Below are 122,487 nucleotides of genomic sequence, written 5' to 3' on the forward strand. Positions count from 1 at the left end.
ACCAGAAGAACAATTACCCAGCACGAAGTGCCACATATGGCATGGGTTGATTTGTCTCCAGACTCCCTTCCTAACACCCCTGCATGTACCAGGTTTGGGTGTAGGACATCTGTCAGATCACCATGGCCTGAGCACAGGGTGGGTACTGCTTGGGAGCAGCCACCGGGAGCCAGTGCATATCTGACCAGGCTGCAGCTGTGAGTGGAAGATGCTGCAGGGAGCATGGTGGACTTTTTAACATCCTAGAGATATGTAGGGATCCAGTCTGATCCACCTCAGCACTACTTAGGGGAGGCAAAGCTGCTGAGAAGTCCCCCACCTGCAGTGGACTCTGTACATCGTGACTTCTGGTATGGCTGGGGCATCTAGGAGCATCCTTGCTCCAGGGGCTGGCAGAGACAGGTGCAATTAAAGTGCAAGAGGGCTTGTAGCAGCATAGGGGCAGCAGGGTTTAAACAGGGTGAGTTGCCCTCCAGCTTGCTTATGGAGTAAAGCAGCTCTCAGGCAGCAAGGACACATACAGAGGCAGTGAAGCACAAGTTTTGGCACCAGGGAGGCTCTTGGCTCCTTGCCCAGCTGGGTGCCAGTGGTGCCTACGCAGTGCTGGATCCCTGGGGTGCTGGGACTGGGTCAGGAGGCCGGCGGCACCCACAGAAGGCCAGTGCCTGGGCATGCGTTACAGTCTGGAGAGTAGGAAAGGGTTAGCGTTCCTGGTGATGCCTGCATCCAGGTATGCAAGGTATGTGCCGGCACAAGCACACCAGGCTTGGCGGGGGAGAGACGCTCTGGCTGGGTTGCCTGGAGATAGCTCTGCTGGAGCATGGTGGGGAAAGGGAGCAGGGGGGTGGTATGGAGATGGGCCCCCACATCCTGCTCTGCTGACAACAGCTTCCTGGGGCAAGGCTGAAAAGTTGGCCACTGGCCCTAGCTTGTGCTCTGCTCCTTGGGGAATTTACCTAGCAAATGAACAGGTGTCCCCGCTCCACTGCCCTGCACAGCCAGGATTTGCTTTGCAAAACCAGAAGGTGACATCCAGCACAAGGAGAAGGCAACAAACGCACCCAGAAACCGCACAGAAAGACACTGCTGGCTCTGTTCTTATTATCCATTAATGGATCAGCCGGTCAGTCACCACAACCACGGCCTCCACAGCAGCAGCTTCCATAGGATCTGTCCTCCAGCTTCAGCATGCCGCATCCCACAGGGTCTGTCAAGTCTCTTTGGGTACAGGTGAGAGGTGGGATGGTGTATGACAACGGAGCCAGTTGCTGCTGGAACATAGAATTTAGTGGCTGGCTTCCTCAGGGACAACTCGTTTCATTCCTCAGGCTGAGAACAGCCATGAGATACTCCATCATGGTGTATGGGGATGATAAGCATCACCCAAGCAAAGGCCAAAGAGTCAAACTGGACCCAGACACGTCCCTAGTGCATGTCCCCAGAGCACTTGTGGGCACACCCCATTCCCCAGGGACCAGACCTTGGAGCTCATCTAGTCAAAATCTTGCCTCATACCCCAGGAAAAACTGTCACAATGAAGGGAACTTGCGTGACCGGTCCCCATGCCTGCTGCTGGGGAACAATGTGTTGTTTTGACAAAGGCAAATGCAAACCACAGCCTTCTGCAGCCCCATGCCAATCTGGGACGCATAGAAGGGTGGAGGTACAGACCCCTAGGGAGGGCAAGGGAGCTGGGCAGGCTGAAGTGGGGAGAAGAAGGGGAGAAGGTGCCCCTACAGCTTCCCGGGCTGGGGAAGGCTGCAGAGCTGGAAAAGGCACAGAGACAGACCATGTAGACCATGAAGATGCTGGTTTTTGAAGATGCTGTTTTACCAGTTCAGATAAAGTCCTGAAGGGAGACAAGGGCCAACAGGATGTTGAGGGGCTTCTCCTCAAGTCCTTCTCTGTTCTTGGGCTTGTCCTCAAGTGACCAGCTCCCAGGCTCTGTAGCAGGGCTGTCCAACCAGCAAAGTCCACATTGCCTTGAGTAATACAGGCTTAGGGCTTTCTCTTGCTGCCTGGGCACCGGCAGTGTTGTCAGCTGAGTGTGCAGAGTCTGGAGCAACAAGGGGCCCCGGACATTGCTTGGGGAGCTGCTGTTTCAGGGGCAATGCCAGGAGTCTTCCCCTCTGATGGCAGCAAGCAGCAAAGGTGCCTGCTCTGCAGTGCCCTAGCTCATGGACCTGCTCAGGGAGCCCTGACATGTCCTGCTCCCCACAGTGAGGTGTTGGGTGCGATGCACTGGGAGGCACAGAAACCCCCCATGTGCAGAAACTTTCCGTGTGCAGAAACCCCCCATCTGCAGAACCTCCCCGTGCACCCCATCCGAGAGGCTGGATTTTGGGTTAGCTGCTGGGGCTGGGGCTGTACAGGGTTTCCTCTAGGGGAGCAGGAAGGTTTCGTGGTACATCCTGGCGAGGAAAGGCTGTCTCCCCAGGCTATGCATTGGGGGAATTTGACCTCCCGGCACTAAAAGTCTCCCATTTCCCATGGGGAATGAGGATGCTGAGCTGGGTGGGCTCTTCCCACTGCTGTACCTCATTGTGTCACCCACCAGGAGAAGGAGCCAGGCTTGTATGGTGGCACATCCTCCCCGTGCGCCGGTCCGCTCGGCACAGGGAGGGTCCGGCACGCTTGGCGGCATAAAGAGCTCATTGTTCCCAGATGGAAATGATCATCCTGGTGACCTGGAAACACAGAGCAGCTCTGTCAGCAAAGCTATAGGGTTTCAAAGGCTGAGATCAAAGGGCCCCCCGGGGTCGGACTCTGCCAGGCCTTCAGAGACACCTGTAATAAAAGGCACCTCCTTATAATTATTCTCATTTTGCCTGCGACAGCCACTGGGGCTGTGGGGTTCAGCGTTCGCTCAGGGAGCAGCAGCAGCAGCAGGGACATCGTCTCTGCTGTGACGGCCGTGGACAAAGGGCCCTTGTGAGGAGAAGGGCGGGCGTGGGGAGCACTGGCAGAGCAGTGTTCACCCCCTCTGCCTGCCATGAACCCCGGCCGTACCCCTCGCCCTCTCCTGCCTCTGACCGTCCCTGGCTGGGCACACTCCACAGCTCCCAGCGCATCCTCCAGCGCTGTACCCTGTCCCTCTGCCAGGGCTGCGCTGGACTGGCGGCTGGTGGGGACCTGACGTCTCCTGGCATGGCCAGCAGCCCCAGCGCTATGCACTGGGAACCTGCTCTGCTCCCACTGCAGACCCTGACAGCTCTCCTGGCGGCAGCTCCTCAGACTTCTTTCCCCAGCTTATCTCCTGGACTTCAGACCCCACCGTTATTATCTGCAGACACACCTCGTGCATACATCTATCAGCCTGTGAACATTGTATTTCTCTGTCTGCTTTAAATTGGCAGAGGTGGCTCTGGAAATGCCAGTGCTCTTATGCAACCAGGCCACACTGCCCTGGGCCACATCCCTCCGGTCTGGGTCAACACGGCTCCTGGCACAGCAGGGATGCTGAGTCGCCTTGGCTGATACCTACGAGATAGGTCAGGAGGTATTTTGGGCTCCCTTTCGAGAGGTGTAAACGGTTTCCAAAGTGCAAGGCCAGGCACCCACCTGCCCACAAGTCCAGCAGAGAGCAAAGCCTGCCACAACACACAGGTGATGAGCGGGGTGTGTTCTCAGCAGGTTGGGCACAGCAGGTGTTAGGAGGAAAACTAGGACTGTCTCTGACCTGGGACGTCATATGAGAAATTAGCACAGCTCCCCAGCAAATTGTTTTGCTAATTAGAGGAGGAGGAGGTGGTTTATATTGGCTTAGATGCCTCTCCAGCCAAGGGTCAGCCAGGTCATGGACCGGCGTGGGGTCAGCTCTGACCGTGGGCCGCAGGTTCCTGAGGAGCTGAGTGTGCATGGTCGCAGCATGGTCCTGTTCGGGTCAGACGGGCACCTTGTCTCCCCATTGGTGAAGGCAGTCCTGCCAGGCAGGGCCCTAGAGAGCTCACCCGCAGGGCCAGGCCAACGCATGTCAATCTCGGATTGACATGAGACCCCACCACTGCCACCCCTGGTTTGAACTGGCTCATCCTTCCCCAGGCAGAGCTGGGAAGACACTTCAGCCTTTCCCTTCCCTCCCCTCCATCCGGGCAGCCAAAGGGACCTGAGAGCGGAGGAGACCAGGGGTCCATCCCCCAGCCTCTCTGGCTGCAGGTGTGACACCCACACAGGACATGCCTTAGGTGCAGGGTGCAGGGACCCCTGCGGGGTGCGGGGATGCTGTCCGGGGTGGCACAGGGTCGCTCCCCAAAGCAGGACTGACCAGTCCAGGTTCTGGTCCTCAGGACAGTGCACAAAGAGAGCAAATTCAGTGTGATGACACAAACCATCCTCCCACTGGGGACTGCCCTGTGTCCTCAGGAGCCACCAATCTCTCTGGCCCTGGGAGCTGGGTCCACCTGGCTCACATGGCACAGCTTTAAATCTGCACAGCTTGGGGCCGAGCCGGAGAACGCTGCTGGGGATGCGGCAGCTGGAGCCCCTGGGCTGAGGTCTCCCACACCACGGGCCGTGCAGTTCTCCTCCTGAGACAAGAAACTCTGAGACCGTGGTTCCTGTGCACCATGCTCTGAGCTGAGGGAAAAGGTGAGGGGCTGCCAGGGCCCTGGGGTGCCATCAGCTCCGGCTGTGCCTTGGGAACCCCCCAAAACGCCACCCACCACAGAGGGAGGCTGCGGGGCCATGCCAGCTTCTGTTTGCCCTCGTTTCTGCTCCTTCCGGCACAGCCGTGTTTGCCTTCACATGGCACCCGGCGCTGAGCAAACAACGCATGGGGAGAGACAAGCAGCTGGCAGGGAGGACCCGTGCTGGCTGTGTCCCCACTGCCGCCTCCCTGTGCTCCCCCCGTCACAGTCTTTGCAATAAAAATGCAGATCCAGTTTGAGCTGGGAGGCTGCAGAGTGGGGATATGTGGTGAGAGATTCACCAGCCATGCTTTCAGGGGTGAACTGATCGGCTTTAGCCTGAGGATGCTGTCACCTCTATGTGATGGTGGTGATGATGACACAAGAATTTCTACATGAGAAAGGCAACTTGCCACAACAGGGTGGGTGCCGGGAGTGAGTGTGCACCCTGGATCAGTAGCAGTCTAGCCATGAGTCCTGAACCTGTACTAGCCCTCCTCCATGCCATCATTGTCCCAGGGAAAAGGTCTCAGCCATGGCAGGACTCTGAACTCTGCTTTTTGCTGTTTTGTTATCTCCTGCTTGGTGGCTGCGGGCTCACAGATAGCTAGGGCTAGTAGCCAGGGAGAGCTCACAAGCACCCCAGGACCTAACCCCACATCCCTGGTGCTGTTGGCCCAGCCAGTGTCAGACTCATCAAGCTTCTCCCAGGCAAGTCACCACAGGGAAACTGCACCAATCAAACAGATGGGCTGTTTTGAACGGATTTCTCCAAGTCCATAAGGATAACGTGGAGACATCTACAGACCAAAGCCAGCTGAGAACAGAGCAAGACCACTCCAGACTCCATCTAGGGTGAGTTCAAGGCAGTAGAGTTATACCGGCTGGTGCTGGTGTCTTTTCTCAGCAGAAATGGGATGGTTGATGTGCTCCTTTATGTCACTTGTGAACTGGTTGAAGCCAAACTGGAAGAAAGCCAGTGCTGTATCAACAAAAGAACAAACAGCCCAGATCTGCACTTGGAGAATGACCCACAGGGTTACGTGGGCTCACCGACTCCCTGCAGGAGGGGTTCCAATTGATATAGTTTGTTACAAGCACTGTTTGGGTGTCTCATGTGGTCATTGCCCTCCTGTGGCCATTTCCAGGCCAGCCAAGTCCAGCACTTGTGTGTGTGGACAAGGCTGGAGGTCATCCAGGCCACCCCATCACCAGCGTAAGGTGCACATGGAGAAGCAGCTGCAGTAGATCAGGGTGTTCCTACAGCCCTCCCACGCTTCACTGGTCTCTAAAGCACTGCTGGGGATCACTTCTCCTGGTGATTAGGTTAAATCTCACCTGTTCCCACTGAACCTGTCCCAGCCTTGCTAGACACAGGGGCCACGATGGTGTGCTGTTGGGAGACCACCAGCCAAGCTGCAGCAGGACCGATGGGCACAACCACACACACTCACACCATCACATCCTACTCCTCATCAGCCTTAAATCCTCACAGAGGATACCAAGTGGCTGGAGAGTTGGAGTGTCCTCAGAAGGACACATTCCCCTCCACAGGTCACTAGCAGCAAACAATGAGCACACACTGCTGAAGCACCTCAGGCTTCCTGTGGCACTGAAAAGGCAAGGCTGGGTCTCTGGTCCTGACTCAAAAACGCTGCACTTCTCAGATGGGGTCATATCTGTAGCCATGACCAGCACAGGGCCATCGGGGTGTGACTCTGCCAGGAATTCCCACAAGGATCTCAGGATGCTCCTTGATGGAGGAGAGGCAGGACTGCTGTCCCATCCCCACTGCTGGGGAAGAAGGTGCCCAGGTGGACCAGGCATGGGGTGAGCAAGGCAGGAGCTAGGGTGACACCATGGTTAGTGGGGTCACACTCACTGATGGAGGATAAATATGAACATCTCAGCAGCTTCCCTCCACAGCCCCAGGATGCACACAGGGATACAGTTTCCTTGAGCAAAGCTACCATCTTTCCACCTGGCCTGTCCCCCAAAACACACAGACATTCCTGTTTGCAACCAGGCTTTAGAGGCGAGCAAGCTGTACTTTGGGTGGGGAGTGGATTTGGCCAGCCAAGCTCATGCCATGAAGAGCTCTGCTGCTGCCAGGCTGGTGGGAGTGAAGTCTCACAGCAGCCAAGACCTGTAGTTTGGGCCTTAGGTAGACATAAAGCTCCTCTGGCCACAGAATAGCCCAAAGCTGATGAAGACCCTTCCTTTTCCTAACTGTGGCCTCACTTATTTTGGCTCCTGTTTTCCTTCCCTGTCCACTGCCCCGAGTCCCAGGAGTAGAGGGATGCTGGGAGACATGGTATCAGGTGTTTGCAAACTGCTTTGCTGCAGCCCAGAGGTATCTTATGGTCGTGAGCCAAAGGCAGGGAGGAGCTGCCCACTGTGGGTGCAGTGCTCCTCAGGCTGGTCCAGATGTGGGATGAACTCGTGTCAGGGCTGGGGCAGATCCAGACAAGCCCTGAAGGGCTGGATGTGGTGCATCAAGTCCTGGCCACGGGACGGCACTGCGTAGACCCTGGTCTCGGGGCTTTTACTATCCCTCGCTTCTCCCTGCTGTAGTGTCACCCTTTCCAAACAGCCTGCAGGGGGGCTGGGGTGGGCCACCAGCTCTGGGCTGGGGACCCAGTGAGCCCTGGGTGCTCTGAGCCATTCCCGCTCTCCAGGGCATGCATCCAGCCATGGCTGGGGGGCACGGTGCGGGGTGCCTGGGTTTGGCCATGGCGGGGACCAGGGGCGCCGGGACAGAGGAGCAACAGCTGCCCACAGGGACCCGAGGTGCACGTTTTCCTTTCGAACAAGCTGTTAACATTCACCTCCATAAATAAATAAATACCAGGAGCCTGGCACTCGCCTGCTCCCAGCCATTACAAAGAGGCCAGTGTTTGCAGCCAGGCTCCTCCTCCAGCGCTGTCAGGGCTTGCTCATCCCCGGGGCTGCCGGGGTTTTGCAGTCAGGACGTGGGCTGTTCTCCAGGGTGCGAGATCTGCTAGGGAGACCGTGTGGGGCCGGCCGGGCGCAGAGCCCTTGGGATGCCTGGGTGCCGGGGCAAGGCAGGTCCTGGGGATGGGAGGGAGGTGGGGAATTTCCACAGCCAGGCAGTCAGCAGCTGAGCCGAGTCTGCTTCTTGGGAAGCCCAATGACACAGGGAGACGCGGTGGCCAACCCAAGGTCGGGCTATGAGTCAGCAGTGTGCGTAGCAAGGTGCAGGGCTGAGGACAAGCCTACAAACTCCATGGCACGTGTAGCAGTGTTGGGCAAAGCCTGCAAGGCTACAGAGCTCCTGCTCAAAGGTGCCGCGTGAACTGCTCTGTTCCTGAGAAGACAGGAGGAAATTTCAGGGGGTCCTGCAGCCCTTCCTCTCTGTGCAAGCCTGTCCTTTCTTGGGGAATAGGGGCAAAGTGCTGCCTTCATCTGAGATGGATATCTCATCCAGTCCTTTGTTAAAAGGAGTTAGCAGCTCTGCCACACTTGCTAAGCCCTAGATCTGCTGTCCGGGGGATACAACAGGCTCTGTGTCACAGCAGAAGGCAAGCGAGCACGGTGCAAGAGCAGGACCACAGGGCTCTAGGCTGAGGGGGCAAGGAGGGCTTTCAAAATGGGGTTTGGTTTGGGGGCTCCACTGCCACTCTCAGTGTTGCTTTCTATTTCTGTGAGCAAAAGATTCACAGGCAAATCAGTTTCAGGAACAGTACATGTCTGAAAAGAAACAAAAGCTCCCCTGAGCCTGCAACCCTGGCCCCACAGCTGTGCTGCTGGCAGCGTGCTGCCCCAGCTCTGGAGGGTCCGTCCCTGTGGCAGACCTGAGCTGTAGCCAGGCACAGAGCCACCTCTGCACCCTAAATGCTCTCTGTAGCTAATAGACCTTCCAGAGCTGCCGGAGGAGCGGGGTCGTGGCAGGGCTGACACATCCCTGCAGGGTGGGAGGTTGGGCCATGCCTGGTCTCCTGCGTGCATCACTCCTGTCCTGGGGAGCCGCCTGCTCAGGCTGATCAGGTGGCCTGGGGTCTTCCCGTGCTGAGCCTTGATGTCCCCTGCTACAAGACGGCCGGGATGGGAAGGCAGAATAAGCAGAGAGTGGGATCCCCAGCCACTGCGGCCACGGTGAGGGCAGGGAGGGAGCTGTGCTCCTAAAGTCAGGACTTCCAGCCCCTGGCTTTTGCTGCTGCCCCAAGGAACAAGTAAGTGGTGCTGGGGACTACTATGGTCAAGCTGAGCTAAAAGCCTGGCCACCCTCAGCGGCCCTACGAGACCCAGCTAGATTGCAAGATCTCCAGCTGCCTTGGAGATCTGGGTGGGTGCCGGGAACCTCCTGCCTTCCTGCATCTCCACTGGGAGTCCAGCCAGAAGGCAATGAACCCCAGGTCCACGTGCCCATTGCTGGGGGAGGCGAGCAGGAATGTAGTCCCAGCTGTTAAAAACCCGCCAGGCACTTGGCTGGGGACAATCCTCAGTCCCAAAACGTTTCAGTTTCACATGAGTTGGTGGTGTACTTTATTTGTCCCACAGCGAAGGGGTTTGCTGTGTCCTCCCATCCACCCCCTGTGTCCTGCTGCCGCTCTGCTCTCCCGGGTTGACCTGGATGAGGGAGGTGTGGTTCAGCTCGGGTGCTGGCAGAACCCACATCTGCCCTTTATGTAGTTCATGACCCCACGTCTGTTTGCAAAATGAATGTCTGGGCGGTGCCGCACCCCTGGCTGACATGACGTCCTCGCTCAGCTCCATGCTCAGGGGCCCTGCCCACATGTACACGTGCGCATACACACACACACACACGCAAACCTCCCACAACACAAACAGTGCTGGGGTTACACCGTCCCCGGATCAGTGTGGTGCTGTGAGGCTGCAGGGGGGTCCCTCCACTCACCGGGTTGGGCAGGGAGAGACCCAGGGACCCGCTCTGGTGCTGGCTCCACAGGGCATTGTGCAGCTCAGACATGCCTGGCTGTGCCCCTGGGAGGAGTTCAGTTCTGCAGCTCTCCCAAACTCTCTCTCCTTTGCACTGCTTATATGCCCATCTCACTGGGCTGGTGCCCTGTGAGCTCTCTGTATGGGGTCACCTCTCCACAGGGCATCCTCGTGCCCCTAACTAGGTGCCCCCAGGCTCTGCTCTTCCCCCCATCCCCAGATCTTGGGGTCTGGGTGCAGCCCTGTCTGAGGGACTCACACGGGCTCACAGAAGTGGGGGACAGCTCTTCTGGATATGGACAAAGGTTGCACAAGAGGAGGTGAACATACAACAGTGTCTTTGACCATATTTCAGCTGGAAAAGAAAAAATTTCCAACCACCATCAAAGCAGGAAGGAGCTGCAATCATTTCCCAGGCAAGTGGCTGAAGCAAGGACCAGATACGGTCCAGGCCAGGCAATGCTTGACCTGTCCACAAGAAGGGGCACCCATGGGGTCCCTCAGCCCCCGGAGGCAGAGGTCCCTGTTGGCCCTCTGCCCTAGGCTGGGGCTGGGGCCAAGAGCAGCGTGGCCAGACAAGCCCTTCACTGGCATCTGGCTGCATGCTGGTGGCTGGCTCTGCAGCCATGGGTCTGTGGGGTTGGTGGAGCCCAGGAGCATCCTCAGCCCTCACAGTGCTTCTCCAGCCCCTCCTCTGCTTTCTGGAGACCTTGGCTGATGCCAAATCTTCTCTGTGGAGGCCACATGTGGTACCAGGTTTCCAGTCCTGACTCCTCCAAGGACACCCCCTCCAACACCTGAAATACCAGCGCAAGGGGTAGAGCAGGGAGAGACATGGATGGGGGGCATTGTGGTACCCAGGATGCTCCTTCCCTCTCTTTCCCGTAGGTTTTGTTTCCAGAGAAGAGCCTCGGGCTTGCTGAAACCTGTAGACATGTGCTTTGAGCTACCCTGCCTACAGCTGGATCCCACCACCCACGCTGGTTCGCACCCTGATGGGTGTTTGCAGGTTCACTGTGTTTATGCGATCCCAAAAACAAAAAGGGGAGAAGAACCAGGCGATCCCAGGGGCTGCCATATGTATGTGTGCATAGGCACACAGAAAAGATGGCTGCAAGGATGGGGAGTATGTATGTGCAGGGCTGGGGTGTGCATGAGAGGAGCGAGGGGGTCTGTGTGGGCAGAGGGGGGTGTATGGTGCAGGGGAGGAGGGGGCTGCACTGCAGCCTCCCCAGTGGCACGTGGGGTGGGCATGGGGTCTGTAGGGGCTGTGGCCATGGCACATCCCGGTGGGAAAAGCAGTTGTTAGAGAGGAAGAGAAGGAACAGCTTCCCGTGAAGCATCGACAGGTCTCCAAGGTGCCCGGGGGTCCACTGCCTTGGGATGGGAGACCAGAAGGGCTGCTGTGCCTGGTCCCTGTGACCTGCAAGGTTGTGTCCCCACCAAAAGGAGTTGGCCCAGTTTGGTGATCAGGTGGCAAAGGAGAGGCTGGGGAGGGCAGGAGGGATCTCCTGTGTCTGTGGAAAAGGTTCTGGTCCATCTGGGGACATTTAACCCACTGGTTCTGAGGCTGGGAAGATGACAGTGAGGGACAGACCAACTACCAAGGAAGGAGGTCCTGTCCCATGCAGCAGAGGGATGGTTTCATGCTGCAAAACCCGTCACAGGGGGTTTCTGTTGACGTCATCCAGGTCAGGTCTCCCAATCTGACCCAAATGTGACCTGACCTGACCCCTACCCACCTTTTCCGGCCTTGATGATAATTATGCCCTGCAGACTGTTCAGCCTCTCTGCCGCACCTTGTAGGCGGGGGCAAAGTCTACGGCTCCCCCCATGCGTGCCCCGTGGCTATACCACCGTGCCTGGTGCTGGGCTACCGAGCCCCCACCTCCCTGGAGCTCCCGTGGGAAGAGGAGGGGGCTGCACCCTGCCTGCCCTGCTCTCGTGCCCCCAGACACCCCCGGCTCCCGCACTCACCTGTGCTTGCCCTGGGCCCCGAAGACCTTGAAAAACCTGTTCCCACTCCTCCTCTTGCCTCATGACAAAGCACCTGGCATGCAGCAAGGAGGGTAACCGCAGCATAATGAGCTCATTGCCACCCCAGGGACAGTGTGGGACAATCACGGGGTCATGGGAGCTGCAGCCAAGGGCCCCTTCCCCATCCAGCTTTCTCTGCAGCACACCCTGTTAGGTGCCTGTTTCTGCAGGATAAATGGGATTTGCTCTCACTCTTTAGGGTACAGGGGGGCATCAAGCTAGAGACTGTTGGAGGCTCTGCATCTAGATTCCCAAAGTGCTGTTGTAGATCCAGGGTGAGTGTCTGGTCTCCCCACTGCCCTGTGCACCAGCAGTTTAGCCTGGGTGCCTGCACGGTGCCAAGTCACTGCACCCTTGACCTTCCCAGCCTCCCAGCTGCAGTCATCTGCTTTGAACCCTGGCCAGCGTGTCTGCCTCATGCTAGACCTGATTGCTGCTTTCATCCAAGTGAGCTCCATCACCCTACCCCTGCTTTCTGGAACCCATGTGTTCTGCTCACCCCACAGCCCCAGGTATGCTTGGTGGCCTTTCCTTGGGCAACTGACATAAGTAACAGTCCTGTGTGAGTGACCTACTGTGGTTGGCTTGCTGGGGCAGAGGGGTGACCAATTATCTCTCTCTCTGGGCAGCTGCATGGCACTCTCACCCCTGCCTGTACTACACCCAATGGGCAGGGGAGGTGCAGTGTTGGCATGTCAGGCAGGGACACCATGGGGTCTTTGGGCTGCATCTCACAGGCAGGAGCAGCAAGAGGACACAGGACCCTCCTTCTGCCTGGAGGAGAGAGGCACAGCCCACACCTCTGCTTTGTTTGCAAGTGGGTCGAGATGTCTGCAGCCCATCTGGGAGATCTTGAGCTGTTTGGCTTGTTTGCAAGTGGCTGGGCAAGATGCTGAGGCTCGTTGCCTGGGGCTGGAGTGGCCTGGCTGGATCCTGGAGGTGTTCTGTGACCCTCGGTTAGCTGCTGAAATGCTGTGAGTGCTGGAGGTCTCTGACCCGAGGCAAGTCTGTCCCTGCAGCTCTGAGCTCAGGTCACCAATAGTTCCCTAGGGACTGAAACTAGGAAAATAAACAGTGTGCGATCGCACAGCCCTTGGACACTGCCCAACCATGTCCTGAACAGGCCCTTGTGGTCCTGTGTCCTTGTGGGGACACGCTGGGTGGATGGGTGCCAGAACAGGCAGGATGCTGGCCAGCACTCCCACAGGTACAGGTCTGGCATTGCTGCCTCTTCCCAAAGTACCAGGGATGGGTGAGAGTCCACCCATGGCCTGCTTGCACCTTCACCAGACAGGGCTGGGGGTCAGCTCCTGACTGGTGGGGATTCCTGCTGTCCCAACATGGGGAGTCCTCACCCTGTATCCTCATGCGCCCTTGCCTGTTGCTTCCAGCTGGCCCAGAGCTGGAGCAGGACATGACACACCACCCTGATTCGTTGGCCCCATCAGCACCCCACAGGGATTTCTGCTCTTCCCAAAGCCCTTCCCAACCCAGGGAGCTGGGAGCAAGAACACAGGCTGGGGAGTGAGCGGCTGGCCACAGCAGGGCCGGAGGGCACCTGGGCATCTTCTGTGGGTGGTGGGAATGGGATGCGAGTGGTACTTGGGCTACCGCCATGCTGGGTGCAACCTGTCTGTGTGTGTGCCCACAGGTGAGGAGTTGTGTGAGTAACTGCATGTGAGTAACCATGTGTGTAACTGCTTACATGCCTGAGTAATGCACTGTGTAACTCTGCGTGTGTCTGTGTGTACGCTTGCAACTCACACACGATGTGTGTACCTGTGTGCGTGCAATGCACTGTGCGTATCTGTGTGTAACTGTGTGTGTCTGTAACTGTCCCGCTGTGCATGCATCTGTTGTGTATCCATGTTTGTGACTGTTTACCGGAGTAACACACTCTGCACACATCTGTATACATCCGTAACTGTATGTCTGCAAGTGTGTCTGTCGCTGTGTAACCCACTCTCTGTGCAGTCATTCGTCTGTAACTGAATGTGTTCACGGGTAACGTGCCACGGTGCAGGATATCCTCACGCAGCAGTGTGTTGCCTCCTGATTTCCCTCTGTGCCAGGGGCAGAGCTGTGCTGGCCCTGCAGGGTGGCACTGCCGGCCAGGGGCACCTCTCCTGTAGGCCGTTGCATTGGGGCCATCCCTGGCAGGGCCCCGGCGGGTTGGGGCAGGCGTGCAGGCAGCGGGTGCCAGCAGCTGCCCCCACCCTTGCTCTACCTGTCAGACAGGTGGGGCTGGCCTCCTGCCACCGCCTGCCACCGTCACTTCTGGGAAGGGAGGATGCGGGAGGGATGGGTCTCACACAAAGGCTGGGGACCTGCCCGCAGCTAGAGCGACCCTTGGGACCTCCTCCCTGGGATGGCTTGGGAAGGGCTCCCAGCACCAGGGACCCTGGAAAGCCTCGGGGCTGGAGCGTGGCCAAGGAGAGGCAACTGCAGCCCACAGACACTCAGCCCCTCCTTATGCCCATCTCCTCTCCTGCTGTGCTCAGAGACACACATCCTGGGACCCCTTCCCTCACCAGTGCCATGGCTGAAGCAGGGTCTCCTGCACTTGGGTCCCACCACTCTGTTGGGGTGGGGAAGGTGAAGGGCTTCCCCTGCATGCCCTGGGGAAGCCAGTGCCCATCTGCCCCCATAGATGTTACCCAGACCATCCTGGCCACTGGCAGAAGCTGACTTGGGGCCAGACATTTTATGTCCATCCTGGTGGACCTGCTGCCCACTCTGACACTCCTGACAGGGCCAGCACCCCAGAACGGCACCAGTTGGATCCTGGTGCCAGACAGAGCTGGGTTTTGCTGTGCTCAGCTGTGTACACTGTGAATTTACAGGGAAGAAAACTGGGACACCCAGCAGCTCTGTCATCTCCACATCTGGAAGCCTGTGTAGATCACCTGGTGGGCACTAGCCACGCTGAGGCCACTGTATCAGATGCTGCTCATGCATCAGAAAGTGCAGAGGCTGTCCTTAGTGCAGGTGCAAAGATTGTCCTGGTGGGGTACGGCACCAGGGCATGCAGATCTCATTGGGACAGTGCAGCTGGTGAACATGCTTTATGGTCACATCCCACCGGTCCTGGCCCCAAAGTCCCTGTCCCCCCTCAAGCTCAGCAACAGCTCCCGATGGCTCAGGGACTGGGCTGCTTATCAGTTCAGCCTGCTGGCCACCTAAAACATGTCTTATGTAATGTCAGCGGTGGAGGTGGCTCCCACAAAGCGTCCTCTGAAACTCAGCTCATTTTAGAAAGGCCTGGAGCAATGAGATCCTCTTGCAGGACCCACCCTTCGCCTGAAAGCAGGCTCAGGCCTGGACTTGCTCGCCTGCAGTCCTGAAGGCAAAAACTAGAGAAGCGTCAGCTCTCTGGAGAGCCTGAATATGCCACAGGAGCTGCCACCATGTTACTCCATGATGACAGCACCTCAGCCAGCTGGATGTGCCTCAGCTGAGACTGGTATCTGTGGCCTGGACACTGTGGCCACCGGAGCTTGCCAGCAGATGGGGGTCACCTTGCCCTGGGATGTGTTATGACAGCAAAGACCCTGCCACCCCAGGGGTCAGTCTTCTGGATGAAGAAAGCCTGGTCAGGGGGATTTGCCCCCCAGTCAGATCAATGTGAAGGGATATCCTCAAAGGCTTTGTGTTGGGATGACCAGGATGATATACTCAGCTCATCTCAGCCAAGATCTTCATCTCCCTGGCTCACTCCATCCTTTGGAAATGGAGGGAGCTCTGCCACCTCCACCCCAAGCAGACCTTTGCCCTGGGGCTCTGGAGGAGAGCACAGCTGACGCAAGAGCATGTCTCGTGCTCAGCGGGTGTGCCTGCAGTTCAGCAGGGCACTGCCATCCCAGTCTCTGCAGTAGGGACACACCAGGCAGCTGGATGATGGGATACATCACTGGCTGGCAGGGGTCTCCCTGCCCTGCAGCACAGCTACGCTCTCGGGTGCTGTGCTTTTGTAGGAGCTTTGGAAGAGTTTGAGCTGGGGGATGTCCCCACTGGCACAGCCATCAACTTCAGGGGTCATGAGGCAGGGAAAACTGGCAAATACCATACCATGCCGTTTCATGCCATACCATACCGTACAGTACAGCAGGCTGGACATTTCATTATACGTGTCTCTCATCTCTGCTCACCCACCCCTTGAGCCCTGCCAGAAATAGACACAGGAGGGGTGTGATGCTCCTGTCCATTGCCATGGCAGTCCTGACCTCCCTGGCCAACTGCAGAGTGACACGCTGGCTGTGTGATGGTTTCCACGTTCCCCAACCCAGGTTCTCTAGTAACATTGCTGGCCATCAGCAGCCCTCATGCCATACCTGGTGCTGGAGGCCAGGAACCTCCCTCTGAGGTCTTCTTGGAGCACCCAGAGCCTGATGCACACAATAAAATGCTCAGCAAATGGTTCCCCAAGTGTCTGGCTTCTTTAGGCACCCAAGAATGTGGCATTGCGGTGGGGTGGTCAGCTTCTGTCTTCCAGCTCTCACCTCTCCCTGGCATCTTCTCTCAGGTGTTTCGGACACTAGTGCTCCTCATCTTCCTTCCCTCTTTACCACCCTGCTCCCCTCTTCCTTCCTCTCTGACTGCATGAGTTCATGTGCTCTGTCATGAGGTGCTGGGATGCTTCAGCAGGGGAAGGCAGGAAACTGGGACAGCCTTGCTCATACACCTCCATGCTGCCAGAAGGCAGGTCAGGCCAGGAGGAGTGTCCTGGCCACACTGCCCTTCAAAACTGTGGCTTTCAAAGAGTGGCTCAGTGACCAGTGAACTGGGGCCAGAATGTACCCAAAATGGTTTGGTGGGCTCAAACACCTTAATATACTACCTGGATTCTCAACTGAAAACTTAAAGGTGAGCACGTGGCCACAGCTGGGTGGTCTCCAACAACTGGAGGAGGTCAGGGCTACTGGAGACCTCACTGTGAAATGAATCTGCACAAGCTGGAGGAAAGAAAATTTCATCTGGGAGCTGCATCCCATGAGTTAACACAGCTCTGTCCCCCACATCCCATAGCTGCAGTGTCAGCACCAGTCCCCATCTCCATCTGCTCTCATCACCAAGCCTGGAGGAAACCTTTCCAGGACACAGGGCTTTCAGGATCACACATCCTGATGGTTTCACAGAGGGCTTCTGGGTTTGTTTCCACATGGTCTGCTCAGCAGGAAGCAGGGAGAAGAGCTAGAGGTGCATGACTGCCCATGAGAAGGTAGGAGATCTCAGGAGGCATTGATCTATTGAAGTGAAATGTATGTGTGATGGGAGTGGGCTGCAGTAACCCTGGGTAGCCTCTTCAGCATCTGCCAACCTGCCACTGATGCTGTGAGCTTGGTCAGGACCTTCAGTTCATGCTCTCTCATTCCTGGACTTTCCAGCTCATGCTCTCTGCTCAGTGACTCCGTTTGCAAGCTGGTGCAGTGCCAGGCTCCGTGCCGTGTTTGGTGGATAACAAAGGCTAGAGTTGGCGAGGAAACAAGAATGCAATGAACATTTCTTTTTGTTTCACAATGAAACAGGACTGGGATTTTTGGTGGCAGTGGTGGAGGAAGGGGAAGGGAGGAAGCTGGGAGACATCCACCCAAGAAGACCCACCAGTGCCATCCTTTTGAGGATGCCAGAGACCAAGGGCTGAACATCTATCCTGACCTGGGCAATCCGGGATCTGACATTTTCTGCAGGAGGGGAAGCATCTGCGTAGGAAACACAAGCTGGGGAGGATGCAGAGATGCAGCTTTGTCAGACCTGGGTGGGAATAAAGCCTTGGGCTGAGGCAGGTCCCCAAGTCTGTTCCTGAGGAGCAGGCACCAGCCGATGTGGCCAGCAGGAGCCACATATGTACAGCATGGCCAAGCCGTATGCAGAGTTCTGGTCCCAGAGAAGCAGCAAGCACAGCATAGGAGAGATGGGGCCGGGGCGATCCCTCCCCACGGGTGACAGGCTACCTGGTGCTGAATTACCATGGGGACAACCAGAAACCAACTGTCTGGGGAGCCTGAACACTCCACCCGTGCCCTGGATGTGCTGGCAGGCCAGGGAGGCAAGCAGAGGACCTCCTCGTACAGACCCCTAGGAGCACTGGCTGGAGGCAAGGGATGGGTGGGGTGCAGAAGCTTGAGTGCAGTGCTGACCACAGGGAAAGGGGAAGATGGGCATGGGCAGGCAGAGGTATGTGGCGTGCCCCAGGGTGGTACCCCTGTGCCCTGGGGGTGGTCCCGGTGTGCCTAGCCCACTGGCTGCCTGCTGTCTCTGGTTCCAGGCAGCCACCGCAGCGGCTTCCCTGTTCCTACAGCAGGAACAGCCGCTCTCTTGTTTAACAACCAAACATCCCAGGGTTTTAACAGATGAGTTACCGTCAGCAGGTAGCTCTCCTGGACGAGCCAGCACCCCCGGGGCAGCTACTGCTGGAAGCAATTATCAAAGAAACTGTTGGGCTGCGAGGCAGGGGGGAGCGTTCTCTGGGAGCCCAGGTAACTGCTGTTACTCCGGGGAAGAGGGACGCAGCCCTGGGGGGCCTGCCCAGCCCCAGGCATGCCAGCCCAGCCCTGAAACTGGGCTGGGTTTGAGCTTGCCATGGCAGCACCCTGAAACGAACCCCTGGCAGCACTGTCCTTCCCAGCTCCCATGTGATACGTATCCCCTGGGCAATAACTCTGCCCTCCACATCACACCTGAGCAACAACCCTCCCCTCATATAATTCAGCTTCCAGAAGTGCAGGTATATAACACCCCCATCCCTTACAGCAGGTTCCCCAGCAGCATTCACCTTCCTGCCCCCAGCACAACCCCTAATGCTCCATCCATGAGACCTCTCCCAGGACTGCAACCTGCAGCAGTGCAACCTGCCCCACACCTTTCACCCCTCAGTGCAGTGCGGAGATGCCCTTGGTCCCTGAGGTTTTCCTAGTTCCCAGCTCAATGGATGTCTGTCCCCAGAGCACAGCCCCTTGTGCGACAGCGGCTCCCTGTGCGCTAACCTCAGCTGCTCCCAGGTCGGCTCAGGGGTGTGCAGATGGACTGCCCCGTCAGGACGATGCCTTGCCAGGCATGTTTATACCAGCTGATTGTTAATCTGGCCCACTGCTGGAAAAGCACCCAAAACAGTTGGGCAGCCCAAACTGCTTGACACTTTTGCTCTCTAACAATTTCCATGTCAGAGTCTGGGTACTCTGGAGCCTGGTTCTGTCCATGCCGAATCCTGCACACCTCCTCCAGGTACAGCCAGTCCTGAAACCTGGGAGATATTACCCTGGGTGGCATGAACCAAGCCTGGGGCTGGTCAGGGACTGGCAAGGGTAGTGCCAGGTGAAATGCAGCAGGGAGAGGGTTTCTTGTCACAGCTGCAATAAATGTCCACCACAGGGTTCCAAGGCTTTTTTCCTTGTTTTTGGGAGGACCAGACCCCACAATTTACACACCTTCCTTTCTTTCTGGAACCTTTTTCCCAGAGTCTGAAGGGCTGATTCCCACCTGGATCAGGGAGAAACACACCAAAAAAATGCCCCAAAGAAATGTTTTCCCTGAGGAAAGAAGACATTGGATATTTTGAGTTGGCCTTCCTTTTGGGTCAGGTGCTGCCCTGACCTGGCTCCCTCCTTCTGCTCTTGCTGTGGAGTTGGGGCCAGTCTCCATTCTCGTGCTACTGGGAGCTCCCTTGCACATGGCAATGGGCAGGCAGCTGGGACTCCACACCTCCAGTCACTCCCAGTATGGGGTTCAGTCCTGCTCCCCAGTCATGCTGAGCTAGAGGCAGGAGGGTAAGAAAGGGTGAGAGCCAGCAGGGACTGTGGGGAGCTTGAAGGGGCAGTGGGAGTGGGAGGGAGAGCGGGGGGTCCTGGGGAGATGGTCTCTGCCTCCCACAGGCTGCCTCTATCCCCACCACATTCCCATCTACCCTGATCCGTTCAGGATGGCCACAGTCCGGCTCGGCTGGAAAATCAGGTCATGCCGTTGTGCTCAGGGGCAGTTCATGGTCTGGCATGTGGGATATTGGACACCTTCTTGCTGGCCCAGCTAAAACCTCTCCCATCACCCCATTTCTCTGCTCCCATTTGCCACATTTCAGCCACAGCAGTCTGGTTTGGGTCCACAGGTCCCAGACAAATGCCGGCCAGGGCAAACTGCCCTCCTCTTCCCTAACTGGGACCAGGGATCAGCAATGGCCCCTGTGTCCCTTTGGGGGTCTTCAGGGAGAGAAAACCCACTGTAATGCTCAAGTTTGAAGGGCGACCAAGATATTGCCATGGGAACTGCGTGCCAGAAACATGTTCAACCTGGGACCACCTGGTGGGAAAGGTCTCCCAGCAGACCCCAGTGTAAGTGTGTGAGGGGAGGTTGTTTTGGAGGAAAGCCCTCTTTTTCTCCATTTTTTGCCATGGCTCGCCACAGCCATAAAATCCAGGCACCTCCAAGGAGATTAAAAACCCAAACAGATCATCTCTTTTTCATACCATTGTACTGGGAGGCTTTGCTAGGTTGGCTCAATACGAGCTTGGAGGTCACTGTAGGGGTTACCCTGAGTGTGTACACGCATGTTGGTGTGTGCACATGTGTGCATGTGTGTTTGTCTGGCCTTGTCCTCCCTGGCTCTTTGCCCCACAGACCCACACAGACCTCATGGGAGGCTTCAGGATCTGGTCCCCCCGTCCGTGCCCACACACTCCTGCCTCTTTCTCCTCCTCTGGCACAGGGAGCCCATACAGCTGAGGGGTCTACAGACCCCTCCGCCTCTGCCCCAAGCCTCCCAGCTGCCATGCATCCTGTTTAGAGATGGCAGTGGGGTGGCAGTGGTGGGTGGTGGGGACACCAGGGGCACGGGAGGCAAGGCAGACGGGTTCCCTGCTGCTGCCGGAGCTGGTTAAACATTGTCCCAGGCCAGTTAGGTAACAAACCGCAGTGGGAAAGAAATGAAACTGCTTGAGCAAACAAGGTGCGCTTGGCAGGGCAACAGGCTGCGTGACAAAGTGCTCCCCTCTCCCTGCCAACCTGCCAGGGTTATCTATTGACGGAGAATAAACACCTCGCCCACAACCCCAAACTCAGAGGGACAGCAGCCAGGAGCACAGACGGCTCCTGCAAGACCTGGCCTGGGGCAGGGCTTGTCCTGCTCGCTGTATACCCTCTCTGGACACACTGATTGGCACCAAACACCATCCCAACCCCCTCCCATGCATGCCACTGGTGTGGGCAGGCTGAACATCTCAGCATTGTCCCTCCTGTCATCCAATCCAGCCTGCTCCTTGTGGCTATTCCAGGAGGTCAGGGATGGGCTTGGAGCACCCTCCGCTCGCTGGAGCCAGCAGACGCCAGCCGGGAAAACCTGTTCCCTGGGGAAAGTTACGCAAGGAACGTGATGGAGGTCTGGCTGCAGCCCAGACCACGTACTGGCTCCTGGTTCACGCCTGGGGACTGGGACCTCGTCTTGCACCACAGGGCAACCCTGATGGCCTCATCACAGCATTTGGAACTGGGAGCAGTACAACTTCAGCCCAGCACGCTAGAAGGCGAGGGATGGAGGTCTTCTGTATGATTTTGTCATCCCCAGGATTTTGCATGACTGCAGACACCCTCTTACATCTTGCTGAATTGCAAGGGTGGGCATGGCATGGCATGGCATGGCTGCAGGAGACAAGGCATCCCAGCTGGAATAGCAAGGCAACTCCTCATGTAAACAGCAGTTGAACCCACCCAAAAGGGGTTTGATCTGGCCCATAGGCACCTCCCGCCCCTGACAAAGTAGGTGGGTCATGCCCTTGATGCCACTGCAACATCTCCGGGAGGTCCTTCAGCTGCCACTGAGCCTGGGGACTGCCAGCAGAGAAGTAGGGCATCAGGGGCCATGGCCACCAGGAGTTTGTGGCAGGGTCTGTGGTTCCCCAGCCCCATGACCTATCTCTTGTTATCCACATGCTGGTGAAGCAGGGACCCGGGCTTCCCCAGGCAGCGCAGTGGCTTGGCAGTGGGATGCTGTAAGCCACCAGCCTCACTCTTAAGCTGAGACCAGGCAGAATGGGAGCAGTTCCAGCTGGTGCAGCCAGGACAGCCCAGGGGAAACAGCACAGATGATCTATGTGAGACCTTGCTTTGAAGGACTTATTTCTCTCTCTCTATTGCATTGGGTCACACTCTTGCAAGTGCAAGATGGGTGATTTTTAACTGTACCATGTCTCCAGCAGTAACGAAGGGCAGTCAGGGAACAATAGCTGGGTCCTGCTGCCAAAAAGGCATCTCAGGCTTTGCAAGGCGTCCTTACTGCCTAGGGGCATCCCAAAAACTCCCCTCACCTCCCCTCACACCTCACAGCCACCCCCCCCTACACCCCCCTCCCTGCTGGTGGGCTGACTTCCCTCCTTAGTCACTCTAGGCACTGGCTGAAACCATTCAGAAGGATGTGGCATTGCTTTTGCCTGGGCATCCCAGACCTGGTCAAGCTCCAAGCTCAGAGGAGGGGTCCCAGGGCATTTCCCCTTGAGGGTGAACAGGAGCTAAGCAGTGTTATCCCCTGCATGACCACATCCAGCAGGGTCCTGTACACCAGCAAGAGGTTAGGGTGGCAACAAGACCCTCTGGTTCTCAGCAGTATTCAGAAAGACTCATCATGAAATGCAGGCAATGCATGGACCACTGTTTGCCAAGCTCGTGGTAGAAACATATCTGAGCGCCTGCTTGGCCTCCAGTTCCATGAATTCCTTCTTGCTGCCCCACAGACAGATCCTGTGGGTCAGAGAGATCCTCTCAGCACCCCTGGGGCACCCTCTCTGCCTCCTCACTGCTGGGCTAGCTGGGGAAGGCTGGTGTTGCTATTGAGCAAGAAGGGGCAGATGATGTGTTTGGGCTGTCCACACTACCAGACCTTAGTGGTCCCCCCTCCTGAAGGTGTGGTCTTGGAGAAGCACCCAGGTCCTAGGAGAGGCTCCCAAATAACCAGACTGGAAGATGAGCAAGCCTTAAACATATTGCAGTGCCTGTGCTGCTTCTTGATGTCCTGTCATGTCTCAGAAGAGAGCACTGGCCAGAGAGGGGCTGGAGGTCCTCCTATAGCCTGTGACCCCCAGCCAGGCTGGGGGCCTTAATATGGAGGGAGCTGAGAGAAACACCCCCCACCAGACCACCCAGGAATTTGCTTCCCAGCAGCCTGTAACTGGCAAACTCTGGCTTGGAGCTGGTGCTCCAGGAAAGTCCTCCTGCAAAGGCGAGTGCCAGGGCTGAATTTCTGGAGGATCCTCAGAAGGGCCAAGGTTTGGGAGGGGGTTCAAGATGTCCCTGCATGGCTGACTTTGAAACAAAGCCTCCAAATCTCACTCCCACCAGCCAAGGGACAAGCAGCCCACCTTACCCTAAGGAAGGCCCTGTGACCCTGTGCCAGGATGACCAGGAAAGTCCAGGCCACAGAAGGCAGGAGGGATGGTGGCAGATGGGGTTCATGCAATGGGACATCCCAGGTATCGTGAGTCTGGTCCCCACCATGTCTTTAAGAAAAACAAGCAAAATGACAAGGAGGTACAAAAAAACCCCAACCAAACAACAATTTATTCCTCTTATGTTCCCATTTGAAAAGGAGGAAACCACATGCTGGGTGCCTGGCTGGGCTGGCATCCCCCTCCTGTGGCTGACACAGAGCCAGTCTGTGCCCCCGTGACATTGCTTCAGTCCAGCTGAGCATCACCACCTGCCACAAGACACGTGTGTGCCCTACAATGCACACTCTTGCATGGGAACATCTTACTCATGAAAAAATATATCTGTACATTCATTCTGTGGCTGTTTTGGGTCTTACATAAATTAGAAGCTACTTTTCGGGAAAAGGCCTGTTTCTAGCCAGGCTGGAAATGCAGAGTGCCCCTGCTGTCCCAAGTCCTCTCTCCCCGAGGGCTTTCCAGGGCCAGGTGAAGCTCCACAATGTTCCCATCTTCTCTCAGCAGGTGCCGCACCGAGAAGCTGCTGCACAGGGGGCCCTCCCCCATCCCACATGGAGAAAACAGGACGGCGGGCACCTTCGGCAGGGCACGAGCAGTGACGAGGGAGGACCCCATAGCTGGGATAAGGTCTGTCCAATCACAGGCGAGACAGTGATGCTGCCCCTCTGCCCAGGCAGGAGGTGGGTGACAGCAGGAGACCTGCTGGGCTCTCACGGTGGGGCCAGCTGCCGCTCGAACTTCTCTTCCCCTTTGCGTTTGTCCAGGCTTTGAAAGAGCCAAAGTCACTGCAACTCCAGTCAGAGGTACGAATCCAGCAAGGGAAATAATGGTTTAAATAACCTACTGGAGCCAAAATGTTAGCTTTAAACACCTCAATGCCAGCAGTCACCAGCACGCACGAGTGTGCCTGTGCAAGGGTCGGAGTTTCACATGCTGCACAGGGCAGTAGCTTCCAGATACAGCTGCAGGCAAAGTTTCCTGTCAAGGAGCCCAGCTTGGGGCTGGCCCCGAGGGGCTTGTCAGACCCCAACTCATCCAGGACTCCTACAGCTCCTTGTTCCTGTTGAGCACCTCCTCCTCCTTCCAGCCGCTGGAGTTTTTCCCAAACTTGTACACCAGCCGTCGCCCATCGACTCTCTCCAGGATCTCCCGTTTGTAGTAGTATCTGGAGGAGATGGGAGCTGGAATCAGGGCTCTGGACACAGCCCCGTGTGCTGGGCAGCTGCTGTGGGGGATCAAGGCTGAGCCCTGGTGGGTCTGACTCAGCCCTGTGGGGCAGGTCCCCCTGGGGGCAGGGGAGGGCACTCACCGCATGGCCCGGCTCAGCTTCTCGTAGGTCATGCTGCTGTTTTTCTTCTTCTGGCCCCAGAGCTGAGCCACTGCCTCTGAGCGCAGGAACTTGAAGACACCCTCCCGCCGGTCCTCCCACTTCATCAGCCCCTCGTTTAGCTCTGGGTGGATCAGGATGTCCCGGATGAACTCCCACAGGTGGGTACCTCTTGGGGCTGGAAGAGGAGAGCAAGCTGTAGAGGAGGGAAGGTCCTGCAAGTCCCTGCACTTTGGATCTCCCTAAACCCCCCTGCCAAGGGGCAAGGCCAGCAGATGTGGCCCTTCCTCCCATCTCCCCCCAAGTGGAGCCAAGCTGGGGGAGGCAGTCCCCGCTCCCAGGCTGGAGGGTCAACGTACAGTGCTTGCTCTTCCGGCTCTCCAGGCAGTCTCTGCTCTCCTTGCAGAGTTTTCGGGGCCGTCCTCGTTTCCGCTTGCCGTGTTTGCTGTCCCCTTTCTTGCTCCCTGCAAAGCCATCTGTGTGCACAGACAAGGGGACACGTTATGCTGTGCACAGCCTGCTGGGTTGCAGCTCCCTGGGCACAGAGATGTCCTCCTCAGGAGCAGAAGCACAGGGGAGAGCTGGTTGGGGCAGGGGGAGAGATCAGGGGCTGCACCCTCTTTTCAGGCCCAGGTACCAGGGAACCATCCCTATCAGAGCAAGGTCTCCCCATTCCCTCCAGCCTTGTCCCACCCTCCTCCATGCCAGTGTACTTAGGGTAGCATGCTGTTCATTCCCCAAACCTTGCTGCTTCCTTGCATCCCCGATGTCCTGAATATCATCACCAGCTGAGATCAATACTGAACACAGCTTTCGGTCCCCAGGAGCTCTGGTTGGAGCCCTCACCCAGCTGCCACCACCTCCCCCTTTCCACCAAGCTCACTGTTGCCCTGACTACCCCAGAGCCTGCACCACCACTGTGCTCAATGGAGAGAAACAGACCCATAGCACACAGAAAACCAGCCCCCTCCTTCCTTCCCGGTGTGGGGATGGATGTTTAGGTGTTGTCCCTAAATCATTGCCAGATGAGATGTGCTCTACAGCTGCTGGAAGTGCCCTGGAGCAAGCCCTCCTCTCCCAGCTCCCATTGGGAAGCAAACAACTCACCATCAGGGAAGAGCTTTGCTTCCATGGGGTCGAGGTCGAGGTCACTTCCACCGGAGTCCTGGGAGTTGGGGCTGTGGGACATCACAGGCCCTGAGAGGCAAAGGGACAGGGCTCAGACCACCAGATGCTGGCATTTGGAGATGCTTCCCCATGGGTTCTCCCCTGCCCCAGGCCCCTGCAGGCAGCCTAGTGCAAGACCCAAACCTGCCCTTGGTGATGGGACAGTTCCCCACTGATGTCCCAGATCAGCGTAAGCAAAGGGAGCTTTTCACAAGACAAAACACTGACCTGAGACATCAGAGCTGCCTGGGGACATGGCACCAGGCAAGCAGTTGAAGTCTGTGGCTAGGAAGGGGTTTGTGGGCTTCATGTCCTCCAGGGAGTCCTTGGCACAGGGATTTCCCAGCTCTGGAAGGGGCAGAGAAGGGAAGAAGAAGGGGTTAGCCCTGCCTGCACCAGCACGTGGTCCCTGGGGAAAAGGCTTGGCTGGTGCCCCTTCTTACCCAGGTGGCTGGAGTCCAGGAAGGTCTCTTGGGAAGTTGCATCCTCTTTCTCCAGCAAGTCAATGATCCAGTTCAGCTCGTCAGAGGCTGCAGGAGTGAGGGGACTGGGATTAGCGATGCTTATTTGGTGTGGAGGGCAATGGCGCATACAGCCCTGCCTGGACTCTGGCCTGTGCCCCCGCATCCCCCTGTGCAGTCCCTTCTCCACAGTGCCCGGGAAGCATGGGGTCCTGGGCTGGTGGGGAGATCTCAGCATCATGCTTCGAGCTGCCAGGACTGGGGACAAAGGGGACATTGGGACACTCACTGATCTCATGCAGGCGGTCATAGAGCTCATCCCCCAGGGGCCCAAAGATGAGGCGCATCTGGTCCCTGGTGCAGTGGCAGAGTGCGTGCCCGTCCATGTTGCAACAAGAGAAGTCGATGGAGCTGGCGTCGTACTTGTTCTTCTCCACATGGTAGCTGATCCACTCCAGCACCTGCACCTTGGTCCAGAAGTATGGGAGCTCACTGAACCACTCCGGCTTGTCTGCAAGGAACAGAGAGCGGGGCTCAGGGGCAGGGCGGCCGTGCCAGAGCCATGTGCCACACACAGGCTGCCAGCTGCAGTTGGGCACAGGGTCTGGTCCTGTGGCGATTATGCGCTTGGAGGGTTACGGGACTAAAAGGAGCTTAGCGCCTGCTCCCGAGTCACCAGCCTTGCTCTGCCCTGCTCCTGTCCTGGGGGACACCAAGGACCTGATACCCTGCACACCATTGGTTTCAGTGCCATTGTCCCATCTGTGCTGGGATCTGCCCTGCTCTGCTGGTCTTTTCCCCGTGCCTCCCCGAGGGCCATCCCATGACAGTCCCACCAGTGGAGTGGGACCCCCGGCACCAGGACTGTGCTTCCAAACTGCTGTCCTAGTGACCCCTGGCAGCCCGTCCCCTGGAATGTGCTGAGGGAGGACGGCAATGGGTCCCTCATATGCATCTGTTGTGCTCCAGGCAGCCACACATTGTGCCACCCAGGGTCTCCTCCAGCAACCTTTTAAGCCAACACACTCCTCGGGAAACTGAGGCATAGTGCAAGCTGTTGACCTGCCCCAGTGGGACTAGGACCTTGCAATGCTCTTCCAAGCCACCTGCACTGCCTTGCTGCTGCCTTGCATGCTGGCACCCCTGTGCTGCCACCACCGCTCCCCTGGTCCTACCTGTGCTCTGTGCCAGGGGCTGGCTGTTGGGGAGGCTCAGCCCCAAGCTGCCATCGTCCCCAAGATGTCCCACCATGTCCAGGGTCGGTTGCACCTCCTCTGGCTGATACATGGCGCTGATGTAGTTAGAGAATATGTTGCTGATCTCGCAAGATCCCGCCATCAAGCTCTGTGCCAAGAGATGACAGTGAGCCCCGGCCCCGTGGAGGTGGGGACCTGAGCCCACAGCAATCACAGCACCCCTGGGACCGGGCTGAGTGAGGCTGGGCTCTCCCTCTCTCCACCCATCGTCACCTCTCAGGTCACTTCTGCAGAAGCACCCGCCCAGCACCCGCCAGCCGGGGTTGGGGCCTGACTCACCACCGCCCCGGGGGCTGGGAGCAAGGAAGGCTGAGCCGGAGCAAACTGGGGACACAGCCTCACCGAGCTTGCTGAAGAGCCCCGTCCCCAGCAGCCCGGCCTCACTAGCCCCACTGGCAGCCAGCGCAGAGACAGCAAGCAGGTGGCTCGCAGAGACCCGTGTTGCACAGCCCCTCCGCAGGGATGGGCATTGCCGGGCACTCAGCCATCGAGCACCCCCCAACCCCACCGCACAGCAGTGCTGGGGCCAGCACAGCCTGCTACCCCGCTGCAGGGACTCCGGTGCCTGCCGGCAGCTCCAGTCCTCTCGACCAGTCACAAGAAGCACATCCCAGTGACTGCAGCCAGGAGGGGACCAAGTCCCTGCCTGGCTCTTGTGGAAGAGCAAAATCTTGCTGATGGCTTGACAGAACCTGGGTGCCAGAGGCGGGGGGGCCTCCAGACCACTCTCTCACTGGCCCCCCCGAAAGGGATGGCAGCTGCAGTGGGAGAACAGGCATGCAGCACGAAAAGACCAAGCGCATCCCCCAGTGAGAGCAAAGATGCACAGGGAGGGGAGCAAAGCAGCCATCCTGGGCTGGGGGACGTCAACAGGCCCCGGATGAAAACGGTTTGGTACCTTCTGTGATGGCAATCCGGGAAGGACAGCTAATCCAGAGAGCAGCAAGGGGAGACGGAGCACACCCTGCCCGGCCGCTAGCCACTGCTCATGGGCCCGAGGAGGCTGGTGCCGATGGGCAAGCCCTGCCCGCGTCTCCTCTTTTATAGCGAGGGCGGTGTAACGCGATCTGGCGGCCCGAGGGGAATTCCAGCCTGAAACGTTCATGCTCCCAGATCCAGGTGATTTGCATAATATGAACCACCGGGTCCCAGCCCAGCGCTGCCTTGCCGGGAAATCTGGGTTGGCCAGTTTAATCATTGTCAGAGCCCCTGCCCTGCCAGTGCCCAGAGTTTCACCCACACCGGCTTCGCGGGTGTTTTCTTCGCTGCTGTTTGCCTGGTTTGTGTTTGTTTGCTCACAGCAGCAGGTTCACTCAGCTCCTGCTGCCAAGCAAACACACCCAGCAGGGCTGGAGCAGGCCCCGGGGGCTGCGCATCCCTCCTTGGGGTTTTGCCTGTGGCAAAGGGGCAGGGAACGCTGCCCCAGGCACCCCCTCAGCCATGTGGCATCCCCCTGCTCAGGAGGGCAGCCCAGCCCTCATACCAAGCGGGTGCTTTGCATGGATGCCTTGGCCACATTTGGAGCACAGGCTCAATTGCTCCCCGGTCTGGCACAGGCACAGATTCTGCCAAAGGGGGAGGAAGGACTCAGTGACCAAGCTGGGCAGAGGCCAGGAGCAGGACTCAGGTGGGGACAGGTGGTCTGCATGGGGATGGAGCAGAGACCTGGCAGATGCCTGAGTATTACTGCTCTCTCTCTCTGTTAGGATGGACCAATTTTTTCCTGGGGGGGGGGTGGTGGGGTGGTGGTGTCTGGAAGAGGCTGCAGAGCTATGACTGCCCATTCCCCTGGCATTTCACAAGCGCCTGGCACAGGCACACACATACACTCACCGGGGACACATGCTAAGGGTCAAGGCAGGGTTCTGGGATGCATTTGGGGAATCACCTTCTTGCCCCTCTAGCTCTTGGGCAGGGGTACTTGCGATGATGTCTGGCTATGTTCATGCTGGTTTTAGCCCTGTGCCGGCAGAGGAGCTCCAGGTCAGTCCAGGCCTTGGCACCCATTTGCCCGGTGCTGGTGCTTTGCTGAGCCAGCCACATCCATGGCACACATGGGCTGGCGCAAACCCTGGGCACTGTGTGAGCAAGGCAGACCCTGGCATCACACAGTCACCTCTAGGTCCTTGTCACTTCAAACTGGTGCCTGGCAGCAAACACCTCATGTGACAAGGTGGTGACAGACTGTCACAAACATGGATGCTCTACCTCGGCCCATGGGCCAGCAAGGGCAGGGTGGCTGTGTGCCCCATCCCCCTTGTCACGTCACCCTGGCTTGCCATGCCATGCCACGCTGTGGCCCTGGGGCAGGCAGGGCCAGCGTGCCAGCCAGGAGGCAACGGGTCACGCTAGCTGATCACCTGCCCCAGCTTCATTCTTCTGCGGCACAGTCACGAGTGCTGGGTTCTGCCAGGCCCTTTTGTTTCCCGGGCACAGCATCCCACAGTGCACAGGGACATCCCCATGCCCAGGAGCAGCCCCTGCCATTGCTGCCACAGGGCAAGCCAAGACCACGGGGGAAAACAACAGTGCTGGGCAAACACAGAGCCTTAAGCCTGAGTTCAGATGGGAGCTGAGCCCAGGGCTCCACTGTGTCCGCCTGGCTGAGCTTCCAGTGCTTGTGGTTAGAAACCTGCCCCTGGGGAAGCTTTTTCCACCCACTGCTGAAATGCAGGTGTCTCTGGAGCAGAGTGTGACGTGACAGCTCTGTGCCGTGGCCTGGGCCACAGGCCAAGGGATGATGGGGAGGGCCTGTAGCATTTAGGAGTCCCCTGCCCAAGCCCACTCACGGCTCTCCCCCAACCCCAGGGGATCCAGTCAGATGCCTGATGGGGCTCTCTGGCATGGACCACGTTGAGCATCCCCTTTCCCAGGGCTTCCTTCTCTGCAGACCCACAACAGACCCAGGGAAGTGCTGCGGTCAGTCCATGCACCCAGGCTGTGCCACCAATTGGAGAGGTGTCCCCAGTGGGTAACACTGCCCAGCCACTCACATGTGCCTGACGTGCCAGGAGCCCTCTGGGTCCTCCTGGGGCACAGCCTGCTCCCTTCCTTGCCCTTGTGTTTGGGAGCCAGGAGGCCAGCAGACCTGAGCAATGCTCCCCAACACCCCGCAGGCATTCTCCAGCTTTACTGACAGGAAGAAATGGCCCTTCTGCCAATCTGCCCGACCAATGTGCCACAACCCAGGCCCTATAATGGGCCATGGGGAGAAGATTACAGTGGGGGACACTCCCTGCAGACGCTGAGACACTGTGTCGGGAGCATGGGAGAGCATAAGCCTCTCCTGGGGGTCCCCATACCCTCCCCAGAGCCACAGGGCAGCAGCAAACTGCTGGATGGTGCCCACGGGACCCTCCACTGGCAAGGAGCAGCCGTAGCACTGATGGGGTCAGGGCAACTCTTCCTTGAGCCTGGGGATGGGTGGCAGAGGGCTGCCACAATCTCATCACCAGAGCCAGTGGCTGCCAGGTATGTGTCCCAGCTGTCTCCTTGCTGCTGGTCTGATCTCCATGGCACCTTCAAGCATGTGGGGAGCACGGCACAGAGAGCTGCCAGCCCAGGCTTGGCGTCTTGCTGCAGTGAGAAAGAGGTGGTCATGAGTTTGAAGTGAGTTGGTGACACGAGGGCTAGCAAGAAAAGGTGTCTGTGGTGCACCAAGTGACTGGGACACCAGGGGGGAGAGAGATGCTACTGATGTCACCTGCCCTGCCACGTGCAATTTGGCCCACCATACCTCCACATTTGTGAACCCACAGATCCCATTTGCCCTGGCAGCACCATGGCGGAAGCTCACACCAAGATAAGCCACGAACAGGCTGAGGGTGAGGCAGGACACGGTGCTGGGGACTGGTATGGCTCTTGGCACCACCAGCCCTCCAGAGACACTGTTAGGGCCAGACTGGTACCACTCTTAGGACGAGCACTGCAAGGTGTGTTTTGAGCCCAGGGCTGGGGGCCCCCAGCTCTCACTCTGCGGCAGCACGCGGGGGGCAGGGTGTGCACCAGGACGATCCGCATCCGGGGTGGTCGGCACAGGCACAGCCCGTGGCTGGCGGCTCCCTGCTCAGCTGCTCTGTCTGATCAGTTTAACCAGTGCTGGCTGGCTGGGAAAGTGAAAGTGGAGGTTGCTGGGGCTGAGGTCCTACCCTGTGGAGTTGGGGGTACAGTCCACTGCCCCCCCCCCCTCCGCCCTGCAGCACCTGGGGCTGGGGCAGGTTGGCCGCCCAACGTCTTGGGGCGGGGGCACAGGCTGGTGCCAGCATCGGTCACCTCCGGGCGCTCAGCCTGGCACCGGGGTCACCTCCTCCCCCCCCGCCCCAGCACCCCGACCTGGTCGGGAAACCCTGCCGCCCCCCCGCCCCAGCAGCTCTGCCGAGCCCGAGGCACCGCGGTCCCGCAGCCGGGGCTGCCACCTGCCGGCTGTCCCCACGGCCACCGCGCCCCTCAGCCGACCGGGCTGGCCCCAGCGTGGGATGTGGGATGGGCGGGCGCCTGGTGTCCGTCCCCCTCCCCGCCCCCCCAGCCCCTTTCACAGTCCCCCAGCCCCTCGGCCAGGGGCGTCAGGACGGACGGGCGGTTCCGGCTGTGCTCCTTCCCTCTTCAAAACCATCTCTGCTCCATCACTTCACTTCAGTACGTTTTATTTGTGAAGACAAAAAGGCAAGGAACAAACACAGTCATTGAAAAAACATGTACATCATGAGAACAAAATAACTTATACTATTTACAGAAACACATCGAGGTATAAAATATATGTACACGCCTTGTCTTCTGACAAACCCAGACCGCTGGGCTGGAATACATGACCCAGCAGAGAAAAAAAAAGCCTTCACAAGAGTTGGCCTCTAGAAAACAGCTCCAAGCAAGAAAAGGCACCTGCTATTTGTGATACTTGTGCAGCGGGAAGGGGTGACGGAGCAGGCGACATGATGCTGCAGCTGCCCAAGCCCTGCCACAGGGCTGGACCAGAGGGTACTGGGTGGTCCCAGGGCAGGGGGGATGCGGAACAGCTGGCAGATACCAGAGGCAGAGCTGTTAGGGTTGGGGGGACAAGCCCCCAGGGGCAGGAGGAAGGCGCAGAGTTGTGCTTCTCTGGGGGTGAAGCCCAGGAGGCCAGGCCAGGGCCTGGGGGGGTCGGGGCTGTGCTGAGCTCCCTCCCAGTTACAGCTGGAGCACCATGCAGTGCGTAGAGGGGCCAGGACCAGGGGGACCACTTCCCTCCCCAGGAGGGCAAAGGGGGCTCAGGGAGGGCATGCAGCCTGCAGGATGGAGCAAAGCTCCAGTGAGCTTGCTGAAAAGCAAGAGGGAGCCCTGTGCTCTGCAGGGATCGTACCTGGACACCATCCAGCATGGGACAGGGGAAGGACCGGGAGAGGGGCACTAGGAGAGCACCCTGGGGAACAGGCACTGGTTCTGCAGCACCAATCCAAGACCCCAGAAGCAGCTGTGCTCAGAGGTGCTGGGGAGGAACAACATACCCGGAGGAGACAGGACCCTGGTGCTCCAGCTCCTTGCAGCTTGCCAGACTGGGAGACGTACCACCAGCCTGTCCTTTCGTGCCGTAAGAGCTGTGGGTGCCAGGGAGGGGGCAGTGCCCAGGCTCCCTGGGTGGGCTCACAGTGGTTTGGGGACCCAGTACTTTTGGGCTCCTGAGTCACCTCCACCCCTTGTGTGCAAAGCTCAGCTCTAGGCCAGCGCTACGCCCTCAGCAGAGGCTGGAGCTGGCTCCTGTGTGCTGGAGGGAGGAGAACCACGGAGCAAGAGTCGGGGCCCGGGGACAAAAGCATCACCCAGCAATTTGAGGAAGGGAAAGACCTCCCTGGACTGCTGGTATCATCACACCCTTGGCACAAACCAAGGCACCCAACGGCAAAGCAAAATGAGGTGCATGGTGCGAAGACAGCTTCAAACTGTCCCCTGGGATGGAGGGGCTGGCAGAGGGGCTCAGAGACCACAGGAAGGGATTTAAGCTATGCAGCAGTGCAAGTCCTGAGCCCCAGGAGAGCACCCCAGCACAGTGCACAAGGATCAAACAGCTCACCTGCTTGCTCCAGCAGGCAAACAGCCCTCAGCATCATCCCCAGCCCCACCTCCACCTTGGTTGTCCCAGCCCATGGCCCCAATCTGAGCTCTGAAGGACTCAAGTCCAAGGGGCCACCTGCATGTTGGGGCCTTGTGCTTTAGTGTTTAGGGGAACCTGTCCCCCCAAACTGACAGTGTGGCTCAGAACTGCAAGCCCCTTCCCAAATCCCATTGTACCAGGAGAGCAGGGTACAGCCCTGTGTCAGCTCCCCAGGGGTAATCTGGGGGCTCCAGGGTTACCCTGGTTTATGTTCAGTGCCTGGGACGGGATCTAGATTCAACTATGTTTTGGGGGTGAAAAAATCAAACATCACACATGAGAATCAGCTTCTCTTACAGACCATCCCCACCCTGGACAGAGGCTTTTATGGCACCAGTTCCTTGCTGCTCCAGGCTGCCACCAAATTACAACAGGCTCTGGAAAATGGGAACTAGGACCAGCCCGTTCCAGTGATGTGCTTTGCATGACATTTCCCAGATAAGAAGGGCTTCACTGCATCCACAGCAAATATCTGTGAGAGCTGAGCTGAGCCTTTCAGAGGTCCCTTTCCACCCTTCAAAGGGACAAGAGGGACCACGTCCAGGCTGCAAATCAACCCAACAATGGCAACAATGCCAAGCCTTGGTCCAAGCATCTCACAAGCAACAGGAACAAAATCTCAGTGTTGCGACTCAGCTGGGGGATCCCACTGCAAAGGTGAGAGCTGGGAGCACAGGGAGAGCAGGATGCTGGTCCTGCAGCGCTGCTCAGGAGAAGGCAGGGAGGGGGACACGAGGGGTGGCTCAGACATGCAACAAGGTGGAGGTGAGACCATGTGTCCCCAGGATGAATTCAAGTGTCAAAACCATAACAATAATTAAGAGAAGAAAAAAAAAACCTACACCCACAAACTCCCCACCCCATCTCCAAAATGAAGCCCAATGACGACAGCACCCAGCTTGCACCATGAGGTAGCTAAACCAGATCAACACCCAAGAAACGCTCTCCTGCGTTCATGGGAAATACCAGCCACACAGACAGTAAAATGTACACACACGCACAGAGCTATGGGATCACAATCACCCCTCGCCTCAAAGACACCCCTGTCCCCCGTATGCTCGCTGCTGTGCTGCGGTACTCAGCTCCCTCCACCTGCAGGCTGTGAAAGCCTTGAAGGAAGCCTTGAAGGCAGCCTCAACGTGCTGCTGGATGTAGCAGCGAGATGGGTGCTCAGCATCATCCAGGATTGGCCACACAGCCCTGGGAAATTAAGCAGGTACTTGCAGCCTACACACGGGAAGAAATTGGTGGTGAAAGGTCTGACTCCAAGCCCCCCAGGACAAGGTCTGTTCAGTGACTTCAGCAGGGAGCAGCAAGAGGTTTCAGGTCAGGCACTGGCAGATCTTGGTGCAGACACTGATGCCCGTGGTACACCTGGCTCCAGAGTCAAACACCCCCCCACCCAGCAAAGGTTCAACTGGCTGAGGAATGAGCAGGGAAACCCTCTCCAAGACAGGCTGGGAGGGGAACACCTCCTCCAGCCCCCCACATCTGTGCCTTACTCTGGCAGCTGCAGTGCCCTGTACATTTTTGCTTACCCCCCTCTCACCCCCAGGTCCCACGGAGTGCACAGCTCAGAGCTGCCAGCACCGGCACCACTTCTCCACCAGCCACAGCAGGAAGGTTCCTCACCTCAATGCAGCCACCGGTCCCAGGCTGTGCAGGGCTCAGCCACGATCATGAGGGACCAGTCACTGTCCTGGGCAGGGTCACACCCACGCACAGCCCATCAAGGCAAGCCAGCAGGATGGGGTTTTTCCTCCCCCAAAAAGGCAAAAAAATCCCCATAAAATCAACAGAGATGCTCCTGCCTTTCAGGACGCAGAGGAATTCCCACGCTCCACCTGGAATGGTTTTAACGAGGGCTGGTGACAAATGACCTGGGGCTGGTCCACGAGTCACCATGGTTGGACAAAGCAGAGGGAAAATGGTCTGTGCTTTGTGAGGCGGGTCCTGGAGCCCCTGGCCTCTGAGATCCCAGTTCAGTGCTGGTGGGATCACATGGAAAAATCCTTAAATTTGAGTTTAAACGCTGCTTCTTCTGCGACAGAGGGGAAGTGAAACCACGTGAGGCAAGAGCACCACTCCTGGGGTCTCCTCAGCCATACCACAAGTCCTGCCTGGCCTAGGGCAGGATGGAGCAGGGGATGGTCCAACGAGCCATGGGAGAGATGGAGTGTGAGACCAGGACCTTGCCAGCCCCTTGCACAGGAGAGAGGGAGAAGGGAGCCTGAAGAAGCTGCGTCCTTGGGGACACACTTCTGGACAGAGCCCCCAGCCCTTCACGGAGGTTAGATTGTGCAAGATCATCCACTTCAGGATAGTCCTTCAAGCATGGGGTGAATCAGGGGACTTGTGCAACCCCAGTGTGTGCAACCCCCTCCTCACCCTGTTCCCGGCACAGACGACTCCATCCTGACCAAACACTGGCTGCTCCATGCCTAGCTGGGCCTCCTCCAGCTCCCGGATCCACAGGGGGCAACAGGCCAAACCTGACCTAGTCCCCTCTCTGGTAGAAGGCTGAGAGCAGAGCCTCGGGGAAGGAGTTACAGCTTCCAGCTCCCAGTGATGGCAAAACAAAACGGGCCACAGGGGTGGGGGTGAAAAATCCAGCCTTGGCTTCTTTGCCCTGTAACCTCCGGTCTTGCTCTGTTTCTCCATCTCAAGGGGGTTAACACTCTGCAGGAACCCACCACAAAATCGCTGCTGAGGACCAAGGTGTCAAAAGCAGGGCTAAGCAGCCCTTCCCTTCCCCACTGCAGAGCACGGTGGGCACACGGGAAGAGGCCAAGAGCCGTGGGTCAGCTGAGTTTATGACTGGGGTTTGGAGAACATCGAAGGGAACTGCAGAGGGTTTGTCTGGAAGTTGCCCGATGGAGATCTTCCCAGGCTTGCTGTGCCTTGGCAAAGGACCTCAGAGGTGCACACCTCCAATTGCTGGGGACAGGTACACGGAGGATGGGGAATGATAGGACTACCTGAAAATCCTTCTGCAGACCCCCACAGCAGAGGGCCTATCTCATGAGTAATGTTTCCAAAGAAGCAGCCCCTCCATGCTGTGGTCCTGGCCAGCAGACACCAAATGTCCTCATGGCCATGGAGTGGAGAAAGACTCCTGCAGGAACCAGCCCTGGAGCCAACAGGGACAGAGGAAGCACATCACGCTGGAGGCCACATAAGCCCACGGTGGCAGGAGGGAATTGGGTGTCTCTTGACAAGGAGCCAAGGAGCTCTGACCCCCAGAAGTCCCGGCAGGCATTGCAGCAGGGTGGGTGAGAAGAGAGACAAAACATTTCCTGGTCACTGGAAAACCATCAAGAAACCTCAGCAGGAGGGAAGGTGGAGCTGATGGTGCCCCACAGAGCTGCCTCCTCACGGGACCTGGCAGTGCTCAAAGTACCAGATGGGACATCATCCACCCCGTTGGGTCGGGCACAAAGAAATCCCTATCCCTGGGCTGAGGTCCTGTAGATGACAGGGTCTTGATAGCAAGGGGGATGTACCCCGACCTTCACCCTCCTGTCATGTCTTCCAGTCTTTTTGCAGTTCCTAGTTTGACCCCGTGGGTAACCTCCTCCCGCTCCAAAGCTTCACTGTCAAGTCGCTGAGAAACAAAAGTGAGAGGGATGGCGTGACCCAGGGGTTCCCACGGAACCCCGCAGACACGCTGCAGAGAGGCACTGCGAGGAGAAACGCTCCCCACCCCCAGCCCATGGCAGCATGCAGCCCACAAGACTTCCAGGCTCTTTTCTCTTGGCAGGAGGTTGCCCAATCCATTTCTGGGGAGCAGGCAGGCCCTGTGGGGCTCAGCCTCCAGCTCACCCCACTGGCAGCAATTGGGGACAAAGGGAAATGGTGACCTCCAGGGCTGACCCCGACAACAGGACTTCTGCACCCCTTGAATGAGCTCTAACTAGGTCACAGCAGTGACACTGCAGGGAGGTGCTGTGCTTGGTCTCCCCAGGGCATGGGCTGCTTCGGGGGTGGCTGCTGACTCCCGTCCCACCATCTATGCAAGCCACAGCTTCCACGGAGTTGCCACAGTAGATGTGGGCACTTGGCAAGGGAAAAAAAAAGCAAACAAAAACAATGTGGGGGTGTGGCTGGGACAAAGGGGCAAGTCACTTCTAGCAAAGATTTATCAAGTGGGGAAAAACGCAAAATAGTTTCATACCGTGAAGAAGCAGCTCAGACCAGAGAGAAAGAAAGAAAAAGAGAGCGAGAGGAGCAAAAGCAAGCAACAGAGAGAAAGACAGAGGGAGAAAGAGATGGAGAGAAAGAGAAAAGGAAAGAAAAGACAGAAGAAGAGTGCATGAGCAAGAAAGTCAGAAAGAGCAGGAGGGTCAAGGCAGACTAGTAGCACGGCCCTTTATGGCAAGGACGCGTCGTGGAAGGCAAGGGGTGAGCCCAGGCACGTAATTCCATAACTTTACCCGGCAGTCACTGTGGCACAGATGGGAGGTGGGGAGGAGGAGAGACAGAGAGAGACAGAGAAAAAGGAAGGGAGAAAAGGGACATGGTCGAAAAGAGGATATCAGAGTCTTGCTGCCAAAGAGCTCCCCAAGAGCAGCACAGGATGCCCAGCCCCGGGGGAGAGGGGTCCCTGCGTGGGGGATAACCCAGGGCATCACTGGTGCGTGGGCAGGGGACAGCTGGGGGAATAGCTCTCGGCACTGCAGTGGGCAGGCTCTGTCATGGGGCAGGCTAAGGCCGGCAAGATGAGATGAAGGAGTGGAGGGAGTAGAAAGCTGCGAGACTCCCCCCTTCCCTCCCTCCCTGCTCCCTGTCCACTCAGCACAAACCCACCCAGGCCCAGTGATGACAGTTCAACCCAGGGGTCTCCCACCTCCCAGGGAGTCTGGGGAGCAGAAAGCCCAGTACTCACCTGGAGGCGGTGAAGATGTGCTTTGAGTTGGTGCAGATGGCGTTGATGGGGCTGTCATGCCCTTTAATCTCCCCAACTGGGGTGAAGGTGTCCACGTTCCAGACTTTGATCATGCCTCCTCGGCAGGCACTCAGCACCATGGGGCGGCCGGGGATGAAGGCCAGGGCACAGACCCAGTCTTTATGGGCATTGGGGATTTGCTGTAGGCACAAGCACAGAGCGGAGATCATGACCAACCTCATCTGCAGCACCATCAGCAGCCCCATGCACCCAACTGGGGAGGGTCAGATCCTCACTGTCACCCTGGGGCTGATAGGGATCATGGGGCTAGTGATGCAAAGTTAGGAGGCCAAGGGGATGGAGTCAAAAGTCAGGGCTTAGTTTGCCCCCTGGGCAGAGGACAACAATCTTGTCTTCAGAGAGGCAGTGCAATTGATGCTGCAGCCTGTGTGCCAGGGGGAGCTGGCAATCCTGAGTGCCCTACAGCACAAACTTATAGGGGTACAGAGCCACCTCGCACATGCACTGCCAGATTCCCAGGAACAGGAGTGCCCTCCCTGGTTAGCTCAGAGCAGGACACTGGCAGCAGGTTCCTGAACAAAGGTCCCCCTAGACCCCCAGCAGCAATACTCCTCTGCCCCACGTTACCCCAAGGACCTGTGCTGTATGCTCCCCTCCAAACCTGGATAAGTTCCTGCTGCTCCAGATCCCACTTCTTTATGCCATTGTCCCTGGAGCCACTGAAGAGGATGTCTCCCTGGATGGCCAAACACTCGATGCCGTCATAGTGAGGGGGCTCAAAGTTGTGAGTGGGGCCAATATTACCCACCATGCCCTCAGCAATCTCAAACACCTGGGGAAAAACAGTGGGTGAGAGACCCCAGATGGGGCTGGAAACAGAGGGGACCTTCTCTTGGAGAACTTGGCCATCACCCTCTGTTTTCTAGGCTCAGGGAACTCGGAGTGATGGTGGAAAGGTGGGGGGGCATTGGCCAGTGGAGGCTTTTTTGTGGGTGAGGTCTTGCCAGGGGTCCTGCCACCATCAGGGGAGGTCTGCCACCAGAGACAGCCCCCATTCTGATGCATTTTACTCATGGTGAGCTTTCACGCTCTTCCCTGACACAAGCTAAGAGCTTGCAGCTGTCAGAATAATAGGATCGTGCCTCTCTCATCATCTCACCATCCCTCTTCACTCCTCTGGTGCCAGCTCCAATTCAATCTGCTAAAAATCAGTGAAAACCTAAAAGGGAGGGGCAAGCTCTTGCTGTGCTGGAGCTTTGAAGGAGCAAAGCATCTGTATCGCGGAGGAGAATCAAGCAGAACAGGGTGAGTTGCTAATCTGTCAGCCATAACACGCAAATACCAGCCAGAAAGCCCAAGGGATGAGAGGGATGCAAATCCATCTCCAAAGGTCCATTTGTATTGTGGACCAAGCAAAAGGCTAGATTTAGGGTGAGGAGATACACAAAAATCTCACATGCAGAGATGAAAACAGAAATCTGGACACAGATTTCAGGAGGAGAGAAGAGCCCTTAGGGGTTCCCAACATCTGGGCTTTCCTAAGGGACGCAGGGCTCTGGTCTCCAAGGAGGAGAGTACCTTGACGTAGTGATCTTTGGAGCCGGTGACCACCAGGTCATGGTTGCTTGCCGTCTGGTTTACCGTGAGACACATCACAGGGCCAATGTGGCCACTCAGCTTCCCGATGGGTTGCAACCTGAGTTCAATAACATGGGTCAGCCAACTCATTCCTGGGTGCTGAAGCTCCTCCAACGGTCTTTCCCAGGCAGAGACCCTCACAGCCCTACAGCCCCCCTGGAGGGGGTGGTCCCTTTGGGGGATTGTGAGCAGGGACACCCCTCTTCCTAGTGAGGCAGCCTCAGGGCATGCTAACATCTGGCTACAGAGCCTAGGCTGCAGCAAGGGCTCAGCAGCCCAGTGCCCACCTGCCAGGGAGGGGGGCAAGGGCAAAACCAGGGGGGTACTGCTGCTCATCCCACACGTCTTTCCCCTTCTCTGAAGCTCCGCTCAGCTCACAGGCAAACCCCCCACCCCAAGTAACTCCATTGGTGTTCATCACCCCTTGGGTCCCATAGGAAAGAGTCCTGAAAGTCCTTATTCCAGGCAACTTCCCTCACTAAAAAGGCTTTCTTTCCCTGAAGGGAGTGATTTCAGGCCCCTCTGAGCAGACAGCGTCCACTCAGCATCCACAAGCTGCCCTGCCCCCCCCAGCAACACTCCCTCACCTGCTCAGCTCCCAGATGCGGACGGAGTTACCAGTGGCAGCATAGAGCATGGTGCCAGTGGGGTTGAGAGCGATCTGGTTGATCTGGTGCTCCCCCTGCACACTGGTGACAGTGCGGGTGGTGGTCCCAGCACATGCGTCCCCAGAGATCACTTGTCCAGAAGATCTAAGGGAGAGAGAGGTCAAGGGGGGGAGGATGAGCAAAGATCAGAGCCACTGAGGCCCCACTGAGGAACCACACAGGGCTGTTGGCTCCAGGCTGGCACAGGTGGGTCTCACATGAGGGGATGACCCTACAGGTATCACTGGCTCTCTGGCTGCCATGGGATCAACAAGATCTCTGTCCTCTAGGCCAGTGCCCTGCTTGGAGAGAGAGCCAAAGATGTCGGGGGTGTGCATGACATGGAGCATCCTGCCCTGGTTTCCATTTGAGGGCTGCTCTTCTCTCCTCCCATTCCTCTTTGCTTCCTGCAGGAAGAGCTGGCTAGGGCTGGCAGTCAGCACAGGGAGGCAGAGGTATTTGTCCTCCACACCAGGGGAGAAGCGCCTTCCGGCCAAGGTAGATGAGGTTGGAGGGAGAAAGGAGCTCTATGCTGGAGTGAGCTGGTAACCCTAGCCTGCCATAGTCTCCTAACATTTGAGCCCTGCTCCAGACTGGCAGACCACAGCTACGGCCTGTCCCATGCTCCTTTCTGGTCCTCAAACTCCTCATAAAGATCTGGGTTTCCCACTGGAAAGCCTGTGATTAACTGAGCCATGATGCTGTTAGGGGCTGTGCCTCCTCTACAGAGCTGCTGCCTCTCTTGGCTACCCCCAGAAGCTGCTGCAAATCTCTTCAAAGCTCTTTAACCTGTGACTTCGCTGCAGGAGTCCCCATGGGTCCCCTCACCCCAAGCTCTCTCCCAACCTCCCTGTACCCTAAGGATGCAGCACTGCAAACTGGCACTAGAGCAGCTAGTACTTGTCCCAGTAGGTCCTGGGACTAGCTTCTGCAAAGCCAGAGATGCCCAGAGTGCCCAGGGTCCCCCACAGCTGCTCCCGCCTGCCACATACGTGAGGGTGCGGATGCACCGGGCTGAGTCCCGGATGTCCCACACTTTGATGTATGACGTGGACACGGTGAACACCAGCCCTGTGTGGCTGCAGTACTTGATGGAAACCACGTTGTTTGGGTGACCCTTGAGGGAAGCAATTTCTTGGCCCGTCACCAGGTTCCACATTTTGCAGCTCCGGTCTGCGGGAGGAGGAACATGTCCAAGAGCGTCAGGCTGGATGGCGACTCCCTCCAATGGCATGGTGGCTTGGGAGCAACACCCCTTCTGAGCACTGCCTCCCCCCCCCCCAGGCCCAGAGGAATTGTGCCGAATTGCTCCCATAGCGTCTGCAGGCCAACAACCCCTATGTCTTCTCTGTTCATCACGCACCTTTGGACCCAGTGAAAAGCAGCTCATCGGTGGCATCCAGGCAGAGCACAGGTTTGGTGTGTCCTTCTGCCACGGAGACGCACTGAAGCGGGGCTGTCCGGGCATTCTTGGTGCCACCCACCGGATTAATGATGCCTCTTGCGTGGGGGAAAAAAGAAAAAGCACGTTGAGGTGTGTGTGGAAAGGCACCGTGCTACTCAGTCCCAGAGGCATGGGAGAGCAAGAGCTGCCTCACCCCACACCTCTTCCACTGCCTGGCAGTGCGATGAGCCCCTCGGTCTGAACCCAGCATGTCTGAGCAAAGCTCTTCATGGAAACCCTGGGAATTTCCCCAGGAGCAGCTTCTGCTTACTGCCTCTGCCCCAGCAACATAGACTGGGAAAGGGGAGGCTGCCCAGTGGCCTCTGTTCTCCTGCTGAGCCTCCAGCACCTAGCCAGCACAGACCCAAGGAGCCAGGTGACCCAGCTCATTGGTCTTCAGGTCAGTCTGTGACAAACTGCACCTTCTCCAGCCTGAAGTTCTGCTGGGATAAGTGTTTCAGGGTACCAATATCCAGCACCTCAGTTCCTTGGAGGGTGTCGGCTTGTGGCTGGGACGTTTGGAGGCAGGGCCCCACCCCTTTACATAAGGGCACAAAGGTGACAAAGGACAGCACTGGCATTTGCATCCAGCACCCGTCGCAACGGCTGTGGAAACTGCACCCATCACTGGCTCTGAGCAGGAGGGGACCTGTCTCTGCCAAACCTTCCTCCAAGGGACACTGCTGCCTGCCCCTCTGGACACAGCATCTGCCAATCCTCTCCACTTTAGCAGTGCTCGGGGTGCTGAGGATCAACAGCTCCACCCTTCCAGACCCTAGTGTGCACGGCCACCAACAGGTCTTCTCAGCTGGCCTCCTACAGCACAGTCTCTCCGTGGCCATGGGCCCCTGGGCTGCGCTAGTCTCTGGTTACAGGCAGGGAAGGGCAGGCCTGAGGCCACGTAAGGTTTGCATTTAGTAATGAGGACAAACAGGCTCATTAATTTGGGTTTGGAAATCACATGCATGTGTCTGTCTTTCTCAGCAGCTGCACTTACAAACTCAAACAGCCCTCCCCTGACCCCTGGTGTTTCTACCAGTCTCGAGGTGACACTAAATCTAAATGGAAATCCCAGCTCCCCAGGGTGAGGCGTTATTGATGGACTTTGATTGCTGCCTGACTACAAACTGCCCGAGGTGACACAGCACAGACATGTCTGGTGACACCTCCCCAGTGACCGGGCGCCTGTGGGAACTCAGAGCATGGGCAATGGGAGGGAGCACCTGGGTGCTGGAGGGCTGATGTTCCTAAAGGGCAGGGGAAAGGTGGCCCTCATGTTGGGAAACCTCTGTAGGCAGGAGGGTGCAGTGGGACAAGCCCAGGAACACTTTAACTCCAAGGCCGAGCTCTGCACCACAATCTGACTTGGTTTCTTTGGGGAAGCGATCTACCCACCCACAACCCAGCACCAGGGAAGCACAACCAAGTGTGGGGAGCACCTGGAGATATTTGCCTGGAAAATGCTTGCAAGAAGGATACAACGGGAGCGCCCGGGGTTGCTTGCCCCGTTCCCCAGCATCACACTGTCCTGCTGGAGAGCTGGGGGACGGAATGGGACATGGTGGCATCATGCTGATGAGAACCCAGCAGAGATGGAGGAGAACATGCTGCCACCCAAACCAGCCAGTGCCCGTAGGTGAGCCCAGAGCCACGTTTCCAACGGCTGATCAGAGCAGGAACAGTTCAAACTCGCAACCAAGGGGCCAGTGTCAGAAACTGGAGGTGGCATGCCAGGAGGGGACAGCACACGCAAGCTGGGAGATGGGGGAGAGCGGTGAGGAGCAGGTGGAGCATGCAGGGATAAGGGAAATCAGACTCATGAGACAGAGAGAAGGAGGAGGAAAGGAGGAAGGGATAATAAATAGAAAGTTGTCTATACCTCAGCACCTCCGAGACAGAGGAATCGCTGTCATCAGACCTAGGGGCAGAAAATTAGCAGGATTATGGGAGAGAAAACCCAGACTAGAAGAGGCAGCAGAGGAGTCAGAGATGGAGGATTGTTATTGCATCCAAGCCAGTGTAGGACAGAGAGGAGGAGGGCAGAGGGGGAGAAAGAGAAGCACACATGGAGAACCAGGGGAGAGGGCAGAGGAGCAGGAGGGCATGTGAGGATTAGACAGCAGGTCCCTATCAGGGCTGCTAGCAATGCTCCGAGACAAGGGCAGCTGCCCGACCTGCTGCAGGGGGAGGCTGGGATGCGGGAGCAGCATTTGTGGGTTGGTGCCAGTCCTTCAGCTTCCTGCAAGCCCCCATCCCACCTCTCCCCAACCTGCTTCATAGCCTTTTCCAGTGATCCAAGTCTGGCACCACCATGTCTCCAAGCAGGGCTTAGCCAGAGGCCAGGACTGCAAGCTCCTGCAAGCAGCCATTTCAGAGGGGACACAGGGCAGGGGTCCAGCATGGCCCTTGCAGAACATCTGCTCCCTCATGGAGGGGAGCAGGGAGCAAAAAAGTGGCAGGAGGCTGGCTGGAGCAAGCCTAGGTCCTGTGCTCCTCCACCCCACTGTGGGACCCAGTACATGCAATTTGCTGTTATGGTACGGGTCCCTCTCCCTCAGACTCTCCCACCCCACAAGGACTTACTTATCCAAGGCAGACCCCTGGCTCTGGTTGCTTGTAAGACGAGAGAAGACATTGCGGTCGTTGCGTGGACGGGTGGGTGGGGATGAGGGAGGTGTGAAGCCAACATCTGGAGGCCTGAGCCAGGAAGGATTAGAGGGACACATGACTTGGGAATTGCTCCCCTGGCAGCTGCCTGGCACACCAGGGCACAGCAAGAGCTGGCCCAGCCAGCATCTCTCCCCGCTTGTCTGGGCAACCCAGCCTCTCCCTGCTCAGGTGACCATTTCTCCAGCTCCCAAACTCACCTGGCAGGTTGCCCACGGTCATAGGATTTCCTCCTTGTCAGAGGCGAAGTGTCTGAGCCACGAGACTGCCTGGGACTAAAGCAAGTGAAATGGAGCACAGTGGGTACCTGCCCCCCTGCTGGGATCCCTCCAAACAGAACAGCCACGTCCTTCCCCAGCAGAGCAAAGGAGAAGTTGGGCTGCCCTGGAGTCACAATCACAAGATCAGAGGATGCCTCAAGTTATCCCATGAGTATAGAGGCTTTTGGCAAACCAAGAAGCCTCCAAGAAGGCTGATAACCCAGGGCAGCAAGCCGGGGAGCCTCGCACCTCACCCCCCCAACCTTTCCCTCCTCCTGGAGTACCCATCTCTCCGTCTGCAGAGAATACCAACATGCTCCTAGACACTTTCCGAGGCATGCTGGAGAAATCCACCACTACTTGCTGCAGACAAGCCTGGATAGATGCAGAATTGGTCTCACCCTCACTGCTCTGCAACTCCACAGCCAGGGCACAGCCTGCAGGCCCATGCCTCCACGAGCCTCCCAATGCCCAGAGACCCATCACCCCATGCTCACAAGGTGCTTCCTCGTGTGGGCAGGCTGATGGTGCGCGACACCTTCTCCTTGTAATAGGGGTCTCGGATGGAGAAGCTGATCCCATCCTCTTTGATCTCCATGAGGGATGCCAAAGACTTGGTGATGTTCTTGGTGGAGATGTCCAACGTGGGTCCTAGACACTCAGCTGACACTGCCTTCATCTGCCCTGAGAGCTTGGGCTCTCCCTAGAGCACGGCAGAGGGTTCAGGCACAGACAGCATGGGGGGAGGACAGCAGGAGCAGCCAGAGAGCTGTGGGGTGGAGCAGCTCGTGCTCTCTGGCCGCAGGAGGTTGAGTTCCCCCTGCATCATCCTGGGATGCCCATCACAGTACCAGGTCTCCATACTATAAGCAAATGTGACAGCCTGTGCAGAACAACGGGCTTTCCTCCCCTTTTGCCCACAATGGATGCAGCAGTGCACAGGGACCTCCTTGGTACCCACTCAAATCTGGAGGGTATTGGCTGGTGTGGTAGACATTTCCCAAGTCTCTGGTGCTTCAGAAGACCACAGGACCAGGAGGCCTGGGTTCCCCCTTGCCTAGAGCTGACCCTACCCAGAGACGAGCCATACTGCCTTCCGCCAAGCCTGGCTCTCCAAGGGTCAGACTACAGAGCAGAGGCCTGGAGCATCACTGAACAACATGCCCCTTCATCCCTCCTCCCATTCCCTGTGATGGGGCCACACAGAAAGGTTAACTGACCTTGAACTTGAAGTCATCCTGGCTTGCTGAGCCCTTCATGGTGAAAGACTGGGAGATGCTGCAAGAAGAAGGGAGCAAAAGATGTATCTTCAATGCCAAACCCATTTCAAAGAGCCGGTTGCCACCGGCCCACCAGACTCCTTGGGTCACTCCTTGGTCCCCAGCACTCTTTCTCCAAGGGATGACCTAGTCTTCAGTCCCCACTGGTGTCCAAGACACATATCTGCTCTCCTCCCAAAAGGCTAGACAACCACAGGAAAGCTTAGGTGGGGTTTTGTTCATCAATATCCAGGTTCTGTGGGTGGCACCAAACATCCCACCCCACCTCTGGCCTCCCCAGCCACGACCATCTCAGGCAGGGCTGGGCTAGGCACTCACCTCCCATCTGAAGCCAGGCTGAACTCTGAGACCTCCTCATCTGTGCTGGTGTAGCCATTCTCTGTGCAGGAGGGAAAGAGCACGTCAGCAGCACAGAGGGGACCCCATCGTGCTGAGCCCCATCTGAGCCGCGTGGCAGAGGGGGCAGCTGGGGGAGGCGGCTGGTCATCGTCCCTGTTGTGTGGTGGCAGGACCACATGCCCCCACCCAGCATTGCTCTTGGGGCAGCCCTGGGCACGCTGGTCCCAGCCATGGCACCTCACCCTGCAGGCAGCATGCCTGTCCCAAGGATGCACCAGCCCTGGGTCCCACCTTGCTGGACGTTGTGGATCAGGGCCTGCAGCTCGGGGTGTGATTCAGCCTTCTCCCGCAGGGCATCCAGGATGGCGTGGTTCTGCGAGGCGCCGGTCATGTCCGTCTGCCGCAGGCGCCCCTCCAGCAGGCGGATCTGGGCCTCCTTCTGTGCCACCTGCAGCCCCTGGGGAAGGACGGCCACGCCAGGCCTCAGGCGGGCGTCTCAGGGTCCCTGCCACCAGGTCCCCACCCTGGCACCCTGCTCCCCTCCCCAGCTGTGGGAAACGCTATCACGCATCAGGGTCCCGGCTTGGCCCCGCACCTTGTCAATGGAGGCCTTCAGGAAGTTGTCCAGCAGGAGCCTGGCTTCGGCCAGGGAGCAGGAGCTGATCACCACCGAGGTGTCCGTCGAGTCCAGCTCCTCCTGAAACGTGGAGGGACGAGCGTTGGATGCAGCAAGGGAGCTTTGCCACTGGGTGCAGCACGGGCAGAACGGGCACCATGGCCATCACAGCACCTGCACCGCACGGCCCAGTCCTGACACTCGCTCTCCTCAGTCGGCCCAAGTGGCTACAGAGGAGATCCAGCCATGGAGATGGCCAACGCAACCTGAAGGGCTTCTGTGTTGCTACAGGAATCCTGGTGCCAACACTTAATTACAGACTAATCTGCAGACACCAGTCTCACCCAAATCCACATCAGACCACGTCACCGGCCCAAAGGTTCATGTGAATTAACAACAGCCCCTTCTTCCCTGCCAGTCTCGGTGACAGCCAGGGACAGCACACAGCCCCAGCCCAGGCTGCAGCCGCTAGAGGGGAGTCGGGAGTCACAGTCTCTGTGACAGGCCAAGGGTCTGAGCTGGACACAAAACCTGGAGGGTTTCTGCTGGAAAAAAAGTCAATCCTCCCCGGGATGTTTCCAGCACATGAAACTCCCATGGGGACAAGTGACCACCAGCCCCACAGGCAGGATGGAGGCTGCAGCTTCCCTACATCTCACGGCGGTGGGGTGCAGGGCACCAGCAGCCTGTCCTTGGACATGCAAGTACCTGGCAGCGCTCCCCTCCACAATTAACCACCTAATGAGAAGTGACCGTGCGGCTGCAGCCCCACGGACCGTGTGACACGGATCACAGGAGGACTCCGGGAAGCCCAGCCTGGCCATGCCCAAGGACATCCTTGCCTCCCAAGGATAATCCTGCTCTCTGGGCCCAGCCACCCACCTTGGTCTCCTCGATCTGCATGATGGTGGCCTGGCAGTCGGAAATGCTGTCGTTGATGTAGTCAATGTTGGCACCCAGCACCTCGATCTCCTCGTTCAGCTCCTGCAGCCCCTTCTGCTCCTTAGGGCTCTCTGCCTGCAGTTTCACCCTCTTGCCCAACAATGCTTCCTGCAGCAGTGCCAGCTCCTCGCGTTTCTGGGGGAAAAGGGAGAGGGATTGGCACTGTTGGCATGGCAGTCCCCCTGCCCTGCACCCCCCACCCAGCCCTCTGTCCCCAGCACCACCGTCACCTTGATGAGCCGCTCCATGTCAGCCTCCAGGTTGACGATGGTCATCCTCTGCATGACAATGTCAAAGATGCGCCGCTCCAGCGACTGCCACTTGAGGCGGGCAGCTTTGCTGAAGGTTTGGCTTGCCCCCTTCTTGGGGAACTTCTTCCTACACCCAGTGGGGAGAAGCAGCACATGGACAACCAGCCTGGAAAGCTGTGCTTACCCCAAAACGATGCCTGGGCTCTAGTTGGCCAGGAACAGAGGAGGCATCTGCATCATTTCTGGATTGCCCAGCTTTTCCATTGCCCCTTAGCAAAGCGAGGGACAAGAGACGAGCCCAGCAGGGTTTGTGCCATGGTGTTTAATGCTGATGGAACACCAGGACTGGGCTCGAGCCCAGGTGACAGTCAGTCACTCGCTGCCAGCACAGCCTGTCACTGGGTCAGTGGTTTAACACAGGCCAAATGCACAATAAGAAGCTCACATTCAACCTCCACCACCAGCCAAAAGCCAGACACGGGACTCCTGGGACGCATCATCACCCATCCACACAGCCCCTGACCTGACCTGACAGGCCGAGCACCATTCACAGAGGATGAGGGGTCTCCCAGGAAGTTGTTGATTTTCCTGTTCCACTGGCGCACAATGCTGGAGACGGAGCGAGCACCGGACTCGGGCTCAGAGGAGGTGGTGCTGGCCGAGACCTCTGCGCCTGAGTCCAGCATGGCTGGCTTCTGGCTTGTCCTGCCTGCAGCCCGGTCTGACATAGGCTTGGCAAGACGGCGCAGCGCCGAGACCTACCCAGAGGAGGGGCAGAGGAAAGAGTGTCAAACAGGCATCCCCAGCCCAAACCCATCACCTCACCCCCAGGTCCCCACTCGACCAAGAGCAGCAGCTCTGGAGACCCAAAGTCCTGGGGCTGTTTGTGCCCTGTGGGTTTCCCCCTTCTCCCTCATAGCCCATCCCCTGCCGCCGGGCTCAGCTGCCCCAGGAGATGGGAAATTCCTCTGCTGCCTGCAACCATCTCCCACCTGGTTACTGAGCCATAAAAATCCTCCCAGCCTTTTGGGAAACCCGCTCCCGGAGCTGGCTCTGTCTGGAGGACAGGGTGTCTCTGAGCCAAGTGCTGGGGCCAGAACTCCCATGGGGGTTGGGGGCTACATGGAGGCAAATCCCTCTACCCCCCCACCCCTTACCTCCTGGGTTTTCCTCCGTAAGACTATTTCCTGCTGCCGCTTCTGAGATTCCAGAGCCCGGATCTGAAACTGCACAAGAGAGAGAGACACACACCCCTGGGGTCTTGCCCAGACACCCCAGCGATGGTCGCAGCCCTGGGGCTCCCACCACCAAAGTATGGAGCAGTTACTTTGGCATGAACAGTCTCACTTCTGATTTTCACAGCAAGCAGGTTTCCAGCCTTGAGAATGGCCTTGATGGCACACTATCCCCCGAGCATGGCGGGGAGCTCACAGCATCTCCCACAACCACACTGGGAGCTGTGGGAAGCCTTGGGAGCCATTCAGCCACGTGTGCTCTGCTGGGGCTGCATGGTCCCTGGCAAGGCCATGGGTGAAGCAGGGCCCCGAGCTTTACCGACTGATGTGTATGAGTACCTTGGAGTGTCAGAGCAGGCCAAACATCCACCCCCAGTCAGTCCCAGGGATGCCCAGTAGCACGTGGGCAGGCTGGGCTCTCACCTCCTGCCGGCGCTGCTCCTTCTTGAGCTGCGCGATCTCCCGATTCCTCTTCGTCTCTGCCAGCCGCCTCCGCTGCTGCTCCTCCCGCATCTGCTTCATCAGCGCAACCTGGAACACGAAGGTACCCTGTGTTGGTACAGGCATCCGACTGTCCCAGGGCACCCACCCAGCAGACAGACATCCTGCACTTGCCACCAAGAGCAGAAAACATTGCTTCTGAGCAGGAAGCCAGACTTGAGGATGCCCTCCCTGCCCTGGCATGTCCAGGTACCTTTGCCTTCTTCATCTCAGCCACCTCTGCCTGCAGCTTCCTCAGCTCCCGCTCGTAGCGGGACTGGTTCTTCAGCAGGCGAGCATGCTCCTTCTGGGCTGCCTGGAGCTTCTGGAGGTCCCGGTTCATCTCCTTCAGCCGCTTCTCATAGTCTGCTTTGATCTTGTTGGCTTTCTCCTCTGTGTAGCACTCCATGGTGCCTGGGGGAGCGAGGAGAGAGCTTGTGATGGCCACACACCCTGGGCTCCTTGTGCACCTACACACCCTGCCTGGAGACACTGGGCAATGCTCTCCCCATCCTGCCAGACCCCTCTCTTACCCCTCTGCTCTGGCCCCATCCCAGACTAGGGTCTGTCTGGGGGCACCCACTGGAAGACACAGGTTAGGGCTCAGCGCAGGGTGAGGACAGTGAGTTACAGCACAGTCACTGGACTGAGAGGAGCTGCAGACCTAGACCTACAGCCACGTGCATGGGTGATCCTGCCCTGCTGAACCTAGAGATCAGCCACACCACTAGGTCTTTGGGGTCTTCATGTGCCCCTCAGCACCTCAGTTTCCCCACGTGTTCCCACATTTTATGAAGCAGTGTTCAAGGCTAGAAGAGGCTTTGCCCTCGCCATCCTTTCCAGCCACCTCTCCAGCACCAGTGCTGAATCCTGCGATGCCTTATCACCCATCCTTTGTCAGGAGCTCCTCAGCTGACCAGCCCCGCTCTCACGGCAAGACAAGTAGGGTCTTGGGGGTCCCAGGGGCTGAAGCAGAGGCAGGGGGATGGCAAAGCTCTGCCAGAGCCAATGTTGTGTGCAGGGGGTGGATGCTTTAGCTCTGATTCAGCTGGGCAGGCATAGGGACCGAGGCCTGATGCTGTGGGGATGTGTTCCCGCGGGCAAGGTGGTTCTCACTGAGGTTTTGCAGGACCCGGTCCCGCTCCAGCTGTGTGTCCCGAATCTTGTTCTGCAGCAGGATCAGCTTCTCCTCATACTGGTGCTTGAGGGTCTGCAGGCGCCGCTGGCTGTTCTCCAGCTCATCAATCAGCTTCTGCTTGATCTCTATCTCGCAAGTCAGATCTGCCAGGTCCGCCTGGAAATTCACGGCTGGAGGCCGGTGGGGAACAGTCAGGCTGGGAGGGATGGGGGAGCATCACTCCCACAGCCCCACTGAGCCACAACAGAAGGAAAGGGCAGATGGAGCCAATGAGAACCCACATTGCTGGAGAGCAGCAGCACCCCGAAGAGCATTGGAGTCCTTTTCAAGCACCCCAGAGGAGACATGGCCAGGATGTCCCAGTGGACTCTCCCTTCCCAGGACCAGTGCCAGGAGACACCAGCAAATGCACCCCCATACCCTGGACTGCATGTGTGGCTCCACGCTTTACCCTTCTCCTCTGCATCTGAGTCTGAGTCCACTAGGCTCTCTTCACTGCCCGAGTCCTCATCTTCATCCTCACGTCCATCCTCTTCCTCACAGCCGCTCTCATCCTGTTCCTCCTCCTCCTAAGAGATGAATGCCTAACCTCAGCTTGCAGCACAGCCTTGCCTTTCTCTCTGTAGCTCTTCTCTCCTCCAAACCTGAGCTCACCCCACAGCGATAGGCTGCAGCCCCCACAATGGGGCTCGGCCTCCCACACAAGATGCCCAGAGGCTGCAGCACCATCTCTGGACCCCCAGCATACACTGTTGAGAGAAGCAGTTCTGTTCCCCATCCATCCCTGCATCCATCCCCTCCCAGCTGAGCAGCACTGCATCACCCAACTCCCATTCACCTATGCTGATTGAAACCAAGCCCAAAAAGAGGTAGGCTCCTTGCTCCACAGCAGGGTTGGCTGTGGAGCATCCAGTTGCCCCCTACTCCAGCATGGAGTCCTTGACTCCACGACCCCTCCAGCCTGCTTGTAGGGCCAGGCTGGGCTTGGTCCGTCTCCCACGTGGGGAGATGACAATGCTCCAAGCACGCCCCTCAGTATGAGCACGAAGCCCACTCACCTCTTCTACCTCGTTCTCATCTGTCTCCTCCCCTTTGTCCTGCTGCAGTTTCTGCCGCTTCTTAAATGCTTCCTTCTCCGGGCTGGAGGAGAGCAGAGGGGTGCTGGTGAGTCCCGGAGACTGGTCCTGCCAGGGCCTCACCTCCTGCTTTTGGACCCTTTGGGGAAAACAGCCTCCGGGATCGTGTGGTGTGTGAAAAGGAGACCAAGGGCACGGCAGCACTGGGAGGGGAACCCAGGCATCTGGGCTCTGTCTCAGTGCTCTGGCTTTAGCAAGGATAGGGGAAGCAGGATACCTGACCTCACAAGAACAAGCAGGGACCAACACGCAGCCTCCCCCTTCCCAACATCGCACAGCAGCTGCCTTCACCTTTTCCTCTGCTGCCTCCTCTCTTTCTTTTTCAGGCGCTCCAGGTCCTGCTTAGCCCGTCGGAGGACGTCGGAGGCCTCCGTCTCTACTGGAGCAGCGGGGCTGCACAGGCCAGCCAAGCCAGGTGCTGGGGACGAACCCATGGAGTAGGGGGGCCGGGCAGAGACACGTGAGAGGCTGCGACGCAGAGACTCGTTCATGGACTCGCTCTCCAGGAGCTTCGTCCTAGGGAGTGGAGACAGGATGTGGTCAAAGAAGGGACATCCCACTGTCTCTGGAGGAGGGGATCTTGCCTGGTTTTAGGATGGTGTGAGCCAGGGACAGAGTCACCACAAAGCCATTCCCATTCATATTGGGTCAGAAGGTCAGGATGCTGCAAGGTCCCGGGACTGCACAAGAGACTGGGATGGACCCAGCTTTGGTGGGCCAGCAGTCCCTGGGAGACACCAGACACTCCCATCAGGATCTCCCCCTCCATCAATGGCCAAAGCACTGCCCAGCACCAGGGCTGGAACTCCTACAGCGCCAGTGTAGCAGCAGTGTAGTCAGTTGCTACTCCATCAGGACTTACAACTCACCCCAGTGATGCTGACAGCACAGTGCTGTGAGCCACACCTGGGCTCAGACCCCACCACAACTCAGCAGCCCCCATGCCCAGCTCACCTCAGCTCTTCAATCTCCCGGATGTAGTTCTGGATGAGGGCACCAATGGCTTCATTGCCGTCACCTAGAGGAGCAGAAGCACAGGTGGAGCAAGGCTGTACCACAGCACCCATCCCAGCTATGCTGGCTGGGCCGATCCACCACGCCACGCACTAGCCCAGCCTCACCTGCCTTGGCCAGCATCAGATTGGCCTCCTGGCTCATGAGGTGGGTGACCCTGCTGTTGATAGCATCGATGGCCTCCTGCATGGCCTTCACCCGCATGCGCAGGGCACTGTTCTCCTTCTGCAGCATGGCATTCTCACGGAAAAGGTCGCTGTAGCCCTCTGAGCCATCCTCCCCAATGACCCGTTTGCCCTGCGGGGACAGGAGGGGACTTCCTGAGTGCCAGGCAAGCTGGGACATGGGGGCCCACCACTGCATCCCTGGGGGCAGCCCCAGAAACCAAAGCAGGGGCAGGGACAAATCTAAGGACCAGGAAGGCCTGAGCTCAAGAGGCAGGCGGTGAGAGATGCTTCAAGGCTTCTCCCTGCCTTAGCATCCCCAGGAGACTTGCCCAAGGTCCTGCCTATTGCAAGCAGGAGCTGAGTACCCCTCTCTTAAGCCTCCTGACCTCTCCTAGCAATTACCCCTATCAATAGGGGCAGTGCATGGTAGGCAGGAGGGTCTTTCCCATTAAAACCACTCCAATTCTAAGACAAGGAGGAGGCTTTTTGCTCCTGCCTCCATCCCGCTTCTGCAGGCTCGCTTGGCTACTCACCGCCTTGTACTCCATCAGCTCCATCTGCAGGCGGGCAATCTCGGCCCGCAGGGCACTGATCTGCTGACTTGTCTTATCCTGGTTCACCACCACCTTGTTCTTGATGTTGCGAGCCCGGTTGGCATACTTGAGCGTGTTCAGGGTCTCCATGAAGTCCCGGTCAGATGGGCTCACGCAGGCAATCATGATGGTTTGGCTTGGGGAGGTGAAGGTCAGGGTAAAAGGACAGATTCCCGCACCCTGCACCAACTCAGCACCTGGAAACCTGGGACCCAGCACAGGCCACATGCCCCTAGACCCATCCTAGGCCCTTCTGTGTTTTACAACCAAGGTACAGACTGGGTTCAGTGCCTCCCAGAGCCAGAGCACCAGCAAGACCCCACGAGCAACACATCAGACAGCACTGAGCAAAGCCAACCTCCACCAGCCAGCCCACATGCACAAGGATTGCTGGAAAAGAATGGGCTCTTCAGAGAAGCACCCCCAAAACAGGCAGGGAATTCAATCCATCCCATGCTGGGAAACACCACCTGCCAAGTCCCAGATCTGCAAGGGCTCCAGAGTGTTTTGCACCAGCTAATTCTGCCAAAGCTTGCTTATTGCGCCTGGGACGCATATGGACCCAAGGTCTTTACACCTTCAAAGTCATGCACTGCCTACCAGGAGGCATCCCCTCCCCACCAGGCAACCCACAAGGCATTTGAGTCCTGACATAGCTCCTACATGGCTCCATAGACCCTCAGCTCTATTTGCAGGGGACCAGCCCCTGCATTCCTCTCTCAGGGGTCAGCCCTGGCATGGGGCCCCCTTACCTGTTGCCCCCCAGGGAATCTTGCAGCAGGCGGGTGAGCTTGGAATCGCGGTAGGGCACGTGCACAACTTTCTTGCTCTGGTCTCCGAGGGCACTAATGACGTTCCCCAAAGCCAGCTACCAACATGAAAGAAAGCCACCCCTCAATTCAGCCCCTGCTGAGAATACAGCTGTCACATAGCCAGCACATCAGGCCTGGGGCATGTGCTGCAGCACAGGTTTGGGGTGCAAGAAATGGAGGCATGGGGCTTCCCTTGCCAGTCGCAGCATTTGCCCCCCCTCCTTCCCTGGGCTGTCCCTCTCTCCCACATGTACTGAGGAGCAGCATCGAGCCCTGGCATTTTTTTTTTTTTAAGCTCAAGTTAGCAGACCATGACCTTTTAGAGGCTTGCACCCTTGTGCCCAACTGTACCCCTCCCCATAGTCCTGCCCTCAGCAGAGCTGTGCCCTCACCACTGGCATTTTGGGTTGTGCATATTCCTGCCTACAGGGTCAGGTAGCATAAACCCCAGCAGAGACAGCAGCAACACCAACAGCCCAGAGCAGCTCCAAGCAGGACCCAAAGGTGCCCCAGGCTCCCCCAGGCAGGCCCTGCCTCCCCCCCTCCCCTTGCACGCCAGTGCCCGGAGCTGTACCAGCCCACAGTTGATGGAGATGCCTTCCTTTGCTCTCTCGCCGGTAGCACCTGTTCGCTTCAGCCTCTCTGAGCCAGCCAGGTCTACGAAGTGAAACTTGGCTGTGAGGGTCTCGTACTCGGTGGTGGGCTGGGCTCCATCCAGGAGGCTGGTCACCTCCCCATTCACCTGCGGTCAGGCACACATGGAGAGGGTCACCACCATGGACCCAGAGCAGGCAGAAGCTCCCTTCGCTGCACTCAGACATCAGCAAAAGCCTGAGCATTCACCCTCCACATCCAGCCCCTCAAGGATGGGGGAGAGGATCCCAACAGCAGCTTGGTCTGGGCCATCCCTTGGGCCAGGCCCTCCCTGCCTTGGATGAGGCTGCTCCAGGGCAGACCTCAGCTCCCATTAAATGTTAGCACAGGCTATGACTGGAAAGAAGACAAAGCCCTGCCTCTCTTTGCAAGACTTCAAACCCTCTCCCCTTTCCAAGGGACCCACACACATTGCCTGGGTATCAGATCCAAGAACAGCCCAGTCGTGAGGCAGGAGCGCATCTCACCAGCTCTGGGCGGGTGCACACTCTCATCTGGCACAGGTGAATGGTGAAGATGGCATGCGACCGGGAGCTCTGCACGTTCATCTGGGTGCTGGCGGTGGTGCGGGAAAGAGCCCCCTGTTTTAGGCACTGGATGAGCTACAACGACATGGGGCAGGGAAGAACAAAGCCTTGAAGCATCCCTCTAGAGAGTCAGGACAGCACCCTGCTGCAGCCCAGCAGGCACACCGACCTGTCCCTGCATCGCCCTGGGGCTGCTCTGTCCCATCCCAGGTGAGATCCCCTCCTCGCCTGGCTGTCCCCACATAGCACATCTGTTGCCGGTGAGCACCCAGTTGCCATCCATCCTCCCTGTCTGCCCCATCTCACACCCACCTCGTCCTGCGAGCTGATGAGGCGCGACGTGACCCCTGTGGTGTAGATGCTCCCGCTGGCATCCTCATGGATTTTGATGTTGGATTTGCGGTGGCGTGCGTCAGGGTCACGGGCACTGTCAAACAGGTCCAGGATCTCCTCATTGTAGAGCTGAGTGGGGTGGAAGCGGGTGTGGGGTGACTAGTAGTAAGCAGGAGGCTGCTAGAGCCTGGCACAGCAGCACTGACAGGAGCTGCCCTCTGCCATCCTGCTGCTGCAGTCCTGAGAGACAGGACAGGTCACACATCTGGGGGTGCACGTGTGCTCACACATACATGCACGTGTGTGCTTAGGCAAGGCTGACCAGGAGGGCTGGTGTGCATGCAAGTGTATGAGAGGACACACGAGCACGCGTAAGCAGATAGGAGATGATGCGCAGGCAAGCTCTGACCTGCACACATGGGTACCCAGCTAGGACAGGATGCCTAGAAGGAATGGTGTGTGTGCGCACGCATGTGGCGTGTGTGCATGTGTGTGGCATGCGTGCATGCATGTGCCTGTCTACCCTGCGAAGCTCTGAGGTGCAATCTGGGTTGGTTCCAGCTGCCCAACCCTGTCCTATCCCTGACCCACACAAGCAGCTGTGTGGGAACCAGGACACTTTCAGAGCCCTGTCCCCACAGCCCGAGTACACACCCGGGAGCTACGCGTCCCCCGCAGCCTTCCCTGCTCACCCAGGAAGCCCCTGGCCACACAAGCCAGCAGACCCCCTCTCCCACCACAGCTCCCTGAGGTCATCTCTGCCAGGTAGAAAGGGGACAAGGGGAACCAGGGAGTGCTGAACAATCAGGGAAAACCCTGAGGGCCCAGAGGTGACAGAGGATACCCTCATCCATATCTTGACCCTGCAGCATCCTCCTCACCCTGGGGTGGAGGGACACCCCTGCCCATCTGTGCCACCACCACTCAGTGCCACTCGTCACCCTCTTGCACCCCCATCCCAGTGCAGAGAGCTGGGTCACCCGAGGACCACAGGCTCCTGGCCAGCAGAGCGGATCAGACTAATCTGGCCCTGGCCGCCCCAGGTGCAAAGGGGATCTCCAAGGGTTTAAACCTCTCTCCAACAGCCTGCTTCCAGGAGGAGAGTCACAGGACACGGATCAGCAGGGCCAAATCCTGTACCACTGCCGGGACATCAGGGTTGGTAACCAGCATCTGATGCAGTCGCGTGCCCACGCTGGCACAGGAGAGCCATTGTTGCCTGGATAAGGGTGGCTGTAGGACAGGTCTCGGTGTAGCAGCACAAGAGCTCCTGATGTCCATGCCTGCAGGGTGGACCAGTGAGCAAAGCCCTAGACGAGGTACAATGGCCTTATTCACCAGGCCATCAGGCAATGGGTTTTTACTCTCCCCATGTGTAACAGGGCCCTTGGAAAGCCTTCAAGCCCCCCCAGCTGGCAGATGCCCCCTCACCCTGGGGCTGCCAGTGTCCCACTGGGCACGGCTGGCCTGGGGAGAACGACCATGAGCAGCTTTGAAACACAGCAGAGGAAGTGTTGTTCCCATCCTCCACCACAGCCGCCAGACAAACATCTCTGAGGCTATTTTGAGAGCCAAAACCACCAGGGGTCAGAGGTGGTGAAGACAAAGGCTACAGGAAATCCTCGTGGCAGCTGGTGTGACCCCATGCAGGGCCACTGCTCTGTCACCTCCAGGTGCCCTTGGGGTTGCCCTGGTCCTCTTGGTCTGCAGAGATACTTCCTAGGATGGCCTGAGACAAAGGCAGCACAGGCATCCCTTCCCCAGTGTTATTCCTTCATGTGTCCCAACCCCAGCTAAGAGGTCACCCAGCTCCTTGGGGCAGTGTCAGGCCATCCCAAACTGAGTGGGAGAAACTGAGGCAAGGGAAACTGTAGCTGGATAGCACAGGATCTCCTAGAGGGCAGTGTCAGGGAGCTGAGAGGGAAGAGAAAGTGCATTGCATAGGGTGAGGGGACATACATTGGGCTGAAGGCCAGTATCCGATCCTGTAACCCAGGCAAGGCAGGACTATGCCCCGGCCCCAAAAGGGTTGGGGGACTCTCCCACAGGGAGAAAGCCTGACAAGGTTCATCCCCCAGAAGGACTTTAGAACAGGCAGAAAATTGTCCCCATTTCCATTGCAGCCCACAGGTTCCCCAGAGCAGAGCCCCACGAGGCTGAGGATGTGTGGGACAGCAGCCAGGAGCTCAGACAGGCCGAGCAATGGGGAGGGAAGGATGTGGCTGCACACAACAGCACCATGGGAGCTAACAAGGACTCTGCAGATGGAAAGCTGATTGGGAAGGATTTCTCCAGCAAGGAGGTCAGCCCTCCAGGCTAGGAGCTGACTTTGGGCACTGCTTGCCCTCTCCAGGCCATCAGCATCTGGAGGAACCCAGATGTGATGGCCACCAAAGCCATGTAGAGGCCAGACCACAGCACAGGGCCTCTCTCTCTGCCTGCCCATCTCCTCTGGGCTGTACTCCAGACTGAGACACCAACCACACGAAGTTTGTTCAGGAGCTCAGCTTTGCTTAACACCACACTACATTTTCTCACCAGGGCTTTAAACCAGTTCCCATCTTGGACTTCTTTGCACTTTCACCCCAGGACCAGCCCCCAGGGAAACTGCTGCAGACACACAAGCTCCACAGGCTTTCTTGGACAAACTTCTCCAGGGAAAGAAGCAGTTAATAGAAGAGGCTTTTGAAATGGAGAGGCCAAAGCAGAGGCGGGAGAGGATGCAATGAAACATTCTCAAGGTCAAAGATGCAGCAGAGGACATGGGAAATAACACAGCCCTTCCTCAAATCTCCACAAGAGTGGCACTCTCCGTGGTTCACTGGAATGCCGCTGTCCTTGACCTCAAACATGAGTAAGTGTGCCCAGAGCACCCTGAATCTCCAGGGGACCAAGGCGGGGGGGGCACTCCCCATGGCGGGGGGGAGGCACTCCCTGCAGCAAAGGAAGTGCCACCCCAGTTTGTGGCATCATGAGGTCAAGAAGTGCTTTAAGCGTCCCTTGCCCTGGCACGCATCCCTGGCCATACGCCTGCTGCGGGGTCCAGCTCAGTTGGGGAGCAGCCGGGACATGGAGGACTCAAGGAGCCCAGGACATGGGACCTGAACAAAGGACAGGGCAGGGCCACAGGGTCACCCAGACCTGCTGTCACCCACCTCCAGGAACTGGGCGCTGACTTTGAACTCGGGTGCCGCCACGCCCTGACTCTGCGCCGCCCGCTTACGCTCCTCAATGCCGCTGAAGAGGTGGCCAATGGCCCGCGGGATGATGCCCTGCTCATCCTCAGAGATGTTCATGTCGAAGCCGGTGCCCATGGTGTACGTCTTCCCTGCGCCAGTCTGTAACGAGGCAGCAAGTGGGGAGCTGGCTGGGCCCTCTGAGGCTCAGCTCTGCCCACTGCACCCCACATTTCCCTCTGCCACCCCAGGCTCCCCAAATGCCTCTGCTGAGGCCCTCTGATCCCCACCACCACACCGGCTCCCATGCTTCCTCCCCAGCCCTGCCTCCCTCTCCTCCCACCCAAGGCCCCAGCTCTCACCCAGCCCAGGGACTACTCTCTGTCCCTTCCACACCCAGGAGCTTACACACCCCCTACCTTGCCTAACCTCTGCAGGTGCCATCTCAGCATCCCCGGCACCCAGCACTGCGGGAGAGCCCGATGCCCACGCCAGAGCACAAGGACTGGGCAGAGCACGTACCTGGCCGTACGCCAGCACTGTGGCATTGTAGCCCTCAAAGCAGCCTTCGATGAGCTTGCCCACGCACGTCGTGTAGATCTGCTCCTGCCATGTGTCCAGGTCAAAGACAAAGTCGTAGGTGAAGGCTTTGTCCTTCCCCAGCAGTACCTGGGGCTCACCAGGCGTCACCGAGGTGCAGATGTGACATCCCTCTATTTTCTCTTTGGACAGTTGGGGACGGATCCTGCAGGAAGACAAGCGGGCTGAGGGCAGCTTCGGGGCTCACCCCGGTCCTGGGGGACATGAGCCTGGTCCTGAGGACGCGAGTGTGACCCACGCTGGAACCATGGCTGCTGCAAGCAGGGGACCGGCAGCACTTCTGCCTGCAGTGTGGAGCAAATAGCGCAGGGATGCTTCAACTCCCGCACCCAGTGACAACCTTGATCCATTTGTGGCTGAGAAAAGAGGTTAATGCATGCCAGCGATGCCACCAGCCACCTCTGCAGCCAAGGTGACAGGCAGGGCTGGGTACCATGGCACAGGCAGACCTGGCAACGGCATGCAGCCTGCACTTAAAATTGCCCTTGCTGAATATGGCCCTGCACAGCCCATACGGGGCCAGCCAGCCTCCCCACGCCTACGCTGGCTCATTCACCACAATGCCCCCGGCCAGGCAGTGAGCTCTGGACTGCACGTAGACACTGATCAATACATCAAAGCGGCTCTGACAGGGACTGCCAGGGTACGGGTGGGCAGCTGGGATGTGCTGCAGCCAGCCGCGCTCGCTTGAGAAGCAACGAGATCAAACCGCAGTTACAAAGGCTTGAAATGCAAAACGCAAAAACACGACGAGACAGTCCCAGTGCCGTCTAAACCAAACTGCCGCCCAGCCCGATGGCTGTTCCCAGCCGTGGACTTAGCAGATGGGAAGGGGACAGGTGAGGCTGTGATGGGCTTCTGGCTCTGGCAGCATGTACAACCGACCCACTGCATCCCCGCCCACCACACTCAAGCCCTCCCCAAGAAATCTGGGTGCAGAATGGCCAGACCTGCACAGTCATGGTTCTGCTTCAGTGCAGGCACCGGCGCATGTTAGGGCTGCAGCAGTTCTGGCTTTTGGTGGATGTGCCGACTGCGGGAAGCTGGCTGGTCCTGGGAGACTCATGGAAAAAGGGAGCGTGGAGCCAAGCGCCATGGCAAACAGCCCTCATTAGAGCTAATGACTGCACATCTCCCCTCCCTGGGTGCTTTATAAACACAGCTATTAATTCCTCTGAAGCCGCATCACTAGCAAGCCAGCACAACGACCACAGCAGACGCTCTGCGGGTTGGGGCTCTGCATGAGCCACCGCTCCTTGCCAGCATGGCCAGTGGCAACCAAAGCCCAGAAGGGCCAAACCCGACTGCGTTTGGGGGGACAGGGCGTCCCCGGCAGGGTGGGAGGCAGCGCAAGCACCCTGCTCACGCTGCCGGGAGTCTGCACAGCAGACGTGTGGGAACAGCGTCCGTGGGTATATTTAGCTCAGCAGCCACAATAGAAAGCAGCTTCTGATGTGCTCAGACCTATACTCACTCCTGTCGCCTTCCCAGGGTCCCACCCTCCTCCAGGAAAATTAACCCCAGCTTTAATTACTTTTTGTCCAACATGATGCGCTTCCCCCACTCCCTGCCCCAGACATGCACAGGGGAACGGGCAGAGCAACAAACTGAAACCACAGTATTTTTGGAATTTTTTTTTCCTCTCAAGAAAAAATCAGAACAGGGTTTTCAGCAAAAGATTTCTTTCTCCCCCCCCCCAGGTGATTAAATATCTGCACCTGGGTTTGGAAGAGAGGATGAGCAGCAGCATGGGAGGATGTGTGCACATGAATTTTCCATATGGCATTTGGGGACCCACCTTGAGCCTGGCCACACTGGGCTGTTCCTGCTGTCCACACACCAACACCGATATCTCTCCCACTCCCCAAACCTCGCTGCCCAGCCAGCTCCAAGCACCCAAGGGACTCCATCGCTCACCCTGGCTCTCATAGCCAGAGGATCTGTGGGGGCTGGAGGGAACCCAGGTGCCAGTCCTTAATGTGTGCCCCCACCCCCCACCTCCCCACTGTCCCATCTCCCCATGGTGACTGGAGATGCAGGAACCCCCCAGGAGGGTCCTGCTCTCCAGGCAATCAGCCAAGTATCCCCGAGGGATGTCCTTGGGAGTTGCTGCCAGCTGGTGTGCAAACACTACGGACCCTGGCTACAAGAGTGGGACAAGCAGAGCAGGAGGGCAGGGATGAGCACCAGCAGCCACAGTCCCTCATGGGATGGCACAGAGATGCCACCCAGCATCACAGGAGATTTACATGGCCACCAAGAGACATCACAGAGGGTTTCTCTAGGCCAGTGCAGCTGCTTCTCTCACTCCCCAATGTCCAACTGTCCCAGCTCTCCCACACCAGGGGGTCCCATCCCTGCTCTCAGGAGGAACATCACCGTGCCAGGCACTGGGCAACGTGAGACCCTGGTCAGGCCAGACTGGTGTTCCCATGGAGTTCAGGTTATGACCAGGCACCACGATACCTTCTCTAAACATGACATAAACATTGGCAGAGCCAGCACGGGCTCTCTCCTTGGTGCTGTCCTCAACCCCATCAGGTGATGCTGGGGGAGCTGGCAGCGCTTGCCATGCTCTGCCTCAGTTTCCCTGCTCTGCAACAGAGATCAGCAACTTTAGTGGTCATAAAGTCCCCAACTGAGTGCACTCTGACACTCTTTGTCCCTACCTCTACCAAAAAAGATGCTGGCCACATCCTGTCTGTCCATGGGTCCGCAAGAACTGGGTGTGATGCTATCAGGGCCCAGCCCGCAGGAAAATGGAGTTTCTCCCTCAGCCAACCTGCTCTGCTCCTGGTCATGGGTCACCAGCCAGAAGGACAGTTTGTGCCCAGCACCAGGACCCATTGCAGAGCCAAACACGCCAGGGCGCCCTGTCCTAAAGGGCTGGGACACCCATAGAGAGCCCAGCTGATCCTCTGGGAGCCCATGGCACATGCAATTGAGGACTTATCTGCTAAGCAGCAACCAAAATAAACCAGCACTTAACCAGCGTGGTGCTGCCTCACCACCCCCCCCAAGCCCAGACAGGAGCGGATCAGAGCCCCAGCTCCACTGGGCAGCCTGCGCCTGGCCATCCCGCTGCTGGCACAGGTAACTGCTTCTCCTGCTCAAATCTGGCATGGGGAGGACAAAGGCTGTCCTAGAGCCAGCAAGATTATCAGTGCCAGCCCCATATCCCCCCCACCCATGCTGATAAACCAGCCTCGGCACAGCCAACAAACCCAGAGAGGAGAGAGCTGGCAGGACCACAGCAGCACCATGTGCCTGGCCACCACCTCTGGTCCCCCCACACTCAGATCACTGTGAAAGGACGGTGAAAAGGGACTGAATGCCCAGGACAGAGCTGCATGGTCCCATCTGAGTGCTCCTGCCAAGTAAACCTGGCCACTTCCCAGCCCCAGGCACCCGACACACAGGGTTGGGAGGCAGATGGGCACACAGACAGAGACAGAGGCACAGGCAGGGGTGGAGACCGCTCCTTCCCGAACCGGCAGCTCTTGCTGGGTGATGACGGGTGGCACGGCAGGAGCCTGCCTGCTCCAGCATCAGCATCCAAACCCAGCAGCACGAGTGGCGTGTGTGCCAGGGACAGCCCGCAGCCGCATGGGGACACAAAGGGGACTTCGGCTGGGAGCCTCTCCATCACTCTCCTTCCCTTCCCTGCTGGGCTGGCAGCTGGTGAAAGCGCAGTCTCCATGGCTGGGCTGCCAGGGCAACCGAGCATCTGGGAGGAAGGCGGGAGCGAGTCCTGCACCCTGAGGGGCAGGGAGCTTCAGCACACACACGGGTGTGCTCTGCGGCAAGCACAAAGGCCAAGTTGTTCAGCGCTGCTGCACTATGCCAGCGTTCGGCCAGGGGAGGTGGAACCAAGCAAGGCTGGGAGCCAAGCACTGGATGGGCACCACAAGGCAGCCAGCTCCTACAGCAGCCCTTGTGGGGTCAGCTCAGGGGTCTGTCCTACCCGGCAGGAGCAGCCCCCCTGGGGAGAGACCTGCCCATCCTAGCATCTCAAGCTCTGCAGCCACCGGAGGGGACAGAGTTCACCACACCGGGCGCAGCCACTATCCCCATGTCAGGGCTGCATCCACCAGCAGTCACTACCCAGCCCTCCCTGTGCACCAAAGGGAGGCTGTTTCCTTGCACAGGAAGGCACAATTCAGCTGACATGGACTGTGGGTTCATGTCCTCGTGTCTCCCTGCCTCCTCACCTGATTGCCTCAGTTTCCCCCCTCGCAGTCCACCACTATGGCAACCCCAAGAGGCTCCAGAGCATCCTTTGGCCCCCAGAACTTTGCCAAAGCTGTGGCAGCACACTCCCATAGCCCTCCCATCCATGGTGAGAGCCACGATAGCCACCCCACCCCCCAAATGCCTGTACCCACAGCCAGGCACATGCCAAGCCGCCCCCCCCACCACCCTGCTGAGACACAGCCACCCCTGGGGCAGGGCAGTCATCTCACCCAGCACAGCCGGGCAGGAGAGGATGAGCACGGAGGCAGAGGGGATCCAGCCTCCCCCAGACCCATCACCCAGCATCATCCACCTCAAACAGGGGCTGTCCCAGCTCCCCAGGGAGGCCGAGCACACACTCACTCACCAACATTTCTCAGGGCTGGCAAGGGGCTGCAGGGCAGCCACTCCAGATTGGGGGTGCAGGCGACCCCCCCAGCTGCAGCTGCCTTTCACTGCCTTTTATAACCTGGCAATTGCGGACAGGCAGAGCCTGCCCCAGCTGCAGCAGGGAGCTCCCATCCCTCCAAGACCACTCTGGAATGGAGGATGGCTGCCTGCAGACTCCCTGCAAGGAGCTGTTCTGTTCCTCTCCCCTCCTGAGGCTGGTTTCCCAGGCAGCCGAGCCAGAGAGCTGGGGAGCGGCGGGTGGAAGAGCTCCATGGCATTTTTCCCCCCTCTGTGCCAGGCCCTGGAGGCTTGGAGCCTCCTGCTCTCGTCCACCCCATCTTCACAGGGGCAAGGCTTCCTGCTGAGATGCTGGTAGCTCTGGCATCAGGTGAGGGGCTGGGGCACTGCCCCTGACCTGGCCGTGGGCAGAGGTTGGAGCTGGCAGACCCCGACTAGCTGCGCAGCCCGGTTGCTGTGGATGTGCCTGCCAAGACAGGCGGGCTGAGCAAGCCCAGGCAGTGCCTGGCTCCACTCCTCACATTGCCCACATACATCCTGCTCCCATCCTCACTCCCTGTATTACCTACGTTCACCCTGCTCCCGTCCCCCCATCACCCTGCTTCCCACGTCACCCGCATTCACCCCATTTCCCCTCCCCACATGACCTTGCATTCACCCCACTCCCATCCCCGCATCGCCTGTGTTCACCCCTCTCCCATCTCCACACCACTAACGTTCGCTCTGCTCCCATCCCCATCCCCGCTCCCTGCGTCACCCTTGTTCACACTGCCTGCGCTCCCTCCAGCCTTGGAGCTGCAGGAGCACTTGCCAAACAGCACGGACTCGCACGTAGCCCATCTGCCAGCCTCGCTAGCCCCTCCGCTCCTCCTGCGCTTTGCTCTCCTCTGCCCCAAACCTGCCCTCCATGCTTTGCTGCTGCCCTGCAATCCCACCCTGCAGCACAGGTCAGCCAGGAGGAGAGCAGCTCTAACATAATCCCGTGCTCCCCTAGGACATGCTCTGGGTCAAGGACACTTTGCAAACCCAACAGGCAAGAGTGTGGCACGTGGGGTGCAGCATGGAGGTGTACAGGGCACTCAACCTGGCCAAGCAGCTCCCCAGGCAGCTGGGTGCTGCCAGCATCACCAGGGTAAGATCAGAGCAAAGTGCTCTAGGTTTTCTTATACCTCCAGGCCAGCACAGCAAGCGTGAGGCTGCCCACCCTCACCAGCAGACAGTGGCTCCCCAGGCCTCAGCTCAGCGTGGCTTGATCCCGGGGAGGGGGGGATCTGCTTTCTGGCCAGGGAAGGGATTCCCCCGGCCCCATTGCCCCCTGAACACCAGGTCCCAGGAGAGGGCTGGCTGCCAAGGGCTGGCTGTTTGCACGCAGGTTGCTTTGGACCCAAATCAAGACAAAGTTAAGCATTTAATTACCGCAGCAGGGAAGCGGCTCAGCAATCAGAGAAAATTGAATCAGGCTCCCCAGGGACTGCCAGGTCTGGTCAGCAAACGCTCCAATTAAGAGATACAGCAAACCACCTCCTAGCAGGAGCGAGCACAACACAGAAAAGCACCAGGCTTAGCCTGCCTGTGGAGCCATTCTCGACACGCGATCACTGCCTGTGCTCCAGCCAAACACCGCCAAAGCAGAGGGTTCCATGGCCAGCACTGCCGGACCAGCACCGAGGCAAGACAGAGCTCCCTGGCTGCTGGGTCCCCACCCCGCCGCAGCGTTGGGCAGCCTGGGGACAGGCAGGTCCCCACAGAGCTGGGCTGTGCATGCTGGACACGGCTAAGCTGAGGGACATGCCTCCACTCCACATCCATCCCCCAAGGAAGCGACCCCAACACAGATCCTCCACATGGCTGTGCTGGCTGTGCCCAGCTCCCAGCTGCCCAGCCTGCTCCCCTGTGGGGCAAATCTCACTGCCTTGGACCCCAGAACCCCCCAGGACCCCTTAATCATCCTGCACCAGGCTTTCCCAGGCTTAGGGAAACCTTTAAATCAGGCCCTGGCAGCCACCATGTGCTGCTTATTAGCTCTGGCAGGAGCGCACCAGCGCTGAGCCGCGCCATCTGCTCTGCACCGAGACCCACCACGGGCTGGGGAAGAGGCACATGCTGCCTGCACGGGAGGACCCAGCACTCAGGGACACCCAGCCCAAGGCAGTGGGCAGAGACCAGCAGGGCCCAGGGGAAGCACGGGATCACGCTTTACCCAGCCTAGAGGGGTGCAGGAGCAGACCAAGTTTGGGATCTCCCTGGACTCCTCCTTCACCCCCATAAGCAACTGGCAATGCCATCAGTTCCACGCTGGACCTGCCCAAGAGGGAAACACCACGAGGATGTTTGCAAACAACAGATCTGGGACAGTCACCTGCAAAGGGGTGCAGGGCCCCAAAACCCCAGGTGAGGTGGGCAGCACAAGGAACTGCACGTGTGGCAGCACACGTGACTAGACACACACCCTGGCAGGGCCCCTGCTCCCCTCCGACTGTGCAGGAACGGCCACAAAACCACTGACTCAGCAGCAGCGTCAGCAATTACTGGAGAGTGATAGGAAACCATCGTTCGCCAGGAGACTCTGGGCCTGACAGGCCATCGGCCTGACCCTGCAGGGGCACAGAGATGCCACAAGTGCTATGGAGACAGACACACTCCCCCTCCCAATTCTGCACCCCAGTACTGAGGCTCCCATTTCCTCCCAAGCCAGTGAATCACACCCACAGGGTCTCTCCCTTTCTCAGGTGCCTGTGGTGAGGTCCCCATGTCCCAGTCACACCCCAGTAGTGATGCACCCATACTGGAGATAAGGCTTTCCTGGTCCCCATGAAAGCAGGCACGCCTGCAGCCGCCCAGCATCCTCTGATCACCACTAGGAAGACCACCTGATCTTGGCAGAAGATGCTGCAACCCCACAGGGGACATCTGGAGCAATGTGCCCACAAGACAGCAGAGTGGGTGGCACAAAAGAGATACCTCTCCATCCTGCCAAAAAAAAAAGAATAAAAAAAAAATCTCAAGCCCTTTGTCAGCAGGACCGGGGGTGCTACGAAGCACCCAAGAGAGAACCTGGTCCCACAGCTGGGAAGGGAACAGGCACGTTATGCCCTAATGTCCTCCTCGGGCAGGTGCAGCATGAAATAATAGATGAGCAGAGATCACAGCAACATGGACCAAGAGACCCCCCCCTCCTAATGCAGGCAGGGGTCGGGTTGTGCCTCACAGCCCTGCAACACTGGGCCAAGGAAGTGCCCTTGCTCAGTGCTCGGAGGGCAGAGAGGAAGGCAAGGACCAGGAGCCCCGTTCCAGCCTTTCTGTCCCAACACGGCACCTTTCCTCCTTTGCCAGCATTTCTCATCTCCTCCTAGACCATGTACCCAAGCGGCGTGCCGCCAGCACACCCACAGGGCTCTGCCGATGGGTTATTTGGGTTGTTATACACAGCAGCGCAGAAGCTTGCATGAAGCTCACGGGACCCTTGTGACTTCTGGGGAAGAGGGTGCTGAACAGACCCAGCACATCCCACCCTGCCCCACCAAGCCTCCTGAACACGTACCTGGGCTCCAGCACTCAGATTTGCCCCAGGCTGTGGATGGGGAAGAAGGAAAAGTCTGGGGAAGAGGTCAGAGGCGGTTTTGTGCCCGGTGCTAAACATCAGGCTGCACCGCTCTCTGGGGAGGGGGCCCTGGCTGCAGCAAAGCCCAGGGGCAGCGGGACAGAAGGACCTTTATTAAATCTTTCAGCCCTGGGGAGGGCCAGACCGGTGCAGGAATGCCCCTCGGGCTGCCCCAGTACCAGTCTCCAGAGCTTTGCCCTCAGCACTGGCCCAGATGCGGGGCTGGCGACACTGGGAGAGCAGACTCAGAGCTTGGAGGGGGGCTGTCCCCCCCCAGACACCGCAGAGGCACCCACCAAGAACAACAGCCAGCCACGGGCGGATGGGCAGGGAAGTGTTCACATCCCCATGGGGTTACATAAGGTGAGGGGACCACGGCACAGGAGAGTTTGGGGACAGGCTCAGCTACAGCAACCCGTGACAAGATACCCCCCCACACTGTGTCCTGGCCACAGGGAGCTGCAGAGGAAGGGATTTCACTGGGATCCCTGGGACATCGAGCTCAGCCCCGAACCCTCACTTGGAAACAGAGATGACGACCGTGTTGTGCCCACACGGAGCAGGACAGAGAGGCACATGTCCAGCGGGATGAGGCTGCCAGCCACCCCTGGCCTCACAGCAGTGCAGAGCCAGCGGGGACACAGGCACGTGCCAGGGCAGCACTGGACCAGCTCCTGGGCTGCCCAGAGGGGCAGGGGTGGCAGGAGGCCTGCTGCCTTCCCTCCCACCAAGCCAAAGCAGAAATCCATCAGCATCCCACCAGGGCAGAGAGTCGTCCTGCGGTGTGCCGATCTCCTGCAGCAGAGCCCGGTGGCAGCTGCCCTCACAATCTGCCGCATCCCAAACCTGCCGGCTGTTTAACCAACGACAGGGACTGTTTTGATATCCTTCGGCAGGAAACAGCCCCGTGGGACTACTGGGGCCAGCACCCCTGCCCAGCAGGCACAGCACGACAGCTGCCCGGCTGGGGCTGGCTCCTCAATTAGCACTGGGCTCAGCGGGGGTATCGCCTTCCCTCTCTGGGGGCCAGGAGCAGTGTTCCTGACAGCTTTGTTTAGGGCTTCGTCTCCTGTAATTTTCTCCTGCCCCCAGTTTCACGGCTGGTGCAGGAAAGCTGCAGCTGGCTCTGTCCTTTGGCTTAGAGACAGCCCCTGCCCCCCAAGTTCCTGAGACTTCATAGCATTACGTATTTAAATCCCTTGCTGACGGGTGATGATGGGTGCAGGCACCAAAAGCCTCTTAAAGCTGCTTTGCCCCAAGCGATGTCGCAGGCAATGGCATGTTTGCATGGGACCGCAGGGTGCGGCCCTGCTGCCCCCCCTCACTGGCACTATCCCCTTTCTAACATTCCCACTGTAAAGGCCAGCGAGTGCGCGCCTGATTGAAGCCAGGTGCAGAAAAACCCCTTGTGCCCACACACCTGGGCTCAGCGCTTCCCTCCGAGACCTCGTGGGGCCCCCCCACCCGCCATGGTCCCCAACATCTCTCTCCAGACCAAGGAGCCCAAAATTTAACCCTGCTCACCGGGAGCTTAGAGCATGCATGCCCCTGCCTTGCACCAGGGCTGGCAAGCCCCAAAGTGAAACCAAAGAGCAGCAGCTTGCCTGGATGGGTTGAACACAGCAGCAAAACAGCCACAGGGCACGGGGGGTCCCTGCTGCCAGGGTTCAGCTGCCCTCAATGGAAGCAAAGGATGGGGAAAGCGGCTGGGGGGTGCCCACGCTGGTGCTCTGCCTGCCCAGCACCCGCAGGCTGTAGCAGCCTCCTCAGATATTTCCTTCCTGGGATTAGTGCTGCTCACCAGGGAGCCTCCCAACCCTCACAGATGGGAGACAGGGCACCTCAGGGCTGGGCTGTGCCACCACGCCAGGACAGGCTGCGCCTCCCATCGCGACAGGAGCCGGGCACGTCCCACGCAGTGGGGTGGGTTTGCCTCATGTCTCCCCTGCATGGCCCTGTGACATCTGAGCGAAACCAGCCCAACACCAGCCAGACCTGTCAGGGGACAGTGTCCCACGAGCCACTCCACGGTGCTCCCCCGGGACCACGCCAAAGGGGCTCAGAGCTGCAGCAGCACCATGGTGATGGTGGGCAGTGGGTACCAGGCTGCACCACCCCTCTCCATGCTGGAGCACTTGGGCAGCAAGCGCACCGGCCTGGCACGAGTTGGGCTCACGCCGTCTCTCCATCCAGACCCAAAACTGCCCCGGGAAGAGCTGGTTTGGAAGGCCTACAACAACTCCACCTCCTCAGAGACTGACCCCAGCAGGTCCCGGAGGCTTCAGGTTCGCAGAAACCACCCCGGCAGGCAGAGGAGCCCCAGCCGCGTGACAGCAAAGAGGCCAGGACCCTGGCAGGGCTGGGAGCCTGGCTGATCCCAGCACCCAGCCTTTGCCAGCATGCTCCCGCTGAGCTGAGGCCCTCCAGGGCACATGGCGCTGGGCGTGTGTCCTGTCCCAAGTGGCACAGCCCGTCCACCTTCCCAAGGAGAAGGTGGGAGCAGCTCCCCAAGGCAGCAGACAGCCAGCACCAGGCTGCCTCCATAGAGTGCGGAGCATCAAGGCAGGAGTGTTTATGAGAGCAGCAGAGCACTGGAGGTTGCAGGGTTTAAATAAACTTGAAATCCGACTCAACTTCCTTCCCCAATTTCACAAGCTCCGTTTCCTGAGTCTCTGCAGCTAGCCAGTCGTGTTCGGGTGCTGCAGGCAGCTCTGGCACAGGGGGTGCCACTTTCTCTCTGATGAGCCGGGCAGTTTGAAAGTGCCCTCAGCGAGCATTTCTGCAGCCAGCCCGGCTTCTCAGACCTCCCCTGGCCAAGGAGTTTAATGGCCTCTGGCTCAAAAGGCGCCACCAGCCCTTCCTGACACAGCAAAACCACCCGCATGCAACAGGGCTGGGCTCCACCTCCTGCAACCAGCACGGCAAGTCCCGCTCCCCCCGCTGCACCCTGGCTCATTGCAGCTGCAAGAGCTGACAGCACCCGACAGTGAGCTCGGGTGCTGCGGGGAGGGGTGCTGCTGAGGCTCAAGGGGAGGCACAAGCCTCAAATCAATGGCTGTGCTCCCAGATGGAGGGCAGTAGTGGGGAGCTGCTGAGCTGGCTGCACTGCAGCCACCCATTTGAAGGTCACCTACAGAAGGAAACAGCAGTTGTTGCCTTCCCCAGTTTCTGAGGACCACCCCCCCGCAGCAGCAAGGAGTGAGGGCTCCCGGGCGGCCCTCTCGGCACCATCGCAGCAGGCAGCAGCTTCCCAGCTGAGACCGTTACTCCGGCACAGGGCGCGTGGGCACCCAACCCGACCGCTGCCGGCAGCTCAGCCCCATCGTTTCCTCCCCAGCAGCATCCGCCAGAGCCAGCAAGCTCAGACGCTCCCATGAAGTGACATGCCAGGCTTAACACTGACAGGCAAGTAAAGGCAGACCCTGCCTGCAGGTAGGGCGGGAATCAGGGCAAGATCCAGCCCTGCCCTTGCAGATGGTGCAGGTCTGAATTGCAGGTACAAGGTGCAAGTATAAATCAGCCCCTGGGCCAGGAGCAGCTCCTGGGCCTGCATTTCCCTCTGCTGACAGCAGCGCTGCAGCAGGTACCAGCCATTTCACTCCCAGCATGCAGGAAGCCTAAATAGCACCCCTGTGCCCCAATCAATGGCTAAGCACTCAGGTCCTTTGGACCCCCAGTGCCAACGGGGCAGTCAGGGATCTCCTGAAGGGAATATGGGAACCTGTGAAGTTGACAGTGAAACGCCACAGCATCTCTCCTGCTTCCTCCTGCCCGGCCAGGAGAACCAGCAAGAACTGGGGTCCCCCCAGGGACAGCACAGCCGCACCACCCCTGATCCTCTGTCCACACTCCTCCCACCCTGAAGGCTCTGTGAGGCCCCAGAGACAGGTCCCAGTGGCTGCAGCACCCCTTGACATTGGACCATCACCCAGCCATTTAACCCCAACAGCACACGACACCTTTCTCCAAAGCCTCCATCACTTCCCAGTATCCCCAGCCCTTCCCCAAGGTCCCACCTCATTCCCACCAGCAGCACAGACACAGAGACCCTGAAGAAATGGCACAGCTGGCACATTCATGTTATTATAAACGGACAAAAGAGGAGCTTTGATCCGTATCCTGCTGCACCCCAGAGCCATTCAACTTCCTCCATGCTCTGATGGCCAAGGGAGGTGGGATCTGTGGGCAGGTTTGCTCAGAGGGTGGGGGGTCTTGGAGACTCCCGCAGCCCAGCCACTCCACTGGCGTGGTGTCACAAGCGCTCACAAAGGAAAACCTTGCTCTGCTCCCAGACCAGGGCAGGAGGGGACCCATCACCAGCCCCCCGGGGCTGCTTTTGCAGAAAAGCCAGGTGGTCCACAGGGAGAGCAGCTCAGCACTTGGCTCCTGAGGCTGGGCTGGGGCGTGCACCTTCCCACACGGTGCTGCAACCTGCCTGCTTTGTCTCGCAGCCTCCTGGCTCCCAGCCCTCCTCCTTTGTCCTGCCAGCTCACCTTCACCGCCACATCACCCCAGCTGCCTGGCACCCACCAGCTGCGCCATGTAGCATGCTGGCTTGCTCCCTCAAGGAGGGGGTAGGAAAGAGTTGGACCTCCCCCTACCCCGGATCCTTGACATGAACACCCCAGCCCCACTGCAATGCTGCATATTCAAGTCACCTCCCGCTAGTGATCCCCTCCCGGGGTACTGGACAGTCCTTGACCCCATCGCAGGCAGGGGCCAAAGGGATTAGGTAGGAGGTGATCAGCAGAAATGGCTCCAAAACCACCATCCCCAGTGGCACCCACTCCATCTCCCAGGGAAAAGGGACTCCGGCCTTGAGCAGGGCCTTTGTTAAAAGGCTTTATCCCAAGAGAAATGCAGGATGGAGGACGGGAAGAGTCTGACCAGCAGGAAATCTCCACCCCCCAGTCGCCAGCATCACTCAGTTCCTCGGTCAGTGTCCTGGCAGAGACACCCGGTTAGGCACAGCCCAGCCCTGCCCCTGCGCAGGGACCCCAGCAGCACCCGCAAGAGGGGCATGCTGTCACCTCCCCCATCCTGCAAAACCACAGCCTGGCCCCAATTCTCAGCCTCTCGAATGGAGCAAGGCAGAAGATCACCACCGCCTGCTTTCAAGAGAGGAAGGCTAGATGGGCAGGCAGCGCTGGGAGGTGTCCTGGTGCACACACACGCATGCACACGCGCACACACACATGCACACATGCAGCAGCGCGCACGGCCCCACACCCACCCTCTCTCCTTCCATCACTGACGCTGCACCCAGCATCTTTTGTGCTTTCGCTCTGCCTAGGCAGGCAGGGACCGGCCAGGGCAGTGCCCTCCGCAAATCCTCCTCTGAGGACTAACGCAGCCACCCCTGCAGACTGCCATCAGCACCCCAATCTGCCTCGTGCCGTTAAGGGTGCGGACAGGGGGACATGCCATGTCCTGCCCTCCCCAGCGTGACCCCGCAGCCCCACAGTGGGAGACAAGGCAGGCACAGCCAGACGAGGAGGTCGGTGTAACCGCGTGGGGCTGGGCCTGCCGAGCCGTGTCCCCACGGGGGCCCGATCCTGCCCTCGCCCAGCTCCGCTCCGACAGCCCGCACGGCAGCTCGGGGCGCCGGAAGACGCGGGCTGACCCGGCGCAGGCACGGGGCGAGCAGGGGGAAGCCGCACGCCCGTTCCCTTCCCCACGCTGGCTGCCACGCGGGACGGCAGCTCCGGCCGTGACAGCGGGGCAGGGTCCCTCCCTGCCTCTCCCGCTGGTTTCGGCGGGGCTTGTACCCCCCCCCCCCCTTCCTCCGGGGGGCTCCTTCCTCCTCTTGGGGCAGAGAGAAGCTGAACGACGCCGATCTGCGGGACCCCAGCGGCTGTACACAGAATACACCCAGCCTGGCACAGCGCTAACAAAGAGCCCCCCCCGATTTCACCCACCCCCGTGGGGCTCTGCAGACGATGCGTGGTCTGCCCCGCCGGCTGCCGCCCAGCCCAGCGCCCCTCGAGGTCCCGCAGCCCCCCCCGAGCCCCCGCATGAATTAGATGCCGCCGGCAGCTCCTTTATTGAGGTGCACGATCTGGAAGGCGCATTGTTCCCAGCCCGGAGTCAGCACAAAGGACACCGAGATGCCGCATCGTTCCCTGCCACCTAGCGGGGGGGGGGTGGTGGTGGGGTGCGGGGGGGAAGCAGGCAAGGAACCCCCACATCCCCCCGCAATCTTGCCTGACACCACCGAGGAGCCAAACCCACCCGCAACGCAGCCAGGAGCTGCCGAGCTGCAAAGGCTGGGCGACAGCCAGCGCTCCAGGTGAAGGGGCTGGGGGTCCCCAGCCTCGTCCCCCCCCTCCCCGGCCGCAAGGCACGGGAAGAGAGGTGGTCATCGCGGAGCTGCGCAGCGGGGGGGGGGGGGGGGGAGCCGGGGCAGGGGGGGTTAGGGGGGAGGCAGACCCGAAACGATGCGGAGTGGGGGGTGGGGAGGATGGCAGTGGGGCTGGGGGGTGGGGGGGGAGACGGCAGAGCCCGACTCAGGGGACACTCACTGCCCCGGGGATGGGCAGCTCCCAGCCGGGCATCCCCAACCCCCCCGCCGTCACACGCAGCTGCAGCCCCGATCCGCCGGTGGGCATCGGGCCCCCCCGGTGCACCGAGCTCTCTGCGCCCCCCGGGGATGCACGCTTCCCCCCCCCCCCGCCCCGCTACCGCCGCTGCCGGAAGCGGCGAGCCCCCCCAGCCCACCCCCGGCACTCACCTCACGGCCACCTTGACGCAGCTGTCCGGGGCCGCCATGCCCCCGCCGCCCGGGCACCGCCGCTGCCCGAGAGCATCCACAGCCGGCGGGGGAGGGGCGGGGCGGGGCGGGGGCGGCCCCAGGTGCCGGGCGGGGCGGGGCGGCGGGACACGCCCCCTCAGCGGCACTGCCGGCACGCGGACCCGCGGGGAAAGGGCGAGACGCACACGGACACACGGACACAGACGGACACACACGGACACTGACACACAGACAGACACGGACACACGGACACACGGACACTGACACATGGACACACACGGACACACGGACACACGGACAGACACGGACACATGGACACACACGGACACACGGACACACGGACACTGACACATGGACACACAAGGACACACAGACAGACACGGACACACGGACACTGACACATGGACATAGACGGACACACGGACAGACACGGACACACGGACACTGACACATGGACACACGTGGACACACAGACACACACAGACACACACGGACACACGGACAGACACAGACACGGACACTGACACATGGACACACATGGACACACACGGACATGGACACACACGGACAGACACAGACACACAGACACACATGGACACAGACACACACAGACATGGACATGGACAGACACGGACACACACAGACACAGACACACAGACACAGAGACACACACGGACACATGCAGACACAGACACACACGGACACTGACACATGGACACACACGGACAGACACGGACACACGGACACACGGACACTGACACATGGACACACACGGACACACGGACACACGGACAGACACGGACACATGGACACACACGGACACACGGACACACGGACACACGGACACTGACACATGGACACACAAGGACACACAGACAGACACGGACACACGGACACTGACACATGGACACAGACGGACACACGGACAGACACGGACACACGGACACTGACACATGGACACACGTGGACACACAGACACACACAGACACACATGGACACACGGACAGACACAGACACGGACACTGACACATGGACACACATGGACACACACGGACATGGACACACACGGACAGACACAGACACACAGACACACATGGACACAGACACACACAGACATGGACATGGACAGACACGGACACACACAGACACACATGGACACGGAGAGACACGGAGAGACACGGACACACACAGACACAGACACACAGACACAGAGACACACACGGACACATGCAGACACAGACACACATGGACACGCACACAGACACACACACGGGACACACACACACAAAACTGTCATGTGCCCCCCCGCACAGCCCCCCCACTCACGCCCACATCCCCCCGCAGTCACCATCACACACACCACACGTACTCACAGACTCACAGACTCGCACTCACACTCTCACACACTAACACGCTCACAGACTCACACTCACACTCACGCACACTAATGCGCAGTCTCACACACTAACACACACTGACACACTCCCACTCTCACTCACACACACACTCTCACACACACTCACACTAACACACACACTCACACTCTCACACTCACACAATCACACACACACTCACACACACTCAAACTAACACACACTGACACACACACACTGACACTGACACACACTAACACATACACTCACACACTCACACACTCACACTAACACACATTCACACGCACTGACACACACACTAACGCACGCTCACACTGACACACACAGTAACACACTCACACACACTCACACTAACACACATTCACACACACAATGACACACACACTACTAACACACACGCTCACACTGACACACACACTAACACACACTCTCACACACACACACACACACACACTCACACTCACACGCTCACACCCCCTGGCCTGTAGGTCCCTACTGCCCCCTGCCGGGCCAGCGGCCCCGCTCCCACCTGCACGCGGCTGTACCGGGCTGTACAGGGACGTACGGGCTATACCGGGGCTGTACAGGGCATTCCCCCGCGGGGATGGCTGGAGAGCAGCCCGAGGTCCTGCAGGGTGGGTGATTCCCGTGCCCCAGGAAGGAGTGGGGCCCCGACAGATCCTGGTGTGGAAGGACCCCCGGAGGGCTGGGGAGGATGTCAGCTTCCTGCCAGCCCAGTGCCAGTCCAGTGCAGTCTGGATCAGCCTCGCGTAGCCCAGTTCAGGCCAGCGCATCCCAGCGCATCCCAAGTGTATCCCAATGCAGTTTGATGCTGCCCAGTGCATCCCGGTGTAGCTCTGGTCCAGACCTGATGCTCTTATGAGCCCCCGAAGTACCCAGATCCCCCACAGGATTTCGTTCCCCCTGGCCTCCTGCCTGCCCTCTCCTGCCTGCCCTCTCCTGCCTGCACTTCTGCCCTGCCCTGTCCTGTCCCTGAGCCTCTGCCAGTCACCCAGCTCCTCTGTCCCCCAGGTGCAAATGGGAGAGGCTCGCAGCCAGCCTCGGTGGCTCGGGTGCTGCTGTGGAGGGACAATGGAGTTCTGCCTGTTCCTGCCCATGAGTGGGACATGAAAAGGGGGCACGCTGTACCTGTGACAGCCCTCCCCTGCTGTTGCTGGCATGCAGCCCCTCGGGTGACCCCCAGCTCCCCGTTAGTGGACAAACACAGGAGCATTATGGTGAGGGGCCAGCAAAGGCAACTCGTGGGCAGCAGTGGTAGCTGGGCAACCTGAGAGAGACCACTGTGTGTAGATGAGGGTGCAGGTGCTGCTGGGTGTGCACACTAGCAGAGACAGGGGTGCTGAGCACAGCTGTCACCCCACACACTGTCCCCAGCCACCCAGCACTGACAAGGCCACGTTATGCATGGTACTGAGGAGGGAAACACCTCCGTACAAAGGCATTAACGACAGCCCTGCATGATCCCCAGACTAAACCCTCCAGCCCCATGGTGCCAATAAAGGATGTTTCCAGCCTGCTCTGGGGACCAGTGCCTTGGTTTGGGACAGGGAAGGGAGACCCTGCAAGCAGCAGTGGCTGGAGGATGATGGAGGCAAACAACCATCTCCAGGGCTTTTCTTTCCACATGGTTGGCGTCACTCAAACACCTCCATGGCTTCACCTGGTCTCATCCCAGAGCTCTGCAGTGGGGGGGATGATAGCATCGAGCAGCAGGAGCCAGCGCAGGGCAGTGGTGAGCTGGGTGCTCCTGCCAGAGCCACTGGGACCGGGGGGGGGGGGGGGGGGGGGGGGGGGGCTGGTGACCCTGTGGGTTGCGCAAGGCCATGACAAGAGCCTGTACCAAGAGGACAGGGTGAGGCTGATGGCCTGGGCATGAAAGGATAGTGCTCAGGTGCCAACACGGCTCTCCGGCATGCCCAGTCCATACTGTGTGGCTGTGGAGGCCGATCAGCAAGGTGGGCACCCATGCAGCACAGGATGGTGCCCACAGGGCAATTGGCTCCACCCTGTGAGCTGCTCTCAGGAGGCTAGCAAGGGGGACATGTCCAGGGCCCGTCAGGGAGCAGGACTGGGGACAGGCAGGAGCTGAGTAGCTGAAGGAGTCCTGTCCTGGCTTCCCTGGCAGTTGCCTTCACATTGCTGGGGCTGATGCCAGATGGACATGCTGCCCTGTGCTGGCAGCCTGGACTGCCCAGAGACACAGGTAGCTTCTGGCTGAGCAGGAAAAAGCATCTCCCAGCCTGAAGCAAGTGTAGGACTACAGGCAAACCCCAGCTCTGTAGATTGGTATTGATGTCAGGGTGAACAGCAATGGAGTGTGAGGGGAAACTGAGGCACACTGAGGTTTACTTTGAGGAGCCCAGGCTATGTCCTGGGAGAGGTCGCTCATCTGCTCTGGGACAGCCAAGACATGCCAGCACCGGTGGCCGACAGCTAATGGTCAGAGCTGTGCCCAGCGCAGAGCCCAGCACCTGCCCTCTGCTCTGAAATTTGGATGCCTTCACCTCAACAGGACCATCCCTTCACCCCGTCTGCTCGCTCCTCCTGAGGCTCCCAAGGTACCAGGGCCACATGCCATATGTGCACAGAGCTCTGCACCTTGGGGGACCTGGTTTGGCATCTGCTGGGATGGGCAAGTTCCAGGGCACCTCATGCTGGTACAGCATCAAGGGGATGAGCAGGATATGGCCTGTCTGTTGTCCTGCAAGGATGTGAGAAGCTGGTATTTCTCTTTCTTTGTCCCCAGGGCTCATGTTTGAAAGGACTCCTGGGTTGCGGGGGGAGACTTCCCACCCTGAGCTGCCATTTTTTCTGAGACTGGACCCTTCCCCACCAAAGCTCCCGGCAGAGAGGGGCAGTGACTGTGGTGTGGTGTTGCTGGTCCTATCTTCCTACTCCCACCCTTGTGCCAGCCAGGTCACAAGCCAGATCTGTCCCCCAAATTCAGCTAGAAATGAATTCAAGAAAGATTTCCCAGATGCTACTTTGGGGCAAATCAGCCCCTGTGCAGCCCCACACCTCAGGAGAGGGTGCAGAGGCACTGCTCCATCACCGCAGTATGGCCCCACCATAGCATCACCCTTCATGTTTGGAGTCCCCAGTGAGCACCCACCTACCTTGGAAAGTGGCACATGCAGTCCAGCACCTCACTAAAGGGACCAGGAGACCACGACCATTCACCTTGTAACTAATGAAGCACATCCTCGACGTCCCTCTGGCAGACCAGGTGCCAGAGCCTCATTGGCAACCACTCCATGCCCCTTAGTAGCGGGTGGATGTGTTTGTGAGCGTGTGCCTGTGTGTAAGGGGGTGTACGTCCTGCCCCAAGGCAGTGAAGCAAGAGCAAGGGATGCAGCGGCTGCCCCTACACCATCCCTGCTGATTGTCTGCATCCCCTCAGGGGAAAGCTGTCTGTGCTGCCATGTCTCCCGTACAAGATGGGCTCTCCAGCGCTCAGGCTGCAGCTGGAGTTCAGCAACAGCCATTTCCCTTTTATTAAGTTAACAAATAAATGCCATGCTGGAGAGCAGGCAAGCTCTATTGATTCAGCATCTCCCCCAGGACCCATCACTTTGCTGCATTTTAATATATATTAGACAAGGAAGAGCCCTGTGTTGCCCACTTCGGCTGGGCTGGGGGCCCTCTGGAGCGAGATCCCCACAAAGAGGTGGCCTGGGGCGATGGGGCTGCCCCAGTGCTTGGCACCTAGACCCCATCTGGGGCACTGAGGTCTGTAAAGCGAAATCCCTGGGCAGACTCATTCCAGGAGAGGAATAACCTCAACTTCTACCTGATACCAGGCAGCAGTGGGCAGTGTGCAGACAGCACTGGTCAGCGCTGGGACGGGCATGCAACAGGCACTGTGCTCCCGGTGCTCTCCTGGCTGTGGCGTCTGTGGCCTGTCCCCTGCAGAGCAGTGGGAATGTCTGTGGGCTGGATGAGACCCTCCCGTGGGCCAGCGTGAGCGGTGGGTGCCTGAACCCAAGAGCAGTCTTTGGAGATACCTGAAGTGACAGAAATTGCACCGCAGTGGCCGACTCCCCTCTTGGTTACACCTAGGGCTGCTGCACTGACCTGGACATGCTCCTACACCTCTGCCCCACCCACATTTTCTTACCCACCTGGGAGAGTGAGCCACGAAGCCCCCAGACCTCACTCTGGCACAAAGCCTGTGCCTGTCCGCTGCCCCAGCCCAAGGCAGATCTGCGCAAGCCATTTGTCCTCCTCTCCACAGGACAGGCTTGGCTGCAAGCAGGAGGAACAGGCTCTAGCAGAGATGTAAGGATGCTGGGTCCAGCTGCTGGGACACCAGGAGACCCCCAGAGCTTGGCACCCTCAAAATGACGGGTTAAGGCATAAGCACTTAGGAGCAGGGACAGACCTCCCTCAGCATGAGGACTGGGGGCTGCTACATACCCACTGCCAGCTCTGGTTAAACATGGACTCACATTTGCAGTCCCCTCCCCAGGCTAGGCTAGGCAGCAAGCAGCCATGGGCATAGGCTGTGCAGCACGGTGGCAGAGGAAGGAGGGCACAGGGGCATCCACAGAGTCACACAGCAGGCACACTTTAATGACCTGTTCAGCTCTTGCAAGACCCTTCTGACACAGCATTGTCCTGTCCTGCAGCAGCATCCTGCAGACCTGGCCCAAAAATCCTCCTGCAGCTGGACAGAGCCCACCAGGACCCCAGGCAGAGAGGGGGAGCAGTGCAGCATTGTTCCAGTAACCCCTTGCAAGCTCCTGAAGGGACGGTGCCTGCTGGGCTGCATCAGCAGGCAGCTCACAGGCAAATGGCAGTGATGGTCTTTTGGGAGGGGGCTGCACTGAGCCCTGGGGAGCTGGCTGATGATGTGGCTGAGGTGTCTTGGCAGGTAGAGGCAGATTTTGTGTCCTGGGGTGGTTCTCTTCCCTTTAGAAGCTCCACAGCTGCTTTCTCCACTTCATCCATCTCCAGCTGGCTGCTGGCAGTCATCTCGTCCCTGGTCACTGCTACGAAGGATGGGTCATGGGCCAGAGCCACAAGGCCCCCGGAGATCAGAGCCTGCAGCAGAGGATGGTGTCACAGCCCAATGTGTGCTCAGTCTGCTGAGCAGTGTCCCTGGCTGCAGGCAACCCACCCTCACCTCTTTTTCCCTGCTGCCCTCTGCACTGGTACATACCTGCTGCTCACCTTCGTAGCTAAGCTTTGCCCTCCAACCTCCCAGCTTGGCATGAGCATGGCAGCCCTGCCTTTCCCTCTGAGAGGCTGTGCTCCTGCCTTACCTCCTGAATGAGGAAGGTGATGGCCGGGGTGGAGGATGTGCTTGGGTCACCACTTTCACCCCAGTGGTACCCTGAGTTGGGTGTCGTTCCCATCACAGTGCCATCCTCTCCAGGCACCTGGGCGAGAGGAGCAAAGAGGTGCAGTCTCTTCCGTGTTAATGTGGGCACTACAGGTACTGTCCCCAGCCTGGACATGCACTCCCATCCCGCTGAAGCTCCTGGGTCCAGGACACCACCCGCAATGGGACCAGCAGGGCCGTGTGGGCACAGAAAGCTGGGAACCAGCCCTTATCTCCTGCCCTGGTGCTTGCCAGGCAATAAGGCCCTATGGCCAGCCAAGGGCAGCCAGGGGAGTGTGGGAGCAAACCTGATGCACCCCTTTTTTCTGCCCTGGCTCTGGAGGTAGCCAAGGAGCCACAGAGATGCTGCTTCAAGCTGTCTCAGCTTGGATGAGCACCCCGTGCCCACTGCAGCAGCAGGGTGGGTGCCCGGCTCCTTCCCCAAGCTCATCAGAAAGAAAAGCTCCAGCAAAGCTGGGTTCATGGCAGGGAGCCCTAGAGACCGGCTCCTCCCCAGCATGGCTGTGACAGCCTTTCCCAGGGGGGGAGGTAGGTTCACCACCCATTGCTGCCCCTGGGCATACATTGGCCCCTTTACCTCCTGGGGGAGAAAGTGCAGCCCTGATGATGGGTGACCCCCAGAGGTGGCCCCTCGCCTCCTGCTCGGCCTCCATTGCAGCCTCTCCATGGGTATGGGGTGGTTGCGCTCTGGGAGAGGGAAAGGTGGGGACATCAGATGGGCACAAAAGCAGGGACACCACTGCCACCCAGAGCTGGGAACAGCTTAACTAGACTGGAGGAACCAAAGGGTTAGGGGTTCAGGACCAATTGAAGTACCAGTGCCTGCCCACTGCCTCGTGCTGGCTCCTAACTCACAGTTGGGAAGAAGTCTCTGTTTGTGGAAACAAAAGATGGTCTTGTGGCCCTGCTTCCCCAGGGGGTGGCTGGTCCTCCCCCAGCCCGAGGCACTGGCTTCATGCTCCATCACCCCGGAGAGTGGGAAGGTGGGAGGAGGGTCTCCTGGAGCTCCCCAGACAGGTCCCGCTGTGCTTGGGGCTCTCAGCTAACCTCCAAGTTGCTGGGGTCTGCATCTCCTCCTCCTGCCTGCCAACATCAGGCCCTTCCCCCTACCCTGGCACTTGGGCTGGTCTAGATCCCCCAGAAGAGGAATGATGCTGAGACTCACCCCACACTGGATGCTTGGGTGCTGCTGGCACTGTCTTCCTCAGCACCTCGTCCTCATACTCCATCCTGGCAAGGGCAGGCAGGTGGGTCAGACTGAGCAGGGACCACACGCTGAGACCAGCTCCACCCAGGAGTGCAGCCCTCCCCACCTTCTCCACCCTGGGGAATGCAGCTGGGGGGGCAGACCAGGAGGAGTACCTGGGACGGATGAACAGGGTAGAGACCCCAACAAGTAGGATTAAGTACATCCTCTTACATTGGTAACCCTTGTCCCTTGTACCTGTGTGCAGGCAGGTGCTGGTGGCCTTGGCACTCAGGGATTGGCAGGGAGGGGAGTGACCCCTGGAGCCTTGCTGTCCACCTCGATCCTCACAGCACCAAGATGAAGGAGTGATGGGAAGGACAAGAAGGGCACAGGGGGAATCATATATGCTGATGCGCAGAGCCACACACCAGCCCTGGAGCTAGTCTGCATGTTCTGGGGACATCTCTGGGAGTGCCAGGCTGGGGCCCGGGGACCGGTGAGGGGGCTCTGCCTTCTCTGTCCCCTTGCCTGGTCCCTGCCTCCACCTCAAGGGCTGAATTTCTGCACAAAGTTCTCGTGTCCGTGGAACCACTTCCATGGCCAGCACTCGATTCCTCCCTGAGTCTGCAGGGACCTGGCTGCTGCAACTCAGCCATTTCTCCAGACCTTACCCATCCATGAAGAGCCCCTGGGCAAGACCGACGTGCAGCCAGATGCCAGCACAACCCCGCTGGGAGCCGACGGGCATGGCCCAGTTCTGTCCCACGCGAGGCTCACCAGCCCTTACCCCTCCAGCCAGTCGTTGTTGTTGGCATTGTTGATGTTGGTGTTGCCTTCCTGGGGGAAGTCATCGAGGAAGACAGGGGAGTCGAGGTCCTCGCTGCCCACCTCTGTGAACTGCAGGGGCCTCTGGCTGGCTACGTGGGGCTGCAGGGGGCTGCTGGGCTCCAGGAAGCTGTCGACTTGGCCAAACAAGCCACCCGTCCTCTGCAACCAACAGGGAAGGCATCAGGGGAGGCCTGGAGCTCTGGGCTGCTCTGGGGCCATTCCCATGGGAGGGGATATGTGGGGGTGCCCATGGGAACAGCGTTCTCTCTGCTCGTCTCTCTGCTTGGGCCTTGCAGACTTTCAAAAGCCTCGCTGCCCAGGTGGGGAAACTGAGGCACTAAGTGGTGATGGTCACGCAGCAGCACTGGGATAAGAGCCAGCCCTGTGCAGGACAGATCCTGCCACCTCTGTGGGACAGCCTGAGCTGGTGGCACCTCTGGACACAGCAGGAGGTGCAACCCTGCAACCCCACAGCTGCCCAGGCTGTCTCAAAGACTCCCAGAGAGTGGGAAGTGAATCTGTTCCTGCTCTGGTGATGATGACATCTTAGCCTAGCAGAAGGTATGAGTGGGGCCCTCCAAACCTGTGGGTAAACATTCAGCACACCCCTGCCAGGCATATGAGCAGGGTCCTTTTACAGAGGGGAAACTGAGGCAGAGAGCTGGTTGCCCAGGATGACTCAACCAGGATGTCCTGATGCTCAGGGAGAGGAAAGAAGTGCTGATCCATCCTTGTGGTCCACACTGTCTTTCACGGTCAGGCTCACCTCTGTGGACTGGATGGATGGGGCATTGAGCAATCTTAACTAGTGGAAGGTGTCCCTGCAGGGGAGGTGGAACTAGATGATCTTTAAGGTCCCTTCCAACCCATTCTATGATTCTACAACTGTCCTCCAGCTGCTGGTAGCCATGCTGACCCATCACCAAGACATCAAAATGGGGGCTGGGTGAGACCACTTGGGGTGCTCTGAGGGCTGCCCTCACCCTGTATATCCCTTCTTCCATGGCAGCCTCCACCATTGCTCTTTCCAGCTCCTCCTCAGCAGTCAGGTCACCAGAAATGGCCCGACGGATTTCAGGAGCAGCTTCTTCTTCAATGCTCCTCAGCCCAGCCTGGTAGGGAAAAGAAGGCATGGATGACTGGATGTGACCTGGCCCCACCACCTCTCTCAATGTGGGCTTTGGAGAGGGAACCATGATGAAGCATGCTCACCTGGTAAGCCATGCTGCCCTGCCAGGTCTACCAGGGATAGGCCACGGGTTGCCCTGCAGCTGACTGGCTCCGTGCTTGATGAACAGCTTCTGGGCTAATGCTGTCCCACAAAGGGATATGCTAAGGGCAGCCTGACGAAGGGTCGGACTGGTGATGCCCAAGGGGTAGCTGTGCCTTTGTCCCTGATCTGGAAGCATCTGACCTGGGGCCTGGCTCTTTTCGTTGCCTTGTAACTTTTGGGCCTGTTCTTTTATCTCTACAAGTGATTTCCTCCCTACATGGTCAGGAGAGGCTGGAGACATTCCAGCTGCTCTGGCCAGGCACATAAGTGGTCTCCCTCACAGCATCCCACCCTCACAGCATCCTTCAGGGCTGCTGTGCAAGCTTCTCTGACTGCAGTGGTCCTGTCAAGATCAGCCACATCAAACAGATGTTGTGCAAGGCAGTGAGAGATGATACAGGGAGCACCAAGCACATAGAACTATGCGCAACACTGTTAAGGTGAGGAAAGGGAGAAGGCCCTGGGAATGGAGAAGAGTACGTGGATAAGGACCTGGATGAGCAGCTTTTGGCCCAGACACCAGTCTGTGGTGGGGGTTTCCAGGACTTAAAACTGCTTGGTGAGGCATCAGACCCTGCTGAGCCCTCTGCAGCTGAAGTCAGTGAGGCAGAGAGTCAAAAATCTCCTTTGCTTCCAGAGTCACCTGGAGACTAAGGTCACCCTCAGTGGTGGAGTACTCATGGCCACTTCAGCACTGTTTCACTTGGGGCCACCTCATTTCCAGAGCCTGCGGCGCAGAGCTCCCTATGTGTCATTGCAGATCTGTCTCTCTCAGTCACCCTGGACCTTCCTGAGCTGGGGCAAGCCTCTTCCCTGGTCTGCAGAGCTCCCCACCACACCCTGCCTGCCCCCAGGAAGGGTCACCCCTCCACCCACACGCTACCAACCTGGATCTCCACTGGGTTCTTCTTGGGTCGGTACCCATAATACTCCTCCTGGCGCTTCATGAACTTCCTGAAATGCTCTTGGATGAGGAAAGTAGCATAGAATTTGCCCACTGTCACCTCATCATCTGGAGGAGAGGAAACCAACCTGATGATACTGCCTATCACAAGGCCCTGAGTTGTCAGAGCAGCTGAAACCCTGACCAGGCATTGCTCTGCCCCTCTGGGAAGTACCACCAGGTGACATACCTCCAATAGGTGGGATGACCTGGTCCAAAAGCTTCATACTCGTCCGCTTCCAGATTTTTTTTATAATGGCTCTGAGCTCCTCATTGGCCTGCTCAAAGTTACCTGCAAGAAAAGCGAGCAGGACTGAGAAGTTCGTTCCCAGGGAACGTGAACATGAGTGAAGACAAAGGTTGTGAAAACCTAGCCAGATTCCTCTAGGCTGTGGCAGCTCCTCTCCAGCCTCTAAGAGAGCTGGAGCTTTCTAAGAATGAGGCTTTGATTTTAGCAAAGAGTTCAACTATAGAGTGAGTCAGACCTAGCAAACGGGTGGAGCATTAGTGCCACCATATCTGTTCTGGTGATCAACAACAGATTTTGGTCTCCCCTTTGGTGCTCTCACAGGCTTTACCATTCCTCCTTGCCTGCAATCCCAGTCTGTCCCCATGTGTGGCCCGAGATCTCCTGTGCTCCTCCCAGGGCTGCCTGCACTGTGCTCGAGGCCATGTTCCCCACCACAGCTGGAGGGAAGGCACCTGTGCCATGCTGCTGGAAGATGCCAGCCCCAGTGGCCCACCACTGCCCAGCCTCACCTCCTGCCAGAGCTGGCTGCCCCAGCCCAGCCACAGAGCTGCTTGTGCGATACTGCCTAACCTCCAGGCATGGAAACAAACTGATGTGGCATCTTCCCAAAGCAGGGCTTTGCAAACCATCCTGCTGGCAAGGAAGGGGATGGAAGCAGCTCCTTCCCAGCGCAGCTAAATTCAAAAAGGATCCATCCCCTTCCATTCCAGTCTGAGATTATAAATAGATGGCAAAATGCAAAACTGGAGCAAGTGATGCTATGCTGGGGGCAGGGGGAGATCAGACAACACCTAACAGCGCGGGAAGGGAGGCCGGCTGTGCACTGTGGCAGGGATGGGAACTGGGTTAGAACCACTCCTGAGCGGGTGAAGTTACGCAGCTGGGGTGGCATTGGTTCACTCTTCAGTGCTGCAACACATGTGCCTGCACCTAATAATGTCCTCCAGGCTTCACCTGAGCAGCTCCATGCGTGTGCCCATGGTCTCTAGTTCAATGAGATAATTAATAGCATGAAGCTGAGGGTTGTACCAGAGGATCTAGCCACATAGGCAAGTGCCCTGCTGTCCGTGGACAGAGTGGGGGAATGGTGTGTAACCAGCATCCTGCAGCACAAGGAGATGGTCTCCCCATCGGGCCATAGAGGCAGACAGGAGTATCGCTTACCTTCTGTCTTGATTTTGAGGGCTGTCCTCACCAGCGCAAAGAGGGTTGCGTTGAAGGTGACGGTGCCATCGCTGTTCAGGGGCATGTTCATGCACACTAGACGCTGCATAGCAAACCAACAACTGTGACCCCAGGCAGCAGAGCAGGCTGGCAGCTCCCCACAAACACAGAGCTTGTCCTGGCCAGAGGGCAGCCATGCTGGCTGGGGAGAGACTCTGCACAGGGCACTGAGCTGCTGGCCAAGGAGCCTTCCCAGCACTACCTGCTCTGCCTGGGCCCATGGGGCTCTGCACCACGTGTGTCAGCGGCAGCAACATCACTCATCCTAACCTGCCAGCTAAACCAGACCAAGCTGCGGGGAGAGCCAGGTCAGATCTGTGGAAATAACCCAACCTATGGGGCACCAGTGCCATGGGAGAAAATCACGGAATCATTTAAGTTGGAAAAGACCTTTAAGATTATCAAGTCCAACTGTTAACCTAACACTGCCAAGTCTACCACTAAACCATGTCCCTAAGTGCCATATCTAGAGGTATTTTAAATACCTCCAGGGATGGTGACTCAACCACTTCCCTGGGCAGCCTGTTCCAGTGCTCGAAAACCCTTTCTATGAAGAACTTTTTCCTAACATCCAATCTAAACCTCCCCTGGAACAACTTGAGGCTGTTTCCTCTTGTCCTATCACTTGTTACTTGGGAAAAGAAACGGACACCCAGCTCACTACAGCCTCCTGAAAGGAGGAGTTGTAGAGAGTGATAAGGTCTCCCCTGAGTCTCCTTTTCTCCAGACTAACCAACCAGCCAGCAAGAGACACAGAGTTGCTCTCAGGGAGATGGGAGTCATTCTGTATTGCCCTCCACCCTCGAAAAAGGGCCCCAGTCTGCCAGGAGGGATCTGGGGATCAAACCTCTTAATGAGTTTGCTCAAGACCCACGAGGGTTTAGACTAGTGCCTGAGCCCCTGCCCGTGTGGTTTACATGTGAGCCTCACACAGGCCCTGGATTTGTGCGGAATGAGCTAAGCCAGGAAAAGTGTACTCATCCCTACAGAGCCAGTGTTTCCAGCTGCCTCAGTGCTATCAGCCCTTGGAAACAAACTTCTACAGCCCAGTTGACGTGGCCAGGTCATACTCAGGCCCAGCACTGCCCTCCTGCACAGATGCAGACGTGGGGCACCCCAGTGTGGCTTGGGAGTCCCTCTACACTGAGGGCTCCAGGTCAGGCAGAGCCCAGTCCTCTGGTGCCATCACCCTTGGTGTGGGGGGGAGTAAAGGCAAGTCCTTATCTTCAGGACCCCGAAACACATCAGCTCCATGGAAGTTAACAACATCTCCCCTTGTCCCCTGAATACTCCTCTCCATTAAACATGAGAGGTCAGAGCATGCATATAAACCATGACACTGGGAAGCTGGCTGGATTGTCACCCTCAGCCTCCTTGGGGAGGATGCAGAGACAGCTTGGGGAAGGTGCCCTGTGCCCACTCACCCTGCCACCCCCTTGGCTCTTACCTTACAAGCGACACGGTGCGGGCAGAACTTCCCAAAGCCCAGAGGAGGCTGAATACGTCTCAGCAGAGTCACTACATCCAAGTGTTTGATTCTGCCCCTGCAGATGCAACAAACTGCATCAGCAGCGTAGTGGCAGACACAGGGGACAGTGGTTTGGGCAGGCGCTGGGTGGGTTCATCCTTGTGGCCTGCCCTGTGCTCCTGCAGTGGGAAAATCTCTACATTTCCCTATGCTCCTCCTGGGGAAAACAGCTGTTCCCTGTGACACTGGACAGCAGATAAAGGTGTGCAGTGGCATGGGAAGAGTTGGCAGCGTCACCAGGGCTGGATGACGAGGGGCTTGGAAGTCTTGTGTCTCCAAACATCCTGATGGCTTGTATCAGCCCTGGAATAAGCTGGCAAGTCCACATCCACCTCTCAGATGCTGGGATTTAACTCTTAAACAGTGCCACAGCTCACACTGCCATGCAGGTCTCAGGACAGCCCACCCCATGCTCCCCTTGGACCATCCCCTCCATGCCACTCACCCCCTGTCACTCACTTGGCCTCAGGATCGTACTCAGCCCAAATCCGTTTGAACTCGTCCAGGTGATGGGGCCCGAGGATGGACCAGTCACGTGTGAGGTAGTCAAAATTGTCCATGATGACGGCCACAAAGAGGTTAATGATCTGAGGGCAGAGGAGTGGGTGCAAGTTAGGGCAGGGCCAAGCACTCAGCAGGTCCCTGAGCAGAGGGACAGTAACTGGCAGCACGGAGCAGGGCACCACTGCCTGTGGGTCCTGGCCAGGGCCATGGGAAAATGCAGGCAGATGTGTTTGGGAGGAGAAGGGACTTGGGTTTCCCTAGAGCCAGAGCACGCTGCAGGTCACCCCATGCAGGGATGGGCCTCCCACCCAAGCAGATCATGTGAAAGGCTGCAGCAGGCACAGGGCATCTCTTCCCTCTCCACCCTTGCAAAAGTCAACACAGACACATCTGGATGGCAACACGTGGGAGCTGTGGGAAGGGGATCCTGAGTGCCATAGGTTTACAGCATGGCTCAGTAGATGGGCTGGGGGATGATGCCCCTAGGAAGAGGGTGTTGTGGCCTCAGCCCCATGAAATGCAAGGCTAACTCAACACCAGGGGCTGCCCAGGGCCAGGATGGGGGTGCCAAAGGGAGCCCTGTGGGACCCGGCATACCAGAAAGGCACAGAGCATGTAGAAGCTGATGAAATAGAAGTAGGCGAAGCCCGTGCCACAGGTGTACTCCTCGCCCTCGGCAAAGTCTGACTCAGGGTCGCACAGCTTGCCGTAGCTGCAGTCCAGCAGGATCTCCTGCCAGGCCTCACCGGTCGCGCACCTGGGGAGAGGGGATGCCTGCTGGTCCCTGCCTGTCTTGGACATAAACTGGGCATGCAGGGAGGGCTGCGGCCAGCCCAGTGCACAGGGGAATGGGCAGCCACTGGGAAAGGAGCAGTTGGGATCCTGGGCTTGTTGTGCTGCTGTGCGGAGTCTGCTATTGAAAGCTCCAAAGTGAAGTGTTTGGAGTCAAGAAAAGCCTTGGACCGAGGTCTTTCTTCCCCTTGAGTTTCCTCACAATTCACAAATTAAAATCCAGACTGGGAAGGAAACATTCATAATAAAAACCCCAAAGTCCCCCTCTCTCATGCAGCTCAGACACTCCAGGCAAACTGACAGTCACTCCTGAAATGCTTCCACTGCTGCAAAAGATTTTTCTGTAGGGCAAAAATCAGCTACAGAAATGCTTGTCTCCCTCACTCCAAACTGGTGGACTCCCATGCCAACTCTGACCCCAGCTCCCTTGCCAAGACAAGACTGACCTGAAGAGCAGCAGCACAGCTTGTGGAAAGGTTTGGAAGTTGTTGTTTCGGTTGATCTGGGTCCCGTCCACCATGGCAATCTTCCCAAACATCTGTAAATCACATTGTCAGACACCCAGCACCCTTTCTCAGGCACCAACCACCCTCCAAAGCACCCCTGTCCCTGAGCCCCTCTTCCTCTTGTTTACCTGTGCTTCACGTGACCCCAAAAGAGACTGAGACCAGGGCATGGGTGCTCTGGGGCTCATGAGATCCTTGGACATTCCTGCCTATGCTGAAAATGCCCCTGTTTATGCTCCACTTCATCTGGGCCATGGAGACAACATCTTATCAACCAGGCACAAGCACTGGTGACTGTGTGTCTAGGTTGTGCCGTAGACTCTGAAAGTGCTATTTGCTGCATGCCTCAGTTGCCCTAGCTGCAGCCTGGGGATAGGAGGAGGCTGCTGGGGCTGTAAGCTGCCTGCCTGTAAGCTGCCTGCACCCCAGGCTAAAATGGTCCCATCATGTGCAAAGTCTCAGGGAGTGCCTGGCAGAGGATCTCATTCCTCTCTGTCCCATCTCCCCTGATCCTATCAGGCTCAGGGCATCTGTTCAAGACCAAATCCCACCCCTGTGCCTCTCACCTGCATCCCGATCACAGCATAGATGAAAAAAAGCATCACAATCAGCAGGGCTACGTAGGGCAGAGCCTGTGAGAAAAGGACCGTGGCTTGCGTGAGACACCAGCCCAGCCCCAACACAACCCAGGGATAGGAGGTTGGGTCTCGAGCTATTGTGTGAGTCCAGCATCCAGTCCTCCAAAATGGGAGGGGACAACTTACTTTCTGCCTATTCCTCTAACCACCGTCCCACCAGTGCCACTCTCCCATTCTCATGCATGGGAGGCTTATGCCAATCCCCAGGGGAACACCGGGTCTCTGCAGGTGGGACGAGGGCTGAGCACAACCCAGGGATGCCCCAGGCGGAGGGAGCTGCCTAGGCTCAGGAGTGTGTGCTGAGATGCTGCAGCATGCCCTTGAGCTACACTCACTTGGTGCAGAGCCCAGCCTTGCTGGGACCAGGGCTGATGGAACCGTGCAGGCCCTGCCTACTTGCTCAGCCCAGCTCTGACACATGCTGGTATCAGCCAGGGAGACCCCCCCACATCTTCCTACCCATACAGGCAATGTTCTCCTACACAGCACAAGCCCCTGGTCCAGCCTGAGGCCAGCAGCCTGCCAGCACTGGAGCTTTCCTCCTCTGCCCGGTGAGGACAGACTGCTCACCCAGCTAGCCTGAGGATCAGAGCTTGCTACCAGCCCAGGGCATGTGCTGGGAGGGGAGCACTGTTCCTAACATACCTGGAAGGACTTGATGAAGGTCCACAGGAGGGTCCTGACACCTTCCCCCCGGCTCAGCAGCTTCACCAGCCGCATCACCCGGAACAGTCGGAAGAAAGTGATGGAGACACGAGAGTTGTCATCAGAGTCCTGCAGGCAGAGCACAACACTTGGAGGGCAGCGGGTGCTGATGCCTCTAGGCAGACAAGGGGGGGTCCAGGTCCTGGCGGGGAAGGGTAACGAGATTCCACCCCCCAGGCACCAGTCATGGTCCCCACAGCCCTTGCCTGCGTGGAGGACCAGACTGCAAAGGGGATGTGCTGGCACCTTCCCTCCAGCCTTCCCAAAGGGTTCATCTCCCCAGCCCCATTGTCTCACATCTCTGCACCCCGGGTTGCTCGGGAATGCCTGATTATGGATACGAGAGCAATCCCGTTAGCTAGGGGGATAGGACACTGCAGGGAGAAAGGCATACTGTGACGCAGGCTGGGAGAGCGGTGCTGTTCACCCCATGCCAGACAGGGCCACCAAAGGACAGGCTCAGGTCCTCCAGGCTCTCGCTCAGCACGTATCACGTGGGATGCTCCCACCTTAGGGCCTATTTGTAAGGTGAGCTGTAGGCCAGGGACCAGGCATATGAAGGGTTAATGATGGCTGTTTAAGCATGGGAAGGTTGGTTTGAGAATGTCCCAGTAGGGTTTTCATGGACCAAAGGAGGAACTGAAGGCAGCGTAGCTCTGGTGGGGGGGGAAGGGTGTGCTTCCCAGTGTCACCCATAACTGCAATGATGCCTACTCTCTTGGGGCGGCTGCAGGTCCCCTTGGAGGGGTGAACAGCCATGTCCCAGGGCCGGGGACTCCTGGCTTCAGGGCAGAACGGGCAGGCAGGAGGGGAGCCAGCAGGCACAGTTCCTGGGCTCAAAGGGCCAGTTTTGTCTGGAAGCACCTGGGACGCTGGCAGTTGTAGATGCTGGGGGCTTGGTCACCTGCTCCCTTGGTTGCTCCAGCATGGCACAGCCTCAGCCGCAGCCTCTGCCACCAGGAACCATAAGCAAGCCCTCTTGGCCTCTGCCAGGCACTGTCTATCCCGACTCCATCACCACTTGGGATGCCTTTCCCACTGCCCCCTCAGCCTCTCAGAGCTTTACAGCTGCCACTGGGTCCCCCTCACTCCCATCATCCAGCTTACCTGCTCCCAGCTATTTCAGGGCAACAAAACCCCCTGTAAACATCTCACATCAGCTCCAGCTTCCCCAGTATGGCATTTCTGAGTTCCCAAGGCTGCACTTGAAAACACCATCTCCTCTCCCCACCCATCTTTCACCTTTCACTCTCCTAGTGCCTAGCACCTGCCTACCAAGCAGAGTGGTCAAGAACATCTCATCAGCTCCAGTGCACCATGTCCCCACTGCCAGAACCTGGGCAGTGCTCAGTGAAGGCCATCTTGCCCTTTGCAGTTCACAGCACCAGGGCCCTGGGACCCCTGGGAAGAGGCTCCAGCATGTGGGACCCTGCAGCCAGCCCCTCCACATTTTCAGATCTCCTACAGGAGCTCCTATGGGCCAACCCAGGGCACCTCCACCCCACTGCACCTCCATAGTGGTCTCAGCCACCAGCACAGGGCTTTACCCACTCAGCCCTGCCAGTACATCAGGCCAGCAGACACGGGACACAGCCAGCTCCCTGGGTGAAGGCACAGTTGCTAGAGACACCCCTCTAACCATTTCTCCAGCTAACAGTGTCAGAGGCTGCATTCACAGAGGCAAATCCCTTCAGGCCTTACACAGACAGGGTGAGGTCAGAGGAACCAAAGCCAACTGTCCTGCCCTCAACAGCCAGGGACAGCTTTGTTAGATGCTCCTTTCAGGTCAGGTGTCACAGTGCCAGGAGTGGGATGGTGGAGGGCAGGGCTGGACCAGCAGATGGACCCAGGAGGGCTGGGGAACAGCCTGGCACATCTCAGGGTGGGAAGGGGTGTCTGTTGTGGGGTGTTTCACCCCAAGTCCCTCTCAGCAAGGGGAGAGCTACACCCCAGAGGGAGCAGCTGGGTCTGGTGTGTCTTAACAACATGCAGCACACATGCAAACACTGGTCACATGCACGCTGGCATGGCCATGGGCAGCGAAGGGAAGAGGGGTGCACTGCAAGCACATGCAGCTGATATTTACAATGCTATCACAGCCTCCGCCAAGGCAGTACAATCCGCCACTGGATGCAAGAACAGTCTGTCGAGAGAACAAGAGAGTCAGCAGGAGAAGTGAGGCAGGAACGGGGGGTGGAGGATGGATGGTTGCAAAAGACACAGACACAGAAGAAAGAGTAAGATGGAAACTGGGGACAAGAGGAGGAGCACAGGGGAAGGATGGGCAGAGACCCATCATCACTTGGGTTGATGGACAGGGCGACATGAATTTTCAGGGGCAGAGGCAGCAGATGGATGGCCAGGGAAACACACTGATCATGAGGGACTTACCCACTTCTGTGTCCCACTGCATCTCACCTGCTGTGACATATACGTCTGAGGCAGGGGTGTATGGGCCAGGAAATCTTGGCCAAACCTCTGGACTGTGTAATTTTGCTGCCTCCCATGGATACCCCAGGTCAGGCCCAGGGCTGTGGCAGGTGGGATCTGGAGGCAAGCTGATCAGATCAAGCCAATCCATGGCTCCTCCACAGCAAGTTGGGCTGCTCTCAGCATGACTGCCTGAGCACCAAAATGAAACTGGTGCAGGTTAGCTGGGGGTGAGCACAGAGACCAGTAGTCCCATGTGTTGGTAGGAGACAAATGACTGCCCAGCACTGTTCACCCCCTAACCAAGAGGCAGGGCACACACATTCACATGCAGAGGAGTGATCACCCCCCCACACACACACACACACTCACAGCCACAGCCACACACACACACACACCTGACACCCCCCCCCCCCCCCCCCCCCCCAACACAGAGGCACACAAACCCTCAAGGGTCCTCAAAGCTAGCCGGAGACATGCTCCTCTCTGCAGAGAGCCTGGGATACTCTGGGGCAGGGGGACTCCTTCCCAGCGCAGACACCAACACCTGACCTTTGGTGGGGTGGCCCAGCCCCAATGCCCTCTGCACAGACCAGGTTCGTTCCCTGACAGCACTTGCAGGAGGCTTTGGATAGGCTGGGAGGGTTGGCCCTTGCGAAGGGGCTGAGTTCCCAAGGCAGGCAGTGGCAGGAGTGACATGGCAGCATGGACACTGCCAGCTCCCTATACTTCAGAGCTCAGGGTACCACTGCCAGAAGGACACCCATCCCTACTTCCCTCTTGCCCCACACCACTCAATACCCCCTGGGATCTGGAGGAACTCAATGATTGAACAGCCATGAAGATCTGGCTGTGGTGGCTTGCAGAGGACTCCTGACAGCACAACTCTCCCCACCACCTCATCCCGATAGCCACACACAGAGACATGAGGGAGGAGAAAAGAGGCAGAATGAAAAGAGAGATGAGGAGAGGACAGACTTTGCAAACCAGAGTTGCGTGCTTGGGTGCCACCAGGAATGGCTCAGCTGCTGCGGTGTCACCCACCACCCCTGCACCATGGTGCAGGCTTGTTTTGTGAAGGCCACTCTCCCGAAAACACTGTAGCCCCCAAGGTCTGCCTGCACCAGCAAGGTGATGTATGATGGGTGCAGTGGTTGTAAACAGCTCCTGTGGACCAAAGGTAACAGACCCACCTTGCACTGACCTCTCAGTGGGGAGGATACTTACCAGAAGGGGAGGTGAGGTTCCCCCCCCACCTCCTAATCCTAATCCCCCTGCACATCACCAGATAACTGGGAAAAGCTTGGTGATGCTGGGAGAGATGTGGACTGGATGGAGAAGAAAGCACAAGGAGGAAGGGTGGGGCAGCCGTGAAGAGCTCTGCTTTCAGGAGGGGACACAGATGGTCACTGGGGCATGAGACCTGCCAGAGCAGGACTGCCTGTGACGGAGGTCCCTGAAGAGCTTGAGGGACTGGGAGGGGAGACCAGCGCTCTTAGTGCCCCAGCACCCAGGCCTGGGGGAGAAGGGAAGCTCAGGCTGTATAGGACCATTCTTGAAATGTTGCCTGGCCTTCCACACAGCCCTGCCACTGCATTGTGGCACATAGGAGCACAGCACCTGGGTCAGTCCCTGCCAGCCCAGCCAGGGCACCGAACTCCTCCGGGTGCCTGTGACCTCTGTCCCTGGGCATCCCCACAGACACATGGCCAAGCACAGCAGTACCTTGGCAGCTGTGCCAACTGACCTAGTGACCTGATCTCTCGCTCCACATGGACTGAAAATCTCTGCTGAGTGCAGGGCCTTGAGCACCCTTTGAACTTCATTTCTGAGTGACAATAGGATGGTGAAGGAGGTAGTGCACTAGAAAATGGTACCCCACAGGCAATGGGAAACGAGGTCACATGTGCAGAGAGCTGGGGGACCAAGGATGGGTCCTGGAGGACCTGGTGACAGATGAAAGCTACTGGCACTGGCATGAAATCTGGGAGCTTGTTAAGGCTGAGAAACCCAGAGGCTAGAGGACAGCAGTATCGACATGCAGAACTGTGCAGGGAGGAGCATGTTGCTGTCACTGGGGAGGAAGGTGGATGGTCTTGCTCATCCCAGCTCTGTGGGGCCTGGACCACCCTCCAGAGAAGGTGTCTGTCACCAAGGGCCCCTGAATACCCTCTCCTCCCCAGCACAGAAAATGGCTGAAGGTCCTTGTGTGGGGCAGCAGCTCTGCCAGGCACAGCCCTGCAGTGCACCAAAGCTGCGGGTGCAAAGGGACATTTTCAGTGCTAGACACGGGGTGTGTATGTCCCAGTGCTATGAAAGGCAGTGCAGCACTGGCTTCCTAGCACTGCTCTGAAAATGCTCCCAGCTGAACACTTACCATATAGCCACTGCCTGCAGCCACCCAGCCACACAGTTTATATGGTGTAGAGTTTCTGAAATATTGTATAGATTATACACATGCACACATATACAGTCAGTATGTGTATATGCATGGATTGCTGTATAAAGGGACACATGCAAAACAAATGCCTTGAAATTTGATGTGTCTTATCCTCCCCTGGCATGGGACAGCAGTGTCCTGTGGGTGCAGGGAGCTGCAGGAACCCTTTTTCTTTGCATCTGCACTGTTCTGAGGCTGGATGCATGGGTGACTGCCTGTCCAGGCATGTGCACAAGGAAGACAGGCAGGGTGAGTAGGGCAGGGGGTGGCATGTGTCCTGCAGCTCATGGTCCAGTCCTGCGTGAGTAGACTGTTTTCCATAGGATCCCACGCCTACATATTCAGGGGGAGGGAAGGGAGGGGGCAGTGTGACATGTTGGCCAGCTGAGAATGGTCCCCTATGTTTAAACAGTGCTTTAAGGTCCACAGGGCTGCGGCTGTGATCTCCACACACTCATGCCATGGGCTGATCCCAGCTTGTCCCTTCTCAGAACCAAGCAGAGCAGGGACAGAGGAGAAGACACCAACACTCTGCAGAGCTGGACACCACACCGGCATCTCTATCTCGCCCCAGCCTTAGGTGCCAGCAGTGGTGCTCTGCGGGGACACCCTCATGCCGAACATCCTGACACTTACATCAATCTCGCTGAGGATGACATCAATGATGCTGCCAATCACTATGAGGAAGTCAAAGACATTCCAAGGGTCCCCAAAGTAGCCCTGCCAGGGAAGAGCCAGAGAAGAGGAGTGAACTTCCAAGCGTTAAGTCAAGGAAGAGACAGATCGTGGAGCCCAGAGGAAGGAGTGCCAAAAGGATCACCAATGACCTCACTGGAAGGAGTGCCAGAAGGATCACCTGAGTGATCCTTCTCAGGGAGAGAGGAGAAGGAAGGGAGAACCAGAAGAAGGGATGGTGGTCAGTCCTTGTACCCTCTGGTCAGTTGTTTGGTCCTATCTTGCAATGGTGTAAAATGAGGAGGGTGGATTGAGGTGGCTAGAGCTATGACCCCACCAGTGACAGATGACCCTAAAGATGGGAACAATGGCTGGCTGGATTGGGTTGGATTTGGCTAGCAAGGGTAGCCCTGAAAAACTGTAGTCCTTCCAGAAACTCACAGGTCCTGCACATGGGGGTCCCCAAGGGTCTCACAAGGGGAAGTTCTCTGCAGTTGCAGGCTGGGGAGTGCTTGTACTGGAGAGATGCCAAATGGACCCCCCTGGCCTGAGGCCCTCTCCTGCTCTCTGGACCATGCCCTACTCTTACCTTGACTTTAAAGGCCATGAGCTTGAGGATCATCTCCAGAGTGAAGAGGATTGTGAAGGCCACGTTGAGGATGTCTGAGATGTGGTTCATTTCTGCAGACTGGTTGTAATGCTGAGGAGAAGGCAGCAGAAGCCATGTAAGCAGGAGCCATGTTAACCCATGGCAAGGCCAGCCTCCATTGTGAGCTCAGAGGTGAGTGCTGGATGCAGACTGCCCTCCCACAGACCTGTGGCTCAGCAATAGTCAGCAAAAAGGAAATTTCCCCCCCCTGCAGCACCTTCTCTGGGATCACCACATCCAACCAGTCCCACTTTGCCCCTATTCCCAGGGGTGTTGAGCACACACCATGAGCTTTGCTGTTTAGGAAAGATCTCCTCCCCAGAAGCTCTTTTAGAGGTGGCAGGGCTGAACTAGCCTGTCTGCTGCTGTGGTGGGCACTGTGCCCCTTACCTGCATGCCCAGGCAGATGGTGTTCAGCAGGATCAGGAAGAACATGAGGTACTCAAAGTAGGAGGAGGTGACCACATACCAGATCTGGTACTGGTAGGGGTTCTTGGGGATGTAGCGCCGCAGCGGACGAGCCTTCAGTGCATACTGCACACACTGGCGCTGGGGAGGGGAAGGCAGGTGTGATCCCACAGCAGGGCACAGGGCAGTGCCACGGGCACAGGAACAGAGTCATCACCACCAGCAACTCTGCATGTCCCACAGACACAAGTCTCTTCTCTCTCAGCCTAGTGACACGGGCCAGGGACAGCAATGGTTCAACTATCTGCAAATACACCCCCAGAGCACCCACATGGGACCAAGTTTCCAAAGCCACTGCTTGCCTCCAAAGATTGCCATGTTGCCCTTGTACTGACCGCTCCTGTCCTGAGCCTGCCTGGCTATCATGGCATTTTCCCAGGGTCTCTCAGGACTGGCCAAGAGCAGCCTGAAGACATCACATGAACCAGAGGTGAAGGGGGCACTGAGTTTTCTCTCTGCACCTGAGAGATGCTGAGCAGGTCCTTCCCTCCCCAGCAGCCAGAGCCATCTCTGCTGGGTTCATGTGCAACTCACATCACTCCTGACTACCCTCAGCTCAAGGTGCCTGTGCTGCTTCTGCAGGCTTGCTCAGCACATGACCAAGCAGGCATCTCCTCTGGGCCAGCAGGCATCCCTGTCCTCCCCAGTGTGTGCCATGTCCTCTGCCACTGCTGGTCTCGCTTCTGCTGCTTTCGACCTTAATGTTCCCAGCCAGAATCACAGCATGACAGCACTGCAAAAGGGCTGACAGTGGAAGATGCCTCTAGAGGTGGTCTAGTCAAAGTTCCCTGCCCAAAGTAGGGCCAGCTAGAGCATGTTGCCCAGGACTGTGTCCAGTTGGGTTTTGAATACCTCCGAAGATGGAGACTTCACAACCTCTCTGGGCAATGTGTTCCAGTGCTTGACCATAAAAAAGGGGTGTTTTTATGTTTAAATGGAATTTCTTCTTTTCTTCAGTTTGTACCCATTGCCTTTTGTCCTGTCACTAGGCACAACTGAAAAGAGCATGGCTTCATCTTCCTCACACCCTCCCATTAGGTATTTCTAGACATAGGGAAGATCCCTATGAGCCTTCTGTTCTCAATACCAAACAGACTCAGCTCTCAGCTTCTCCTTATATAACAGGTGCTCCACACCCCCAATCATCTCAGTGGCCTTTGCTGGACTCACTCCAGCATGTCCATGTTGTTTTTGTACTGGGGAGCCCAGAACTGGCACAACCCTCTGCTCCAGCTCATTCTGGGCATCCTGCCCACACCAGAAGGCCCACTCCCTGGTTCTGGTCCAGTCTGCCCTTCCCTTGGAAGGCTTGCATTGTGACAGGCATGGGTCCATCTGACCCTGTCCTGGCAGCAAACAGACCTGGGGCAGGTTAACTCATCTGTGCCAGCAGTGCCACCACTAAGGGCTGATCCAAATCAGCCAGTCCCAGCAGTGCCAGATCCAGGGCTGGTCCACCTTGCCCTGTCCCAGCAGTGCCATTACCTGGTTCTTGTCCAGCTCACAGTTCTTGTACTCGCTCTCCCCCTGCTCCTGGAAGGTGACAATGACAAAGCCCACAAAGATATTCATCATGAAGAAGGCAATGAGGATGATGTAGATGATGAAGAACATTGCAATCTCCACCCGATAGTTGTAGACAGGGCCTGTATCCTCAGCGTTAGTGTCAATGGCCATGTATAGCAGCCTACAGGAGGGAAAGTGAGGCAACAGAGATCCTAATTAGGTGGGAAAGACCATCTCTCCTCTTGAAGGTTACAGAGAGCTCTGGGGACATCCCAAATCAAATAATAACGTTGGGACAGGGCTGCTGGGATGACCTTAGCTCCACAGCCATTGCCAGGATGGCTAGCCCCGCTCCGCAGCCTGGGCAGCTCTTCTTTCTTTACCATGGTAAAGGCCTGCAGCAATGACCTGCTCCCAGCACAGACCCATCCCTCGTCAGGCCCCACACACAGCCAGACTCACTCTGGCCAGCCCTCGAAGGTGGAGACAGTGAAAAGAGACATCATGGCTGAGAAGACGTTGTCAAAGTGGAAATTGCTGTGCAACCAGACACGCTTCTGTAGCTCAATCTGCGTGGGGTCCCCGTCCACGTAGTTGATGAAATAACCCCTGCAGCAGAAGGGATGTGGTACTCACCAGGCAGGGCCCCCTTCAGCCCACTCACTGTAGTGCTGGCCCAGGGCTCTTTGGTCCCTGGGAGGGGAGGACAGCCCTGTGCTTGTTTCTGATTTACCCCGGGGTGAGGGAAAACAGCATGAGACACCAGCCCCACTTTTTTGGATGCAGCATCCCAATGCAGAAACACAAGTGGCCCCCACCACACACACCCCTCCCATCCCTGGCAACTGCCCTGCTGGAGCTGAGCTGCAGAGAGCTCTTACCTGCACTCCTTCTCTGTCATCTTGGATGGATCTGTGCATCTATAGAACTTGCCCTGCATTTAACAGAGATCAGAAGATGCTAGGATATTGTTGTGACTTCAGAAGCCCTGGGGAGTTTTGACTTTTTCACAGCCCACGGTCAGTCCCCACGCTGCCTCCATACTGACTCTGGCCCCTGCCTCAAACGCCGCTGGCTTCCCCACTCTGCATGCCAACCCAACCCAGTTCACAGGGTGTTTCAGGAGCCATGGCAGACCCTGGGGTCAACCTGAGGCTGAAGCAAGTAAATGTTGCATAGTGATGGGAACAAATCTTCCAGGTCCATGAGCTGAGATCTGTCTAGCTCATCCAATCTGGGAGCCAACTATTTGGAAAATAGGGAAGAAAGCAGTAACCACAGAATTAACTAAAAGTTAAGGTATGCTGACAGGTCTGCTCAATCTGCAGGGAAGATGGGGAATTTAAGCTCAATTATTAGAAAAAAGCTGAGCTCAGCCAGAGCCAGCTCTGCCTTGGAGCAGACAAGGCCCATAGAACAAGAGTGGTGCTGTGAAAAAGGAAACACTTTGCATCCAAAGTGCAGAGGAAGTCAGAAGCACTTGTCACCTTCGAAAGGGGAAACTGAGGCACTAAGTGGGGCAAAGCAGCTGGACCTGACAGTATCCTGGGTGTTTCCTGCTCTCCTCCCACTGCAGGCTCTTCTGCTGGGAGGTCTGGTGCAAGCAGGTCTTCTTGCAGAGCATGGCCTGTGCTGAACTCAACACTCAGAGACACCATCCCCAAGGGCTATGACTAGAAGAGCCTATCCAGGATGTGCCTGAGCAGAATGTCTCTCCTGCCTGAGACACCTCTCACCTTGAAGAGCTGGACCCCGATGCAGGCAAACATGAACTGCAGCAATGTTGTGACGACCACAATGTTGCCAATAGTCTTGATGGCCACGAACACGCACTGGACCACATGCTGTGGAGGTCAAGGACAATGCACATGTGAGCATGCCTGGGGCAAGCCCCTGCTGCATGTCCCACACTCTCTCATTGCAGGGATGGGCCCCAGGAAGAGCTGGAGCCTGCTGAGACCAGTGGGATGGGGCAGACCCCTTCCATAGACAGGGAGTGGGAATTGGGTTACTGGCCCTGCAAACCCCACAGGGCATGATAAGGACTCCCATGGGCTGAAGAACCCCAGCCTCCATTTTTACCTTCAGCCCCTTTGCCCTGTTAATGGCTCGCAGAGGCCTCAGCACCCTCAGCACCCGGAGGATCTTCACCACTGAGATGGCACTGGACCTGAGGAGGAAGGCAAAGCTGAGATAGGGCGATTCCCCTCCCTGGGCCAGCCTGGCACAGCCCCACCAAGAAGCCATGGACCTGGCTGGGACCAGGGGTGACATGCAAGGGATGGCAGACACATGCGGATGTCACTAGGCCATCCACTCAACATAAGGCCAAAGGACACTGGCAGCTAGAGAAAGCAGCCCCAAATTGAATTCTTACCCAGATCTTCACCTTTAACAGTCAAGGAGTTTGGTTCCCTGCCTCCCAGTTGCCCTAAGTGTGACTTTATGGACACTAAAACATGGGCTAATGCCCAGCCCTTGGGCTGGTTCCTCCTTCTGCATCTAGCACAGAGAGCTGCAGCATCCCAGCTGCCCTGTCAGGGTAAACAGACCAGTGCCCACCCCGTGAAGCGTGGAGGTGCTTACTCGATTCCCATGGAGATGAGGGAGACAGCGACGACCAGCAAGTCCAGGATATTGAAAGAGTTCCTGCAGAATGAGCCTTTGTGCAGGAAAGCACCGTAGGCTGTCATCTGGGGAGCAGAAGGAGTTAGGAGAGAGGCCAGGTGGGGCTCGGGGGCATGGTGCCTCCACAGCCATGGGGTGGACAGGGCCCAAGGGGCTTCTCACAGCTCCATGGCCTGAGGACCCTATGCTGCTCAGACGTCTACCTCTGCAGCCAGGGAGGAAACTGACTTCAGCTGAAAATCCTCTGTACTATACTGGCTGGAGTAAAAACACTTCCCAGTCATTCAGCAAATTAAAGAGGAGAAGAGTAAAGAGACTTGGAGTGGGAGCAATATGCAGCAGTTGCTTGAATTACTGTTTTACTCCACAGATTTCCATTGCTTTCTCAAAGTTTTTCTTAAGGGCATGTCAGAACAAAAATGCTGGTGCCATGACCCATCTGTCCCTGTGTCACAGCACAGCTGACTTGGCTGCCTGACCTCACTAGAGGGGACGTGTGGCCTCAGGGGCAGGTCACACGCCACCTAGACTGCATGAATTCTGGGGATGTGAGGATCAGCTGGCAGCTTCCCCTTGCTGGGACCTTGAGCTTGTTCCCAAAGAGCATGAGTGCCTACGGCCAGAACAGTCATACTGTCACTGGGTCATGTGCATGCCAAGGACTATAGGGCAGAGGGACTCACCTTCAAGACGATTTCAACTGTGAAGACAGAGGTGAAACCAATGTCAAAGTATCCAAGAATCTGGGGACAGAAACACCAGAACTGAATGAGAATTGAGGGAATGGGAAATGCTCCAGTGCATTCAAACATCCTGGCATTGTGGTTTTGCCCTCCACTCTGTGGACTGGGGAACCCTCCTAGCTCATCAGAGCCTGCACACCCAGTGCCAAGAAGACTCCTGAACTTCCCTCAGCTTTGCTGATTTTCCCCAGTGCATGATCCAACCTGCACCCTGGGACCAAGCTCTCAGTTTCCAAGTGAGTGAGGCTTGACCTGATTCACCTGAAAGCATCTGATCCCCAAGAGCACTGCACACCCTGGCAAGCTGTCTCATGTAAGACCCCCAGTCCCTGACGGACAGTGCATGGGTGCAGACCCATTTGTGCCTCATGTGGCTACCACTGCTCCATGCCAGCTGGATTTTAGAGGGCTACACACATCAGTGGTCCAGTTTGCCACATCACAGGATGTCCCTATCCCTGATAAGCCACCACAGCCTTGAACCAAGGTAATCTCACACACCCTGTCAGGTGGATCTCTTCACCTAGAAGTAAACTGAGACATGAAACAGCAAAAACTTGTCCCAGCTGTGCTCTGAATGGAAAACACAGCCAGCCTCTCCTCCCACAGTTGTACTGCCCTCCCAGAGGTAGGGATGAAATTATTGCTACCTGCCCAGGCATGACATCTGGCAAGCAGGCCTCTGCTTACTGGGGAGCTGAGGGTCTCCATGAGGTCTCCCCACCCATCCCAACCCTCCACAGCTACACAGGCACCTGGTTGCGGAAGGACTCAGCCCGGATGGGATCTTCAGCTGCCAGCGAGATGCTGCTAAGCAGAATGAAGAGCAGGATGAAGTTGGTGAACCAGGTGGCGTTGACAATTCTGTGGCACAGCATCCGAAACCTGCCAGGGACAGAAATGGCACGAGATGCTGCGAGGAGCCAGAGGGACATCAGATAGGGCCATGGCAGCCTGGAAGAGGGTTATAGCTAAATCTTGAGGGCAGAAAAGCCCTAGGCATGAAGGGATATCTGTGCCAGCCCTTCCACAGAGAATACTCCCTTCAGAGCTGGATGTTATGCACAAGTAGGACCTCATTGGGAAGGGCTGGTGCCAGAGGTACCTGGACCAGGCCTGGCTCCACAAGGCAGGGAGAAGGGTCAGTGCTTACTTGTTGGTTGGGCTGAAGATGAAGAAGGAGCTAGCTTCAGGCATGGGCACAGCCTTCTCTTTCAGCTGCAGCTCCGCGAGGGGACGTGGCCGAGGACTCAGGGGGATTTCAGGCTCATCTTCCTCATCGTCACCTGCAGGGTGGCCACGAGGAGGGAAAAGGAAAGAATCACAAAGAGAGGGAGAGGGAATGTGACCTTATGGACAATCCTCTGATTCTGTGATCCTGATTTGGCAACTGTGCCAGAAGGACCTCAGTACCCTGAGGCTGGTGGAAGGTCACCATATCCTTCGCTCCTCACACAGCCAGGGTTCTGGCATCATCCTTCTGCAGTGCCTCCCCAGCTTTCCTGCTGCCCTTCCAGGGACAAGTCTTACCTGGGAAGTCTGCAGAAGGGTAGGGGTCTTTGATCTCATTGACATTGGACTCAAATTCATCCACTTTTAACTGAAACAAGGGAGAGACAGAGAGGAGGACATGTGGCTGTGTGTGCCAGTATTGCTGCCAAATGTTACATGTTGGCCAGACCCTGTCAATTTGGAAGCCATGTGGGGCAAGCGGTGTCTCTGCATTTGCCCTGTACAGCACCAAGCACATGGAGTCTTGGTCCTGGATGGAGAAGGGTGAGGGGAAACACCTCAGGGATGCTGCAGTCTGAGCAAAGAGCAATACCAAGGGGATGGGACAGGGGAACGTGTGCTGAGCAAGAGCCTGGGGCCACGCACCTATACCATGGGTGAGTTCCCACGGGGCATCTCTGGAAAGGGGATAGGGAAGTAGCTGCTGGCCAGATGCTTAGAGGAGGCAGTTCAGCACAGTCAGCACAACAGAATAGAGGGTTTTTGCATACAGCGGGTGCTGGTGTGGACATAAAGAAGTTCTGTAATGCTGCTGACCTGCTCTGCTCCCCTCCACACTGGTGTGCACCAGCCCATCTCAACCACTGACAACTGTCTGTGGCCAAGGAAATGAATCAGAAGAAAAGGATCCCCAGGAATGGACCTGTTTCACCAGGCAACGTGTCCTGCCTCAGCCCGGAGAGCCCCCATAATCAGAGGATGCAAAGGCCAGCGATTCTAGCCCGGAACAGTCCACAACCAGGCTGGCTCCAAGCCTTCGTCAGTCCTGGCTGGTGGGAGGAGTAGCCTTGTCCCTCACCAGGAGCTCCCCAAGGCCCAGCCTCACCAGCACCGACCTTGGCTGTTGTGGGAATCCCTTCTCCCTTTGCTTTCTGCTCAAGCTTCTTTGCTAGCATCTGTTTCTCATCTTCAGACTTGTCTGGGTAACCTCTGAGTGAAGAGGAGGGGAGAGCAGGAAATGAACTCTGGGCAGGGGCATGGGCGATGCCATTCTGTCCCCTCACACCAAAGCACCTGGTTTGGGACCTCCCATTGCCAGGGACTGTGGCACTCACCTGGACATCTTCCGCCGCTTGCGTTCCTCTGCCTTGGCCTTCTGGGCTAAGGTCAGGCTCTCAGCCTCAGCTAGGTTATCAACCGCGATGGCCAGGAAGACATTGAGGAGGATATCTGGAGGGACAGTGCTAAGCATAAGAACTTGGTTCCCATTTGGAGGATGTGGTCAGAGCTGCCCACGGTTTCCAGGGTGCCCTGAAAAACCTTCCTGGAGTTGAGCCCTTGAGATAACCCTGGCTGGTGATTCCTAACCCTGTACCCATCCTTGTGAGTACTAAGCTCTGGGCTGGCTGCCCTTTCTCTGCCTTAGCTCAGTCTGTTCAGCTCAGTCTTACTGCATTGCCAGACAGCTGAAGCTACGCCTGCCGGTTGTCCAAACTGGCCCTGTGGTGTGCTTTCTTCCAGACCCCAGCCACCACAGGGCAAACTCTGAGGCCTGCGGTTTGTACCCCTGCTGTTCAGAACTGAAAACCTTAAAGCATGCACTGAAAAGCTTAAGGAAGCCCTCCGTTTCCCTCCTTCACAGTCCTGTGTAGCTGATGCTATGGGGGCTGGGCACAGGGAGTCTGGGTCTGGCTTCACAGGCAGAGGATACAATTCCCACAAACGAAGAGGATGATGAAGTAGATGCAGACCAGCATGCCAGGAAAGGATGGGCCCCCATAGGCCATGATCCCATCGTACATGATTGAATTCCAGTCCTCCCCAGTCAGGATCTGGGAGCAGAGCAGAAATAGAGACCCAAAAGCCCCCGCAGCAGAGCACGGTAGAACCCCACAGCTCGATCCTGCCCTCCTGGCTCCAGCCCCAAACCCTCACAGCCCCACCTCCCTGCTCCAACCCTGCACCTGCGCTACTGCTCGTGAACCCAATTGCATTTTCCTGTTCCTGCCTCAAAGCCACATCACCTCCCACAAACCCAGAGCAATCTGAGCCCCAGCTCTTGCCAGGAAATCCACAGCCCAGATGAGACTCCCAGCCCCCTGTGCACCAGCCCCCTGATGCACTTCCCACAGCCCCACACCTGGAAGACACTGATGAGGGCCTGGGGGAAGTTGTCAAATGTGCTGCGCCGCACTTCCATGTCCTCAAAGTCAAACTTGCCCCCAAAGAGCTGCATGCCCAAAAGTGCAAAGACAATGATGAAGAGGAAGAGGAGGAGTAGCAGAGAGGCAATGGAGCGGACCGAGTTGAGAAGGGAGGCCACCAGGTTGCTTAGGGATGTCCAGTACCTAGGGAGAGGAGAGACAGGAGTGTGCGGGAGGTGGAGTGGGGAAAGCTGTGGGCAGGACCAGGTAGGTGGACACAGGGAACAGACTGCTTGTCTCAGAGGGATGTTCTGGCAACCCAGCAAGGGGGCTTTGAACCAGCACCACTCACAGGCTGGGCACTGGGACTGCTCCAGCCAGGTCCCAGGAGGTGGAAATGAAGCTCCAGGTGTAGTGTGACAGGCAAGACACCCTGCTACCTGCACAGGGCACTAGCAGGCAGGATGGGGAAGTGGGATGAACACAGAGTGGGTTGGTGTCAGAAAGAGAAGCCAGGAGTCCCGCCCCACAGCACCCCCATTTACATCTCAGAACCCAGAGTGAGAGAGGGACCCCAAGAGACTTCTAGTAAGCCCTGCTCTGTCCTCCTCACCACTCCCAGACCATGTCCTGGAGACAGAAATCCCCAGCTTGGCCTTGTTCCTCCATCCAGGAGCTACCAGCTCTGCTCAGGCTGCAGCCTTCCCCAGGGACAAGGCCAGTGATGTCTGGGGACCATGAGCCGCCAGCACCCACAGAACTCCCTCCCCAACCTGGTGATCTTGAAGATGCGGAGGAGCCGGATGCAACGCAGCACAGAGATGCCCAGGGGTGACAAGGTGCCGACCTCCACCAGGATGGTCTCTAAGATCCCTGCACATACCACGAAGCAGTCGAAGCGGTTGAAGAGCGACATGAAGTACTGGCGCAGGCCCAACGCGTACATCTTCAGCAGCATCTCAGCCACAAAGAGTGCTAGCAGCACCCGGTTGGCATTGTCTAGGGTGGGAGATCCAGACCATCAGCACATGGACCTCTTAATCTCAGCATGGGACAGCAGGAAGGGAAGGAGGGAAATGCTGCTCACCTCCCTTCTCTGCCCACTGAGCCCAGAGCTGCAGCTGCAGCAAATGCTGTTTTTCAGGCAGCACACAGGAGAGGAAGGTGAGGAGAAAGGTGATGTGCAACCGTGTGCTTGTATGTGTGAGAGTGTGTCTGTGCTGTACATGTCAGTCCATGCAGTCTGTGCATGTGTACTGGGCTATGCGTGTGTGTGTGTACATGTGGCTGAGCTGTCTACATGTGTGCATAGTTGTGGTCTGTGTCTCTGTGTGTGTTTGTTTGCATGTGGGTGCAGGTAGGATGACTGCGTGCAGGTAGCGTGGCCGTAGCATGTGAGTGCATGCAATGTGTGTACTATGTATGCACAGGTGTAAATGTACACACTCTGCGTGTTCACCATGCAAACCCATGTCCCTAAGAATATATACACTGTATGCACTACGCATGTTCAATGTGCAGTTGTGTGACGGTGCAGCAGGGATGGTGTACGCACACTTGTATGCAGGCTATATTTGTGTGCATGAACAAGTCTAACAGCCCCTGTGCCATGCCAGCATGGCTGTGATGGACAGTAAGAGTTCACGCATGTCTCCGGGGCAGCAGGGTGACCCAGGCCCACCCTCTCCCTCAGGCTCTTTGCTCACCTTGCACCCGCGTCAGCCATTCTGGCTGGAAGTGGTGCTCAGAGGCAATGGAGAGGGTGTTCAGTGCCACCAGCAGGATGACAAGCCAGTAGAAGAACTTGGACTTCACCACATCCCTGCACTTCCTACGAAACATTCGGTTCCAACGCCTCCACTGACGGCTGGAGAGACAGCCAAAGGGTCAGCAGGGTCCTGCCCAGCCGGGGATGTGCCTGCAGACTGCAGAGCAAAGCCACCCCTGCTCCCTTCTCCGGGGGCCATCCCTGAAAAGAACTGAGGAGCATAACCCTGGCACTTGGTGCATTCACTCAGGCATTGCAGTTCATTCACACAAACACCTCGGGGCACCTTTTTGGCATACAGTCACCTATGGTTGGCTGCTACAGGCCCAGCTCCTAAATTACAAGACATGCTGCATGGGCCATGAGAGGATGCTGACAGCATGCTCCCAAAGTAAAGAGGTTGTTCACCTTGAAGTGGCTTTTTGCCAGTACCAGAGTAAAATTCCCTGTTTGCTGTCTGCAATGTTTGCATCTCCTCCTGAGCACACAGCCCCTGGCTCTGCCCAGAAACCGGTGGCTGACAAGAAAGCCCAGCTCAGCCAGGACAGCAAGCGAGAGACGGTGCAAGCCCACATGCAGAGTAGTAGATGGTTCAACCAATGCATACTTACAAGTAGAGAATCCATTTGTTCATGCCCTCAATTTCATACAAGCTCTCTGTCTCCGACCCTCCTTCGTCCGATGGCATCATACCTAAGGAGGGAATGACATCCCAGGCTTTCCTTGGAGCCCTTGGGAAGAACATATGGGAGGGAACCTCTCCTGGGAGTACAGGAAGAGCTTCCCCATCAGAAGCGAAATCAAGAAACGCTGCCCCAGAGAGACAGCAGCAAGAGTTTGGGTAAAAGGTTTTGAGTGTCACAAGCAAACCAAGTAGGAGACACCAGGAACACCTGCCCTGCAGCAATACCAGCAGCAACCCAGAGAGGCAGCCTGAAGACAGCAGTGTGTAGGTAGGCTCCCTCAGTGCGAGACACTCCCAGCACAGAGAAAACTGGGGTCAATTGTGATCTGGGCAAATGCTGAACAACAGGAGGTTTGTAAGAGCACTGGCCACAGGTGTGGAAGAGGTGTTTTGTCTTTCCCATTGTTTCCCAAGGCTCTTTGCACACATGTATCGTTCAGCTTAAGGCATCAAAAGTCATTTCACTAGGCAGGGTGGCATAGCAGATACAGCGACTCAGTGGCAGAGCTCCCCAGGCCTTGCTGAGCCTTTGGCTAGATGCCTGTATATTCCACTCTGTCCCTGAGCCACTTCTAATCCCTTAAAATTGTGAAGCAATGGCAAGAAATTCATGCATCTGTTAGTGTGCGAGCTAGTAACCCTGCACTCTGCCCCTGCACACAACAGTGCACATGCTCCTTATGGCTTCTCATGGTCATTTCAAGTGCATTTTGCCAAAGGAGACCTAGACCTTCTTAGTAGTCTGCAAATACTAAATAAATGTTAAAGTGGAGATTTAGCATGAGGGACAAGTTATTGCTAGTTTCTGTCAGATTCAATAAAATTATTCAGGAAAGAAAAAAAAGGAACCTGTTCTGCAGAAGTCAAAGCATTTTGTTTCATAGGTTTTCAAGCAAAATGAGTCTTTGTGACTTCTCCAAAGGTTTCTACCCTGCCTCTCTAGGATGGTCAGCATTAGGAACCCAACCCGCACCCTTAGGGTCTTTGACCAAGCAGAGCTGGTACCTTCTCCCCTGGCCCGATCACTGTCCATGACCTCAGCGTGGGTGATCCAGTCCATGTAGCCCTTCAGATCCTCCTCCAGCTGCTGCTTCTCCCGCAGCTTCTGAAACGTGCCCCGTGACTTGGCCTTCTCACGCTCTTTGGTGAATTCGCTGGGACAAGGCAAGCAGCAGAGTGAGACTCAGGAGGGGGATGGCGTGGAGGTCAGGTATCACAGCCCTGTGCCAGGTCAGTCCTTGTGGAAAGATAAAAACCTGAAATACCCTACCGCCTAGTGCTACTGCTAGATTGGTCTAGTGACTTTCCTCTTTCTTGGCCCTGTTCCGTGGTGCAAGATCACTGGGGATCATCACCTGATGCCTGATGGCAGGCACGGTTTCTTCCCCACCACTGGCTGCTCCTTGGAAGCTCCTTGCTGCAGGATGCTGTGGTTGGACAGATCTGCTATACACTAGAAATGGGAGGCTGTGGGAGTTCTCCAGCCCTGCTCAGTATTAGAGCAAGTGGGGTCTCACCCACCCGGGGGGCAGAAAGCTGCCCCAAACTCTCCACATGGGGAAGGTGAGCTCACTACATTACAAGCAAACAGGACACTTTTCATGCTAATATGGAAGACAGGTGTGATAAGCAGGGGCTCCCACTCTTCTCATTCATTTTTAATTAATTTCTTTTCTCTCTGGCAGGACTGTAGATCTGCTGCCCAGCCAATCTGGTGTTGCCATGTGTTAGTAATAGGTCTCAGACATTATAACAATAATTAGAGATACTAAGCCTCAGGACTTGTCAGGCCTTGCCTGGATTTTCCTGATCTCAAGCATATTTTAGCTATATTTGCAAAAATATTTCAGAAACTTTTGCTGTGCTTGCAACTTACTCTAGAATTAGATGACTGTTGTCGAGCTTGTCCTGCTGTTACAGCCAACTTCATGCAAGGGTCAGGTGCCTGTGGTCAGTCTTGTGGTTTTGAGCTTTAGTTACATATCCAATATATATAATACTCAATTTGTTTTAACCTTGTGCAGTTGTATGGTCCCTGCCATAGAAGAGGACTAACAAATCCAAGTAATTAGGGTATAACTAACCCTGTGAACTAGTAGAGATGATGAGTGTGATCCACTTGCACACACAGGATTGAAACATATAAAAAAGACCCTGAGCCTACACAGAACTGAGGAGAAAATCCCCCCTCACTCCCCAGGACAACACACACTTCCCAGCAACAAAATCGGGATGCTGGCACCTCACCACAGCAATGCATAGTAGGTTGAGCATTGCACCAGAGATATTTTGTGCATAGCAGCTTTAACTGTACTGCTATGGGAATTAGCACTAATTGAGTCATTTGGCATAGAAGTGTTATGATCATTGTAACCAGACTGATGATAGCTCGTTGTTGTATTTGGATGAGAGTGTTGAATCGTTAATTAGACTAACAATAATTCTCTTGGATCCCTTGGATTCATATCAAAGGTGTTTTCCTTAGGCTGACCATAAGGAAATCGTGTGTGGTCACAAAGTACAGCAGCACTGTGGGTACCAGTGGGAATGAGTGTCTTGACCCACAGCCATGGGATAAGCACTTGCTGCTTTGAGCTCCCTGATCAGCTTCTTTTTGCTGTGAGTGCTGACAGACCACACTACAAACACCTAACAATGTGCTCCATGGGTGTGTTTGCTGACGGCTGCTTGTGCTACAGGGAAAAAAATTCTGTGTTACGTGTTGAGCTCAGACAGTCATGGACACTAACAGAAAAAGTAACTCAAGGCTCAGGGTTTCTAAGCCTGCAAAAAAAGGGAGAGGAATGGGAGAGGAAAAGGAGCAGAAACTTTTCCAGGCTTTCTTCTTGGATAGTTAAAACCAGCCAATGTCCAAACTCTGATCACGCTCACTGATCTGCTGGTGAAGAGGAAGGACAGGATGGCACTTACCCGCTGAGCACCCCCAGCACCAGGTTGAGAACGAAGAAGGAGCCAAGCAAGATAAGGCTGACAAAATAAATCCAGGGCCATTCATTCCCAATGGCATCATTTACCTGGCAAGGAGAGACGTAGATGAAACATTCTGAACTCAGTCTGTCTGTCTCCTCTTAGGGCCCCCTCAACAGCCTCTGGGAACTGTGCCCCTGCTAAAGCGAGTGCTTGGGATGGTAGGAGATAAACATGACTCTGAGCCCCAACTCCTTATGACTCTGCACCTGGTTTTAGTGGAGGTAAAGCCAGACCCAAGCATTTTAGGAGCAGATTTAAACATCAGCCTTATGCCTAAGCCTCAACAACACAGTCTCCCAAGGACTGCAAAAGATGGGGTTTTTGCTAGAGAAGCATCCACCAGACAGCCATTGCTGTGCCTTGCCTGTACCCCTTCACAAAGGAGGGAGCTGGAGCACCCTCCTGTCTATGTGGAGAGCAAGGACAGCTTGGGCAGTGCCTACAGAGATGCAGAAGACATGCCTGGTGCACTATGGGATGTGCATCACAGTATGAAGCTTGGTAGGGGCAGGATGTCTTTCTCAGGCAGAGAAACCTAGCCCTGCTATGGGGTCCTGTGTCCTGGAGGGAATTCCCAGCTTCGAGGTGGTCACCTCTGCCAAGCTGGACACCAAGCCCAAGGTGCTGGAGCCTACCCAGTAGAGGACTTCTGTCCAGCCCTCCATGGTGATGCACTGATAGACAGTGAGCATGGCAAAGCCAAAGTTATCAAAGTGAGTGATGCCATCATTGGGTCCTGGCCAGCCGCTTCGGCACTCAGTGCCATTGATGGTGCAGTGTCGCCCGTGGCCAGAGCTGGTGCATGGGGCTGGCTTCTCTGACGCTACCGTGGCAATCACATCTGAGGGGGAAAGCCATGGTGTGAGCAGCAGGTCAGGCCAAGTAGAGCAGGTCCCAGCACCTCCCAGCCTCCTGCAAAAGCTTTCCAAAAGGGGCCCCTTTCACCAACCCCTCACGCCAAGCTGTGTGCTGTACGAAGCATCCTTCGGTCCTGCCATGCTCCCAGGACTGATGCTGGCAAGACCAGACTTTCTGTTGCCCACAGCACCTCTGTGGTCCCCACAGCAGCCACACAGAGACATTTCTGCCATATCACCCCCCGCCACAGCCCCACCTGTTCCAAGGTAGTAGCAGGTCTTGTGCATCTTGCCCTTGAAGAGCTCTTGCCCAACAATGGCATAGATGATGATCATGAAGAGGACCAGCAGGGCGATGTGGAGCAGAGGCACCATGGCCTTGATGATGGAGTTCAGGACGACTTGAAGGCCTGCACCAAGAAGGGAGAGGAGGTCAACCACTTCCTAAACAGCTTTGGGTGCACCTTCCATTCCTGCCAGCCCCTCTGACAAGCAGCCTCTGAAATGCCCCATGCCAAGGGAAGAGGGGCACAGGTGGGTTGGGACTGAAATCTGTGAAGCAAGAAATCCTTTCTCTACCCACCATGCAAGCATGCAGAAGACCCCAGCAAAGCCAGGCACTAGGCAGTGCTGGAGGCTGCTTCATGCCCTTCCATTTGTTCTGTTGCTCTCATTCTCGCTGTATTCACATGAGTTATGGGAGAAGGAGATCCCTGCCCTGATAAACTAGAGTGATGCCCTGGCTCTTTTCACACTGGCCACCGAAAGGTGCTGACACTGAGCCACGGAGGGAGCTATATGTGTGCCGACCTGCAGATCCCCGGTGTTGTCAACTGCAAGCTGTAGGTATGAGCAAGAACCTGTTGCTCCTCCACACCCACCTTCTGGCTGGGCTTGACCCAGCAGCAACAAGAAACTCATGGCCCCCCACCCTGGCCAGGCACAAGGGTTCAATCCACCGCCAGCCCTTCATGCTGGCAGGGCACTCAGCACCCACTTGGCACTCCGGACACCAGGCGCAGGGGTCTCAGCACACGAAATGCTCGCAGGGCCTTCACATCAAAGCCGCCTTTTCCCCCTGAAGTCCCTCCCTGCTTCGCATTGACCTGCTCCAGGGTCATGGTGATAAGCCTGAAAGAACCGGGGCACAGAGCAGGGAAGGAAGAGGGAGAAGCAGAAGGAAGGACAGGGAGAAAGAGAAGGGCATGAGGATGGAGACCAAGAAATCTGTGCTAAGGATTCAGAGCTCTGCAGGCAGGAAAGTGATGGACAGGCTCTGCCAGCCACACTCAGCCTGACCCAGGGAACAGCTCTTGGCTAAGTCCAACTCCTGGGTGCACTTGTGGCTGGGCACCCCTCCACTGGGTGCCACCTTCACCGCAGAGCAGCCAGGGGCCCTCCCACCCCCTGGTTCCCAGTGAACCCTCTCCCTGTGTGCCATGCCACTCCCATTCTCCAGGACAAGGAGACCTAAGAGGCATTAAGGTGTCAGACAGGAAGAAACAGGACTTAGAGAGGATCCCAGGGAATGTCAGGGCATGAAAATGGGGCCCATGGGAGAATGCCATGAACTGAGTCTATGACTTGCCCCCAAATCCACTGCAGTCACTAAAAAAATCAACGTAGCTGATGGGCTATCCCAGGCCTGGCACAAGCTGAGCCCAAGCAGCTCCCCCTCCTTGCATTACCCAAGGGACACGATGGAGAAGTCAAGCACATTCCAGCCGTTTCGGAGATAGGCATCCGTATGGAAAAGAAACCCATAGGCAATTATCTTGAGCATCGCCTCAATGGCAAAGAAGATCAGGAAGGCATATTCGATCTTCTCCTGGGGATTGGAAAGACAAGCAGGAGAGGATGCTTCATTAGAGCAGACTGTCACCTCCCTTGGCATCACCACAATGCACAGCTGCCCCCAACTTGTCTCTGGATCAGCCCCCGCTGCCAACCCATCTGTAATCTCCCATGCACACCAGGCAGCACTGTGGCTACCCTGGGCAGGAAGGGGTGGCATGCTGAGCCACCACATGCCACTCTGGCCTGCAGTATGATCCCCTGCATCCCTTCAATGGCACACTGTCAGCACCATGTCCCTGGGATATGGGTACCTGTTCTTACAAACTATCCAGCAAAGCCACCATTTCCCAATGCAGCAACCAAAGGTGCCTGGCCCAGGGCATGTCCGGTTCTCCTCGCTGCTGCTTCACCCTCTTATTCTCCCACAGCCTTCCTCCTGCAGGCAGCACTGATGCCTTCTCCTCATCCTCTTCAGCTGAGGGCTTGCTGGGTCTGTCCTGGAGACACCACACAAGCCAGCTGCATTGTGGCTTCCTTTGTGCCCAGGGCTTCCAGGGAAGTGAGACCTTGGGCTCAAGACCTCCTGCCCAATGCCAGATGTTTGCCTGGCAGAGTGAGTGGCTAGAAACTGAGCTGGGAGCTCTGCTGGGCAGATGCATTGTGTCGTCTCCCAGGCAGGACCTGGCACGCCACTGCAGGGGCTCAGCACAGCCCTGCAGATGCAAGGCCCAGAATAGCACGTCTTTCCCCAGACCGTGGCCAAGACCTGCCTCTGCCCACCTGGTTCTGCCTGTCACTGCAATCATTGCCCTTGCTGCTGATGGCCCTTTCCAGACTGGGATTAAAATCCCTCCAGAGCAGCCAGATGGATGAGAGTATTTATATTTCTGGTTTTCCACAGCCCCTCTCCTCCATCTGCATCCCATGAAGGGCAAGGAGCGTCCCTGCTTAGGCTTTGCAGGGAATTTCACCAAGGCAGAAACATCTCAGACCAAACTGGGAGCAGGTCTCCACTGGGGAAGATTGCAGATGCCTGTTAGTCTGTCCTCAAAAGCTTGTCCTTGCAATCCCAGACATGTAAACACAATTATCATAAGGATCATTTCACATATGGAGGGACTGCAGACCTGCACCAGCAGCCAGTGGTGTGGTGCGGTATCTCGCCTGCTGCAAATGGAGGAGAAATGGGGGAGCCCACTGCAAGCTACAGCAGCCCTGCAGCTGCCAAGGCCCAGGCTGGTAAGTGTCAGGATCCAATCTGGAGCTCCAGCGTTGCAAAAGCTAATTCCTTGCCCTGCTTCAACCAGCAGGACAAAATCAGGCTCCAGGTTCTCTGACTAGCAGGGTTCTCCCTCTAAAAACCCCTTGCCCAGAATCAAAAGATGACTTGCTATTCCTTAGAGGTCCCTTTGAGAAACCCAAACCAGATGAACAGTGCTTTGGCCAGCTCCAATGGTATTTGCCCACCATGTACAGCCAGTGAGCAGCAAGGTTCAAACCTGGGCCAAGGGAGAGCCGGCAGGCAGCCCCCTGTGACCTGGTTACATTCCCTCCATCCTAGGAGAGGCAGTAATTGCAAATTTCCTTACAGTACCAGCTCAGTGATGCACCAGTGTTGGCTGGAGGGATCCCCCATCACCTGTCCTACAGCTGTGGGTCCAGTTCCCCTGGCTTATCTGGCTGTAAACTGTGGGCAAGTGCTGGTGTTAGCAGAGCAAGAGGAGCCAGGCCCCTGACTTGAAGACATCTCACAAACATCTTTGTCAGCGATCTAAGGTGGGGTAGCTTTTCAGTGCCAGTCATGGCAAGCTCTCTCTGGATTCTCCAAGTGGTAGGTGTAGCTGCAGGACACATACTGGCAATGAAACTCATGCAGCCACAAAGAATGTCCTGACCCAGGGCAAACTTACTGCTGACTCTGGATACCAGCAGAAAGCAGCTAAGGGATATTTTGTCCTGGCAGACTTTATACCAGGTGAAGTACCACATGTCCTGCACCTGATGCAGACCCCACTTCATCTGCCCAGGCTGATTTGAGAAAAAAATCAGTCATGCACTTCCCTCAGCTTTGGTGCTGCCCATGTTGCAGGTCAGCATGGAGACTGCACCCCCAACCCAAGTGACCACCCTGTGCCTGTGCCATGAGGGAGACACGGCAGACCCTTTGTGTCAGGCAGGCACACGCTGCGTACAGCCACAACTCCACTGACTTCATTGAAGCCCTGGCCACTTTCTAGCAGCTGAAGACCCACTCTGTGCCACTGCTACCCACTGTCCCCCCATCACCCCCAGAATTCAGAGCTGACTACCCACAGTGGGAAGCTATTTAGGGAAGGATGGCAGAGCTGCTTGACAGAGCTTGGATTGGCTGTATGAAGAGCCCAGCCTTCAAAAAGCCACTATAAAAAGATGCAGGTCTTTATAACACATCAGGCTGCTATACACACACATGCTTCAACCATGTTAGGGGACATAGAGTAATCTGACCTGTGGCTGCTCAGTGAGCCACAGAGCAGCAGGAATAACAGTGTGCACCATGCCGATGCAATGCAACATGACACAGCTGCAGCCTCCTCAGCAATGTCAGCTCCCAGCACCTACGGCCATGCAGGGGTCTCCAGAATGAGTCCCAGCTCCATGTCCCAGGTGTGTCCTTCCAGGGAACAAGGGGAGGACAGCGTGACCCTAACACAGCCAGATAGCTACCCCTGCTTCCCAGCACACCTATGTGCAGCGGGACTCACAGCACTCACACTCCTCCCTGACCTCTCCAAACTGTCCCCAACCTCCTGCTCTCCTCCATGCCTTCTGTTCCTGCTCCTGCTGCTGCACCGTCAGCCCCTGCACCTCCCCTGGAGCCTCTCAGTCCCAGTCAGGCCCTGCTCCCCTGTCCCCCTGCAGCTCCAGTCCCCATCACCTCTGCTGTCTCACACTGCCCTTCGCTGCTAGGCAGACGGATGGCCCTTGCCATGGCTGAGGCAGTTGTCACAGCTCACAGGAGGTTTGAGGCCTGCAGGGATCTCTGGAGGTCACCTAGTACAAGCCCTTGCTGCTTAAAGCAGGGCCAGCTTATAAGTGGGTTGCTCAGAAATTTGTTCGCGCAGGTTTTGAATGTCTCCAAATACTCCACAACACCCCCAGGCAACTTGTGCCAGTGTTTGACTACCCTCCCAATAAAAGTGTTTTTCATATGTGTACCAACGGGTTGACCATGATGCATGTGTGGACTGCCTGCACCAGGAGACACAGGACCGGTAGCTGTGCTGCTGAAGTCTTTCATAAGGGCTTTTTAAACATAAAACACCCATAAGGGTGTTCTCCAGGGGCTTGCAGCAACCGTGCTTGCAAAACAGAGTAGCTCTCTGTCTTTCTCCCCTTCCCCTGAATGCAGATGAGAGAAGCCCTGCAGATGTGAGAGGAAGAAGGGGACAGAACAGCTAATGAATGTATGGGAACACAGTTACAGAAATCTCATAGGCTCCTCTTCCTTTGGAAATCAAGATAAAAATGAGGGCTGGAGCAGTGGAAGGCTCCTTTGAGTACATGGTGGGAAACCCTGGTACCCAGCATGGGAAGGGCACAGTGGAGGGCAAGAAGGCCCCTCAGGGCTGCTGCACACCATGTCCGGGAATAGACATTGAGAAAAACATTTCTGCTTCTCACTGTGGCCTCTGGCAGAGCATGGAGACCACTTGTGATTGGGAGATGTGAAGGAAAGAATTTGGGAGAGGTTTTGAATTGTTTGCACAATTTTTTTAGAGTAGGGGGTTGGACTAGATGATCTCCAGAGGTTCCTCCACCCTCAGCTGCTCTGTGATGCTGTGATGTTCCTGCCCTATACCTCAGCCACAGCTCCTCCTTTCCCATAAACAAGTGACAGACCTGGGCTTGACAAACCTCAGGACTGCAGAGACAGGAACCAAAAAAGCAATAAACCTCTCCAGCAGCTATGCAAGCATGGAAGGGGCCAGGCCCTACGAGCTGTTCCCCATTGCATCTCCCTCACTTGCTGTCCACAGCTCCTCATTGCTCCATATCCCTTCCCTGTCACACCAGCTACCCCACATCTGATCAGGTGTCTGTGGGATACCTTGGTGGCATTCCTGAGGGTTGTCCTTGGACTAAATGCTCTAGGACTTCTTGGTTTGAAAAGGCTTTGCTGGGTGCTACCACCTCAGCCAGCAAAACCATGGACAAGAGAATGATTTGGACACAGTATGGACAAGGGCTTAGCTATCACCTGTCAGACCCAGGGTACGGAGAGCCCAACTAGAGGAAGAGAAATCCAGGGCAGCTGCAGCTAATCCACCCTTCTCCAGGGCTGGGAACAGATGGTCAGCAAGGTCCCTTCAGAGGAAGCCTTGCTGTGGAGCTGGGGACCATGAGACATCTTGCTTGATGGAGCAGGCTTTGGAAGCTGCTGTATTTTTACTGGCATTCAGGACAAGTGGTCAGCTCTGCTGGCCAAACTGGAGAGTGAGGACTGGGCACCGGCAATGGGCGGCAAAAGTCACAGCTGGGATCTGTGCAAAGGTGAGGTGAAATCCTCTCGCCAGTTCTGTCCACAGGGGAAGGAGCTTGAAAGAAGGCAACCTTGTGATGGCAGGGCTGTATATGAAAAGGCTCCTGGGGTGGCCAAGCACTGTGAGTAGGGCCAGAAAGGGACAGCAACAGGGAGATCAGAGGGGCCTGGTTCAGTTGCCTACCCAAAACCCCAGGTTGAGCCACAGAAGCCAGGCTTGACAAGCCACAAACTGGGCAGGGTGCTGGCCCTTGACAGCAGCCCCAGCCCAGAAACAAGGGGAGGACTGAGGCGGGGGAAGCTCACACAGCTGCATCTTTATGTGCATCCCTCAAGATGCTGTGTAAAAGAGCAACAGTAGTTTCTGAAGTCCCATGCACAGAGTCTGTGCATGGAGATATGCAGGCGTGTGGTCTGTTCTCACAGCTATTACAGGACACCAGGAGATCAAGGTGACCCCAGGCTCTAGGAAAGCCACATGTAATCAGACTTCCCTGCAGTGAGTGACCCATGCCAGCCTCAAGGGACAGACAACCAACAGCAGGTACTTGCTCTTCAAAACCAGCACTGCACCAGCAATCTCTGCTCAAGGACTGCTCGACATGAGTCAGCTGCCCAAACGTAGCTGTTTTCAGTGCTACTGGAGATGCCCTAGGCTACGTGAGACAGTCGTGGGGTGCCAGATGTTACACAGGATCCACAAGCAAGTCATATTCCTCCAGAGCAGCAGATGGAGGTCTGGGACATTGCAACAGCATCAGATGCCAATATTCCTGTAACGGAATTGTGCCTGGGGCTGTGTTCAGGCTTTAAAACACAGGGAGTCCTGACCCCTGTGGCTGGGATACAACCCAATGCAACCCAAAATGGTTGTATTTTTGGAAGCATATTCCTTTATATTCTACCTAAACATAAAGCCATTATCTATGATACTAAGAGAGTGCCTACAACAGGCCATTACCTGTGTTACTGTCTTCTGCACAGCTTGAGCCCCAGCTCTGTCCCCAAGTCACCAGGACCACGCTCTACCTGATATGCTTACAAAGCACATGGGACTCAGCCCAGATGCTTTTGGATGCTCTGAAAGGGTGGTCTCCCTATGAGTAGTCACCCTTGGGTCCCATTAGTGGGGAAAAATAGGTACTTTAGTGTGTGCAGCATATCAACTACCACCCACCAGAACCTCCTTCAGGAGGAGACCAACTGACCTAGGAGACAAACTCTACTCTAAATTTGTCTTTATTTCTCCATTGACCATAAACAGAATCCAGGCAGCCAGCTCACATGCAGACATCTCTACTTGCTTGGGTGAATCTCCTTGAATAACCTGCCTTGCTAAACACATTTCTAAACTTGCTTGCTCCTGGAGCAAGACTTCTAGTGAAAGACAAAGTGTGATTTGGAGCTCACTGACAATTTTGGAAACTCAAGTCAAAGTGAAATAAATGCTATGAATTTTTGATCAAGTTGAAAAATCAAAATAATTTCATAAGAGTCAAAGAAAATATTTTGATTTCATTAGAATTGGACAAAATTAGAGAAAAACAGCATTACAGAAGAATCTGCTCAATTAGAAGAAATCTCATCTAAAAAGAGTAATAATGAAACACATTGAAATTAAACAACTGTATTTCTTCCAGAATAAAGCAAAATGGATTCATAGAAGATTTATGGGTTATTAAATATACTTTTTAGATCCTCCGGAATGAGTTCTGGTTAACAAAGCTTTCATGAGACTAATTCTAAATCTAGTGTAAACTCTGTGTGCAAATCTTCCCCAGGTGGTCCTGGAAAGACAGAGTCACAAGTGTGGCTGCTCTCCAGGTTTTCCAACCTTGCGGGAAGAAAGTGGCAGCAGAGATATCCCAGGAGATCCTCCCTTCCCAAGAACCTTCTTGCTGGAGACCCCCAGCTTTAGAGCAGAGTGGCTTTCACTGCATTAAGTGCCTGGGATGCAGGAGGCGTCTCTGAAGGAAGCTCAGGCTGGACAGCCTCCTGCATATCCATTAGGAGTGATCTCTGATGAGAGTGAGCCTCGATCCTGCCTCCACAAATAATGTGAGGCAATGTCCTCACTCTCTGACTCAGTTTCCCCTCACATGTTTTACCTCCTCAACAATTTCAAGGTCTTTAGATAAACTCAATCCTCTCTGGAGAGGGCTGTGCAATGAAGAGGGGCAATTAAAAGAAGTGACAGGGAGAGATTAAATGCATTGCAGCATCTCTGCTGCAGGAGGAAATGCCTCCAACAAGCCTTTGTTGCACTACTTGTGGTCCCTGTGCAGAGCACAGTGCGATACCCAAGGTGATGGGGGTCTGGCTCAGCTCTTAGCTGGGATTGATCTTACAAAGCCACCAGAACTTGATGACAAAGGGACATGCAGAGCAGGGATAAAAGAACAGAA

General features: G+C 57.2%; 3 protein-coding genes across 5 annotated transcripts; all 3 read right to left on the reverse strand.

The window, feature by feature from the left end:
- Positions 1 to 23,088: 23,088 nt before the first annotated feature.
- ELF3 (E74 like ETS transcription factor 3) lies at positions 23,089 to 28,224 on the reverse strand. Its single transcript, XM_010309849.2, has 9 exons — positions 28,115 to 28,224; positions 27,136 to 27,304; positions 26,250 to 26,471; positions 25,943 to 26,029; positions 25,728 to 25,847; positions 25,440 to 25,529; positions 24,692 to 24,808; positions 24,315 to 24,510; positions 23,089 to 24,170 (listed from the first exon to the last, which is right to left on the reverse strand). The coding sequence occupies exons 2-9, from the start codon at positions 27,296 to 27,298 to the stop codon at positions 24,050 to 24,052; spliced, it is 1,116 nt and encodes a 371-aa protein (XP_010308151.1). The 5' UTR covers positions 27,299 to 27,304; positions 28,115 to 28,224; the 3' UTR covers positions 23,089 to 24,049.
- Positions 28,225 to 31,851: 3,627 nt separating this feature from the next.
- Positions 31,852 to 75,271, reverse strand: KIF21B (kinesin family member 21B). 3 transcript variants are annotated; one of them, XR_012838900.1, is made up of 36 exons: positions 75,168 to 75,271; positions 60,118 to 60,340; positions 59,575 to 59,757; positions 56,399 to 56,548; positions 56,027 to 56,161; positions 55,480 to 55,647; positions 54,846 to 54,961; positions 54,034 to 54,229; positions 53,441 to 53,630; positions 53,274 to 53,337; positions 52,611 to 52,835; positions 52,242 to 52,323; positions 51,635 to 51,752; positions 51,162 to 51,353; positions 50,260 to 50,459; positions 49,989 to 50,096; positions 49,488 to 49,556; positions 48,859 to 49,088; positions 48,310 to 48,457; positions 48,020 to 48,214; positions 47,117 to 47,218; positions 46,813 to 46,978; positions 46,501 to 46,561; positions 46,123 to 46,180; positions 45,400 to 45,605; positions 44,843 to 44,917; positions 44,559 to 44,672; positions 43,855 to 43,893; positions 41,895 to 42,031; positions 41,524 to 41,704; positions 40,472 to 40,636; positions 39,825 to 39,942; positions 38,908 to 39,078; positions 38,226 to 38,425; positions 37,515 to 37,783; positions 31,852 to 36,944 (listed from the first exon to the last, which is right to left on the reverse strand). XR_012838900.1 is itself a non-coding variant. In XM_075775711.1 (35 exons), the coding sequence occupies exons 1-35, from the start codon at positions 75,203 to 75,205 to the stop codon at positions 36,890 to 36,892; spliced, it is 4,878 nt and encodes a 1,625-aa protein (XP_075631826.1). In that variant the 5' UTR covers positions 75,206 to 75,271; the 3' UTR covers positions 31,852 to 36,889. The 3 variants fall into 3 exon arrangements, 2 of the variants coding, with proteins under 2 accessions (XP_075631826.1, XP_075631827.1); XM_075775711.1 differs by lacking the exon at positions 37,515 to 37,783; XM_075775712.1 differs by lacking the exons at positions 37,515 to 37,783; positions 43,855 to 43,893.
- A 5,883-nt stretch (positions 75,272 to 81,154) lies between these two features.
- Positions 81,155 to 115,589, reverse strand: CACNA1S (calcium voltage-gated channel subunit alpha1 S). Its single transcript, XM_075775710.1, has 42 exons — positions 115,452 to 115,589; positions 114,761 to 114,894; positions 114,021 to 114,173; positions 113,542 to 113,747; positions 112,847 to 112,950; positions 110,921 to 111,069; positions 109,842 to 109,923; positions 109,169 to 109,329; positions 108,236 to 108,461; positions 107,459 to 107,666; positions 107,030 to 107,150; positions 106,434 to 106,548; positions 106,215 to 106,308; positions 105,397 to 105,466; positions 105,020 to 105,152; positions 104,622 to 104,751; positions 103,807 to 103,866; positions 103,082 to 103,188; positions 102,578 to 102,665; positions 102,232 to 102,339; positions 101,377 to 101,429; positions 100,958 to 101,104; positions 100,475 to 100,676; positions 98,912 to 99,070; positions 98,462 to 98,572; positions 97,834 to 97,917; positions 94,414 to 94,470; positions 92,268 to 92,396; positions 91,551 to 91,616; positions 90,925 to 91,016; positions 90,284 to 90,443; positions 89,642 to 89,769; positions 89,102 to 89,198; positions 87,595 to 87,697; positions 86,371 to 86,472; positions 86,125 to 86,249; positions 84,948 to 85,076; positions 83,924 to 84,123; positions 83,113 to 83,309; positions 82,525 to 82,634; positions 81,868 to 81,984; positions 81,155 to 81,646 (listed from the first exon to the last, which is right to left on the reverse strand). Exons 1-42 carry the CDS (start codon positions 115,544 to 115,546, stop codon positions 81,386 to 81,388), a joined length of 5,373 nt encoding a protein of 1,790 aa, XP_075631825.1. The 5' UTR covers positions 115,547 to 115,589; the 3' UTR covers positions 81,155 to 81,385.
- Positions 115,590 to 122,487: the final 6,898 nt, after the last annotated feature.

Source organism: Balearica regulorum, chromosome 25 (genome assembly GCF_011004875.1).
Source record: "Balearica regulorum gibbericeps isolate bBalReg1 chromosome 25, bBalReg1.pri, whole genome shotgun sequence".
NCBI classification, from domain to species: domain Eukaryota; kingdom Metazoa; phylum Chordata; class Aves; order Gruiformes; family Gruidae; genus Balearica; species Balearica regulorum.

What these genes read in the sequence shown, in the direction of transcription:
- ELF3 (XM_010309849.2), bottom strand. Translation starts at nt 27,298, where the DNA reads ATGGCGGGATCTTGCGAGATCAGCAACATATTCTCTAACTACATCAGC. An exon ending in GCCCCTGGCACAGAGCACAG is followed by an intron (nt 26,472 to 27,135) that starts GTAGGACCAGGG and finishes TGTTCCTTGCAG; the next exon opens with ACAAGCCGGAGTGGTTCAGT. An exon ending in AGCAAAGCTCTTCCCTGATG is followed by an intron (nt 24,809 to 25,439) that starts GTGAGTTGTTTG and finishes CTGTGCACACAG; the next exon opens with ATGGCTTTGCAGGGAGCAAG.
- KIF21B (XM_075775711.1), bottom strand. Translation starts at nt 75,205, where the DNA reads ATGGCGGCCCCGGACAGCTGCGTCAAGGTGGCCGTGAG. An exon ending in CGGGAGATTGAAGAGCTGAG is followed by an intron (nt 52,836 to 53,273) that starts GTGAGCTGGGCA and finishes TCCACTCCCTAG; the next exon opens with GACGAAGCTCCTGGAGAGCG. An exon ending in AGCAGCAGGAACTTATCCAG is followed by an intron (nt 38,426 to 38,907) that starts GTTTGGAGGGGA and finishes TTGTGCCTACAG; the next exon opens with CAAATCCCCAATGCCCATAA.
- CACNA1S (XM_075775710.1), bottom strand. Translation starts at nt 115,546, where the DNA reads ATGCTCAAGATAATTGCCTATGGGTTTCTTTTCCATACGGATGCCTAT. An exon ending in CCTCTTCGTTTGTGGGAATT is followed by an intron (nt 106,549 to 107,029) that starts GTATCCTCTGCC and finishes CTGTCCCTCCAG; the next exon opens with ATATCCTCCTCAATGTCTTC. An exon ending in AACAACGACTGGCTGGAGGG is followed by an intron (nt 83,310 to 83,923) that starts GTAAGGGCTGGT and finishes CATCCGTCCCAG; the next exon opens with GTACTCCTCCTGGTCTGCCC.